This window comes from Bidens hawaiensis, unplaced genomic scaffold (assembly GCF_021521415.1).
Source record: "Bidens hawaiensis isolate Kalapana, Puna unplaced genomic scaffold, B.hawaiensis_p1.1 tig00026588_1, whole genome shotgun sequence".
Lineage (NCBI taxonomy): Eukaryota > Viridiplantae > Streptophyta > Magnoliopsida > Asterales > Asteraceae > Bidens > Bidens hawaiensis.
Window position 1 is genome coordinate 5,504 of NW_027494267.1, and position 144,179 is coordinate 149,682.

At 36.1% G+C, this 144,179-nt stretch overlaps 6 protein-coding genes across 6 annotated transcripts; 3 read left to right on the top strand and 3 right to left on the bottom strand.

The window, feature by feature from the left end:
* Positions 1 to 13,820: 13,820 nt before the first annotated feature.
* Positions 13,821 to 16,765, top strand: LOC143573584 (trihelix transcription factor ENAP1-like). The gene is made up of 2 exons (XM_077058423.1): positions 13,821 to 14,838; positions 16,591 to 16,765. The coding sequence occupies exon 1, from the start codon at positions 13,827 to 13,829 to the stop codon at positions 14,832 to 14,834; it is 1,008 nt and encodes a 335-aa protein (XP_076914538.1). The 5' UTR covers positions 13,821 to 13,826; the 3' UTR covers positions 14,835 to 14,838; positions 16,591 to 16,765.
* An 8,047-nt stretch (positions 16,766 to 24,812) lies between these two features.
* LOC143573586 (chloroplast processing peptidase-like) lies at positions 24,813 to 31,671 on the top strand. Its single transcript, XM_077058425.1, has 5 exons — positions 24,813 to 25,247; positions 28,351 to 28,488; positions 30,616 to 30,702; positions 30,801 to 30,868; positions 31,450 to 31,671. The coding sequence occupies exons 1-5, from the start codon at positions 24,813 to 24,815 to the stop codon at positions 31,616 to 31,618; spliced, it is 897 nt and encodes a 298-aa protein (XP_076914540.1). The 3' UTR covers positions 31,619 to 31,671.
* A 4,704-nt stretch (positions 31,672 to 36,375) lies between these two features.
* LOC143573587 (uncharacterized) lies at positions 36,376 to 36,909 on the top strand. The gene has a single exon (XM_077058426.1). It carries the CDS (start codon positions 36,376 to 36,378, stop codon positions 36,907 to 36,909), a length of 534 nt encoding a protein of 177 aa, XP_076914541.1.
* A 16,828-nt stretch (positions 36,910 to 53,737) lies between these two features.
* On the bottom strand, positions 53,738 to 55,317 carry LOC143573589 (uncharacterized). Its single transcript, XM_077058427.1, has 2 exons — positions 54,844 to 55,317; positions 53,738 to 53,806 (listed from the first exon to the last, which is right to left on the bottom strand). Exons 1-2 carry the CDS (start codon positions 55,315 to 55,317, stop codon positions 53,738 to 53,740), a joined length of 543 nt encoding a protein of 180 aa, XP_076914542.1.
* Positions 55,318 to 109,713: 54,396 nt separating this feature from the next.
* On the bottom strand, positions 109,714 to 117,331 carry LOC143573585 (protein LIKE COV 1-like). The gene is made up of 7 exons (XM_077058424.1): positions 117,198 to 117,331; positions 115,218 to 115,270; positions 114,348 to 114,457; positions 113,911 to 114,078; positions 112,982 to 113,079; positions 112,691 to 112,817; positions 109,714 to 109,985 (listed from the first exon to the last, which is right to left on the bottom strand). Exons 1-7 carry the CDS (start codon positions 117,327 to 117,329, stop codon positions 109,891 to 109,893), a joined length of 783 nt encoding a protein of 260 aa, XP_076914539.1. The 5' UTR covers positions 117,330 to 117,331; the 3' UTR covers positions 109,714 to 109,890.
* A 17,664-nt stretch (positions 117,332 to 134,995) lies between these two features.
* Positions 134,996 to 138,595, bottom strand: LOC143573590 (uncharacterized). The gene is made up of 5 exons (XM_077058428.1): positions 137,029 to 138,595; positions 136,366 to 136,603; positions 135,952 to 136,278; positions 135,761 to 135,866; positions 134,996 to 135,679 (listed from the first exon to the last, which is right to left on the bottom strand). The coding sequence occupies exons 1-5, from the start codon at positions 138,593 to 138,595 to the stop codon at positions 134,996 to 134,998; spliced, it is 2,922 nt and encodes a 973-aa protein (XP_076914543.1).
* Positions 138,596 to 144,179: the final 5,584 nt, after the last annotated feature.

The window sequence follows — 144,179 nt, forward strand, 5'->3', positions numbered from 1 at the left end:
GCTCACTCGAGTCGAGTCCTCCTTCCCCATTCGAATCATTTTTTGGTTCGAATCCCTTATCCCTACTCGAGCCGAATTGGATCGACTCCCTTGTCCCAACTTGAGCCGAATTAGGATCGATTCCCCTTGTTTCCATTTGACTCGATTTGGGTCGAGTTCTATAACCTAATTAAACCGGATTCGAGCCGAGTCCTTTTGTTCTCATTCGAACCGTTTGGGATCGAGTCCCATGTTCCACATTCGAGTCGATTGGAGATCGGGTCTCATTACCCATTTGAAATGATCCTATTCTTTTAAGTCAAATCATCTAGAACCGAAACCAGGCCACTAACATGGTCCGAACGAGGTTTATTTTAAGTCAGGTGACTCGGTTCGTTTTGTTTTTCTAACTTTCAAGACCCGATTGTTTTACTATCACTTTATAACACGAACCGACACCAAACTAGAAATAGAAAGAGCTAGATAAATAGAAAGAACTAATCTTTAACCTATAACATACCTTTATACATTTGATTTAGTTTTGGATCTTGAACCTCTTGCAAATCTTGATGAGTTTTCTTTGGTATTAAACTAAGAATCAACCTTACTAACTCCTGAGATCTTGGATGGAATAAGAAGAAAGGAATGTTTTTATGTGTCCGGGAGGTGTGTATGTGTGTCTGAGGTTGAAGATGGTGAAACGAGAATGTTTTAGGCTTTTAGGAAGGTTTATGAGTTTAAATACTCTAGGCCCATGGACTTTAGGCCCATAATCATTCTTAATCCATAAACAAACCCTAAGCCTGCCCTTTCATCCCATTATTATTTAACGGAATTAAATAACGACACACGACAATTAATTAAATAAAAACTTATTTTATTTAATAATTCTTAAAATGCGGATGTTACAAGTCTTCCCTCATTAAAAAGATTTCGTCCCTGAAACCTATCTATTACACAAACAAACCAGGGTAAAATTTACACATCTCTTCCTTAACTTCCCAAATAGCATCTGATCCCTTAAGGTATTTCCATAACACTTTTATCAACGGAATGACCTTGTGACGAAGCTGCTTTTCCTTGTGGTCAACTATCTCAATTGGCTGCTCGATGCAATTCAACCGTCATCTACCTCTATGTCTATTAATGGCACATAAGATGTGGCATCAGCGAGATATTTCCTTAAGTGAGAAACATGGAAGGTAGAGTGAATCCCTTCCAATTCCTCCAGTAGATCGAGCTTATAGGCCACTTCTCCCACACGGGCTACGATTTTGAACAATCCAATGTATCTTGGACTCAGTTTTCCCCTTTTTCTAAAACGAATAGTCCCCTTCCAATGCGAGACCTTGAGCATCACGTTGTCGCCCACGTTAAACTCAATCGTCGTCGCCGCTTAACAACATAAGAATTTTGACGGTCTTGAGCAGTTTTTATTCTTGCCTTGATCAGATCAAACCTCGAGGAGGTTTCTTGCATGACTTCTAAACTACCAATCTCTTTCTGACCAATTTCTCCCAACATGCAGGAGTTCTACAACGTCTACCATACAACATCTCGAACGGAGGCATACCAATACTCGAATGGTGCTATTGTTGTAAAAGAATTCTACTAAGTGAAGATGATCATCCCAACTTCCTCCAAAATCTATCACACATGCACGTAGCATATTCTCAAGGGTTTGGATAGTCCGCTCGGACTACCCATCTATTTGAGGATGATATGCCGTGTTGATGTTCAGTCTAGTTCCGATCGCTTCATGGAACTTCTTCCAAAATCTAGAAGTAAAGCGGGTATCTCTGTCGGACACGATCGACAACGGCATCCCAGGCTTTGTTACAACTTCCTTGATGAACATGCTCGCTAACGTTTCTGACGAGATGGCCTCTCGTATAGGCAGAAAATGAGCACTTTTCGTCAAACGGTCCACAATGACCTAGATGGTATCATGATTTCTAGCTGTACGCAGTAGCTTATAAATACAACATGCCTTAAAATAATAAAAAATATATAATAATATAATACAAAGATTTCAAAAACCAAATTATTTAACTTTTATAATCTCATTAGTTAGATTTTGTTTTGTTTTAATTATAGTTCATGAAGTTCGATTGCTTCGGTTTCGTTAACGCGCTTTCGATTTCGTTTCTTGTTTATCTTCAATTTCAAGGTGAGTTTCTCACACCCCCTTTTTAAACGTTTTTACATTTTGGGGGTAGTATGTATATCCTACTCAAACAATTACTTAGTATGCGTATTTCAAACTACAATTCGCATTATGGATTTGTGTGTTTATTTGCTTACTTGCGTTGTGCGATTATCCGAGTACATTGATTGTTACCAACTAGAAAGGACCTTGCTTGCGTTGTGAGATTATCCGAGTACGTTGGTTGTCCCCAACTATAAAGGACCTTACTTGCGTTGTGCGTTTATCCGAGTACGTTGGTTGTTACCAACTGGAAAGGACCTTGCTTGCGTTGTTACACATGTTCATAGAATTGTACGATTTTCTTAAGTATTTATATCAAATCTTGTGATTCTCACTAACTACTTGTTAGTTGACATTTTATTTTATATACATGCTACAGGTACAATTATTAGAGTTTGAAGTGATGAAGACACTAGTTTTAGGTTATCAACAACAATGGACAAGTTAATTTAGTTGTTTTCTTTAATTGGATGTATTTCGTTGTTTAAACTTGTGTACTTGAGATTTTAAATGCATTAATGATAATATTGTCGCTTAATAGTGTCATATATGTTTTGAATAATCTGTACGTTACATTCGGGTGTTTCCACTTAAGCCGGAGTGTTACATATTGGTATCAAATCCATGACTATAAGCTAGGACATTAGATGTAGTGACCTAGTTAGTTATAGCTTATTTGTTTATTTGCTTAGGTTGCATCATTAGAAATTATGTGAGCCTTAAGTGATTGTTCCTTGCACGTGTTATTACTTATTATTATTGATTCGTTTACGCTTCATATACACAAGTCCAAGGCTTATGCCTAAAGAAAAGATTATCAATTTTCAGTTTTTTGATATTTCTTTTTCGTAAAGATGGTTCTACGTGGCGGGTATGTAGTAAATGGAAGGGGGACATGCTTGTTTTTCAAACTTTTGACACCAAGTTTATTGAAACCTAAGGATAAGTGATGAGTACAAATCCCAATCAGACACGGGACCCGGTTGCTTACCTGGAGAGTTCGGAAAGGGCATGAAACCTATTAGGACAAAATGTACCACACCAAACGCCATACGAATCACAACTTTATGTTTTCAAATGTGACCATGTTCTCTTTGTGAAAAGAATATGGTTACACTCCTAAGGATGTCACACAAGTCATGGTGGTTCATGCGACGTGTGACTCCGACCCTCAATGTTTTACAATGTGTTTTAACTAAAAGTCTGATAAGTCGTGGTGATATACGAATACCCAGCTTTTGGTTCAATTTCATTACGCATTTCTGATTTTTGTTGGAACATACAAGTTATGATGGTTCATACAACGTGCGATTCCGAAGACTCAATTGTTTATATTACGGTTTTGAAAAGTCATTGGGATATGTGAATAGTCATGTTTCAATTCGTCATCTGTGTTTATATATTTCTAAAAATTGTGCTATTACATGAATTTTCAAGTTTCAACCATTTTTCTTTATTTATAAGTTCAATTATTATTATAATTTGAAAATTCGAAAAGTCATGGTGATGCATGAATAGTCGGTTTTCAATTCGTTTTCTTTATTTGTAAATACTCATTATTTCTTATATTTTGAATTGGAAATACGAAAAGTCATGGTGATGTATGAATAGTCGATTTTCAATTCCTTTTCTTTATATAATTCATTTATTATTATGGTTTTAATTGAAAATTCGAAAAGTTATGGTGGTACATGAACACTCGATTTTCAATTCGATTTCACTACTTATATTAAGTTTGTATTAAATCCATATTGTTATTTCAAAATTTGATATATTTTCCATATGTTTATTCAATGATTTACGAGATTATTATTGAAATGCGAAAACTCATGCTGACACATAAACATTTCAATTTCGATTTCACATTTTGTTTCATGCGATTTATTTCCGCTATTGATTTTTATGATTTATATTGATGGATTCCGATTGTAGGAATCTCTTTTATAATATTTCTTTTGGTTATTATACGAATTTCATATTTACGACCCATGTCATATGAATTCTTCACGTTTCGTAGCATGCTTTGTCGTTTTCCTCGATGTTGTCCTCGAAACTCAACTCATAAAACGACAACCCAGATCATCAAGCAATTGACCGTCGTGATCCCGACCATGATAACCCAACATTCATTACTAACCACAACAATACATTCAAACCCTATATCTATGCCTAATCCAATCCAAACCCAAGACAACTCTTGGATACTCAAACCCAACCCAACAAAAATACTTATACGGGAATCCACCCTTTGTGTAACACATGCAATTCCACCACTCCGCTACCGCGATGTCGAAATGCTCCAAATGGTGATAATTTCGGCCACCTCATCAACTCTTGCCATGAACTATACATACTCAATGTGACATTTGTAACAACCTAGAAAAATCCATATTTATTTTGGACTAAAAATGTCAACTTTGAAAGTTGGAGGATTAAAATAATCTCAAAATCAAGTAATGGGAAAAATGAGATAAGGAAAAATTAAGCATCTTATGTTTAAAGAAGTAGGAAAATCCATCCCACATGGATAGATGAAAGAAAAAGGGAAGCATTCCATGGGAATAAATAAGGAATGGAATTTTCATCCCACATGGAAACAAACAAGAAATGGAAGCTCTTTATAAGGAAGCAAGTTTCCATAGAAATGTTTTAATGTGGCTAACCACTCTCCATAGTCTTAGCGGAGGGTGCAAAGCACCCGACGCGCACGCGCATGGACACGGACTCGGACTCGGGCGATGGGAGTAATGTGGCGTTTTGATGGCGCACGCTCGCATCGCCGCGAGCCGCATAAGGGCAGCTTTAGTATTTTTGGAAATGGAAGTATGATCAAGAAATGACAAGTTATCAAAGACGAGGGACCAAAATTTGAAAATCGGATTTCAGGACCCATCGCGCTACGCGATGAGCCCAGAAAGATCACCATCGTGCTACGCGATGGAGTTGCATGAGTCACTAGACACGTGTCGCAACGGGGGACACGTGGCAGACGTTAGGGCTGAGTCAGCATGCCACTCGTCAAAACCTGAAATCGCGCTACGCGATGCCCCAGTAGAAAGGACCATCGCGTTACGTGATGGTTCCCAAAATCGGCTATAAAAGGGGAGGCTCATGGCATTTCCATTCTCACACCAAAACACCACCACTCACACACACTTAGCATCGAGAAGCGTGCCGACCTTGTAGTGCGTTCCAAGCCCTGAAGTTCTGACGATTTAAGTCTCGATACGCGATAAAAAGTCGAATTGCTGGCCGTACAAACTTAGGCATATAAACTCCAAATACCGCATAAGGTAGGGGTTCTGCCTAAATATTATTTTATTGTTATATTATATGGCTTAGACCATAGTCAGGGGTATAGCCCAAAACCTTGTTCATGATTATGTTTATAATAGCTTTATACATGCAAGGGTTATAGTTAAAATAATGTTTCTTTATGATTAAGAAACATAAGCTTTTACATACAAGCAGATATAGTAGTTTCTTCACAACTAAAAAATGTAAGATTTTACATACCAGGGTTATAGTCAATTCAATGTTTCTTCTTGACGAAGAAACCTATCAATTGATGTTTCTTCATGAAGAAGAAACTCAGCACATGATTTGTAAACAAATGAAAATATTATGAGTCTAAATATTTTATTCAAACAAATGATCAGTCAAGGTTTAAAGCTATCAAAACCAGACTAAGGTCTGTAGCTGGATCAAGAGATGATCCGAGTATTTATATAAACTGATGTTATTACATAGATCAATCATTCATTCACAAGGATTTTCAAACGAGATCACCACATCATTCAGAAAAGATAATCACAATCACAGGTAAATATGTTAAACCTTTTACGGTAAGATAAATGGGTTGTTTTTTCTTAAACAGTCAGTCAAATATGAGATTACATGATCTCTACATTTTAAGGGATTACGTGATCCCTAAGTTACAAGGTAGATAATAAAAGCAACTCAGACCAAGTACACATGTGTCTGGATCCAAACATATCTGTTAACCTATCAATCAAGGCTACGTGGTCGTAGGTTAACAGACATAACGAAAGTTCTCCAATGAGCATCAGTTATTGGAGAACCATGATGGTGGGTGTATGGCAGTGGCACAAGTTCCCAGAAATACGAGACGTTTCTGCTGAGTTTGTCCAAAACTATCTTGTCAGTCAAATGTTTTCAGAGTCAACGATTCACCAGCATATCGCTGCCGTATATTTTCCCCTCATTACAGGAAAGCAAGTATAGCACAGACAGCAAAGGATAGGAGTCACTCTTGAAGATAGATGCTCGCAGATAGAGATGGCTCAGTTTTTAATAAATAAAATATTGTAAACAAGAATAAACAAAGATTTGTAAATCAAATACTTGAATATTTATTATTCAAGAGGTTTTCAAAATAAATTAATATAATCAAAGACATCCGCTAATAACCCGCAACTCTGATATATTTTCAAAACAGGTATCAACTACGAGTGTCACGCCTAGGTCCTAAGTCAGGGTGTGACAACATTCGTGACAAAACCGGATATACGTCAGTACGTATTTATCGATTAAGCAAATAAACGCTTTTTGCGTAACAAACGAACGATTAACCGAACGGGTTGGGTTATGACCCAGATATCCCGGGGAGCCATCTATAAGTGTTATACGTTTAATATAAGCTAAAATATTAGTAATATAGCCTTAGTTCGATAGCAAACAAGTTAAACGAAAACATGCTCGTTTAACTACCCGCTATAGATTTAAACGCGAAAGATAGTTACAAACCAAGCATTGTATCATCCGTTAAGCCGAAAAAGACTTACCAAACACTTATTTGAAATGTTTTAAGCGATCTATGAAAATATTTTCGACTTTTACAAACATATGGTATGTTTTTATAAATTTACACAAAACTAGCCGAAAAACACTCGTTTTCGCACTATTTAACGCACCCGATAAGTTTTTCGCGCCAAAAACCGAACCCGAACTAAATTTGGACTGGGCTTTTCGTATTTGGACTTGAAAAATAAGAAACTTGGGCCAAAATGGGCACAAAGTGGGCCCATAATTACTTCCGATCGTAAGGAGGGGGGGTCACCCCAAAAATTGTATAACTTGTCTTATAAGCTTGGTTTAAATGTCATTTTCACTCAAAACATTCTCCAAAGCAGCTGCAAGCTGATATGCATCCAAATCCTTCAAAACCCTAGGTATCTTAATCCTTTTCATCATTTTTAACTTGATTTGGTTATGTTAATAACATATAAACATGTTTTAATTGCCAAAAATCATTCCTAACCATGTAAAAATCCTAAAAATGGTCCATAAACATTTTTTGATCCTACACATGGTTAGGAATTTGAATTTATATCTTTTTTGGCCATAAACACGGATTAGAGGGTTGAAACGGCATTTTTACGGTTCAAAAGTTCGTTTTGTGCACTAGCCGAAACCCTAAGTTAAGGGCTGTTATGTTGATGAAAAATTGCTTGGTTTGTGATATAGTACTTGTATCTAGCCTACATAGGAGAAAAAGAACTTGAAAAGTTGATTAGTAAGGCGGAAACGAACCGAAACCGCTAAGGTAACGCCGAAACACTCGCTTACGGGCTGTTTAGGTTAAGGTTGTGATGTACATATTATTAGGCCTTGAAATTTTTCAGGGACATCAGAGGCCATGTCATTGAGTCCCTGTTCAAATTTGGTAATTTTTCGACCATCCGAAAATATTTGACGAATTTATTACCGAATTGGGATATTTATCTGGGAAAAATAGTTAAAATGATTGAAAAATTATGAAATTTTTCAACGAACTCATATTTAATGTATTTTGATCACATGTGAATTTTGGGATCATTTGGAGAAATCTAAGGGTGTTTTGTACATATGCGTTCGTGTGAATTTTTATAGCCGAATTTGGCCCGAAAAGAATGTTGCACGAGCTTTTTACATTTTGGAATTGATACAGATTGTTTTGGGACATAATTTGAGTATTCAGGAATTTTTGTGGAATTTTTGGAAATTGTTTGGGATAAACGGACGATTTTCAGGCGAAATATAGCTGATAAAATGAATTTTTATAAATTAATAAATCAGTAAATAATTCCAGAAATATTTTTATAAAAATATACATATTTTAATTGATAAGTGGCTAAATTTTCATAATTGGATTAACGGTTAATTAATTATGCTAATTTGAAGATTAAACAAATTTAGTTTTTATAAAAACCGGCAAGTTCGCGACTAACGAACCTGCGGAAATATCAAAACACCAAGAGTGATCAAAAATCATATTTTTGGATTAATTAAGTAAAAACGAACTTTTCTATGAGAAACCTGGACAATCCGGATAGATTGTGTGCGTTTCTTCTTAAATCAAACTGAATAAACGGAAACGGGCCCCGTAGTTAATCCGAAACCCCAGTATGTGATCCTTCTTTATAACTTAATCATTTTATTAACCAATACATTTACCCAAGCTTATTTCCCCATAACTGTTTTCTGAACGTGTAAACGAACAACTTGGTCCAGCTGGGAAAACGAGAATCTAAGCCAAGTTCGGTTTTAAGTATTAGACATTGAACAACATCACAACCTAAGCCTATTGCCACTTTCTGGGCATTCCAGCTATACCCAGATTAGTTATACAGCCCAGTTTAGTATTAAGATTATAATAATATTAAAATATTAATATTATTATAATATTAATTATAGGGACTGGGTGATAGCAATGGAAACGAACCCCGAGCTGACCTCGCACTGTGTACCTACAAAACCGTGAGTTTCATGACCCCACTTTTAAACTGCTTTTACGAAATTTTGGGGTGAAAAACATGTTGATACATATCTATATATACTCTGAACTGTTTGATGATGGGAATTATCTAAGTGCTAACACATGAAAGTCCCCACTAACACAGTGATTAACTTCGAGCTGGTGGCTTGTGAATAGTACTATTGGTTTGACAAACCCAGGCGAGGCCAGCACTGTTTGCTGAGACATTATCCCGTTTGCACATGACCATAATTATACAAACACGCTATGTAGTGTTAGACATAGCTACTCGGGGCATGTTGTGGGCGGAAAGGGGGCCACAATGGTTGATTGAGCGTCGGAAATGGAGGCACGCAGCACGAACATCAAGGCTTCACTGTAGCTTAGCATATATACATCATAAACATACAAACAAACGTACTTGTGAACGTACATACATACATACTCGCGTATTTACAACTGTGATTGTTGTACGCACAACTGATTTCTTGAAACTCGTGAAACTCACCAACTATTTGTAGTTGACTCGTTTTAACATGTTTTTCAGGTACTGGATTGGATTAGAAAGTCAATGTGCTACGTGTTTGACTTACGATCAATGCTGGGTGAATTGATGCAAATGTGCTAGTAAGAAGTAAAGTCACTTAATGGGCTGGATTTAGTTTGTATCACCTAGTTGTAAACAAAGTTAGATCGATGTAAATATTGTAAACTAGTTTGTATTGTTCTTTATAAACAATGTGGTTGATACCAGAGGTGTCTGTTACATTTCCGTTTTACGCTTCCGCAAATCGCTCAACCGGGTGTGACACTCAACACCGCACATTTATCCTCACGACCTGTTACCCAACCATTCATCCCAACTCGTTAAAGGGCAAAACAGTCAACAAGTTTGACTTCATATTTTCTCATACTTCTGATCGGATTCAACGTTCGGTCCAGAAGACTTTTATTCTCATAACAAAATCCGACTTCCGATTCGCTGTTCAGATTCTGGTCAGTACCAGCTTGCTTAAATCTTAAATCTAACATGACTTGAGTTGTAAACATCAGTTTGGATTGATTCCAGCGGAAACGAGTTCGTTTTTACTTATATTAGCATATATCAAAGTTTCAGGTTCTGATTGTTTATCTCGTTTGACGCATAAGTGAACAAATCGCTTAAACTTTACTCGTTTATTCGTAATTATATTCACTTGCCTTTAGTCTAAGGTGAATTTGATCATTCCCCTTTTTATCTACTGTTTTCAAACGTTTTTGGGACATATGCGTACTTATTATATTTGTATGTCATATATATATACACTCGCAGACATAATCATTGTGTGTTTATCATTAACACTATATTCCCGAGTTTCATTTAATAAGAGAAAAGAAAGGAAAGGAAAATATGTGTTTTCATTTTGTGTACCCGAGTTTAATGAAAGGAAAGAAAATTAAACATGTTGTGTGTTCCAGAGATGAAAGGAAAAGAAAATAAACTTGCATTTTTACTATTATACCTTTTAAACTAAAGTTTTCAGCCCTTCAATAGTATCTGCATCTACATTCCTTGCTCACCTTTGGCCTCATCTGCACACAACACAATTTTTAAATCAAACATAAGCATTATATCAAAAAACAATGTTAATTATTACTTGGATCTATTTGAGTGTATGCCATATGTTTGTCTAGATGAATCATGAGTGAGAAGCAGATAATGTATGTATTGTATGAAGAAGCTTTGAATTCCAATTTATTAAATTCAAATAATAATATATTAACAAAGAACTAATTAATTGACAATTAACAAAGAAGATGCTTATCATGCCGATAACCTCAAACTTATTAATCATTCTGTTATTATAACCCTAAAGATGTAAATTCAAAACAAATAGTTAGATGTTAAATTAAGTTGAGAATACCTAATAACAAAGGGCTGAAACGAGAGTTGAGAAGCAAATGTAGCCTTTGGGTGTGGGTGTGGGTGTGCTTGGGGCTTCGCCGGCGTCGAAGTCCTGTGATGATGAATGGACGATTAGGTCTGGTTATGGTAAAAGAAGAAATGAAGCAATGAACTGATGATATAAGGGCAACCTAGTAAATAACTTGTATTAAGTTTGATTCTCCTTTCCTCTCTTTGTTTCTTTCCAATTTGGAAGGAAAATAAATCTAATCAGTTTTCTCTTTCTTTCTCCTCCTTTCCTTCCAAAAGAAACTCTGGAACACTATTTTTTTTATGATTCCTTTCACTTTCTTTTCTCTCCATAAATAGACTCTGGAACATAGTGTAAATGCTATTTGCCAATTGCTACTTGTTTAATTGTTTACTTTATCGCATTCGGAGAGGTCCAACATACTCCCTTGTATTGGGTGCTCATTAGTATGATCATACAACCGTCTTAGTAACCGGAGCCCAATTCGCTTGACGAAGGTAAACCGACAATTTTAGTTATCGTAATCAATGCCCGATTCGCTTGGAAACGATTCATTGGCATACTAGCAAGTTTTTGGTTTGTATATGGTTTGATTGATTATTACCACATACGTTTGTTTGCGTATTTAACATTTATCATTTATTTATCATATATATTATTGTTGTGTCAAAATCTGGTGATCATCTCACTCAACATGTGTTGTTCACAAACTCTTTTATTTTCTACGCATATGCAGGTTATCATGTAAATTGAAGATTGAAGTTTGGATATTTAGTCAAGACCATAGGATTTAATGAAGACAAACATAATTTAAATTTTATTATATTTATTCATTTGAATTGTTTGTTATATTTGGATATTGTGTGTGCATTTGAAATAAAATAATTAAATAGATATTGTCATTTATATTCAAGTTCGAATCCCACTTGGGTCATATTTGGGTGGATATTGGCAATGAAGGATTTGAGCTAGGCCTTGTGCAAAGGTTGTCACTTCGAATCCTGAGCCCACCCGGGTTTTCGTCCCACCGTGTGTTACGCAGAGAGTTCTGCTCTTGTTGTGGCACAACGGCTGTCAAGTGGCAGTCGGCGGTATGGTTTCCCAGGGGAGCGCCCAAGCCAAACTCTGAAGCCAGCGTGGGCCCGGTTAAGACTAGAGGTGGGCAAATAAACCGGTTAACCGAACCGACCCGAAAACTGAACCGAAACCGAACCGTTTGAAACCGATTATATAGAAACCGGTTTGGAATCGATTGAAACCATAGGTTCATAACCGGTTTTTAGTTTTCTCCATCAAAACCGGTTAACCGAACCAAAACCAGCCAAAATCGGGCGAAAACCGGTCAAAACCGAACCGAAACCCATCAAAACCCGAACCGAAACCGGTCGTACCATGGTAAGAAACCGGTTTCAACCCGAACCGAAATTGATCATAAACCGATTTTGACTTTTGTTGACCAAACCGAACCGGTTTTAACCCAAACCGGTTTTGAGTTTTAAATCTGTTTGTGCACCTCTAGTTAAGACAACATAGCATGGCCAGAATGGAATATCGGGACTCTCCAAATTTTGAAGAATGCAATAGAGTAAATATAAGAATGCAATATCGGGACTCTCCAATAAGAAAGTCGCCATTAAATAGGTATACATAAATAGGGGTATCATTAGCAACGTAAAAAATAATAAAAAAAAAATAATTCAAAGCAAACATGACATGACACGACATTACGCACTTGAAACCCACATGCGCACTTTAGCATCAACCCTTACATACATAATTAATCCCCAATTCGACTTCAAAACCCTAACAAGTTCACTTCCCTCAAATTTCACAATTTCTCCAATTCCGAAGAAATTAGGGTTCTTTTAAGCCAATCCATATAAGGTACCGTTTATTATTTGCTAATTTTATGTATTTACGCGAAATTAGGGTTTGCAGATTTCGTAAATTCCGATTATTATTATTTGATAGTTTTACGTATTTACGCGGAATTAGGGCTTGTAATTGTGTATATTACCTGCTTTTGAACTTATTGGTATGTTAAATTCGATAATTATTTGTTAGTAGGGTTCAGCGCGTCGTACACGGAACCTCTTCAGCTTCTAGGTCTCAAAGCTTCGTTTTTAGCAGGATTGGCTTTGCTGTTCAAAAGGGGGTTGCGGCGCAGCTTGTTGCCCGTTTGCCTGCCACTTTATTGTAATCGTTTTATAGTAAATTATATCTTTTTATTGATACAATCATCATTTTGCGTTTTACGAGAAATTAGGGTTTGTAATTCTGCAATTTAGCTGCTTTTGAATCTATTCACTCGTTGGTTTCATGGATTCTGATTATTATTTGCTAATTTTATGTATTTACGCGAAATTAGGGTTTGTAAATTGTGTATTAGCTGCTTTTGAATCTTTTCACTTGTTAATTTCATAGATTTCGATAATTATTTGCTAATTCTACGTATTTACGCGAAGTTAGGGTTTGTAATTGCGTACTAGCTGCTTTTGAAATCGCTGATTTGCTAATATTTTTTGTATTTACGCGAAATTAGGGTTTGTAATTGTGTGTTGGAGATGTGTAAACCAAACCGGTTTGAAACCGATTATGTAGAAACCAGTTCGGAACCAATTGAAGCCGTTGGTTTGGCTTGTGATTTTCTCTATCGAAACCGGTTTACTGAACTGAAACCAGCTAAAACGGTGAAGAACCGGTCAAAAACCGATCATAAACCGGTTTTGACTTTGTTGACCAAACCGAACCAGTTTAGGGTATGCAACCGGTTTGTGTACATCTTTGTGTATGAGCTGCTTTTGAATCTATTCACTCGTTATTTCCGTAATTCCTATAATTATTTGCTAATTTTACATATTTACGCCAAATTAGGGTTTGTAATTGTGTACTGGCTTCTATTGAATCTATCCACTCATTGATTTCTTAAATTCTGATAATTGTTTGCATATACAGGTACTTCGTAATGGATTACAATCAATCGGTTCGATCTAGACGTCCTGCTCGTAACAACAGTTATCATAACAATACCAATTACAACGAGTACGAAAACGACGAATACGAAGAGGAAAACGAAGGATTGAATCCGAGATATGGTTATCAAGAACCTGATGACGAAGAAGAAGACGATGACAACGAGTATCAGCACGGATATTATCGGGTTCCTGGAGGTGGAATGGACACCGGGGAATCGTCTAGGCGCCATCAAAAGAAGCGTAGGTTAGATAATTTGGTGTCCAATTACGAATATGCCCCTCACCCTGTTCCGGATAGATCGGTTGATGAGTGGAGTGAGAATGCAACGTTTGTGTTGTTGGAGGTTTGGGGAGATAGGTTTATGCAATTAGGGAGGAAAAGTTTACGGGGAGAGGATTGGATCGAGGTTGCGGAAAAGGTTTCGGCGATGTGTAAAATGGATATTAACGAGACGCAGTGTAGGAACAGGTTAGAAGGTTTGAAGAAGAAGTATAAGAAAGAGAAGATGAAAATGGAGGATATGGGATTGGTCGGGAGAGAAGGGTATAATGGGAAATGGGGATTTTTTAAAAAGATGGATATGTTGTTGTCACCGAAGAAGCAACACAATGGTTTACCGTGTGGTGTTGATTCGGGTGAATACGTGTTTATGAACACTAAGGTTTATTTGAACAATTCGAACGCTATGGATGAAATGAGAGACAGTCCTTGTGAATCTGAGGAGGATGACGACGACGACGATGATGAAGATGGTGGGAAAGATGAGGAAGGGTTTAGGTTGTTGGCTGAATCGGTTCAGAATTTTGGTGAGATTTATGAGAAGATTGAGGGGAGGAAGAGGCAACAGATGATGGAGTTGGAGAAGATGAGGATGGATTTTCAGAAAGAGATGGAGTTGCAGAAGAAGCAGATTCTTGAACGGGCTCAAGCTGAGATTGCAAAGATTCGTGAAGGTGATGATGACGATGCTAATTCGGTTGAGAATCTTAGTGGATAATAAGGTAATTTTTTTCTACTTTTAGTTATTTGTTTTGTAGGATCCAGTGGTAGATTTATTAGTTGATCTGTTTGCTTTAATAAACTGTCTGCAAGTTACTGTCTTTATTAATCAATATGGAGTGTTTGGATGTGCATATATGGAGTGTTTGGATGCACATATTGAAAGTGGTTATCCCCTCTGTCTCAAAAGTTGTTATCCACTTTCATAGTTGGATAGTTATAATTTACCAATTTCTTGTTTTAGGCTTGTCTTTATCATTAAATCTTGAGATAATTGTACATAACTAAAAGTTGGATTCTGTTAGTTAGAGTGTGCGATAATTGTACATGACTAAAAGTGTGTTTCTTTGTTTGTGGAAAATAATTCCGTGACAGTGGAAATATGTGATATTGAAACATCAATTTATCATAAATTTATAATTAAATAATCTGCTGTGATAAAACATGCTGTAGAAGATAGTATTTGGATATGTTATATTGTTATTGCAGCTTGAAGTTGTAATAATCACTTTTGATGGTGTTTAGCGTTTGACAAAGTTCTTATTTTTTCTCTAAAAAAAAATAAGCAGTAATTAATGGTAAGGGTATATAAGTTGATTATAAACATAACCTTTGATAATTAATTTTGTTGTAGTTAGTATATGAAGCATACAATCAGCTGTTATAAAACATCAAGTAGAAGATGGTATTTTATTGTGTATAATAATGACTGTTAGTAAAATTTGATTTCTAAAGAAGTAATTGATATATGAAGGTTTATGCATCCTTTGATAATAAGTTTTGTTGTAGCTGTCAGCTAGTATAAAATTGATTATTCAAAATTGATTATTTGATCTCTAAGCTATCAAATAATAACAAGTAAAAGTAGTTTAACTAAACACAGAAAATTATTCCAACTTAAAATCGCGAATAATCAAATTATTAGCATCTACGAACATCTAAAAAAACCCTTATATGTTTATTATAGAGGCTACAAATTCTTGCAGAAAAAAAACTATAGTCTGTTGACTGTTGCTCTTTAGTTGACTGTATTACTGTATTTTTTTTACCAAATATTCAGTTTCATTCTGCATCTGTAGTACTTACAAACCTTCTCCCCAAATGATTGTGAATAAGTTGCATGTATAATTGCTTATGGAATTTGAATTGGGTTATGTAACTTATGTTGTGTCTTTAATGGATCAAACAAGCTAATCTAAAAGATTTAACTACAAATGATACAGGTCAAATTGGTAGAAATTTGAAAATCACTCATGCAGTTAAATCTATAAACCTCAAAAATAACTACATTAAGAATATTATTGTATGATATATTTTTTTATAAATCATATTTAAAGGATTAGTTATATATAACATTAAAAAATTTTGCATGAAGGAAGCATTATTTTATCCTGCTTGCTTTATAGGGTGGTTGATTTGAGTTTTGTTTTATTTGAAACGGGTCAAATACAAATTTAGCTAAAAAGATAACGGGTCAAACAGGCTGGAAAGTCATTCAAATTGTGTTTATTTTTATGCACTAAAAAGTTACCATTTTCACCTGAACTTGTTTTGACCCATTATCCAACTATCCAAGCTGTTCGACCCACTCGTTCCACTACCCGTATGGCCGTATTAGAGGGTGGTGGCTTAGTTGTAATTGCAAACATGGTTTATGTAATTATTGTTCCTACAAATTCGAGCATTTTGTATCTGTTTTGACAATTTAGTTACAACCAGAACAATTTTTTAAAATTTTATTTGTTTTTGCAGAGATGCTGAAGGAATGATGATCAAAGCGGAAGTTGCGGTACCTGATAACATTCGAAGTCATTAGCATATGTTCTTGTTTGTATTTTGACTTGATGCTTTTATGTATTAATCTAATGTTTAATAAAGATAATCTGCATTTTTAACAAGCTTGTAATTTGTTTATTATTTTATCCTGATAACATTGTTATGCAGCCTTGTGTACTCAAGCATCTATTTTGCATGCTGAGCTTCAGCTTTGCAAATGTTAATTCGCGGACTTAATGATAGTAAAGGACCATTTTACCCCTTTGTTTGAAATCGGTGTTGATAAGCGTTTTAATGTATGCTCGTAGGGACAAACATTTTGACATAAATAAAAATGTACAAAACTGATGATGCTTAAACTACAACATCATTATAGAAAGAAATATTTTGCATACTTTATTGTTATTATTTTATAAAAAAATAAGAAAAATAAAACTTTGATTACTACACTTGAATCATGTGATGTACCCTTTCATCCAGCCTAAACAAAAGTGAACAATACCATATTATAATCACGAGTTCCTTTCCTAGAACTTTTGATACTAGTATAGTACATTAGTACTCTTGAATCATGTGCTATACTTTAACTCTATGGAGTTGAAATTTGCTTTCACATTATATTCTTAATTTATAATAAGTCGACGGAAAAGTAGTGATGGATTCGTGATTTTTTGAGTTTTTTTTCCAAATTAGTGTTTGGGGGAAAAATATTTACCATTTTAGTGTTAAGAAAAAACTATTTACCAAACAGTATTGGTGGAAAAAAAATATTGATCATTTTGGTGTTTTTTATTTATTTTTATTCACCTTTTACTTTTAAATCTAGTTTTTCTATTAGTTAATCTATTATTTATTTTTGTTTCATATTTCTTATACATTTTTATCTAATAAATCTAATTACTTATTTTTTATACTTTTTATCAATCAACCTTTTCTTATTTTTATTCTAAATCTTTTCTTTTAAATTTTTTTCTTATTTGATTTTTTTAACTCAAATATATAATTTTTTTATCTTTTTGTTTAATTATATTCATTTTACTAATCAACATATTATTTAATTTTTATTTGGATTAGGTTAATCTATTATCTAATTTTATATCATATTTCTTATATAGTTTTATATCCAATCAATCCAAAATTACGACACCATTTGAAATAACATTACAAGGGTTTTAAAGTCCTTAGACTATAAGTTTTACAAGCATCATTCTGTATGATTAAATCTATAAACTCCATATAGCAAAAGTTCTCTTTGTATGAATCTTTAATAAGAAAAATAAAACTATTTTTTTATTTTTGTGTTTTTTTTAAAATCTAACTTTGATGTTTAAAATAGAGCTGTAACAACTATTATGTCCATCTCAAAGGATACAAGGTTGCTACAAGACATTAAACTAAAAAAAAAATAAAGAAAGAAATATGAGTTTGATTTTGAATTAATGAAGGTTGTGGCTGGTGAGGTGAATAGTACATTTTGCCACAACTGTTTTTAGTAACACCATAACCCCAATTCACCTTTTTAGTTGTTAGCAGTTGAAAATTTATTAAATTCTTAACATGCCAACTATTAAATCAAAAATTACCGGAAAATTGATCTTATTAATCTCACTTTTTACGTTGGCTGATAATAATCTCATATTAAAAAAAGTTCTCTCTTTTAAATTAGACACATATTCTAAATTTTGAAAACCTGAATAAACTCAAATCAGGCACTAATCCTGCAATTTTAAAACTGTAGTTATGTCAAGATCATGGTTACAAAAGTCGATAGGCAGACCATAGATGGCCGATTGAGGAGTTTGGGTATACTCGGAGTACTCGGTGAGTACTCGGACATGGTAAATATACAAAATAATAATAATAATAATAATAATAATAATAATAATAATAATAATAATAATAATAATAACTACTTTTGGATATTACATATGTGCCAAGTATTATAAGTTTACTAATATTTATAACAAAATAGGTGAATATCAATAACTTATTCTAAAAATTACTGATCATTAATTAAAAAAATAATATACGTTCTTTAATATTATAGAAATACGAATTATGTTTTATTTCGTTACGTCAAAATTGGTCCAAGTTAACCGACTAGATATGATTCCGCTTAAGATTGACCACTTTTGATCGATTCTTAGTAACTAGTCGAAGTTAAAGAAAGTCGTCTCGACGTCATACTTTGTAGCGATTACTCGGATAGTACTCAGCCTTATAGAACATCTTTTACAACATTGGTCAAGATGAAGAGTAGAGGTTTGAGAATAAAAACATAAGATCGAATTAGAGAGAAGATTTTACAAGCACAATAATCAATGTCTTTTAAGCTAGACATCGAAACCCACGTCTAGCCAGACATCAAATAGCGTTGCACCAGACACCACCACTCGACATCATTTTGAGGTTGACGTTTTTAATATGGTTTTGGATATGCAAATTCAAGAAAATAAAAATAGATTCAGTGAGGTCTCAATTAGTTTGTTAGAAAATGTGTTTGGTTTAAATCCTTGCAATTCATTTTCTAAGTTTGATATATATAAGGTAGTGTCATTTTATGAGATGCGTTCGAATGATTTTGGTAATAAAGAAAGATGGTGTATTTCGGGTGATGATCTTACGACCTTTTATCACACTTTAAAGGAAGATGATAAATTTGTAAAAATGTGTGTAATGTGTGACCTTGCTCGTGTAATGGTGAAAACGGGAAAACACCACTTTTCCTTTGGTTTATCGAATATTGAAGCTAGCGTTGGTTTTACTGGTTGCAACCGCAACCGTTGAAAGATGTTTTTCTAAAATGAATCTTATCAAGTCGGATTTATGCAACCGAATGGGTGACGAGCATTTGAACAATGCTTTAATTTGTGCGGTCGAAAGAGAAACGTTTGATAAAGTAAAAGAAGAGGATGTAATGTCTCGATTTCAAGTTTTCAAAAACCGAATAGGAGAAATTTGCGCCCTATGTGTTTAAATTTATTTATTATCGTGTTTCTATACATCAAGGGTGGCTATGAGGCAGGGCCGGGTGGTCGACTGATCCCGGCCCGACACCCCGATAGGCCTAAATTTTTATTTTTGTTAATTATATATATATTAAAAAATATATGTATTTTTAATGTTTAAACCCAATTACTCAACTAATTTAAGGGCCCCGATGTTTTTTCGCCTTCGGCCTAAAAAATTTTCACAATTCTCGGAGACGGCCCCTGGTTTACATTGTGTGAAATACGGTAAAAAATTTTTTTTTAGACGTTACCCCTGAAATTGATGTCTAGATCCACCACTGTATACAATGCCTATTCTGTTCTATCTTAATATTGATTTTAATTTGTTAACTGAGAATGTATCACCATTCAATAAAAAAACTAGTATTAAACAGAGAAATATATATAAGCTTTATATTTAATTTGTGGGTACGGTGGCCTTGAATGCAAGTATGAAGAGATTCACGTAGATGCATGGGTAGCATAGTTTGTTTGGTTTAGAAATATGTATTAAATGTTAACAATATAAAGAAATGAAGAAGGGTCACTTTCAGTTGAGAAGCTATGACAAATTAAATTTTTTGTCTCATGAAAAATTTATATATAAGCCCAAGTTATAGCCATCATGCTCAAAAAACAACAAACCAAATACTTGGTAACATGATGAGTGGTGGAGTTGTTAAGAGTGACATTTTAGTGGGATTCTTGTTTGTGTTATTTGTAGGGAGTTGTATTGAGGGGAGAAAGTTGGTGGCAGAGGAGGTAACTGGTGGAAATGCGGTTGAAGTGAAGAAACCGGTATGGTTACTTGATGATCAACCGGGATGGAGTTTTGGCGGTGGTGGTAATTGGGGTGGTGATGGTGCTAGTTCTTTTAGTTTTGGTATTGGTAATGGGAATGGGCAAGGTTTTACGATAGGGGGTGAGGATAAGAAAGTGGTGAAAGCTGATTGTGTTGGAAAGGAAAAGGGTGGTAAAGGTAAGAAGCATGGTAAGAAAGAGAAAGGCCACCATGGACATGTTGGTGGTGGTGGAATTGGGAAAGGTGGAGGGATTGGAAAAGGAGGCGGTGGGGGAATAGGTAAAGGAGGTGGTGGGGAAGTAGGAGGGGGGATTGGTAAAGGAGGTGGTGGGGGAGTAGGAGGGGGGATTGGTAAAGGAGGCGGTGGTGGAGTAGGAGGGGGAATTGGTAAAGGTGGTGGTGGAGGAGTAGGAAGTGGAATTGGTGGTGGTTCAGGTGGTGGAATAGGAGGAGGTTCTGGTGGAGGAATAGGAGGTGGTGGTGCCGGGGGAGGAATTGGAGGAGGTTCTAGTGGAGGAATAGGAAGCGGTGGTGGAGCTGGAGGAGGTTCTGGTGGAGGAATAGGAGGCAGTGGTGGAGCTGGAGGAGGAATTGGAGGCGGTTCTGGTGGAGGAATAGGAGGCGGTGGTGGAGCTGGAAGTGGAATTGGAGGTGGTGGGGGAGCGGGGGGAGGAATTGGAGGCAGTGGTGGAGCTGGCGGGGGATTTGGAGGTGGTGGTGGAGCTGGAGGGGGAATAGGAGGTGGTGGTGGAGCCGGTGGAGGTTTTGGAGGTGGTGGTGGATCTGGTGGAGGAATTGGAGGAGGTTTTGGAAGTGGTGGTGGGATAGGAGGAGGCGATGGAGGGTTCGGTGGTGGAGGAGGTGGAGGCTTTGGTGGAAGCAGTGGTGGAGGGTTTGGTGGCGGATTTGGGGGAGGAAAAGGTGGCGGTGGTGGAGTTGGGGGAGGCGGAGGGTTTGGTGGAAGCAGTGGTGGAGGGTTTGGCGGTGGATTTGGGGGAGGAAAAGGTGGCGGTGGTGGAGTTGGCGGAGGCTTTGGTGGAGGTGGTGGTGTCGGAAAAGGAATAGGAGGAGGGTTTGGTGGTGGTGGTGGTGTTGGAGGTGATAAAATTGGTGTCTAAATGATGATAAATTAACAAACTTAATCTCTATATTTCTTCAACTACGTTTTTAATAACCTCCATTTTATTCAATGTATAATATGTATTCAATGTATGATATATATTTTTTTTCTTCACATGTAATTTGTATTTACTATATTGCTCCCAACGAAATTACCAATAATATTTGATTGTTTTTCTCTAATTAAATTTGAAGTCATCTTGGTTTCGGGTATTAACTTGAATTCGAGTTTACACGCTTATTTTGAGTCAAATGAGCCTATTTCGAGTACTAACACTCTTTAGGAGTTTGGTTTAGACACACTTAAAACCATTTATATTAAGATCAAAATATTAAGAAAAAAAGTTACTAAGAATGGATATCTAAAAACGTGCATGATGATTTAGTAGTGCAAAATCGACATTAAGTCATGTTATTTTTGTTTTTTGTAACGTTACATTGTATATTTACATCCCGCACCACCATACATAGTCCATACCGAATTCACACATCTACACCTAGTCAGGTAGTTAGTCACCCACCACACTAAAGGCTAAAACCCAACAACGTTATGATTAGTTACTTGCTAATGAAAACTATGACATGACACAAAGGGCTTTGTGAGTAAAAAAAAAGGTCTATTGTAACATTCAAAAATCGTTAGATTTATTTTTAACACTTGTACACCATATATCCTCTAGAAAAGCCATAGAGGCCCAATTTTAAACAATCACACCTATGTATTACTAGATTTTATCTTTCATATTATGGGGTTGTTTATATTTTTCGTTCTAATATTTTCGTTTATAATATTGTAAATGTATTTTCTTTTATTTTAGTTTATTTATTGCAAGAAGTTAATAATATACTTGAACCTATTTTGATTAATTTATGTTGGGTTATGTTCATTTTTGAAGGAAACGTTATCTACTTAATTTTCACATTTGTTTGTTTATGGTCATTTGTTATAATTTGGATATTATTTTGTGAACATTTTCATTTAAGTTAAACTTAAAAGAAAAAAGAATCGTTAATGTAAGTAAATTCATATTGAGAAATTAAATTAGTGTTTGATTACGGGGTTTGTTTTACATTATTCGTTTATAATATTTATATATATTTTTGGATTTTAATTTTATTTATTGTAAGGAAATTAATAATCTATTTAAAGTTTGATAATGGAAGGGTCTCACAAATAAATGAAATGTTATAACCCATTTAATTAATATATAATAAACTAGGTCCATCGTTACATTTGATAAAAACTATCTAAGTTTGGTGAGACCTATGACCCGTTTATTTTTATTTTTTACTATAAAATTGTTTCTTAATTATAAATAATCTCTTTTTTAAAAACAAATCGGATATTAATTTTTAGTATATCCCTATTTTATAGAATTTTTATATCAAATATTTGATAAGATTAATTTTTAATTTAATGAGATGTTATAACCCGTTTAATGGCTATCTGGGTTTGGTGAGACCCATAACCATGAATTTGGGTCAGATGCATAATTGAGTATAATAGATCTGAACTCTACGACATATTTATTTAAAACTGGTGTCGACTCGCAGCTTACTAACTCACCACATGAGTTTAACAATTAACCATAAGTCATTTTAAAAATGATTATTTATTTATTTTTATTATTTTTATCACTTGTATACAAGTGTCGATATTATTCAATCTGATTAGTTGAAAGAAAAAAGAGAGGTTTCGTTTATATATATATATATATATATATATATATATATATATATATATATATATATATATATATATATATATATATTTAATTAAGATAATAAAAATAGAAAAAACAAAACAAAACAATTGAGTCTGATAGATCTGAGCTCTACGACATATTTATTTAACACTCGTGTCGACTTGCAACCTAATCAACTCACCACACGAGTTTAACAATCAACTATAAGTCGTTTTAAAAATACTTATTTATTTATTATCATAGGTATACAAGTGTCGATTATTTTAGCCTTTTTAGGTTATTGTTAATACTGTTATAAACATGGCAGATCCCTCTTCTCAGTTTAGTTTATCCCAACTAGGGATGCACAGACTCAATATCAGTTCCAAATCAGTATCAAGTTTGAGTTTTCAATACCGATACAACTGAACCGGTACCAAACCAAACATTTTGATACCAATACAAAACATTTACGATTTTCGATACCAATATCGACACAATTTCCCTAATCTCAACACTCAAACTTAATTAACAAATCAAATGAAGTCTCCCAATAATAGTATCACCATCATCCTACTTCCATTCTTCCATCCAATCTAACACCACCCACCCTACACCAATCCAAACTGCAACAAACAATTAAATCTCCACACCAGAAATGATATCTTCCCCCAAACCCTGAAACCCGCATTCAATTTCACCCGGAATCGGACCCAACCTTGGATCCGTCGGAACCCGTTCCACTCTGACCATGTTGAAACCCGGACCGACCCTACCCGAAACTTGAAAAAATAAACGCAGAAAACCCAGTCAAATTCCTGACTATACCCGGAACCGGTTTCTATCTAACCCGTTTTTTATTTTTGTTAACCATACTCGGAACCGGTTCCTGTCCGGTTCTGAAAAATATCCTGTGTGTGCACCTCAATTCCTAGACAAATAATTATTTCCATAATTTAGTTTATTATCCTCACACTCAGTAACTTAATTAGCAAGTCAAATGAAGTCTCTCAATAATATTAATAGGTATATTGGATTTTAATAATCCTTATTGACTGGTATTGGCCGATAATAATCCCTATTCATTTTATCACTACTGGCGGTCCCAAATTTAAAAAAGTTGACCCCCAATGGTCCCCCGTTAAAAATGACTTAACGGCATTATACTTTTTTCCGAATTTCAAACAAATGTTTTAGGGCTTTTGATCGGAAGGAGGATACGAGTCGATTGATGTAAAACTTAGCTCGAAACGGTGATCCAGACAACTTGATTTTTGTCAATTGTAAGTTCAAACACCTGAATTGAAGCATTATTTCGTCGTTTTTGAGCACCGTTTTGAACGAAGTTTTACATCAATTAACTTGTATCCCCCTTCCGATCAAAAGCCCTAAAACATTAGTTTGATATTAATATGGTTTATTGAATTTTAATAATCCCTTTTCGTTTTATCACCACTAACGATACCAAATTTAAAAAGATTAGTGGTCTCCCGTTAAAAATCACTTAACTTAATTGTCTGCCAATTATTAAATTTCAATAAACCATATTAATACCATCATCATCACCATCATCCTCTGCACCAAATTCAACCCAGCCAACAAAAATGATATCTTCTTCACACTTCTCACAATTATCTTCACTCCACACCCCAAAACCCACCTTCAATTTCACCATCAAACCCCTTAAATTTCCAGCCTTTCATAACCCAAACCCCAAAACCCACAAACCCAAATTCACTTTCCATGTTAAAGATTCTTCTGCTAAGGATATTATTAAAGTGGGTTTAGATTCAAATTCAAATTCTAGTGGTGGTGGTGGTGGTGATGATAATGGTGGTGATGGAGATGGTGATGACGATGAAAAGAAAGGTGGGTTGTTGCCAGACTGGGTGGATTTTAGCTCTGATGATGCAAAAACGGTGTTCCTGGCGCTTGCGGTTTCGCTTGCATTTCGGTCGTTTATTGCCGAACCGAGGTTTATTCCGTCGTTGTCGATGTATCCTACATTTGATGTGGGGGATAGATTGGTGGCTGAAAAGGTAGAAATGTTGTTTGGTTTATGTTTTGGGCTTTAGGTTTGTGTTAAAGGGTGCGCACGGTTTGGTTTGGGTCGGTTTTGGGCTAAAACCGAACCAAAAATTGAAACTTTGGGTTTTTGAATTTTTGATAACGGTTCGGTTTTGGTTTTTAGGATTTTGGTTTTTTCAGGTTTGTTATTTGAGCTTGATAATATTTTGGTTTGTAGTTTTGTTTTAAGGGTGTGCACGGTTTGGTTTGGTTTGGTTCGGTTCGGTTTTGGGCTAAAACCTAACCAAAAACCGCAACTTTTTAAATTTTTGAAAACGGTTTCGGGTTTATAGGTTTTGGGTATTTAGGATTTTGGTTTTTTCAGTTTTGTTATTTGAGCTTGAAATTATTTTGGTTTATGTTTTGGTTTTTAGTTTCGTGTTAAGGGTGTGCACGGTTTGGTTTGGGTCGGTTTTGGGCTAAAACATAACAAAAAACTGTAACTTTTTTAATTTTTGAAAACAGTTTCGGGTTTATAGGTTTTGGGTTTTAGGATTTTTTGGTTTCATGCATACCCCTGATTTGGTGTAATTTGATCTTGGGTTTAGAGCGTTTATCGCGGAACCGAGGTTTATTCCGTCGTTGTTGATGTATCCTACATTTGATGTAGGAGATAGATTGGTGGCTGAGAAGGTAGAAATGTTGTTTGGTTTTTAGTTTTGTGGTAAGGGTGTGCACGGTTTGGTTTGGGTCTGTTTTGGGCTAAAACCGAACCAAAAATTGAATCTTTGGTTTTTGAATTTTTGAAAACGGTTCAGTTTTGGGTTTATAGGTTTTGGTTTTTAGGACTTCGGTTTTTTCAGTTTTGTTATTTGAGCTTGAAAATATTTTGGTTTATTAGTTTTTGGTTTGGGTCGGTTTTGGGCTAAAACCGAACCAAAAACTGAAACTTTTTAAATTTTTGAAAGCAGTTTCGGGTTTATAGGTTTTGGGTTTTAGGATTTCGGTTTTTTTTCAGTTTTGTTATTTGAGGTTGAAAATATTTTGGTTTGTAGTTTTGTGTTAAGGGTGCGCACGGTTTAGTTTGGGTCGGTTTTGGGCTAAAACCTAACCAAAAACCGAAACTTTTTAAATTTTTGAAAACAGTTTCGGGTTTATAGGTTTCGGGTATTTAGGATTTCGGTTTTTTTCAGTTTTGTTATTTGAGGTTGAAAATATTTTGGTTTGTAGTTTTGTGTTAAGGGTGCGCACGGTTTAGTTTGGGTCGGTTTTGGGCTAAAAGCTAACCAAAAACCGAAAGTTTTTAAATTTTTGAAAACAGTTTCGGGTTTATAGGTTTTGGGTATTTAGGATTTCGGTTTTTTTCAGTTTTTTATTTGAGCTTGAAAATATTTTGGTTTGTAGTTTTGTTTTAAGGGTGTGCATGGTTTGGTTTGGGTCGGTTTTGGGTTAAAACCTAACAAAAAACTGAAACTTTTTAAATTTTTGAAAACAGTTTCGGGTTTATAGGTTTTGGGTTTTAGGATTTCGGTTTTTTCAGTTTTGTTATTTGAGCTTAAATGAATTTGGGTAATCATTTTGTCGGTGAATAACTAATTGAAGATTGTACATTTGGGCTAACGTATTTGAGTTACATATTTATTAAATTCTTATAAATGATATAATATATAAACTAAGAATTTATTAATTTGGTCTGAGCAATTATTAATTTAGGGGTATGCATGAATAAAAAACCAAATTTAAACAATAACTGACGGTCTGGTTTAATTTATTTTGTAAAAACTTACAATTCAGTTTTGGTTTTGTATTTAATAAAAACCGAAACAGAAGCGAGCCAAATTTATTAATTTACATATATTTTTTAAATAATTTTAAGTAATTTATCAGAATATAAACATGTAACCTATATATTTTAGCCCAAATGTAAAATTATGAATTAATTGTTGATTAACAAGATGTAACTGATGTGGTTCCAACCAATAATTGATTGGCCAAAGAAGATTAGAAGGAAACCAGATTAGTAGACTAGAAAGATGATCAGATAATTTTCATATTTTCATTCATAATTCATATGGAAATTACATAACTTTTTATAGGCATACAAAGAAACTAACAAATTATCCACTAAGCCATTATACGACCCATGATCTCCTAAACATAATAAACAAACTACTAAATTAACTAACAACTAAATTAGTGGAAGATTAAACGTGGGAAGGCACATATCAGTAACATGTGTTAAGCCCAAGTTCATTGTTTTCGGCAATTTTTTTGGTCCAAAATTTTCAAGTTCAAATAGCGAAACTAAAAAAACCGAACGATCTTTAAAAACTCAAAAACCGAAATTTGTTGTTAAAATAGTATTTTGCTGGATATCCAAAATTATTTGATTTTGGATTAGGAGGATAGGGTGTGAATGTAGAGAAGATATTAGGGATAAAAAGGAAGAATGATTGTATTAATGAAAATGTAAGGAAAGATTACAAGAGATTCCCGGGCCTAGCCCTCTCGCTGCATACGCAGGAGCCATGGTACTACCATCTTAAGCCTAAAACATACTCTCCCCTCCCTATTAGCTATTAATCCCTATTTATAGAAATATTAGTTGCACTTCCCCTCCCAAAATAGACAAATGTTATTTAGACTTTTCTAGAGCATGATTCCTATCAGGGTGCTGCTATAGATACACCACCTCACGTGTTTTCCGGGCTGTAACTTCCGCCACAACAACACTGTAAGTCAGTTCTAGTAAAGTTATACGGCTTGTTTACAGAAAATCGACATAAGGCGTAGTTTTGAGGCACACCTTTCGTACAGGGAAGATTTGTGCATAACGATGTGGTTCATATAATTTTTTAGATTATAGGTTATTTAGTGCTTATTTGTGTCTAAATTTTAGGAAACTGATGTTAGAAACTTACGAGAATTAATAAACTTTTTTATAGAAATCAGTTTGTTAAAAATCAAAGGTTATAGTTTATATCAACGGTAATAATAAGTATATAGTTTCTATATCATGACATGCATTTTTAATTTTCATGTGTAACAAGTTCTTTCAACTATTTTGTTAAATGAATAATCCTTTTATTTGATATCTCATTGGCCAATTTCTTGATTTATTGACACTGTTTTCAGGTTAGTTACTATTTTAGAAAGCCATGTCCAAACGATATTGTGATTTTTAAAAGCCCGCCAGTCCTCCAAGAGGTAGGATACACCGATGATGATGTTTTCATTAAACGAGTTGTTGCGAAGGAGGGAGATTTAGTGGAGGTTAGTTTCTTGTTTAATTCTCACAAATACGATTGTTTGATGCAAATATTATTGGTTATGCAACATGTGATATCCTATGCTTGTATTTCAACCTATTTGTTGTTGAAGTACATATTTTCACATATAAAGACGTGAATTGCCGAATTTCTTGGCCGGTCAAACATGTTGGGTAACGGGACTCAAAGCAGATACTTTTTGTGCTTGTTGGGAACAGGGCCGTCTCCAAGAATTTAAATTTAAATGCCTCGGCCGAGCTGAAATAAAAAGGCCCGTAGGCCCTAACGAGTAACGAAATAAAAAGACCCGTAGGCCCAATATCTCAAATGGGTTATGGGTAAAAAAAAGATTGTGCCCAATATCTAAGAAAAGGATTAAGATTTGTACATGTTTTATAAAAAAAATTATATATATATATATATATATATAAATATAATTGTGCCCCCAAAAATTAAGTGACCCGGCCGGTCGCCCGGGTTGCCCAACCCACCAGCCGGCTCTGGTCGGGAAAATGAGACGGGTCGGGCTGGTTTACCCAAAAGTATGAAACAAAAGTTTGGTGAGATTTTCTAACATGGTGACCTGGCAAGTCGTCCACTGCTCAAGAACCAACACCTGCTACTCCTAATAGAAAATGCAGTTTTCGTGAACCGAATTGCTGCTTTTTCTACCTGAAGTGAGCATGCTCATATATCCCATGCAAGCTCAATCACGAAGAAAGAGTAAGTGTTATAAAACCTTCTTTTGAATACCAATGGCCCGCGACTTGCTGCTAACTGATAAGCAAGTCCGCAAAACTTTTTGTCAATTTCAAAGGGAATGCCTGCGTCATGGAGATGCCTTCTTTGGAATGCACTTTTCTAGATTTAGGACTGTCTCTTAGGTCGGTCTTTAAGCAAAACAATCAGACCAAGTGTATCCGGTCACCAAACGTTTGAAACCATGATGCTTATATGGTATGTCCTTACATCTAAGAATGAAGCACAACTAACACCAACCACATCTATTGCCAAAGTGCTGACTAATATGTAAGTGGTAGCATCTAACCCAAGTCCTATTGAGGTTGATCATAAAAAGATGGATGTCATAGCTGTGTTAGAAGGGACACAAAATACTGGTGTTCATCGTCATCGATTCTCGGGATAGTGGGTAGGTACATCTTTAAGACCCTACCAACGCAACCTTCATGGAAAGCTGCATAGAGAGAGAACTCTTCTCTCCATGCAACTTTCCAATCACCTTTGCAAGGTTGAATCTTGGTTGGGGTCTTAAAGATGCTTTGTAGCCTTTTCCAACATTGTCATGTCATCAATCTCCTTATGATCAACCTTGTAGAACTCGGGCTCAGATTCCACCCCTTGCAAATCAGTCAACACTCTGGCAACATATGTTGTTGGCGTTAGTTATGGATCATTTTGAGATGCAAAGACAACCATATAAGCATCCTGATTCTTAACGCTTGCTGATTGAGGCTTGGTTTGGGGGTTTTGCTCTTAGAAGGACCGGGGACGGTTTTGAATCTTGAGAAGTACCTTCTAAGAAAGCACCTTCATGATGATGGCATTCACTTTTAAGTTTGATAGAGAATTTTTGTGAACTTGCCTGCCGGTTTAACAAGGCTTGGGCCAGTTGTGTTCAAAAGAAGGTTCTATTTAACACTTTTTCTTGGTTTGCGTGGTTGTGATTGAGCTTGTTCCGGGGCCTTTCTTCTGGAGCTACGGGGGATATATGGACTTGCTTACTTAGTGATATGAGCAGGTAGGGGTGGCAAATGTGACCCATGGGTTGTAATAAAATGTATATAATGAGTCAGAATGGGTCAAACTAAAAAAAGAAGATGATTGAAATGGGTCAAACAGGTTGACGTTTCTTAAGTTTTTTTTTTTTTTTTTTTATGGAACGAGAAAAACAGAGAAAACTTTTTAGTTTTTTTACCTTTTTAGTTTTTTATTTATATTTCGAGATATGATTTCTTTATTATTTTTTTTGAATTTTTTAATGAGGGGTTTTTGAAATGGGTCAAAATGGGTTGAGATTTCAGAAACCCCTCACTAAAATATTAAGGGGCATTTTAGACATTTATAATAAACAAACTGTTATTGAAACTATTTGCAAACTTTTTCTTCACAGGTACACAACGGGAAGCTAATAGTAAACGGGGTAGTCAGAAATGAAGACTTCACTTACGAAGCACCTAAATATGAAATGACTCCAATTGTATGTTCAATCTTAAATCTTTACATTTTTTTTTCATCATCCACAAAACCCTAATCTTGAAACTGTTGCTAAAAGTCGGCCATATTTGTTTATTGCAGCGCGTGCCAGAGAATTATGTGTTTGTGATGGGAGATAACCGTAATAACAGCTATGATTCACATGTTTGGTAAGTTTTTTTTTTTTTTTACTTTTATGCACAAATCATTTTACCAATTAATCGGTTTGATAGAAAAGTTTAAATCTTTGTAACGAATTGGGCGGTGGGTATTTCGTTTTGGTTATAAATGGGTTGATTTTGGTGTATTTTATCTCAAACGGGTCAAATAAAAAGATTTAAAGATTTAAAGATTTTGGTGTATATTATCTTGAATGGGTCAAATAAAAAGACTTGCTTTAAATATGTGGTGTATTTTATTTCAAACGGGTCAAATATAAAGACTTAAAAGATTTAAATATTTTGGTGTGTATGGGCCAAATAAAAAATTTAAGGATTTAAAGATTTTGGTGTATTTTATCTCAAACAGGTCAAATAAAAGATTTAAAGATTAGCTTAAGGGGAGCATATCAAACGGGTTGAAAGTCGTAATAATTATGTATTCAATTCGCACAAATTCTTGAATCGTTTTTATTCAAAGATATAAATGATTTAATCTTCATGATTTTATTTCTGTTTTCAGTTAATGAAAGTCAAAACCAAGATTAATGTCTTTTTTTGTTTTTTGTTTTTTAAAAAAAATCTAATCACAGGGGACCCCTACCGTTAAAAAACATAATCGGGAGATCAGTGTTGCGGTATTGGCCACCAACGAGGATCGGCAGCACGATTTTGCCAGCTGGTTGCGCAGTCGACAAACCGGAAAATACCACCAGTAGTTTAGAAACTCAACAAGATTCCACTACATTGGTATCTCAATAGGTGTTTAGGGATTGAAGGCATGCACCTCATTTCTTTGACTTTTTATGGTCAACATGTAAACTATATGTTTATCAATTATATGTTTGAGTGGCAGGTGATAACTGATTCGGGTATTAAAATGTATAGGCGACGTTTATCGATTAGTTATGCTCAGAGTGATGGGACAGCATTGTCTTCTGGTTAGAAGAATAAAAATTTAAATTTTCTTAGGGCATGTAGAAATGGTAACTAAAAAAACCAAGCAACTATAGTTGAAACAATAGAAAAAAAAGGAAATAAAATAAATCAACTGGGAAAATGATAGTTTAAAGCAGTCTCATCCCACTCTCTGTATCACCATTCATCTATAAAATATAATCTAAAATATAAAGAAAAACATAGTTTTTCACATATTTAGAGCATTTACATCATATCCATTATATTATGTGAGATAGGTTTTTATTATGTGAGGTAGTTTAGGGTGTTATGAGTGGAGAAGAGAGAATACAATGATTTTTTTGTATATTTAAAAAACTACTATTCACCATATAATATTTTTTTAATATTTTTTGAATTAAATAATTCTAACTATCTCCTTTGGTTGTTGCTAGTTTCAACTAACAAAATAGTTGGTGACAATCCCACCTTTTAGCATGTTTGATTTCAATGATCCACGACTAACGGAAGCGTAACTCTACTAGTCTCATGTCGCCGGAAAAACGTTTTTTTTGCCGGAAAACTCCTTTTTCGCTGGAAAACTTAACCTAAACATAGTAAATTGGTAAAAAGACTAATTTACCTTGTATTTAACGGAAAAAATTTAACATTCATTAGTGAAAAGGATAAACCGTGCAAAGATCTTTGAACATAAAGGACGGCTTATGATATTTTTAAAGGTAAAAGGACAATCACTTAAAATTCAAGCAAATGTAAAGGAACAAGTTTCACTATCTGTCAAAAAAATATTATGTAGTTGAAATTGATAGAGAAAATATAGTGATTTTTAGTGTAATTTTATGTTTAGAGATAATGAAAGGAATGTGAATGCTCTAATAGTAACTTTATAGAGGGTAATTATTCAGCATTCAATATAATTATATAAGTGTATAAGAAAGAGAAAAAATTGTAAAATAAATAATTATAAGTAAGATATAAATAAAAAATAGAGAATGGAATGTAACATATTTAAAGATACTTTTAGGATATAAACATTTTAAAGAAAAATGACATTTTAAGTTAAAATATATAGAAAGAGATGAAAAATATAATATGAGTGATTTTTTGTAACCAATTGGATGGTACTAATTGTAAATATCTAAAAACCAATCTTTATTATATTTTATTAAAAAAAGTTGTCATATGCCAAGTTTTCTTAAATAACATATTAGCAGTTTATTTTTATCTAAAACCAATCTTTATATATTAAAAAAAAAGAGTTGTTATATGTGTAATTAATGCACTAAAACAACAATGACAAATTTGTAATTAACAAGAAGATAATAAATCAGTTAAGATTTTAATGAAAATGGTAGTTTGGTCTTTTGTGGTTAAGGTTTTTAAAGTCAAAATGAATTGTTAGTAACATTCAATTGATATTTATTACTAACTAGTGTTATACCTAGCGCGTTGCGCTGGGCAGGTTGGTAAAACCAGGGCGATATAAGTCCACACGTTGCTGGTCCCGAGCGTAGAGGCGGTAACTTGACGCAAATTCGGTCGGTTTCGATTAAGGCCGTTATGATACCAGAACTAAAAAAACAAAAATAAAACAAAACATATAAAATTTGAGGTGGATCAATTGAGTAGCGTCAGTTGGTAACACTCGGGCATTGGGAAGATCTGAGCATTGTCGATCCCGGAAGTTGAGGCGGTGACTCTATGCAAATTTGGCTGATTCCCATCACATTGGTTACGGTACCAAAATTAAAAACAAAATGCAGTGAGTCTACGCAAATTCGTTTGGTTTCCGTTATGTTTGTCACGATACCGTAACTAAAACAAAAAAACAAACAAAATTTAAGGACTAGTACGGTGCCACAAAGTGGCCATGAAGTGAGTCTATGCAAATTCGTTCGGTTTCTGTTATGTCTGTCACGGTACCAGAACTAAATCAAAAATAGAATACAAAAAGGACAAACAGAATTCAATGACCAATGGTTCAATACGGTGTCGCCAAGTGGTCCAATCGACACTTCGCGGCACCAAAGTTTGTAATTATTATATGTAATAATTATTTCAAAGTTACAATTCATAATGTATCGTATCAAATCATATCGTATTTAATTGATATTTTATCCTAATTAATTCAAAGATATGTATTGTATCATATTGTATCAAACCATATCATAATGTATCATAGAGTAATTAAATTGTATTGTATTATTTTACATTACAATATGTCATGTCATATTGTGTGTGTATATATTATCGAATCAAAATGTATCACAACGTATCATACATATATGGTGGGTTTTGGTAAGAATACATAGTTTTTAAGAAGCCTAGAATAAATCTGGGACTTTTGGATCAATACAGTTAATGGTTTTGATCTATAGTGTGCTAAACACCGTATAATGTTTTAATTTATGTGGCGTGTTTTTTGTAACATCTTGGATTTTTCAAATCCGTATTCGTATATGTTTAACCCGACCTGGGAACATTTTTTATTATTAATCAAAAATCAAATATTTATAAGACTTTAAGTTTTTCATGTTCACTTTATACCCTTTACAATTTTCATGTTGTTTATTTATTGTTTTAAGCATAAAAGGTTCAAATACTTAACCAATTCTCAAACTACAAGGGCCATATATGTCAAAAATCAAACTCCAACCCATCCAGCCCGGAGCGCTGCACGATGGCACCCCCATGCGGTGGCCACACGACGCCATGACCCGCCTGATCAGATTGTTTTGTTATTTTAGGTTCCTAGTTCGTTTTTAGCATTCAAATCACTTATTTTTTGCATAAATCGAGTGAATTAAGGTCCAAGAAAAGGATATTAACTAAAATACAAGTCCATACTCTTAACTTACTGATCAAGCACGAAATCTTTGGTTTATTTCATTGATTTTCTCATTAATTTCTTATTCGGTTATTTCAACGAGCAAACTAACTAAAATACAACGTTCCCTTTTTTCTCTCCGTACCAACGTTACACACCTGCAATCTCGCCGGCGGTGTCATTGGAACAGTTCCCAGCTCCGGGTAAGTACTCTCCTTTACTCCTCCCTTGTTTCCATCGCAGGTCTCCACAAGCCACCACCACGTCATCGTTTGAAAACAAGGTAGCAAGGCACCGTAAGACTGACGGCAGAACCAGGGGTAGTTGCTCCACCGGATACGACGACTGTTTCCAGCATCTTCACGGTGATATCACTCGCATTCGGCAACATGGGTAAATTCTGATGGCGCTTCGCTGCTCCGGTTAAACACAAAGAGTGCGATATAACCGCTACATCCCGTTTTCCAGCGTATACAACTACCGTCTCTCTCATTTTGGGAGGGCAAAACCAAGTCACTCTTATCCAAAAATTTTTGAAAATATTTATTATTATATACTAAATAATATTTTAAACAAAATAATTTGGTAGAATCAGGTATTTTGTAAGATAAACATTTGGTAATCTAAAATATTAACCTTGCACGTTTTTGACGAAATCCACCACTCATTTTCTTGGTCAACCCCTTAAGAAAAGCACACTCATTTTATACTAGATATTTTTATCTCATAATCACATAGATTATTACAATATATTTTTGTTTTCTAAAACAAAAGGTCATAATAATAAAGCCTAAATAACTTATTTTATTTTTCATTTTTTTAGTAACATATCTCCGTAGGTTCTTGTACTTTGCGGGCGACAACCGGGAGTGAGGTGTGAGTGTGAGCGTGCTTTTTTACCTATACTACGTGTACTTGTGTGCTTGCGTTTACAAACTTTCTGTGTACTTGTGTGTTTGGTTACAATCATTAACGGTAGGAGCTATGATTTGTCCTTGAGACCGTGTTCGAGAGGTGCAGGTAGGGTAGGAAATGGGAATGATAGGAGGTATACATTGCGTGTAGGTTCTTGGAATGTAGGCACCTTAAATGGTAAGTTGTTGGAGTTGGTAGATGTACTTAAAAAGCGTAGGGTACATATAGTGTGTCTTCAATAAACTAGGTGGAAAGGGCATAAAGGGGCCGAGTGAAATGGGTATAAGTTGTGGTATTCAGGGTCTAATGGGGCTAGGAATGGGGTGGGTTTTCTAGTGTCTAAAGAATTGCACTCAAATGTGGTAGAGGTCATAAGGCATAACGATAGGATTATGGTGCTTAGGCTAGTACTAGGGTTAGAAGTAGTTGTGGTGGTATGTGCTTATGCGCCACATATAGGACTAGGAGATCAAGAAAAGAAAGAGTTTTGGGATAGTTTAGATGCAGTTGTAGGGGCCATACCTAGGAATGAAACAATTTGTATAGGGGGTGATTTTAATGGACACATTGGGATTGAGAGGGATGGTTTTGATACCGTACATGGGGGGTTCGGTTTTGGTAATAGGAATGAGTCAAGCACACATCTTCTAGACTTCGCGATGGCTCACGACTTGGTATCATAAACTCGTTCTTTAAAAAGAGGGATTCACATCTGATTACGTTTAGCAGCGGGGGACGCAATACGCAGATAGACTATTTATTGATGAGGCAAGGAGATCGACGTCGGTGGAAGGACTGCAAAGTTATACCTTGGGAGACAGTAGTAACACAACACCGATTATTAGTGGCGGATATAGAGATGAGAAACAGGCTGCCCGGAAGGGAGAAGAAATGCACACCCAAGATTTGTTGGAGAAATTTAAAGGATGACAAGTCTCCTCTTTTCAAGAATAGAGTGCTCTTGCCGACACTAGTTGGACTACATGGGGATGCAAGCCAGATGTGGGAGGCTATGGCGACAAAGATTACTCAAGTAGCTAAGCAGGCACTCGGGGTCACAACGGGAATGATATGCGGACATAAGGAGTCATCGTGGTGGAATAAGGATGTGCAAGACAAGATAAAGGATAAGCAAGAGAGTTTTAAAGAGCTTATCAGGTCCACAGACGAAGCGAAGAGAGTGGGTTTGAGGAATGCTTATAGAAAGGCAAAGAAAGAAGCAAAAAAGGTGGTGGCGGAAGCAAAGAACACATCCTATAAACGGATGTATAAACGACTAGAAATAAAAGAGGGGGAGCATCATATGTTCAAAATTGCCAAAGCTAGGGAGCGTAAGAGGCAAGATTTCGAGGCTGTGAAGTTCATAAAGGGGGGGGGGATGGACGAGTGCTAGTCAAAGAGCAGGACATCAAGCTGAGATGGCAAACCTACTTCCACGGTCTTTTCAACAACGGGAGGGCCTACCATGGCGAAAACGAGAACACAATAGACACAAAGACAACAACGAAATATTTGCTACTGTCGGCGCATCACACAGGAGGAGGTGGGAGCTGCTTTAAGGAAGATGGGAAGGGCAAAGGCGATTGGCCCAGACAACATACCTATAGAAGCATGGAGATATTTGAGGAGAGGAAGGAGTCTTATGGTTAACTAATTTGTTTAATATTATTTTCAAAACTGGTAAGATGCCAGATCAATGGAGGAGTAGTGTTGTAGTCCCCATCTATAAGAACAAAGGAGATGCTCAATGTTGTGGAAACTATAGAGGAATTAAGTTGTAAGCCATACTATGAAACTATGGGAAAGAGTTATTGAGGCTAGAATTAGACGGGAAACTCAGGTTACGGTAAACCAGTTTGGATTCATGCCGGGGCGATCTACTACAGAGGCGATACATATACTAAGAAGATTGATGGAAAAGTATAGAGAGAAAAAACGAGATCTGCATATGGTGTTCATTGACCTAGAAAAGGCGTATGATAGTGTGCCACGTCAACTGCTTTGGGATAGCCTTGAGGGTAGAGGTGTACCCAGGAAATATGTAGACATAGTTCGGGATATGTATGCTAGGACTGAAACAATCGTTCGTTCGCCTATGGGGGATACTGCCTCCTTCCCGGTGGAGATAGGTCTCCATCAAGGTTCAGCGTTGAGCCCCTTTCTTTTTGCAGTAGTCCTAGACGAGCTGTCAAAGTCGATTCAAGAGATAATCCCGTGGTGCATGATCTTCGCAAACGATATTGTGCTAGTTTCCAAGAGTAAACAAGATAAAAATAGGAGGCTAGAGGAATGGCGAGTGGCTTTAGAGAGGAAGGGCCTAAAAATTAGTCGCTCAAAGACCGAGTATCTCCACTGTGACTTTAGTGGGCTAAATGGCAACGAGGAGATCCAAATCACCATCGAAGGCCAAGCGGTACCACAAACAACAAAGTTCAAGTATTTAGGGTCGTTTGTCCAGAGTGACGGGGGCATAGATAGTGACGTGAACAATCGCGTCCAGGTAGGTTGGTGTAGATGGAAAGTAGCTACAGGAGTTTTGTGTGACAGGAGATTCCCAAATAAATTAAAGGGGAAATTTTATAGGGTTGCCATTCTACCGGCAATGTTATATGGAACAGATTGTTGGGCCATTAAGAAGGCACACGTAAGCTAGAGGTAACAGAGATGAGAATGTTGAGATGGATGTTTGGGAATACAAGATCTGACCGAATAAGAAACGACGTTTTCCGGGAAAGATTAGGGGTAGCTAATATATCAGATAAGATAAAGGGAAGGGAGATTGAAGTGGTTTGGACACGTGAAGAGAAGACAAACGACAGATCCTGTTAGATGCGTAGAGAACATTACTATAGAAAGCAAGAGAGGTAAAGGTAGACCCAAATTAACTTGGGAGGAGACGATTAGGCACGATTTGATAAACCTGCATCTCTCAGAGGATATGGTTGACGATAGGACTTCTTGGAGACGTAGGATTAAGGTTAAGGACTTCTAAGGAGATGATATAGTTTTGTTTATAAATATGTCTTAGAGCCATAACCTTACCATCTTGGTATAATTTGTTTTCTGTTACCAGTATTGTTTATTTTTACTACTAATACTATTATTTATTATGATTATTTTACTTATCATTTTTTTTCTCGTTAGTACTAAATATTACACTTTTCAATAGTATATTTTATACTTTATTTACTATTCTACTTTTATGTTGGTTGTTTTGAAGCCGGGGGTCCCTTGGAAGCAGCCTCTCTATTCCCTAGGGATAGAGGTAAGGCCTGCCTACATCTCACCCTCCCCAGACTCTACTAAAATAGTTTTTGCTATATGTGGGATTTACTGGGTATGATTGTTGTTGTTGTTGTTGTTTTGCTTAGTCTATATAAACACATCATATAATATCTGCCATAAACTTTCATAAACCCTAATATATCATTCCCAGCCGTCACATGCTTCTGGTCATCATCAAACTCTTCGGTTTTTGCTTATTTGATTGAAGATACAAGCTTGAAGGTTGACTTTGCATACGTATGGACCTTTGACTCTTCGTTTCTCTTGATTCTTTCACTTTCCGGGTAAGTTGTAAACTAAGAAATCGTTCATACATACTCCCTAGTCAATAAAATTCAATCAATTTTGGTGGTTGAAGGGTGTTGGCTGGTCAATTCGTTTAAAATTCATTAAAGGGCCAAACAGTTAACAAGTTTGACTTTACGTTTTCTCATACTTCTAGTCGGATTCAATATTCGGTCTAGAAGACTTTTATTCTCGTAACGAAATTTTAAGGCTACTGACCAAAACTTGACTTCCGAGTCGCTGTTCGGATTCTGGTCAGTACCAACCCGCTTAAACGTTTAATTTGACATAACTGGAGTTCTAAACGTCCGTTTGGATTGATTCCAGCGGCAACGAGCTCGTTTTTACTTATATTACCATATCTCAAAGTTTCAGGTTTTGATTGTTTATATCGTTTGACGCGTAGTGGACGATTCGTTTATTCGTTAACTCGTTTATTCTTAATTGTATTCACTTGCCTTTATTCTAAGGTGAGTTTTATCATTCCCCTATTTTACTAAGTTTTCTAAATGTTTTGGGGACATATGCGTATTATTCGTATTTCATACTATATATACTAGTTTTAGAGCCCGTGTCACACACGGGATAATTGAAATTATAAAATTACAAGTAAAACAAATTATTACATAGCATAAATGAAAATATGTATTACATCTATGCTTGTATATATACTATGTGTACATAAATTGATTTTATTTATATCACAAAATGATTTTTTAAATAAACTTAATAAAAAAAATGTTTGTGCAAAAACATACCTAAGAATGCTTCTTTCTATTGTAGCAGTGGATATTCTTCAAGAACTAAGTTTTTCTGAGCTACATCATAAAAAAGATTTTGATAAGTTTCAGAGGGATTCTCGACTTTGTCATAACGACAACATAAAAAATAGCATGTTAACCCATTCAATTTTATGAATATTTTGTTTCATTTGAGCATAGTTTTGCATGACATGTTTCCCATACAACGTTCTGATCACCATTGAAGGAAAAATTAATGTTGGCATAAATATTTCAAATTTGATAAAAAGATAGAAGCATTGATAGGCATGGGGGTGGCATGTAGAAAACGTTCGCAATCTTTTCTTAAATTTTAATAGTTGAGGGAAAAATAGTCATCAATTTGCCAAATCTCGAACCTTTTGATTATTTCAAAAATTGCCCTTAAAAATAAACTTGAAACCCGAATCATGTTTAATATTCTAACGTTCATACTTTTGACATTTTAAAGTCAACACTTTGAACACACAACAAATTTGACGATAAATCTATTTTGCATTCTCAAACTTTTAAAAATATTCAAAAATTTCATTTTTGACCCGAAACAATTTTTGACCTAAATGTAGTTAACTTGTACCAAACAATCTATTTACCAACTTTTAACCCATAAAATCAAATTTAACTTCCACAAAAAACCCGAAACAATTTCATTTGAGAAACATGATTTTTTGTTGATTTTTGGAATTCACCAAGTATCTTGAAATATATAGTAAAATAATATGTTAATATTTATATTTATAAAAATATATTGATATTATATAAATATAGTGTAAAAGGAAAGTGAATAATTATTGATTTATTACATATATTATGGTATATTAGTTTTGGCAGGAAAAAAATTGTAAAAATTAACTAAAATATGACAAGTGTCCACATTTATTTTACTTTATTAGAATAGGTATATATATATTATCAAACAATAGCAAACGTGTGATTGTGTGTGACTTAATCAAATATACATGTTACATGCTTACTTGTGTTAATATTCATTCATTCGTATATTTCGGAGGGGTCCAACATATTCCCATGTATAGGGTGCTCATATTAATTACTAACGCCCGATTCGTGTCACACCTCAACCTAAGGCAAAAATGTCTGGATGTGATCCGATTGCTCACAGCTCGAAGATACTATCATAATATAAATGTGACAATATCTATTTAATTATTTTATTTCAAATGTACACACAATATTCAAATATAACAAAGCATTTAAATACATGAATATAAACTCAAATAATGATTATCTTGATTATATCCTAAGGTCTTGTCTACGTGTCCAAACTTCAATCTTCAATACAAGCAACCTGCATATGCGTATAAAATGTAGTTTGTCAACATAAAGTTGAGTGAGAATATCACCAGTTTTGACACAACAATATAAATAAGCATTACGTGATAAGTGCGGTAAATATAATCAAACCATAACAAGTATGTAGACCGTTGCCAAGTGAATCGGGCGTTGGTCAATAGCATGAGCACCCAATACATGGTAATACGTTGTACCTCTCCAATATACGAATGAATGAATAGTAATCACAATATACGAATGAATGAATATTAACACAATATACGAATGAATGAATATTAACACAAGTAAGCATATAGCACGTATATTTGATTAAGTCACTCACAATTACACGTATGCATTTGTTTGATTTGTATATATAGTATAAAATACGGATAGGTACGCATATGTCCCCAAAACATTGTGAAAATTGGTAAAATAGGGGAATGATAAACTCACCTTAGACTAATGGCAAATGAATATAGATACGAATAAGTGAGCTAACGAATAAGCGAGTCGTCCACTACACGTCACATGTTATAAACAAATCAAGCTATGAATCTGTGAGATATGATAATACAATTAAAAATGAACTCGTGGCCGCTGGAATCAATCCAAACGGATGTTTAGAACTCAAGTTATGTTTGTTTTAAGATTTAAGCGAGCTGGTACTGACCAGAATCCGAACAGCGAGTCGAAAGTCAGTTTTTGGTCAGTAGCCTTAAAAGTACTTTACGAGAATAAAAGTCTTCTGGACCGAACGTTGAATTCGACAAGAAGTATGAAAAATCGGATAGTCAAACTTGTTGACTATTTTGCCCTTTAACGAGTTTTAAGTGAATTGACCAGTCAACACCCTTCAACCACCGAAATTGATTGAAGATTATTGACTAGGGAAGGTATATGAATGATTTTACATTATAACTTACCCGGAAAGTGAAAGGATCAAGAGCTATAACGAGTCAAAGATCCGCACGCATGCAAAACAAGCTTGAATCTTCAACCAATAAGCAAAAACCGAGAGAATACAAGCTGGCCAGAGGGTATGACGACTGGAGGAGGCTCTTAGGGTTTATGGTAAAGTCTTATGGCAGATGAATGAGGCTTGTTTATATAAGAATAGCAAAGACGAACTAAATATGGGCTTTTTACTCGTTTAGGTAAGAATACATGACTTTTATGATAAAATCATTGAATATAATCATAAATATCCTCCCTTGATCATTAAGAAACGATCTAGGATTGTATTTTAGTTATATTAGGCTTTCTTGGTCCTTACTTTTCTCGATTACGCTTAATATAGACGATTTTATACCATAAACGAATTTAAGAAACGAGATTGCTTAAGATTCTGCCCAGGTTTCCCACCACGCTGCGCAGCCAGAAGGACCGCCGCCGCCGCGTGGCACTCCGGCATCCAGGGGGTCATGTATCACAAGTTGTCTCAAATAGTCCCTATAGTTTGATTTGTTGGTCATTTAGTGAACTATTTCCTATATAAATCATAAACATACATAATATAAAACATGAAGGGTCAAAAATGAACATAAGGGAATTTAGATACTTATAAAAGCAAATTCCTATTAAAGATTAGGATCCAAAAATGTTCGTACAATGTTAAAACAAAAGCAAATAAATAGTGAAAACCCGAAATGTTACAATTCGCTTGTTAACGGTCTAACTACTTGCTTATGGTTTGATTCATTTACCGCAATTTACTACGTTATGCTTATTTATATCATTGCAAAACCGGTGATAATCTCACTCAACTTTTTGTTGACAAACTCTTTATATTTTCTATGCATATGCAGGTTATCATGTGAATTGAGAATGAAGTTCGGATATTTAGACAAGACCATAGGATTTAATGAAGACAAACATAATTTAAATTTATTATATTTATGTAGTTGATTCGTTTTGCTATATTTGGATATTGTGTGTACATTTGAAATAAAATAATTAAATAGATATTGTCATTTATATTCATGATAGTATCTTCGAGCCGTGAACAATCATGCTCACGCCCCGGCATTTCCGCCTTAGGTTGGGGTGTGACATTTTTATTTTAAGGCTTCCTACTTTTCCTACTGAAGTATTAATTTTTATCTAAACCTTTCTCTAGGGTAGGGTTACGGTAAAAATACATAGTTTCCTAAAAAGCCTAGGAATAGATCTAGGCCTTTAGAGCATGGTAGTTGATGATTTAGATCTATTGTGTGCTAAAAACTATATAGTGTCCTATTTAAGAAGTATAGTATCATATTTACATAGAAGACTTTATTTTAAACCTTCCTACACACAAATATATATATATATATATATATATGTGTGTGTGTGTGTGTGTGAGTTTGCTAAATGTAAGTTGGTTTCTTAATCTCAAACAATGCATGGCCTCTTCACCCTTCTCATTTTATCATCTTCGACCATCTCTGTGACTCCTTTCTGCTATATTAACAAATGGGATATTTTTGTTATGAGCGCTATTACAGATAATATTGTTGCTCATGTCAAATAAGGAGATGATGATCTTGGTAATCATACAATTCCATTCAATGATGTCTATAAATGGTCATTTTGTGACAACATTTTTTGCCGCACTCTTTTCTACAGCTACTTTTGGTGGGTTTCAAAATTCCGATCTTTGAATTTGTTTGATAAAGATATTCAACGCTCATGTTATGTCAGTTATCGTGGTGATAATCAAAAATGTTATTGGTTGGTAAGACCAAATGGATTTTAGGTATCTGCTTTTAATGATACTTTCCAAATAACCGGCAGATTAGAAATGTTTGGCGTTAACATGTTTTGTATTCTATGGTAATGTATGAAACATGATATAACCTATAATAAAAGTCCATTTATATTATCATTCATGTTTTGTATGGGTTATCTAAAGATCAATGAATTATTTCACTGATATTAACATTTAAGTAAAATAAATGTTTGTAAATTGTAGGGGTATGGTACTAAACCCGGCTTACGACCTTAATTTATTATGTTTGGCTTGTTTTATTATATGGGCTAATACAATATTATTGGGCTGAGGGGGGTTTTGTGGAGGTAACCCTAACTGGGCTAGGCCCATTAGGGTACCATGATGGTGGCCATGAGGCTCCCTATATAAGGAGGTCTCCACCTCCTTATTAAGGGTTGGTTGTTCTCAATAAGAGCCACCACCATAACCATTTTTGTGTCTGTAAACAAGAGATCCTTGAGATTTCTTAGCAGTCACCTCCACACCCCCAAAAACCATTGCAGATCTTAAGCTACCGGAGAAGAAGATCGAGTCGTGGTTCGTTCATCTCGAAGACCGGGGAACATCGTCATGGATCAGGTCAGATTCATTTCATGCTTCTACAGTCTCGCAATACCAAAAAATTATTATATTTGAGTACAACTCCGTTTTCTATAAAGTTTATATCGGAGTGTAGGGGTATGGTACTAAACCCGGCTTACGACCTTAATTTATTATGTTTGGCTTGTTTTATTATATGGGCTAATACAATATTATTGGGCTGAAGGGGTTTTGTGGAGGTAACCCTAACTGGGCTAGGCCCATTAGGGTACCATGATGGTGGCCATGAGGCTCCCTATATAAGGAGGTCTCCACCTCCTTATTAAGGGTTGGTTGTTCTCAATAAGAGCCACCACCATAACCATTTTTGTGTCTGTAAACAAGAGATCCTTGAGATTTCTTAGCAGTCACCTCCACACCCCCAAAAACCATTGCAGATCTTAAGCTACCGGAGAAGAAGATCGAGTCGTGGTTCGTTCATCTCGAAGACCGGGGAACATCGTCATGGATCAGGTCAGATTCATTTCATGTTTCTACATTGGCGCCATCCGTGGGACGGCAACGAGCTACCCTTCGATTTTCGTCTCGGTTCTCGGATCTGTTCATCCATTATTCAGATCTGTTCATCCATTTTCTCCCAAGAAAAATCCAGATCTGGAAGTTTACAGAAAGATGCTTCAAGATTTGTTCTATTAAAGCTCAAAAAGATCCATAGATCTAAAAGATGCTTCCAGATCTGTGTTTCTGGAGTGACGCAGATCTGCGTTCACACGCAATGGGTGCCGGATCCAGATCTGATTTTTCAGTGTTCAATGCTGGAATAAGTTCTAGATCTATGGCCACAAAGCAAAAAATTGGGAGCAAAAAGGAATGCACAGAAGAATAACAGGCTGTGTACATCGGTGCTCCTCCATCACCACTAGAGCAACTAAAGTTAACAGTCAGAAAAACTCCGCCACCGCGGAAACCACCATGTGGGTTTTGCGCAAAAGACTGCCACCATGTGGGTTTTGCGCAGAAGACTGCCACCATGCATGCTCGCCAGCGGGTCACCATTCCGCCGACATGCGTGAGCGCCCGCGAAAACCACCGCGGAAACCACCATGTGGGTTTTGCGCAAAAGACTGCCACCGTGCATGTTCGCCAGCGGGTCACCATTCCGCCGCCATGCACGCGCGCCCGCGGATCCTCACTCCGCAGCCATACATGCGCGCCCGCGGAAACCACCATGTGAGTTCGAAAGACGACTCCATGCTCTTGGTTTTACGTAGATGACTCCAACGCCATGCATGTGCGCGCAACCCTCTACCATGCTTGTGCGCAACTCGCCGCCATGCATGCGTGCTCAACCCCGCCATGCATGCGCGCTCAACTCCCGCCATGCATGCGCGCTCAACTCCCCCCATGCATGCGCGCTCAACTCCCCGCCATGCATGCGCGCTCAACCCTCCGCCATGCATGCGCGCTCAACCCCGCCATGCATGCGCGCTCAACCCCGCCATGCATGCGCGCTCAACTCCCGCCTTGCATGCGCGCTCAACTCTCCCCCATGCATGCGCGCTCAACTCTCCCCCATGCATGCGCGCTCAACTCCCGCCATGCATGCGCGCTCAACTCTCCGCCATGCATGCGCGCTCAACCCCGCCATGCATGCACGCTCAACCCTTCGCCATGCATGCGCGCTCAACTCCCGCCATGCATGCGCGCTCAACTCTCCACCATGCATGCGCGCTCAACCCCGCCATGCATGCGCGCTCAACCCTTCGCCATGCATGCGCGCTCAACTCCGCCATGCATGCGAGCTCAACTCCCCGCCATGCATGCGCGCTCAACTCCCGCCATGCCACGCGCCAAACATAAAGGTTGGGAGCCTAATAATATCCCAAACGGCCACGCGCCGAACATAAAGGTCAGGAGCCTAATAATATCCCAAACGGCCACGCGCCGAACATAAAGGTCAGGAGCCTAATAATATCCCAAACGGCCACGCGCCGAACATAAAGGTCAGGAGCCTAATAATATCCCAAACGGCCACGCGCCGAACATAAAGGTCAGGAGCCTAATAATATCCCAAACGACCACGCGCCGAACATAAAGGTCAGAAGCCTAATAATATCCCAAACGGCCACGCGCCAAACATAAAGGTCGGGAGCCTAATAATATCCCAAACGGCAACGCGCCAAACATAAAGGTCGGGAGCCTAATAATATCCCAAATGGCCACGCGCCAAACATAAAGGTCGGGAGCCTAATAATATCCCACATGGCCACGCGCCAAACATAAAGGTCGGGAGCCTAATAATATCCCAAAAGGCCACGCGCCAGCGTAGGTTGGGCACACCTCATAATTTGCCCGAGGATGGGAACCTTGTAATACATCCACTTTTAGTTGATATGTTTTTGCAGGTTCGGCTACGAGTCGCACAAGCACCTATTATCTGGCCGTTTGTGCCTCCATTATTATTTCGAAGACAAGCCGGGATAGTCATCCTGCGTAGAAGAGGCCCTTGTGGGCCAGTCATTATCATCATATTATAGCTTATAAGCCGCAACTCGCGCATGCTTCATTATTTTATAGCTCGTAAGTCGCTTCGCGCGCAAGCTTCATTATTTTTATAGCTCGTAAGCTGCCTCGCGCGCAAGTTGCGTTACATTATTATCGAGATGCGCACTCTATCTTTTATCAGGCCCCGCGCCACTATTGTTATGATGCGTGCTATATCTTATTCATGCCAGTGCACCATTATTATCATAAGGATCACAACATGTCACCATCATGGAGAAAACCTCTCAAAACTCAAAGACAATAAAGACAAGGCCGAAGAAAGGGGGAAAAACCGTCTCATATCCTAACACACCTTATGAAGTCCAGAGCTCCACCTAAACGCTTGCACGCCTAGGAGCAACACTGGACTTGGGGGGCTTGTAGGGGTATGGTACTAAACCCGGCTTACGACCTTAATTTATTATGTTTGGCTTGTTTTATTATATGGGCTAATACAATATTATTGGGCTGAGGGGGTTTTGTGGAGGTAACCCTAACTGGGCTAGGCCCATTAGGGTACCATGATGGTGGCCATGAGGCTCCCTATATAAGGAGGTCTCCACCTCCTTATTAAGGGTTGGTTGTTCTCAATAAGAGCCACCACCATAACCATTTTTGTGTCTGTAAACAAGAGATCCTTGAGATTTCTTAGCAGTCACCTCCACACCCCCAAAAACCATTGCAGATCTTAAGCTACCGGAGAAGAAGATCGAGTCGTGGTTCGTTCATCTCGAAGACCGGGGAACATCGTCATGGATCAGGTCAGATTCATTTCATGTTTCTACATAAATGTTTCATGGTTATTTGATATTCTTCTTTTTTAAAGAACCGCATATGAGTGGAGTTTACTTCATCTACGTCAAATTCTTATCTATTTTATATATTATAACTAGTATTACCACCCTCGCGTTGCGGTGGGGGTGTAAAATCATGTATTTACACGTCCACTCCATTTGAAAGTATGACCACCGTCGCCACCGCCTTCAGTTACCATCCCATCACCCGCGACCAGTAACTTTCGCTAATTATTAAGAAAACCAAAAAAAAGTAGACCTAAAAGCATTGAACCGCACACACTTGTTGCATCGTGTTAACACACAAATATTAAACCAAAATGTAAAATATAGAATAAAAATAACCAAGTGAACTTCACATCTACGCGTTGCGACGGGATCGTTAAACGGGAGAAAATAGACATAAAAAACGTTGAACCACATGCACGCATTGTAACATGTTAACTCGTTAAATTTAGACCGAAACCTTAAACAAAAAAATTATAAAAGATGAAAAGTATATGAGATCAAAGTTGAAAGTGATAAAATGTTGAGGGTTAAAACTAAAAAATATTTGTGACACATGTGTAAACTATAAAAAGTGTTGGGCCAAAAGTAAAAATACAAAAAAATTAGGTAAAGTAAAGAATATCACTAAAGCATGATGTACAAGTGACGATGCACAAAATCTCCCATTATTGTGTGTGTGTGTGTATAAATGTGTTGCAAAGTGGACTTCTTAAAATTGAAGTAACACAAATTGTAATCCATAAGATATAACGCTTAATGCTTGTTTTTATGTGGTTAAGTGGCATATTTGTCTATGGACACATTTAAGTACTTAACACTATTTTTTTTTTAATTTTCAAACGTTTATTACACATATGTAAATTATCAACTGATGTGCGTGTGCTAATATATATTTTTAAGTATTAGTTTTAACATAAGTTTACCAAGGTTCTAAATTTATAAAATGATAATTACTTGAACTAAACACACACAATCGGACAGAGAACTCATTGCATATAGTATAGTTTATGTAAGAACCAACTATTGTCTAGATAAACGACTTCCCCTACTCAACCTTTATTGTTTTTTGACCGGTTTTAATATTAAGTTAGTTATAGTTAGTTTATTGATGAGGGAAACTTTGGTGAATGGCCCCTTCTGAGTTGGGAGGTGAGAAAAAAGATGTACAAGGGGCGACATAATGGCAATCAGATGAGTCACTAGCTGGCTCCCACAAATGCTAGAGTTCCCATCCGAATGTCTTCAGACTGCTGGCCAGTAGACCGGTATTCTTCTAATCAATTTGGACCTTTTTCAGGTTTCAGAGTTATGCAATTCTTTGGAAAGAGTGGAGTATTGCTGTGTAAGGCCCTGAAACCGGGCACCGTACTTAACGTTAGATTTACTCATAAACACAGTTCTAAATATCAGAGTTAACTAAAAGTTTTTATTGAATATTAAGTTTCAACCATTCATTACTGATGTGGTATAAATTATACATATTTTCATATAAATATTTCCAACACTTTTGAGTATCTTTGGGGTTGTTTTCATCATTTTTACTCGTCTTCTGTTCATATTTGGATTTTAATATTGAAGAGACAATGCGTTAAAACGAGTAAAAAGTATTCATCAATTTATTTTATGGGGTACATATTATATTTGGTGAATGGCATAGGCACTTTATTAAATGCAATGAATATGTTGTTTCTAATTTGGTTATATAATTTAAATATTAAGAGTTAACAATAAAATTGTTAAACTAATTGAATTTATTGCAATATGAGCACCATATTAATTTTCGTTGGGCTTCAAACCGTTTTGGACTAAGCAGCCCACAAACAAGGCATTGGAAATATATAATAATATATAACATTCACATACAATATATCCTGCTAATTAAGGCAAGCATATTAACTTTCTTACTTACGAGTGTACGCAGAGTCTCAAAATGTTCAGAAAGAAATGGCTAGAAACTCATTTGGATCCTGAAGCGTTCTGAGTTAACAGTAATTTCTTTCTTTAGCTGAACACGACTAATTGTTTAACATACACATGCGTTAATTAACCACATAACTAACTAACATAACTAACTGTCCTAACAGGGTTGCTTTAATTAACAAGATTAGCTACACTATCATAACCAAGTTAACGAAGTTAACTAAATTAATTTAGGTAACGGACCATGCTAATTAAAGCTAACTTTAATAACTTGCTAACCGGGGTTAATTATATTAACTATACTTATTAGACTTAATGGAGTTAAACGAAGTTAACTTTATTAAGTCAGTTAACGGATTTAACTGATTTCCACTAATTGAACTAATAGAACTGACGAACTAGGTTATTTTGACGGACCGATATAAATTTTAACCAAATACGGAATTGTATTCAAAATAAATTATTTTTTTGATATCACAAATGACTTTCGAATTTGCTTTGATATGTCAGATTGTAAATATACATGTACAAATATTTTGCCGCATCACATAGGCCCAATTTTAAGGATACTCTTTTCTCAACATTTCGATTATGTCTATCTTTTTGCACAACATTCAGATATAAATTTTAATTAAAAACAAAGGTATATTAAAATATATTTTTTTAGTATTGTAAACGCAAGGCCGTTTTTTTTTGGGAGGGGGTGGAGGTTGGGGGGCCGTCCCTGGCCCAATCATCCCGGTAGGCCTATATGTATATGTTTTTTTGGAAAAAAAAGTTATGTATTTTTAATGTTAAACACAATTACCAAATTCATTTAAGCCAATTTTTATAAACAAATGTTACTTAACCCAAATCATAACCAATAAGTCTATTTAAAAATTTAATTGTTTGAGCCCAACAAAAAAAAACTCTTTTTACCGAAGGCCCAATTGTTTTCTCCTCTTCGCCCCAAACAATTTTAACGATTTTTTAAGACGGTCCTACATAAGCAACTTCTACACATGCTTTGATTGGTCAGGTTATAGATATACATGCACAAAATTTCTATCGCATTGCTCCGCCCAACGTCAATTATATTAAAAAAGAATTTCTACACTCCGATATAAACTTTATAGAAAACGGAGTTGTACTCAAATATAATAATGTTTTGGTATTGCGAGACTTTTGCATATTCTTTGATAAGTCAAATTGTACATATCATATGTATAAAATTCCTGATAATTGTGATCTAGAGAAGAAACTTTTAGCTCTCTTGAATCATTTGGTTAAGATCCAAAGACCATTGTGTCTCTTTCTATCCCCTGAATCATGATCAGCCCCAATATTTGTCCATTTGACTACTCTATGATGAGCACACTAATCAAATCAGACAACCATAAAATAAAATGGTTCATGAGCTAGAATACGTTCCAATTTTCATTTAGACCCCTTCATATATGCATACATGTTGTGCAAGATGAAAGACGTGAGCAGACCTTAACCGTTTAACAAAGATTAACCAGTAACTGAACCGCCATCCAAACAATTTAACCAACAGTTATGGTTAAGGTGATTTGATTAACGAATTAATCGGTTATGGTATGGTTAAGGTTGTTTCATAACTGAACCGAACCGAAAAAAATTAGGCATGCTTACATCGAGATGAGCATGTATGTATGTATGGATTGAGTATTTGTGTCAATGTTGTAACAAAAACCTTGAGAATATGTATATATATTAACATTCAATCATTCATCCATTCAATTTTCATTTGATGTAATGTGTATTTACTTCAGATTTTTGTTAAAATTTGTTTTTGTTAAAGATGTATTTTATATCAAATATACTCCTAATATAAATATATCCTTTAATACGATTAACCAAAACTGAAGTTCGGCTATGATTATTGTTAAAGATATCCCATAACCGAAGCTTGCGGTTATGGCTATGGTTAAGAGTAATAACCGAACTGGACCACAACTTGCAACCCCCTAGAATGACTACCCTATTCTCTTATTATCGTTGAACATAAAATCTACAACAAAAAACTAAATGTAATTCAAAGGTCACACTTACTAGCATATATATTTGATAAATTAAGTAAAAAGGGGAAGCTGAATAACACATCTTGATTTACATTTCAATTCCAACTATAAGAACATGCCTCCTCATTAAACTCAATGACTTTGTTGTTTTGAGAATCGATTTTCAAAATACAGAAGATTCGACGATGATGGATCGTCTTCACCAACGAACCCACCAAGTAGGCTTGTGAACGAACCACAAACTCTAACTTCAATAGAAGGCTACCATTGTTGCTTGACATAACAAAGCCCTCACCAACTCCATAAAGCGGAACCTTTCGACCTTCCACGTTTACTGATATTTTCCTGCCGCTTTTCTTTGGTTGATAATAGTTCATAAACTGATAAAAATACAAAAAAAGAAGTAAATGTATATAACTTTGCTGAAATTTTCTTAAATTAAAAGATTTTGAATTTACAAAAATAATTTAAATTACCTGACCACTTCCAACTATGATTTGTGAATAGAAAAGATTTAGCGATGTAGATGAAACATGAATGCCGAAAAATGTAGCCGGATTATGAATGTTCATCTTCACCGAACAATTTATCGTCAAAAATTTGGTTGGAACTCCTGTATTATCCGATCCTTCTCCATAATAAAAATTGTTCAATTTCCAATTCTGTAACACAAGATATCAGTTCATAATGACATATAGGTAATTTCAGTATCAACTACTTTTAATACAATAATTAATGCATGCCTTAACCATACTTAGCATTTAATTATAGCATTAATAGATAAAAATAACTTAAATGCGATAATTTAATTGGGGCATTTATTAGGTTGAATAGCATAAAAAATTCGGTCATCACGCGATGTGGAGAAGAGTAGTGTTGTCTATTCACGGGTCCTCGCGCTGTTGGGGGCTTGCTCCGGTTAATAATGGGGTTCCCGGGGTTTGGAAGAATTGTGTCATGTTTTGGAACAAATTTAAGGTTGATGGTGTGGGTTTTAATAGAGTGATCCGGGCCACAGTTGGGAATGGTCGCCAAGTTCGGTTTTGGATGGATTTGTGGTTGGGTTCGGCGCCGATTATGGACAAGTATCCGTCCTTATATGCGGTGGAAAAACATAAAAATGTCTTGTTAGCAGATCGGTTGGTGGTCACTGGATCTTCTCGTCGCATTGTGTGGGATTGGCTTAGAGCTCCTTGCTCCCAACAGGAGGTGATCGAGAAGAAAGAGTTGGAAGATCTCCTTTAAGGGGTGGTGATGGTTGACCGTGAAGATTCATGGTCTTGGGCGGTTGGTAGCTGCAAAGAGTTCGAGGTTTCGTCGATTAAAAGATGGATGGTGCGGTCCGTTGTGGATGCTGGGAGTTTCGGTTTCCAATGGAGCGATTGGGTCCCGAAAAAATGTAATATTTTTATGTGGAGGGCCGTTCTGGATAGTCTTCCAACCAAGGAGACTTTAGCTAGACGTCATTTGCATTGTGATGATCATAGTTGCGCTTTATGTGAGAGTAATGAGGAATCGCTCGAGCACTTGTTAACCGGGTGTTTCATTTCTATGGCCGTTTGGAATGCGATTGGTTCATGGTGCAACATCCCTAGATCTTTTGTTTTTCATGTCAATGATTTGGTGGAAGTGCATAAGGTTTGTGGTGCGACGGGGAACAAGAGATTGATTATTCATGGAATTGTCATAATTACTTGTTGGAGGATTTGGCGGGCTAGGAATGAAAAGATTTTTTCGGGTAAGAACACTAAGGTGGTAGAAATGGTTGCGGATATAAAATCTTTGGGTTTTCTTTGGTACAAAAATAGATCTAAGATAGGGGTAGTGGATTGGAAAAGATGATGTTTATTTGATGTAACGTGATTGTTGTTTTTGGCTTTTGGATTTCAGCGTCTTTCTCCGTCTTGGTGATAGTCGTTGGTTGTGTTTGTTTTTAATGAAAGTCAATTTTCAAAAAAAAAAATAATAAGTTGAAAGATAGAAGTTAATTTAATACTTAAGGATCAAACAGGAATGTCAAAAGTAAATCTAAAATATTAAAGAGTATGTTACATAATAAATTTAACTACAAAAATCCAAAATATTAAATTAAATATAACTAATAAATTATAATAATAAATAGTAGTTAAAAAATTACTTTTAACAGTACGTAGTGAGACACTAATATATAACAATATAATTATAATATTATGAAATAAGTATAGCTATTAATTTAAAAGAAAAGCTAAATAATACATGTAAATTCACAAATAAAAAATATTAAAATATAATAAAGATCAAATCGAAATATTAAATATTAACTTGTATCTTGCAATACTATATAAAAATATTATATTAAATATTTAATTATAAAAATTATATGGAAAATTAATCAAGTATCAAACACCAAACATAAATATAACATCTTATGGTGGCATCCGGTTTTCGTCCCACCGTGTGTTACGACAAAGAGTTCTGCTCTTGTGATGGCACAACGGCTGTCAAGTGACAGTCGGCAATAAGGTTACCCAGGGGAACGCCCAAGCCAAACTCTGAAGCTAACGTGGGCCAGGTTAAGACAACATAGTCTGACCAGAATGGGGCATCGGAGCTTTCCAAATTTGGAGAGTGCGGTAGCCTAAATATAAGAAAGTCGCCGTTCTAATATATATATATATATAGTATCTTAAACATTAAATTAAAATATGCTTATTTTGGATTCCAAATCCTTCACATGAAAAGTATGTATAATTTTTTTTAGATTCAATATTTTTTTATTTAATACAATTCCAAAAAACTTCAATTACAATATTAAGGTGGGTAAGTAATTTTGAATGACAAAACCGATAAAAATATAAAATCTCCACTCAAAAGTTCACATACTTTATAATCATTTCATTACCAACAAATTACATGTGATATTAACATACTTCAATTTTAAATTAAAAACTTTTTAACTAAACTTTTCTGTTTATTTTGCTTTAACTGTCATACGCATCACATAATTATCTCTTTGTTTTTTATTAAAAAAACAAAACTAAAAATAAATACATGGTAATTTTTGTTCTTAAAACTATACTACTAAAAGAAAAAATTAACAAAATAGGGTTTTTAATTACTTACCTTCATTTGAACCTGAAATTTGTAATGTCTACTGACTCCCCAAATGATAACACAAACAGTAATAAAAACCATCACAAATCCCATAACAAGCATCACAACCCGACACTGTCTCGTAACTTGTCGATCATCATAATTATAATCATCATCGTACCCATAACCCTCAACATCCTCCTCATCAATCACACTAAACAAAGGTGGCCACCTTTTCTTCTTATTCTTAATATTATTATTATTATTATTATTCAAAAACTCATGTTCATGATGATCATGATGTTTTCCTATCATCGAAAACCGATACGGCCCCGAAACACGACTCTCCGAGGACATCCGTGAGTGTGATGGATGCGTCGGAGACTCGACCGGGGTCGTGTGACTATTGGTTGATGATTTGTCATCATGAGAGTCACGTGAGGGGCTTTGAACAATGTAAGGAGATGCTGAGGATATTGAGGTTGAGTCGATTTCTGATTGCATTGCTGGATTGAAGGAATAATAATAATAATAATAATAATAATAATAATAATAATAATAATAATAATAATAATAATAATATTGGATTAGAAGTTTTAAGAATAAGGAACGATAACGGTGGAAATGGAAAGAGACCGTTTCATGTGAAGAGTAAATGGGGATTTTGGAACCTTAAACAAAACCTTATTCTTATAGACAAGTCGTGTGTTTGTGTCAGAAGTGAGTGATGATAATTTCGGCTGGTGTGTTAAGTAGTAGTGGGCCCAGGTCCATGGCCCATGGATAATGTTTAGGTTATTTTGAGATATTTATGCAAAAGTTTATAGGATTAAATTGCGTTTTTTTACAAATTTTTTTATTTAAATTTTTTTTCTTTTGCTATTTTTTTGCTAAAATTTAAACGGGTTAAAGTAAAAAAAAATCTTTGTGTGCATTTCATTTGGATTGTATCTATATCTATGTGTTTTAACCGGTGTGTAGGTTGGTAAAACCTATGCGGTGATAAGTTGTCGGTCCCTGATGTTGAGAAGGTAAGTCGATGCAAATTTGGTCGTTTCGGTTACGTGCGTTATGATACTGCAACTAAAAACCAAAAAGAAAACAAAAAAAAAATATAAAAATTAAGGTGGACAAATGGGGTGGTGTCGGTAAGTAAAACTCGGGTGTCAGGAAGACCTGGGTGTTGTCGATCTCAAGCATCGAGGCGTTGAGCCTATGTAAAACAAAAAACAAAAACAAAGACAAAAACAAAATTGGCAGTCGATTAGTTTTCGTGACGGTACCTGGAGTAAAATAAAATGTCGTGAACACATATAGTGTCGCCTAGTGGCCCGATGGGCACTTAACAGTACAAAAACTCTTAAATGCTATATATAATAGGAAAATTGGTTTTAAATAATCCTAACTATCACCTATTGGCAAATAACATGCCCAACTTTGCACTTGGCTGGTGGCGGTCCTAACTAAAGGGGTATTTGTTTTTAACAGGCCACGACTAACGGATGTTAACCCCGTTAGTGATTTGCTGACGTTGACCTTCTTCTCCGGCCGGAAACCTGCAACTCGCCTCCATTCTCCCTAATATCATTACACCGTCTCTCTCTATCTTTCCCCTCATACGAAACCAAACCGACGTGTCGCCGTTGTTGTCTCCGGCGAAGTCCACCCTCGTCAATCGTGCGTCATTCGAGGTAATTGACACTTCATTCGACTCGTTTTAACCCCCTTAACAAAAGCCCTATGATTATTTTGTAGATTGTGTAACATTGATTTCGAATTTTTGAAAATAAGATCGGGTTTGGTATCTAGGGATTGGCCATGGAAGAAGATGTAATGTACTTCATTTTCAAATTTCCAATGTGTTTTGAAGAGGGAGGGAGACGGTGTGATGATATTAGGGAGAATGGAGGCGAGTTGCAGGTTTCCGGACGGAGAAGAAGGTCAACGTCAGCAAATCACTAACGGGATTAACATCCGTTAGTCGCGGCCCGTTAAAAACAAATACCCCTTTAGTTATGACCGCCACTAGCCAAGAGCAAAGTTAGGCCTATTATTTACCAATATGTGATAGTTGGGATTATTTAAAACCAATTTTCCTATATAATAACAATAATTTCCTGATAAAAAATCTCGTGTTACACTTTCTTGTCGCTCCCCCTCCGTATTAAACTATCATATTGTTTCAATTCTAAATTGTGAGCTCTCATTCATCTGACCCCGTTTAGACCCATTTAGGTTATAAATCTTGTGGAACATGGGTTTCATCAAACCTGAATAACCTTTAAACGTGTTATAGCGTACATCTCATTTATTTGTCAGACCTTTAATTATCATATAATAATTTTCGCGGGTCATGGGTCTCATCAAACCCGGATAGTCTTTAAACAAGTTATAATATTTCATTTATTTGTGAAAAACCTAATTTAATTTTTCTTCTCTGCATATTCTTCGTCATTGGTCTATCCTCTTGATCACGGGTAACTTCCGATTACCACCCGCCATCGTCAATCTCATCTCATGCATGAAATACCATCGTCACCTACATCAACCCCCCCTTCTTTGTTGGTTTCTCCTTAATCGCCGAATGGACACGTATTAATCGACCACAGGTTCAGATCTGGTCGCCCCTATACCTTCGCTTCTATTTATGAAACGCTATCCATGTCAACCCATTTTTATCTTCATCACTCATTCCACCATCACCACACTAACCTTGATTCCAGGCCTAGAACGGTTGTTACTGATGGCAAATTACTAACATACTATATTACTAGGATAGAGCCCGTGTGATACACGGGTTGTTAAAAAGTAAAATAAAAAGGTTAAATTTAATAAAATATATATTAACATATCTTATGGATTCATAAGATATAAATAATTTACTAAAATACATAGATTAGTAAGAATAATTTGTATTTGTATTTTAAAAGTAATAAAATGGAAGATTGTGATTTATACCAATTAAGAAAAAGAGAAAGTCAATATCAGTTAATCCTAGTTGAGTTGATAAGCATAAACATTTTAAAATTAATGTATTGAGTTCAATTCCCACCAACAACATATTTTTCATTTTATCATTCATGAACGAAAAATAAAAATGGAAACTTGTACACTTAGAGCCTATGTGGAGGGTCTAATTGAATGACAAGTGAAAAAATTGTGTTGCTTTAATATATAGATGGATTTATAAGATATAGATAATTTACTAAAATACATAGATTAGTAAGAATAATTTGTATTTGCATTTTAAAAGTAATAAAATGAAAGATTGTGATTTATACCAATTAAGAAAAAGAGAAAGTCAATATCAGTTAATCCTAGTTGAGTTGGTAAGCATAAACATTTTAAAATTAAGGTATTGAGTTCAATTCCCACCAACAACATATTTTTCATTTTATCATTCATGAACGAAAAATAAAAATGGAAACTTATACACTTAGAGCCTATGTGGAGGGTCTAATTGAATGACAAGTGGAAAAATTTTGTTGCTTTAATATATAGATAGATGTTAAATTTATAAAAATGTGCCTAATTTAGGTTTTGATCTTAATACTCTTTGATACAAACCCGAGTTAAATGTTCGATCACTTAAAATTTAAATGAATAGTTCATGAAGATTTCGAACGTAAACGAACATAGAACAAAGGTAAACGAATGTACATGAGCATATATGAGCAAACGTAAACGAATACAAACAAGCATAAACAAATATAAATAAACACACTTAAATGAACACAAACGAACAAATATAAAACGTTAAGTAAATTATTCATTCAATGTTTCATCTAAAAATGAACATGAACGACCATAAAAAGTATATTACTTGCAATAAATAAATTAAAATCTCAAAAAAACTATATTCACAATATTATAAACGACAAATGTAAAGAAAACCTGTAATAAAAGGGCTAAAAGCTAGTTAACTATAAAGTTCTTTACGTATAAGCATTATTAAATATTGAGATCTCATAATTTTGTTTAGAGAGTAGAATATTGTTTTTTTCTATGTGATTTTTTCAAATAAACTATTTTATTTTAATAGTTTGAAATCAGCCTTTTTAGCCCTTGCGATTTCATTTCAGTTACAATTAGCACCACTCCCACTAACACCGTTTTCTTGTTTCGTTAATTTTGTGTGACATAACCGTAATGCCTCTCTAGTAAGAGTTCTAATAAATTTATTATTAGATATAACAAATTAAACTAAAATAATTATATTGGTGTGGTCCACAACTCTAACCAATAAGTAAACCCAAGTGATCTAAAGCAAATTTGTTCTCGTTCATTTTTCTGGCAACAATTCCTACAAAGATTTCTTCAATAACCTTATAATCTAAAGTTCTTATTACTTTTAACATTTTGAATTAAAGTTTGGTCCACAAAGATGTGAACTGTGTACAACTTATGCTACTTCAACATTGAAGAGGTATGTACCCGCCTCAACACCGAGCAAGGCGGGTCAACCCACAAGATAAACACATTATGAAGGCACAAAGCCAAAACCTATGCGCATGGCGCATACAAAACATGCTCAGGCATCATATGCCCAGGCACACATATGCTCGCGCATCACATATGCGCGCGGCGCATATCACATGCTCGTGCATATCACATCTGCCCAGGCACACATATGCTCGCGCATCACATATGCGCGCGGCGCACCAGCGCGCGGCGCATATCACATGCTCGTGCATATCACATCTGCGCATGAAATATCTGCGCGTGAGAATAAAGAGAAGACCTCGCGCATCCTCAGGATTGGCGCATATCACACATGCACATAATCGACCTCGTCCTTATCCAAAGCAGGATTAGGGCAACCTTGATTGTTCACGTCAGACAACCTTCCAGAAGGCATCTTTTTAAGGAGTAAGGATATGCTGATGTTGACAGCTGCCAAATGAAAGGTCGACAACTCAGCATGACACATGTGCTACCACGTGATTACAACCAACGAGAAAGCGCCAGGTGTCCCAGAGGACACGTGGCGCAGTGCGATTGGAGGAGGCCAACGAGGTTGAGCCCAACCAGTGGAAACCCTAGCACTATAAATACAGCATCAACTCCACTTTGATGGACACATTCATACTCAATCATTGACAGTTACAGGCAGTGATATCACATTCAATCATATTGAATTACATTCACTCACAGTCAGTTACATACAAACAGACAGTCACACAATCATAGGGTATTCAGCTATTAAGCAATACTCTTGAGATTCCCTGACTCTCACATTATTATTATCTTCTCCACCATATACTTATTCTCACGCCGGAGGGTTACCCCAAAGAGGACCCCTCTGTCCCTTTCTGAGGGGTAAGTTAACGGCGTTGTTCATTTTGTAGGTGGAAGAACACAGATCCAGAAGAACCAACGGTGAAATAGTACAATCAAAACCCGAGGAAAGTAGATCTGCTACCAGCGAGTAGATCCACGTTTCTTCATTGGCGCCATCCACTGTTACAAACGGCAATCAGATCTCATCAGATCTACATAAAAAAAAAATCAATCACCATGGTTTCTGGCGTTCGTAACGCTGATCAAGCTCTGGAGGATATTGAACGTGAGGGTGTCAATGAGGGACAGCAGTTTCTGAGGGTGCCGCGTGATTCTACGCGCACCACCAGTAACCGTCCCCTCATCACAACCCCTCACGGCCAGACTGAAACTCCTCCAGACGATCTCACGTTACAAAATCTTGCCGGCGCGAAACTGAAAGGACCAATGGGTCCAGAAGAAGAAACAAATGATCCGAATGAATGGCTCATAAACGAGCAGCGGCGTCTACTGGAAAAGTACAATGAAATGGTCAAACAGAAAAAGCTAGCCGACCAAACACAAAGGCAAGCGTTTGATAAGCAGACTACAAAAAGGCCGCGCGCGCCGGAAGAAGGACATTCTGTTCACACTGCACACACTGAGTTCAGTGATGAAGAAGTGCATAGCATGAGGAAGACGCGAGATACTCATGCAGGAGGCTCACAACTCCGCGCGCCTGTGAACATGGCGCCTGGAGCCAGAGCAGATCTGGATCTGCACATGCCGTACAGCCCGCCAGTGAGGGGGCAAGTGGACGTAACCACGCCGTACAGGCCGGCCATCTTAGTGAAGCACTCAAAATTTACTGAGCGCATCGCTAAGGCCCCCATCCAGCACAAGACCAAGATGCCAAGTGGTCTGGGCAAATATGATGGTACAACAGATCCAGATGACTTTTTGCAAGGTTTCTATAACACGGGAAACCTAGAGAGCTGGACGATGCCAACATGGTGTCACATGTTTGCCCGCTGCCTTACGGGCGCGGCGCGTGTCTGGTTCGAGAGCTTGCCAACTGGGCAAATTGATGGGTTCGAGGAACTATTGGAAAAGTTCCAAGCCCACTTCGTACAGCAGCGCAGACACACGCGCGATCCTGATGACATCATGCACTGCGTGCGCAGGAATGATGAAACGATTGAGGACTACATCACTCGTTTCAATCAGGAGTCTCTGGCAATCGGGGGTATAACTGAGCAACTCCTGCGCGTGGCTTTTATACAAGGCGCGCGCAGTGATCAACTCCGCCGAGCTCTCGTAAGCAGAGATGGTATGCCCACCACTTGGGCAAAACTGATGGAAGCATCGCGAGTTTTCGCGAGAAATGAAAAACAGATTGCCCAAGATAGGGCAAGAGAAAGAGCGCATCAGGCTGAATCACCGCGCAGCAAAGAGAAGAGAGCCAAACAGAACTCTGTATGGTCCAGGTTGCAACCAACAAGTTTTTCTTCCGCAGAAAAGCAAACGCAACCAAGCTCACCCCAGCCCCAAAAAGATGTTCGTAATCGCGGGGAGGGTGACAAGAGGGAGGGCGGCAGAGATCCTAGCAGACCTCTGCCAAGAATATGGACTCCCCTCACTAAAACACCTTCACAGGTGTTAAGTACTGAGAATGTCCAATTCAAGCCCCCCAAGCAACTACACTACAAGGGACCGCAAAACAGTGGCAAATATTGTGAATTTCACAGATCCCCGGGCCACAACACCGACGCATGCCATCATTTAAAGGATGCGATCGAGAAGGATGTAAAATCAGGCAGGCTGGCTCACTTGGTGAAAAACCAAAGAATAGAAGATGAGCAACCGGAAGGAGCCTCTGCCAGCAAGAAATACAAAAGAATCTGTGTGGCTGAGGGAGGACGACAAGGGCAGACGTCAAAAAAGAGAAGCGCGCAAATCCACGGAGATTGGCGCGAGCAGCAAGTTATCTTCCCAAGAATCAGGGGAGGCCCTTCAATCAGCAGCCCTCTCGTCATCACCACACACATTGCTCATTACGAAGTGTCAAAGGTCCTGGTGGACACTGGAAGCGAATCTGACATTATGTATGAGCAATGTTTCAGAAAGTTAGACCCGGCAGACCAAGCGCGGCTCGAGATGGTGAACGCACCAATTTGTGGTGTTTCAAATGAAATCATCCATCCCCTAGGTCAAATTCAGTTTGAACTAACTATGGGGGATGATGAGCACAAGCGAGCCGAAGTTGTCAACTTCTTGGTCTTGCCCACCACGTCATGCCACAATATGATCCTGGGTAGGGGAACGATTGCCCAATTTAATGCTGTACCGTCGCCAGCGCACGGCGCATTGGGGTTCCCTACACCAACAGGCGTAACATTTGTTTATCGCGATCATTTGTGCGCAGTGACAAGTACGCCGCGGGAAGGGAGAATGAAACTTCCAATGGCGGACAATGCGCCAGAGAAGTGGATTTTAAACCCAAAATTCCCAGAGCAAACGGTCACAATTGGCGCTACCATTTCAGACGAAACGAGATTGAGAATGAAAAGGTTGCTCACAAAATACACGTCGGTCTTCGCGTGGCAACACTCCGATATGACTGGGGTCCCGCGAGACTTGGCGCAACATTCTCTTAACACGTTCAAGTCGGTGGAGCCAATTGCTCAGAAAAAGAGAATCATGGGGGATGAAAAGGCGAAGGCCATGAATGAGCAAGTGGAGGACCTGTTGCGCGCAAACATCATCCGCCCGATCCGATACCAGACGTGGGTAGCCAATCCTGTGATGGTAAAGAAAAGCAACGGGTCATGGAGGATGTGTATTGACTTCAAGGACCTCAACAAAGCATGTCCGAAAGACTGTTACCCCCTCCCAAACATCGACGCAAAAGTGGACTCCGTGGCGCCATTCAAGCTCAAATGTTTCCTGGATGCCTACAAAGGCTATCACCAGATTCAAATGGCGCCACAAGACGAAGACAAGACTGCTTTCAGAACCGACAAGGGTGTTTTTTGTTACACAAAAATGCCCTTTGGTTTAAAGAATGCGGGCGCCACTTATCAGAGACTTATGGATTCGTTTTTCAGTGAACAAATCGGAAGAAATCTAGAAGTCTACGTTGATGATTTGGTGATCAAGAGCAGGGAGGAGAGACAAATGCTCAAAGACAACGAGGAAACTCTTCAGCGCTTAACGGAAGTCAACATGAAGCTCAACCTGAGCAAATGTACTTTCGGCGCGGAAGAGGGGAAATTTCTTGGTGTAATGGTCACTAAGGATGGTTTCAAGGTGAACCCTGAAAAGGTGGAAGCCATCCTTGACATGCCTTCACCATCCACCATGAAAGAGGTTCAGAAGCTGAATGGTAGGTTGGTGTCAATCAACAGGTTCCTAGCGAACCACGCCAGCAAATCTACTCCATTCGTTAACACTTTGAGGAACTGCTTGAAGAAGAGCCAATTCAAGTGGACGCCTGAGGCTGAGCAAGCTTTCAGTGAGATAAAAGAATGTCTCATAAAGCTGCCCGCGCTCACAGCTCCACTTCCTGGCGAAACCCTTACATTGTACTTGTCAGCTGGAGACCGCGCCATCGGCGCAGTATTATTGGTGGATCGCAAGGGGATCCAAACGCCAATATACTATGTGAGTCGGGTGCTGACAGACCCTGAGACGCGCTATTCCATCATGGAAAAGTTAGTTTTGTCACTAACACACGCGTCGCGCAAGCTTCATAGATACTTCAATGGTCATCCTATTGAAGTTCTGACAGGTTACAACATCCAGCAAGTCTTGCGACGCCCCGCGCTCTCCGGAAGGCTGACAAAGTGGGCGCTGGAATTAGGTGAACACACGATCACCTATAAGCCCCGTCCAGCAATAAAGGGTCAAGTTTTAGCGGATTTCATCACGGAAATCCCAGAGGGAAAGATTGAAGAAGCCCAGCGCAAGGTAGACCCTCCGCGAGCAAATGATGAAGAAGATGTTTGGAGGCTATTCACTGATGGAGCCTCCAACAGCGAAGGGTCAGGCGCAGGCCTCAAACTGGTGGACCCTGATAATCATGAATATACTTATGCTATTAGGTTGGACTTCAAGAGTACCAACAATGAGGCTGAGTATGAAGCCCTGCTGGCTGGTCTGCGCATTGCGCGCAAGTTTGGAGTTAAAAGGCTAGAGGCCCATGTTGATTCTTACTTGGTAGCTGCACAGGTCAATGGCCTTTATGATGCCAAGGAGAACACCATGCCTCTATATCTAGAGCAGGCAAAAAAGCTCGTTGAGCAGTTTGACTTCTTCAAAATCATACACATCTCGCGCAGCGAAAACAAGTCCGCTGACGCGTTGAGTAAGATGGCATCAACTAATTTTGATCACTTTGGCAAAGATGTCAGGGTGGAAGTGATGAGCAACCCGTCAGTGCAAACGCAATCTGTCCTTGTAATTCATATAACCCCTTCATCCTGGATAACTCCAATAATGGAATTCCTGAAGGAGGGGAAGTTACCGGACGAACGCGCACAGGCGAGAAAGATAAGACACAAGGCGCAGAACTATGAACTACTTGATGGTACATTATATCGACGCTCTTATCTTGGACCGCTCATGAAATGCCTGGATGCTGAAGAAGCAAGCTATGTGATTAGGGAGATTCACGAAGGAATCTGCGGAATACACGCTGTCCCGCGCATGGTGGTTGCCAAGGCAATGAGCTCAGGCTACTATTGGCCAGGCATGTACTTGGATGCGCTAAAAGAAATACAAAAATGCAAGGCATGTCAGAGCTACGCGCCAAACACCATGCGGCCAAAGAACAACTTGATTCCAGTGACCTCCGCATGGCCTTTCCACAAATGGGCCATTGATATTGTGGGGCCCCTGCCGCAAGCGCAAGGGCGAGTGAAATTTTTGGTAGTGGCGGTAGACTATTTCACAAAATGGGTTGAGGCCAAGCCACTAGCAAAAATCACAGCTGAGGCGATGAAGCAATTTATCTGGAGCCACATCATTTGCCGTTTTGGCCTTCCTATGGAAATTGTGAGCGACAATGGCAAACAATTCACTGACAGGAAGATATCCAGCTGGCTCAAAGAATTGCACATCAACCAAATCTTCACTTCGGTTTACCAACCTCAGGGGAATGGCCAAGTGGAGCGCGCGAATCAAAGTTTGTAAAATGGGCTGAAGAAAAGGTTGGAGGGAGAATCCCATTCTTGGGTCGAAGAGTTACCTAATGTCCTGTGGGCGCACAGGACATTAAGCAAAACTAGCAATGGCGAATCCCCGTTCACCCTAACCTATGGGACAGAGGCTATGATCCCAGCAGAAATTGGATGCCCATCCCATAGGGTACTCATGATGAGCAAGACTGATAACGAGCGCGAAAGAAGATTGGACCTCAACTTGCTTGAAGGGCGCAGAGAAGCGGCTATCATCAATGAAGCCAAATACAAGAAAAAGCTGGAAAAATATTATAATCAGCGCGTTAAAGAGTGCCACTTCAAGAAAAATGATTTTGTCCTTCGAAACAATGAAGCTAGCCGCGCAATACCCCCAGGAAAAATGTCCCCCAATTGGGAAGGACCTTATCAAATCTCAGAAGAATTGGGGAAAGGCGCGTACACTTTAAAAGATTTGAATGGAAAAAAGATACCGCGCGCGTGGAACGCAGCACAGCTTAGAAAATGCTTCATGTAAAAATTCAAATATGTAATCAAGGCTTTTAAGCCATCATGAATGATGATTCGTGCTATCTTTCAATATTTGTTCTATTACCTTTGCATACATGTTTCACACTTCCTTTATTAATTTGGAGCAATATGACAACACTATATTGACTTCAAAAGCAAAATAAAACGAAGTAAAACATACATGCGCGAGACTTAGCACAAACGCGTTAACGAGTCTTAACTCTAAAACGTCAGGGCCTTAGCCCAAACCTACGAGCCTTAGCTCAAACACGTTAACGAGTCTTAACTCTAAAAACGTCAGGGCCTTAGCCCAAAACAAAGAGCCTTAGCTCAAAACACTCACAAACATCCATCTTACTTCCCGCGCAGCCTGATCATAAAAATCCCTAAACACAACTAAGGCAAAGTACATGCCAAATCATAGTTGTTAAGGTCTCAGGTCAAGGTCGCGCGCGGAATCATAGTGGATATCTGAGTAACACATGCTGACATGTAATGGCTAAAACTCATAATTCCATATAAAAAACGCGCGACAACGACGCGCAAAAAAGGAACGGTGAAAAGTCATCGCGCGTGTCAGCATAAACAAGATACTGCGAAACCACTTACAAAATAGGACTACGGTTAAGTAAATAATTTCCTTACAACCTGGTTCTTATTTTAACGTGCAAGCATATCTTATATCTATACAAGCAAACATGAAGAGATGAATGGAAATGCGCAAGATGTGAAAAAGGGAAAACAAATTTCATTCCATAGCATTGAAATTTACAAGTGTGATGAGTTACAAATTACAAGTATAACAAAAAACAAAAAAAAAATTAGAAAGATGAAGGGCTTCTCAAGTCTCCACGTCGACGTCAGCCACTTCATCACCCTCATCATCTCCCGCAGCATCTGGCACGGCCCGCTCCTCATCTCCGAACTGACCATAGTCAAGTTCTTCCTCCTCAATGGAGTCTTCTATCATGACGGTGTCAGGAGCAGATTCTTTCGCCGCGCCAGAGCCGCTGGCAGGGGCAACATCCCCCGCGCCACCATCATCGCCACCAGCCCCCTCGTATTCATCGAGCAACTTCATTAGCGCGCCGAGGTCGGGCTGGTCAGCAAGCGCAGCTATCTGCAAATCATTAGAAAAGGATTGAGTACAAAAAACTTGGAAAATTAATCAAGAAAAATTCATTAAGGTCAAGGTACCTGCACAAGGATGGGGATGGGAGTATTCATATACTTCTCCCCCACCGCGGCCATGTCCGCGCAGGCCGCGTCGCTCTTGTAAGGGTACTCGGATGGGTTCTTCTTCAACATCCCATATTCATACCCATCCGTAAACCCTTCAGCTCGACCCACAAGGCGCGCTGGCAGCATTGCAGTCCATCACAAGGGCCTGAAACTCGGCAGAATATTTCATCGCCAAAGCGCAACGAGTCATGCCCTGTGACACCAGCCATTGGCGATCCTGCGCGAGGCCAGCAACAGACGTCTCGAGGGCAGGAACCTGGGAGTTTAATAACTCAACAGTTTCCTTGGTCTTTTTTAGCTCCTCTTTATCAGACGCTGCTGCCGCCAAAATTTTTTCTTTCTCCGCCAGCGCAGCATCAAGTGCTTCCTGGCTAGACGCTGCCGTCGCCAAGGCCTCATCCCTATCGGCCTGCGCGGCCGCCAACTCCTTCTTCAGGCGCGCAACCTCGCTCTCCAGTGATGATTTCTCAGTGATACTCTGGACGATAGCTTGGTCACGCGCCTCCGCCTGCTGTTCCAAGACACGCACTCTCCGCGCGTACTTGGCAACTTCGGCCTCCGCCACCTGCTGCTTCTCCCGCGCAGCTTGGAGCTCTTGCCCGCGCTTAATAAAGGCGGTGTTGGCACTTGCTCGGTTTTCGCTGAGCTCCGCCTGGAGTTTCTCACCTCGTGCGCGAGCATCAGAAAGGTTCCAGGCAGCCACCTTAGCCTCTTGCTGGGCTGCCACAAGAGCATCGCGTACTTTAATATAATCACGATGAAGCTCTTGGGAGGCAGCAAAGAAAGCTGACCCAGCGAAAATGTGATCGTTGAGCAAGTCAGCGCGGGTGCGCTGCTCCTGATACCTCCTTTCAGTAGGAGGCACGGCATGAGCCCAGAAGTCCTCGCATACGCCCATGGATTGGAAGGAACTGTCTTCATTAATATTCCATCTCGGGCGGTAAACGTGGTCACCTTCCTGCAAAACACAAGAAATGTTCTAAGTCATAAAACATACTTATATGGAGGTACGCGCAGCGGAGCAACAAATTAAAACATACCTGCGGGAATGAAGCAGAAAAGTCAGCGCCAGCCCCACCAGAAGTCTGCGCTGCGAAGTCTTGTGGCATCGCAGGGCTGGCGCGATCTCCAGCGCGTATGTTTTAAAGTCAAATGCGAAGGCTTACCAGGCGCGTCGCTATCAAAGTCAAATGCCAGATCGACAGGGATGAACATGTCATCGAAGCGATCTGGGAAGCCCACCTCCCCAGCGCCAAGCGCGACGGAGCCACCCTCCACTTGATCATCATAAGCGGCGTGGATATAATCCTTGGTGACTGCGCAATAACAAGTCAAGTGATATCAGCAAAAAGAATTATGTTCGCGCAGAAAAAGAAATAAAGCAATGAAATAAACTTACACAACCCGTCGACTTGGATAACGGGCTCAAGCGCGCTGTCGGTCCACAGCTTACTCATGCCGACCCCCACCAGCGCCTCCTCGCGAATTTTCTTGGCGGGGGATGGTTCGGCGGTCAGTTTCTTAACCCAAGCGCCGGTTGGGTTCTTAATAACATCCGCATCCGCGGGCGCAGAGTCGATCGCGCGCATCGTCATGCGGATGGGGATTACACCAGCCCTGATGTAGAAGAACCTCTCAGACCAGTCATGAAGGCTCTTGAATGACACGGTGCTGCACTTAACCTTCTGACTGCGAGGAATAAAGGAGATCCAAGAAACTTGGATCTTGGGCTTGTAAAAAAATTGAAAGCGCCGAGGGGTGGGCTCCTCGCGCTGTGATTTGCACATGAACTCGAAATGAGTCATGCGCACAAGTCCAAACGGATGGACTTGGGATATATGAATCCCGAAAAAACGTAACACCGCGCCTACAAACCTTGTCATCGGAAGACGAAGGTTGCAGTGGGTGAAAAAATGGGTGTACAGTGAAATATAGCCGGGAGGCGGGTCCGCCGCCGTCTGCCCGGCCACAGGCAACATGCAGCCAAACACAGGGGGGAAACCCTGTGACGAGATGAGGCTGTCGAGATCGGCCTGCCTCAACTTGCAGGGGATTTCATTCCACCTTTTCGTGGCCTTGGTCCTCCCTACTTCCTCCGATGTGGTCTCAACAACCCTCTTCCCCTTGCCCTTTTGCTTCAATATCGACATCACCACAGATTTCACACGGCGTCTTCGAGAGGCAATAGAGGTGATTGAGGGGTTAGAGGAGTCTGAACTATCAGACTTACAACTGCAGCAGCAGATAATCGAAGTTTCGAAACGATGAATACACTCAATTCAGAATATGAAAGGCAGAAATTCGAAAATTAGCAACAATGAAGATGAAGATAAAAAATTTTTCCTAAGGGCCTGCTTTTATAGGCCCAGGAGAGAGAAAAGTGGTAACTGATCGGATTTCACGCGCTCCCACTCGCAGGTGTAAGCCAACGAGGGCGCGGCACGTGTCCCTAACACTGTTGAGGGGACATAAAAACGTAACGGACCTGCCACGGAGCAGAGACGCGCCCCCACTCGCAGGTGCAAACCAATGAGAGCGCGACACGTGTTCCAGACAGCTGTGCGAGGGGACATGAAAGGCAACTGTAGCACCTCGAGCACACGAAACGTCTGACACGTTTACGGCGCACGACACCACCAACCAACCACGTGTTTGGACCCTTCGTTTCAACCAAATGGATAGAACTTCGCGCAACGATGGAAACAACCAAGAAAACGACAAAACCCCATCAGTAAGTCTAATATCTATCTTACCGCGCTAGCGCGAGATAAGACACACATTAGACTGGGGGGGCTTGAAGAGGTATGTACCCGCCTCAACACCGAGCAAGGCGGGTCAACCCACAAGATAAACACATTATGAAGGCACAAAGCCAAAACCTATGAGCATGGCGCATACAAAACATGCTCAGGCATCATATGCCCAGGCACACATATGCTCGCGCATCACATATGCGTGCGGCGCATATCACATGCTCGTGCATATCACATCTGCCCAGGCACACATATGCTCGCGCATCACATATGCGCGCGGCGCACCAGCGCGCGGCGCATATCACATGCTCGTGCATATCACATCTGCGCATGAAATATCTGCGCGTGAGAATAAAGAGAAGACCTCGCGCATCCTCAGGATTGGCGCATATCACACATGCACATAATCGACCTCGTCCTTATCCAAAGCAGGATTAGGGCAACCTTGATTGTGCACGTCAGACAACCTTCCAGAAGGCATCTTTTTAAGGAGTAAGGATATGCTGATGTTGACAGCTGCCAAATGAAAGGTCGACAACTCAGCATGACACATGTGCTACCACGTGATTACAACCAACGAGAAAGCGCCAGGTGTCCCAGAGGACACGTGGCGCAGTGCGATTGGAGGAGGCCAACGAGGTTGAGCCCAACCAGTGGAAACCCTAGCACTATAAATACAGCATCAACTCCACTTTGATGGACACATTCATACTCAATCATTGACAGTTACAGGCAGTGATATCACATTCAATCATATTGAATTACATTCACTCACAGTCAGTTACATACAAACAGACAGTCACACAATCATAGGGTATTCAGCTATTAAGCAATACTCTTGAGATTCCCTGACTCTCACATTATTATTATCTTCTCCACCATATACTTATTCTCACGCCGGAGGGTTACCCCAAAGAGGACCCCTCTGTCCCTTTCTGAGGGGTAAGTTAACGGCGTTGTTCATTTTGTAGGTGGAAGAACACAGATCCAGAAGAACCATCGGTGAAATAGTACAATCAAAACCCGAGGAAAGTAGATCTGCTACCAGCGAGTAGATCCACGTTTCTTCAAACATCTTCAAATTGTTTAAAATTTGTAGCCTTTCATGGAATATGCTCAATACTGGTTCTGATTGCTTTTTTCGATAAGCACAACACTGCAGAGGTTTGATTTCAAAGGGTTAAACGAGATGATCTTGAACAATGACTAGGCTCGTTTACATCCGTAACCCCTAGCAGCTGTCACACCCCGACCAAAGGCGGATTATACATCGGGGCGCCACATATTGTTTCATTACCCGTGACACTATTGGGTGTCAATATTTATTAATACACATTTATCGCCGCGCGCGCAGCGCAACACAAGATAACATAAATTAACAAAAATCATTATATTATAAAGCAAAGTATTCAATCAACATAAACTTGTCTTGTTACATTTTAAATCTAGGTCCAAAACAAAAGTAAACATCCTACGTGTCCACAAGCTCCAAAACAGCTACTGCAAACCTGAACATGTGTTAAAATAAACGTCAAACACTTGCGTGTTGGTGAGAAATCAAGTTTAATGCAATACAGTAAATCTGCGCACAACATGTGTATGTCTAGAGTTTAGCAAGGGTGAAATCAGATTGTGATCAAGCCTAAGATAGATCATAGCTCATAGTTCAATCCGTGCTCCCAATTGAGCACAAAAACGAGAAAACATACTGTGCAAGTGTAAACAAAGAAAACCGTAAACGATAGGTCTCCCGTGTTCATCCAATGGATCCATGAAAACTTCGGAATAGGCCGAACAAAGCGGTTAATGATACACACATACAAATAACAGCCAAGTAAACATCCTCAACACATGGGATACTGCGCGACTAAAGTTCATAAACAGTTTAAGACTCTAAGTTTGTATGAACACATGAACATCCCAAAACATTAAAAATAAAAAGGGATTAGGTACGAGATAACTCACATGATAAACGATGCGGTGTAAGATAAAGCGAGAACCAAACAAGCAAAGTTAACCTATAAATAAGATTATCGGTTTAACGATTGGTTTTAGTGTCTTGATTATAACTAACCATAGGTAATATGCATCGATTTACTTAAACAAATTATAAACATTTACTAACCGAGATCTGGGCAGAAAAGAAGAGAAAGAAAAGCAGAGGCAAGGAGAGCTGGAGTTATGTTGACGGCTGCGCTGCGAGGATCTTCAGCAGGGAGAAGGAGAAGAGATTAAGTGACTGTGTGTGAAATGTTAAAGAAAATGGTTGGGTATAAATAGGCAAACCCTAGGGAACACAATCCCGGAAAAAGGGAAAAATATCTCACCAAATCTAAGCAAAAGATATGGCAGCAGGAAAAGGAGAAAAAGCTGTTAGGTTACTGTTCACAGCACATGGGATATGTCAGGCAAACACTGATCAAGATAAGGAAAAGAAGATCTCAAAAGATATTGTCAGTCATCTTTTTCTGTCAACCAATAGGATTGACGCGCATGCTGCGCCGAAAGTAACTTTTCAGGCAAAGCAAGTTAGGTCAACAGCACAAAAGATAAGATATCACCAAAGGTAAACGGCTGGATAAATCAAGATAAAAGACACAAGACTTAGCGCGAGAAAGCTGAGTGCGCGAAGGCAGACACAGAAGGTCAAGAGAGCGTGAGCGCGAAGGCAGACAAACAACCTTAACGCGTCGCGGAAAGAACTACATTTCCATGCGCACTGCGGGAAGAACCACATCCTTAGCGCGTCGCGGAACGAGCTGAAATCCTTAGCGCGTCGCGGGAAGAATTACAATTCTTAGCGCGCTGCGAGAACTACAAATTTACAGCGTGTCGCGGGAGGATCTACAATTCTTAGCGCGTCGCGCGGAGAAGTATCATTCTTAGCGCGCCGTGGGAAGAACTATAGTACCTAGCGCGTAGCGCAGGAACAGTCAATCTTCACGCAGGCTTCCTTGTAAGGAGTCTGGCGCGTGGAGCTGCGCAGACATCTTTAGGCGGGAAGAGCCAAAGGAAAAGCAAGGAGTTAGGGAAACAAGGCTTAAGGGCGGGACGGCGACAAGAGGGAAAAGAAGGCGGAAAGAGAGGAGAGGGACGGGACGGCGGAAAGAAAAGAGAAGAAGAGGAAGGAGAGGCGGAAGAAACATTTTAAAAAAAATATATATATATACATAAAGATTTATTAAAGGTTAGATTTATAAAGATTATAATTAATTTTTAAATCATAAAAAGAATCGGATCAGAAAACGGGTATCTGGGTCGGGTCGGATTCGGGCAGATGTTACAGTCTCCCCTACTTTAAGAAATTTCGTCCCGAAATTTATCTCGAAGTAGGATGCGCAAAGAAAAGGTACGGGGATAAGGTCGATCAAAAAATCGTTTTCATTAAGGTTAAGCGTGCAATCCATGATTATAAAGTTTATTAAAATAGTTTCGCCATTAGCCAATTCAACAGAAGTTTTCCTCAAGTTAATGCGCGGTCGCGCGAGCTTCTGCTCAAACGCGTGAAAAATAAAACTTCTATCGGTACCAGTAACAAAAAGTATAGATGCATAATGCCTGTAAAAAAAATGTACCATTAACTACGTCATTAATCGCTTGCGCTTGGTGCGCGGTTATATTAAAAGTTTGTCATCGCGTCACTTGGTTCGAAATTTGGTTCACCGGATTTGCTTGCGTAATCTGTACTTGTAGTCTCGGGCACGCGTTTCGGAAATGACTGGGATCACCGCAGTTAAAGCACGATCTTGGTTGGGGATTCTGGTATGTTGGTTGTGGGTTCTGCGGGTAGGTTGGTGTTTGCACAATTGGGTTGGCGGGAGGGACTCTACAGTACTCAGCAGAGTGACCAGCGCGGCCACATTGGTTACATTGCCTACACGAGGCTTGAGTTGGGTGATGAAATTTACAGGTTGGGCAGAAGGGCTGATTTCCTGTGTAGGGTTTCTTAGCTGGCGGGGTAGGGAGTGCAGGATTAGTTAAGGCATAGTTATGGACTACAGGGGGAGTTGGGTAGGTAGACAGTGGGTTAGGCGCGTATACTGGAGGTTGGTAAAGGGGTTGCTGGACAACGAGTGGGTTAGTAAGAGCGTAAGCTTGATGATTGGTTTTGCGCCTTCGTTTATGGTTTGAGGGTTCTGGCTTGGTTTCTGTTGGTTCTGGGTCAGTCTTGGTGGGTTTGGTCTTTTCAGTTCCCCGCAGGAACAGGGTTCCTGCTCTGACATGGTTGTCGCTGAGCACAGCGGCCAACTCGATGGCGTCAGAGAGGGTTACTGGGTTTCTCGCCCATACAGAATCTTGAATTTCCATGGGAAGACCCCCAAGAAATTTTTTCGATGGCTCGGCGGGAAGGGGTAACAAGGTGAGGGACAAGCAAACTTAGTTCGTGGAAGCGCGTCGCGTACTCGCGCGCTTCGCCACTGTACTGCTTCAAGTTCCAGAATTCCTCCTCAAGGCGTTTGACTTCGTTGGGAGGGCAGAATTCTCGCGTCAGAAGTTCCTTGAATTCCTCCCAGAGCATGCTAGAAGCAACCTCTGCGCCATGCGCATGAGCTACTCCGTTCCACCAAGTAAGCGCTCTAGATTCCAGGACACTTGAGGCGTATAAGGTTCGTTGGTTTGGAGGGCAATGGGTATGGAGAAAAGTGTTTTCAATTTTCTCGAGCCACTGGAGCATTATGGTGGCTCCTTCAAGTCCTTTGAATTTCGGAGGGTTACCCGCATTAAAGGATTTAATATTGTAACCAGAGTGATTGATATTGTTTTGGTTTAAGGCTTGGGCTATCGCGGCGGCCATTTCCTGGGAACGTTGCTGCCTACGTCTGCGCGCGGCTTCTCTCCTCTGATAACGAGCTGATAGTGGAGGCATTCTATAAAAGTTCTAGTTTTAGTTAATATCATATTGAGAAACCGTTTTAGCGCAAAGTATAACCTTGTTAAAGCTTGTTTCGCGAAGTTAGTTGCTAACAAAAGTTAAGTTAAAGTAAATGTCTTTATATGCAGACTTAATAAAGGTAACAAATTCGAATCGAGAATCGACAATTCATGTATCACCATGACCTTCCGAATTCTCAATTTAAAAAAAAAAAATTATACGAGCAAACGGGTATTGGAGATTGACGATTCATGTATCACCATGACTTTTCAATCCTCAATATAAAATATACAAGTAAATAAGCATTGGAGATTGACGATTCATGTATCACCATGACTTTTCAATCTTCAACTTAAAATATAAAGTAAATAGGAATTGAAAGTCAACTATTCATGTATCACCATGACTTCTCGGATTTTCAATTCCAACAAACGAACATAAATAAAAATCGAAAGATCGCGGAATAAAACATAAAATCATATACTGCGCAGGCGCGAGCATATTTATAAATAACGAGTAATTAACAATAAGCGCGCAAACACGAGATTTCTCTCATGCGCGAGAGGGGACTTAAGTTTTCTAGGTCGTTACGTCTAACCACCTATCCTAAAGTCAACGAGCTCTGATACCAATCTGTCACACCCCGACCAAAGGCGGATTATACATCGGGGCGCCACATATTGTTTCATTACCCGTGACACTATTGGGTGTCAATATTTATTAATACACATTTATCGCGCGCGCGCAGCGCAACACAAGATAACATAAATTAACAAAAATCATTATATTATAAAGCAAAGTATTCAATCAACATAAACTTGTCTTGTTACATTTTAAATCTAGGTCCAAAACAAAAGTAAACATCCTACGTGTCCACAAGCTCCAAAACAGCTACTGCAAACCTGAACATGTGTTAAAATAAACGTCAAACACTTGCGTGTTGGTGAGAAATCAAGTTTAATGCAATACAGTAAATCTGCGCACAACATGTGTATGTCTAGAGTTTAGCAAGGGTGAAATCAGATTGTGATCAAGCCTAAGATAGATCATAGCTCATAGTTCAATCCGTGCTCCCAATTGAGCACAAAAACGAGAAAACATACTGTGCAAGTGTAAACAAAGAAAACCGTAAACGATAGGTCTCCCGTGTTCATCCAATGGATCCATGAAAACTTCGGAATAGGCCGAACAAAGCGGTTAATGATACACACATACAAATAACAGCCAAGTAAACATCCTCAACACATGGGATACTGCGCGACTAAAGTTCATAAACAGTTTAAGACTCTAAGTTTGTATGAACACATGAACATCCCAAAACATTAAAAATAAAAAGGGATTAGGTACGAGATAACTCACATGATAAACGGTGCGGTGTAAGATAAAGCGAGAACCAAACAAGCAAAGTTAACCTATAAATAAGATTATCGGTTTAACGATTGGTTTTAGTGTCTTGATTATAACTAACCATAGGTAATATGCATCGATTTACTTAAACAAATTATAAACATTTACTAACCGAGATCTGGGCAGAAAAGAAGAGAAAGAAAAGCAGAGGCAAGGAGAGCTGGAGTTATGTTGACGGCTGCGCTGCGAGGATCTTCAGCAGGGAGAAGGAGAAGAGATTAAGTGACTGTGTGTGAAATGTTAAAGAAAATGGTTGGGTATAAATAGGCAAACCCTAGGGAACACAATCCCGGAAAAAGGGAAAAATATCTCACCAAATCTAAGCAAAAGATATGGCAGCAGGAAAAGGAGAAAAAGCTGTTAGGTTACTGTTCACAGCACATGGGATATGTCAGGCAAACACTGATCAAGATAAGGAAAAGAAGATCTCAAAAGATATTGTCAGTCATCTTTTTCTGTCAACCAATAGGATTGACGCGCATGCTGCGCCGAAAGTAACTTTTCAGGCAAAGCAAGTTAGGTCAACAGCACAAAAGATAAGATATCACCAAAGGTAAACGGCTGGATAAATCAAGATAAAAGACACAAGACTTAGCGCGAGAAAGCTGAGTGCGCGAAGGCAGACACAGAAGGTCAAGAGAGCGTGAGCGCGAAGGCAGACAAACAACCTTAACGCGTCGCGGAAAGAACTACATTTCCATGCGCACTGCGGGAAGAACCACATCCTTAGCGCGTCGCGGAACGAGCTGAAATCCTTAGCGCGTCGCGGGAAGAATTACAATTCTTAGCGCGCTGCGAGAACTACAAATTTACAGCGTGTCGCGGGAGGATCTACAATTCTTAGCGCGTCGCGCGGAGAAGTATCATTCTTAGCGCGCCGTGGGAAGAACTATAGTACCTAGCGCGTAGCGCAGGAACAGTCAATCTTCACGCAGGCTTCCTTGTAAGGAGTCTGGCGCGTGGAGCTGCGCAGACATCTTTAGGCGGGAAGAGCCAAAGGAAAAGCAAGGAGTTAGGGAAACAAGGCTTAAGGGCGGGACGGCGACAAGAGGGAAAAGAAGGCGGAAAGAGAGGAGAGGGACGGGACGGCGGAAAGAAAAGAGAAGAAGAGGAAGGAGAGGCGGAAGAAACATTTTAAAAAAAATATATATATATATACATAAAGATTTATTAAAGGTTAGATTTATAAAGATTATAATTAATTTTTAAATCATAAAAAGAATCGGATCAGAAAACGGGTATCTGGGTCGGGTCGGATTCGGGCAGATGTTACAGCAGCCTATATGTCCAAGAACTCGATGGATATACGAAAAAAAAGTTATACAAGAAAATGATATTTTAGATGGAAATTCAAATAATGTTAATTTAATTTTATTTAATTTGGTTTTAGTTTGCTTTGTTTATATTTCAAAATAAAAAAATAGATTTGAATGATCCTCTATGGAATCTATCTGAATAATCATCGTACTCGAAAAATTGTCACAGAATTAAAAAAAATAGTTAACCTGTTGAAAAAAAATATTATGGCTCTGTCGATCCCCCGGGAAACCATACCGCCGACTGCCACTTGACAGCCCGTTTCTTACCCTATATCTATATATATCATATAATTACACTAAACAACACTGTATTTTTACTCTCCCGTTTAATTAAATAATATTTTTTATACCTTTATCATCATATTTTCTCTCTCTTTGATTCACAACTATTTTATGAAAATATTAAAAAATTATGTAGTATCTACAGTAAAACCTCAAATTTAACTTTCTTATATAAATTTTCTCTCTCCTTTTCTACAATCACTGATAACCATACCATATAATTTACAACCCCCCTAAAAAAAATTTGAAATTTTAGTAATTACAAATTGGTGTGTTGTTGGAAATTACAAATTAGAAAAATCTGAATTAATTAAACTAAGCAGACCATTAACTACCCCATAAAATAAGAAATAAATAATAACAATAATAATAATAATAGCTGCCTCTTCCTTAAACTTACAATATTTTTACCAAGAGAATATGATGGGTCATTCCGCTTCTTAGGGTTATTTACGAGCTGAGTCGAGCCAGGAAATAGTTAGGTTTTAAACCATGCTAGCTTCATTCACATTTTTAACTGAGTTGTTTAAAAGTGTTTTTCACAAGTTTTCAAGTATTTTAAGGATTCCATTTGATCACTTCCCTATATACAAGCTCGTCTCCAAATTTCAAAAAACTGAAACCCTGTTCAAGTAAAAAAATGAGTCCATGAAGTAGGTTTATTTGTCTAATGGGTTTAAATAAATACTTGCTAGTTTGTAGTATGAACATAAATATCGTCTTAAAAAATGGTAAATTGGTTTTTTATAATCTCAACTTAATGCAGTTGTTCGATAATAATCCCAACTTTGAAATAGCTGTCACCGATCCTAACTTTCACGCTGTTTGTTTTCATTGGACACCCGTTAAAAAAAACTTAACGACGTTAAGTTTTTTCCAAATTTCAAATTGATGTTTTAGGGCTTTCGTTTGGAATGAGAATACGAGTCGATTGACGTACAACTTACCTCAAAATGGTGGTCCAAATTACTAAAGGATGCTTCAATTCCGGTGTGTTAACTTTTAATTAAAAAAAATCAAGCTTTTTGGAGCACCGTTTTGAGGTAAATTTTACATCAATTGATTTGTATCCTCATTCCAATCGAAAGCCCTAAAAAACCAATTTGAAATTTGGAAAAAACTTAAGGTCGTTAAGTTTTTTTAACAGAGGTCCAATGAAAATAAATTGTGTGAAAATGGGGACCGGTATTAAGTTGGGATTATTATCGGCCAACTGCATTAAGTTGGGGTTATTAAAATCCAATTCGCTTAAAAAAGTTCATAAAGGCATATAGGTAATTTTAATATAAAGCCATATTTTAAATACAATAATTAATGCATACCTTAAATATAAGTTAGCGTTTGGTATGCAAGAATGACAGTAGGAATGGAATGATTCATTACGTGGGAATGAAAAAAGTGGTGTTTGGTTGCTTAATGGAATGGAATCATCCATTATATATGGAATCTCATTCCATCAAAACCATTCCTTCCCACCCCTCTTTTTTTTTTTTTTTTCATTCCATTCCTTTTTCACTCTACTTTCTCAACAACACTACCACCTAACAACCACCACCACCACTACCATTGGCACCACCACCAACTCCGCCGACACCACCACTGCCGCCGCCACCATCGCCACCGCCACCACCATTTTCGTCGCCGGAGCTACCACCGTTGTCATTGTAGGGGGTTTTTTTTTTTGGGGAGGGGGGGAGGGTTAAAAAATACTTTGAGATATAAGTGTTTTTATTATTTTTATTTCATTTCTATAATTTTTTTGGATACCAAACAATAAAAATTAATAATTGATTTCATTTCTAAAGGTTAACCAAACAAGACAAAGGAATGGTAATGATCCATTTCATTCCCTTGTCCATTCCATTCCTTCTCCCATTTCATTCTTCCTTCATTCCATTACCTTCAACCAAACATATCCTAAGTTAGCATAATTTAAGTGTAGCATTAATAGATAAAAATAACTTAAATGCGAGAATTAAATTGGGGCACTTGTTAGTTTGAACAACATAAAAGAATTCTATTGAAATAATGAATTGGAAGATAGAATTTAACTATTACTGAGGTTGTTTATTATGGAGAGGGCTTTAAAGCTCTTCTATAGTGTCACATTATCACCACGTGAGCACTAGAGGCTTTAAAGTCCCCTTCACTATGTTTTCACGCTATGATTCTAAGCCCCTTTACCGTCACAATATATATACATATATATATATATATGTGTGTATGATAAAAAGAGAGGGAGAGAGAGAGAGTGAGTGAAAAGTAGGGTGTCCCCACCAAAACACCCTCCTTTGGCGTGGGTCGTTCCAACACCGCCCCCGCTCACCCCCCTCCCCCCTGCTGTGCGTTGTTTACCACCCCTCGGTGATGTTCCCCCACACCGCCCCTAAGCCGCCACCAACACCTCCCATAACAAATAGCTTAAGGATCAAAATGTCAAAAAGTAAATCTAAAATATTAAAGAGTATGTTAAAAAACAATAAATTCAACTACAAAAGTACAAGATATTAAACTGAACATAAATATTATATTCAAACTTAAAATATTAAATTAATAGCGAGACACAATTTAAATATATAAAAAAAATTATTAGATTAAAAGAAATCTAAATTTTATATGTAAATTCACAATTACAAGTAAAAGTTAAAATAATAATATCAAATCGTAATATTAATTATTAACTAGTATCTTTGGGTGTAATAGAGGGTCAAATCGTTGCAGAAGTAATATTTAATTATTAAAAGAATAATCTATTATACAAAAATATTAAACTATCAAAATAATATATGGAAAATTTAGTCAAGTGTCAACCATCAAACAGAATCAGATATAATATCTTAAGCATTATAGTAAATATATTTATTTTAATAAAAATATGAATTCCAAATCATCACATGAAAAGTATGTATTAAAATTTAAAAATATAAAATCTTCATTCAAAGTTCGCATACTTTATAATCATTTCATTACCAACAAAATACATGTGATATTAAGATATTTCATTTTTAAAATCATAAACTTTTTAACTAAACGTATCCATTTGTTTTGCGTTAACTTTCATACACATCACATATTAAAAACATTTTAACCAAACATATGTGTTAAATGCAAAGCCTTTGAAACACGGGTTAAAAATTCTTTGGTTCAAGTTTCACATATGACAAAAATTCACATTTAAAATAAATAAATAAATAATTATTTAACTCAACTATATATATATATATATAGGAAAAGTATAGTTTGAAACCCCTCTTGAATTAAGAAAACTTGTTACATGTAATATATGTTGTAACATTTAATACAAAACATCGAAAACATAAAAAAAATGTTTTGTTATTCTTTTTACATTTTTTTAGTAATTTTTATATATGTTTTCAAGAGAGAGAAAATATAAATAAACTTTTACATTTTTTATTAACTTTAGTTGTGGATCACAAGATTTAATCTTTAATTAAAAACATGTGATTGAGAATGAGTTTTTAGATTTTTCACAACTCAATTGGGTTTTTATTCTAACCTAACCCTATATATATATAGGGGTGGGTTATAGTAAAAAGATATAGTTTTCTAAAAAGAGTAAGAATAGATCTAGACCTTTGGATCTAGGATCTAGTGGTTAAGATTAGTAGTTTTAAAAATACCAAATAGTTTCCTAAAATCTAGGATTTAGCCTATATAGTTTCCTAAATAGGCTCACATAGTTTCCTAACTCTAAATTTTATGTCCTTCCTACTCTTCCTATAAAACTATATAGGGGAGATTTCAAATGAGAACCACTTTCAGTTTTAAGAACTCGAAAAACTCAACGTAACAATTTTTTTTACACATATGTAATATACGTAAGTTACATGTACGTAAAAAAAATTACATAATTTTTTACGCACCGAGTCGGTATTTTATATATTTGTAACGGACGTTTAAATTAGTTTAATCACTGTACATCTTTATTTTCTCTCATACTTTTATTTTTTAATCATATTTAATCTCAGCCACATAATCAAATTTATTTAATTAAATGTGTGGTCAAGAATGAAGTTTTTAAGTTCTTAAAACTCAACAAGGTTCTCAAATTATCCCTCACACACACACACACACACACACACACACATATATGTATTAATGTAGTATTTATAATAAAATTTACCATAAACACATATATGTGTGTGTTTATGGTAAATTTTATTATAAATACTACATTAATACATATATATGTGTGTGTGTGTGTGTGTTTATGGTAAATTTTATTATAAATACTACATTAATACAACAAAAATAATTAAAAAATAAGGTTTTTAATTACCTTCATTTCAACCCGAAGTTTGTAATGTCTACTGACACCCTAAACGATAAAACGGACAGTAATAAAATCCAAATCTTAAATCCCAAAATAAGCATTACAACCTGACACTGTCTCGTAACTTGTTGATCATCATCATCGTACACATAATCCTCATCATCTTCCTCGTCAATCACACTAAACAAAGGCAATGACCACCATTTCTTTTGTTCTTATTCTTATTCAGAAAATGTTCTTGTTGTCTGTTGCTGCTGGTGATCTTTTCTGATAATTGAAAACTAATACGGCCCCGAGACCTGTCTTTCTGAGGACATCAGTGAGTGCTGCAAGTGCAATTGCACATCTTTCATAGGGCCAAAGCCGGCCATGCCTATATATTTATACTTTTTTATTTTTATAATACATATTAACTTTAGAGCCCGTGTCACACACGGGATATTCCAAATTATAAAATTACAAAGTAAAACAAATAATTATATAACGTATATGAAAAAATATATTACATTTATGCTTGTATCTATACTATGTCTACACAAATTAATTTTATTTATATCAAAATTAATTTTTTAAATGAACATAATGAAAAAATGCACGTGTATACATGAGGACGCTCTTTCTATTGAAAATTTCATTTTCAATGTCTGTATACATTGCTTATTCTCAATGTCTGTATATTGGTTTTTAATGATCCAAATTATTATCTTTTGGTCACTGCTGGTCCCAACTAATCAATTGGCTACTAATAGTCCCAACTTTTAAAATATTTGATCCTAACGGTCCGCGACTAATAGAATTATAACGTCGTTAGTTTCAAGTTGCCGGAAAAACGGTTTTGGCCAGAACTCAATTTTTTTCCCGAAAACTCAACATTTTCGTTCCAAACATCTTAGTAACTTCGTATCGGACCTTTAAGAACCTTTTTCTAGTAAAAGCCCAAATTATTGAGGTCGCCGGAAACCCTAGAACCATCATCGGAATCGGTTGATGGTGCTCAAGTGGTGGTTGTTGGTTAGCGGTGAGTCAATTGGCGGTGGTTGCGGTGTTCAGGTGGTGTTTCGGCCAAAAACGTTTTTCCGACGACCTTAAACTAACGATGTTAGGATTCTGTTAGTCGCGGACCATTATGAACAAATACTTTAAAAGTTGAGACCATCAATAGCCAATTCATTAGTTGGGACCGGTAGTGACCAAAAGACAATACTTAGGATCATTAAAAACCAATATCCCTTTAAAATACGTACATTTAAACAAATACATTAAATACAGTTCAGATATGTTTCACACTGTTGTTGCCAACTAGAACACTCTAGAAGATTGTAAATTACATGTGATTAAAACCACAGAATCTGTATAACATCACATCTGATATAACCATATCCCATATACATGATATATTCTATCGTGATGCCAACCAAATTTCACTATATAAAGCATGGCTACATTCACTTGTGATGCATATCTCTCTTCACATTTCTCTAATTCACAAGCGTTTAACGGTTCTCTTGTATCACATATAATTCTCTTTTTTTATTACTTACTTTTTTTTGTTTTCATCGGGGTCGAATGTAGTTGTTGCAACTCCCGTTTGAGAGGAAAAACATCTTGGGCTTCCATCTGATTGCTTCTTTAAAGACTTTGTTGGCCTGAGATTCCATCTTTTCGGAATTGAGTCATCAACTTCTGGGTCAAATGTATCTTTACTCGTCATTCCTTTTGGTACCATATTCGTAGATGTGTACCGTGTTATTTCAGTCGGGGATTTATCCTCTAAATAAAGAAAGAAATACAAAAAGGTATATATGACCTAGAAATTGATGGCATGATTCAGAAAAGCATGTAATGTTAGGCCATAAAGTCTTTCAAGAAGCAATTTGATGGAAACTCATGATTTCTTTCCTTTTCAATATGGTGTGCAAGAGATCGATTCATCTGCAATTTTTTATCCTTTTTGTAATGTGTTGATGTTAAGAATGTAGAGGTTGGATGTGGGAAAGTTTATTGTAATTGCTATAAAAATGTACAACGCTGAGTTTTTGTAACTTTTTAATGAATGAAAAATATCATATTTGATCATATAACTTGTTTATCACATTGTTTATCAATTGTAAACAACAAAAAACCCACTATGTAGACTTTGTTGTGTATTAACATCGTTTCATCATAAAAAAAAGACTTTAGATTTGCTACCACTTTAATTTTCGAGTAAATACCACGTTATAAAATAAAACTTTGAATTGTAGGACAAGGACATAAAGAGATAATCAAGATTTTGTTTGCTTTGGAACATCAAACCATTTATGAGACAACATTATGAGCTTCTTAGAAAATTACTTCAATAAAAATGGTTGTTTGTATTTAACTATCAGGATTCTCTCAGTTCATTAAAAATCATGAAATATCATTATTATTTTTCCACATACGTCAAGATTGTATATTTGCATTGTTACGTTTGTTAAAATTTCAAACTATGTATGTGTGTGTCTAATTTGCTAAGAATTATTGTTATTAGAGTTTAAAGACGAAACACGTTATCCTCAAAGTTGCTAACTAGAATAAAATTGTCACTACCTTAACCATTATATAACTATATAAGTTTGTAAATTACATGTGAAAATAGCTACAGTATACTTGCTCTAAAACTGCAATAACTAAAAGATTTTTTTTATTCATTTTTTTAGCAATAATAACAAGACGATGTTCAAATACGAAAAAAGAAGTTACTTTACTTGGTTATAGCATCCATATTTTAGGTTATTATTTGAATGCTTTATATCAGTATTTAAGTCTATATTTATTTGAGAGAGTTTTTTTTTACCTAAACAGGTGGAGGGGGGAAAAATATTTACCAATATGAGTTATTTTAAAAGTGTTTACTAAATGAGGATTTTTTTTCCTTTCTCTCTCCTTTTTATGTAATTCCTTTTAACTCTAAAATAAAAAAAAATAAACCTCCACATACGAAGAAACTGAACAGACTATCAAGTTCTTCAATAGATAATCGATTTTCGTTGCTCTCAATCTTAGTTCTTCAATCCCAAATCCCAGGTTCGATACTTATACATCCGCTTGTTCAATCAATTTTCATGTTCATTTGATTCAATTTTTTCCATCAAGTTTCTCATATTCTTAGAACCGATCCTATATTGCTTAATAAGTCAAATAGCATGTGTGTGGCTTTGATTCTTATAGATTGTATATTCTGAGTTTTTACCAAATAGAAGAATGTTTGTTGCTGTCTACTGTTGGCTCTTTTTATTATTATAATATTTGTTTAATTCTTGTATTTTATGAAAAGGTAAATCTCAATTTGACAGATGTTGTCTTAAACCGTTATGGAATTTGTGGAGAACGTGGTTATAATCGATCAACATGTCCCTAGAAGAATGGATGTCTAAGTGGGTGAAGTTGTTTTGGCATTTTTATTTTAATTTGTACTTAATGTTATCAAGTTAACTTTATTTGACGCTCTTATTTTTGTTTGTCTTTGATATTGAGACCGTTTAGTTTGAAATGCTTGTTTAGTGTGTTTTTTATGTTTCTTATCTCATTTTAAAGTTTATTTAGATGATTTTTAAGTTGTAGCTAACATGACTTGATTGAAGAAAAAAATAAAAAGAAACTAGTTATAATAAGTCAATTAAAAAAACAAAACTTAAAACTCCAGTTTGTTCCTTGAAAACATGTTGTAGTTGCTAAATTCGGTTTTTTTTTTTTGGTGTTTTTTCTTTTTTTCTTTTAACCCTAGAGTTAAAAAGGAATTAAAAAAAAGGGAGAGAAAGAAAAAAAAATCTTTCTTTTGGTAAATACTTTTAAAGTAACTTATATTGGTAAATATTTTTTCCTTTACACCCATTTTGGTAAAAAAAACTCTATTTGAGAATCATGAATTATCAGTATCATGTTATCTATATAAAAAGCTTTGTGTTATTTGGTGATTATTACAATATGTTTAAAGGTGTCAGGGGATGGTTCCCATTTATTAAAGTGAGATTAATATCAATTAGAAGTTGAGAGACTACCTATGTTAAGAGAACAAATTCAAAATAACTTCTCGATACAAGGAGTGAATGAGTGATGCCACAAACCCATATTTCATCTAATTTCTAATCTCTCATCTCATTTATTCTAACTGTTCATGTTCACGGGTCATGGGTCAAAAGTCAAAACCATTTTATCAAATGAGTTAGAACATAGCGTGGATTATAGTCTTTATTGAATCAAGTGTCATTTTCATACATAAGATTTGACCAACTATACAACTTTAGTATATTTTTTTTAAATTTCTTGCAAATCAACACCTGGTATTTCCAAAATCATGCTATTTTAGTACTTTTCGTTAACCCTATTTGTTGTATCTATTAAGTTTACATTAAAATAATTCAAAAGTATTTTAAGAATCACAATTAAAATAACAGACCTTATTTATCTTTATCATTTGACAAAATTCGACGGATTCAAAAACTAGTCAATAGAATAAATTAATAAACTGAATCCTAAATCAAGTCGTAAGTCAAGAGTATGTATTTTAAGCATATTGAAAAGTAAACATGGTAAGTAATTCTTAACCTAAAAAACTAAGTTTGTGAATTGTTCTAATGTTCTTAGGTAGTGTTTGGTATGCAGTAATGATAGGAGAAATGGAATGATTCATTGCGTAGGAATAAAAAAGTGATGTTTGACTACTCAATGGAATGAAACATCCATTACACATGAATCTCATTCCATCAAAATCATACATTCCCACCCTTTTTTTTATTCCATTCCTCCTTCACCTTACTTTTTCAACAACATCACCACTTAACAACCACCACCACCACTACAATCACCACCACCTGACCGCCACCACCGCCACCGCCGTCACCGCCATTGCTACAACTGTTTTGGTCAAAAATTGACAAAGGTAATTTTGTAACCAAATTAGTAAATGGGACTTGGTACTTGCTTGAAACGAATGTAAAAGTGATAGAACACAGAGATTTGTTGCGAGGAAAAACTCGTTATCCTGAGGATAACAACAAAAAAACCCGGGCGGTGAAAACTATCACCACCGGTTTATTAATAACAAAAAGTAGTTACAAGTGGTGGAGCTAATTGGATCGTGATTACAATGAGAGCGAGTATTAGTAAGTCTCGTGTGTCTAGAGTGTGTGTGTTGATCCGAGTCGGTGCTCTATTTATAACAAAAAGTACCTAATAAACTCTCCTATAAACAATGTTGTAAAACTCCCGAGTAGGCGGTCGAGTTCTCCCCGATTACTCCCCGCCTAGATCGAGTACTCCCTGCCTCGGCCGAGTACTCCTTAGGTATTTTCCGAGTAATCCCCGACTACTCCCGAGTACTCGCAACTCCCCAGTCGACCGCCTAGGACCGCCTAACGACTTTTACAACATTGCCTATAAATTAAGAAACTATAGACTAAATCCAATTAGTCGTTAATTCCCCCATTAATCGCATTTTCCTTTTTGGCCACGTCTTATTAACAGCAAGTCCGGATCTTTAGGCAATTATGGCGACATCTTTTGACCTGATAAACAAGGAAAGGCTGCGTACAAGTTGTTAGTTATACAACATATTAGGGACACATGTTACCTTGAAGGATACCGTATCCTAGAGTTATCCTGAACATACTGCTTGCCCAGGATACTGAAAATCCGAGCCCTAACAATTGTCCCCAAATTTAACAGCTGTTGATACGGATTACAACTGTAAAATTTTTGAATCTCGAATTATGCAGATGGAGTGGATAAGCTGCACATTTCGATCGTCCATAGAAACGTCAAAACCCCTTTGTTTTATCTCGGAAAAATATTTTAAACCTTCACCCGATCATTATCCAGGTAAATTTCTTTCTTTCTTTGCTCTTCATCTTTAATCAACATAAGTAAAAAAACTCAAGCTTTTCGTCATCAAGTCCAGGCTCAGGAGGCTAAGGCTGCTTGGTTAGAGATTCCCTTTTGGGATGTGGCAGCTTGGGAGACGATCGTGGCGGAGAGAATATGGAAGAGCCGGGGCCGGGCATGGCGGATAAGGTGGCCGATAAGGCGGTGAAAGTTGGTGACTGGCGAGGCGGTGAAGGATCAACAGGGCAATGATGGCGATAAAGACAAGGCCTGAGCCCGGTTTTTATGAATGTTTGTTTGTGGTTTGATGTTGGTTTGTAATGGCTGTCTTGAACAATTTCGATTTTCTGTCTGGAACAAGAATGCTTAGGGTAACAGGATGCACGGGTGGAGGGATCTTAGTTTTCAAGACGAAGCCCGTGTTATCCTTGCTTTTGGACATCTGGCACTACTTGGGTGGAGGGATCTTGACTTTTCAAGACGAAGCCCATGTTTTGCCTTTTATTTTCCTGTACTTAATGTTAGTAAGGATATGATCTTGTGGCCTCAGTATTGTGTTTTGTATGTCATTTTAGATAATCTATCCGAATATGTTTTAATTAGAACATGTCTTGTGAAATATTTTTAAGTTTTTGAAATAGACTATCTTGATGATAATATATCCTAAACATATTCCTTAAACTCTTTATACTTTAGAGTAAAATATTCTAAGGATTATATCTAAAAAATATGTTTTTAAGTTCAATCATACATTGAAATAAAATATTTTAAGGACAATATATTCTTGAATCTAAAGTGTTGACAAATATTTTTAAGAAAAATCAATTTGATATGTTTTTAACATAACACATCCAAAAATGGTTTTAATCTTCCTAAAGTAAGATATGTTAAGTATAATATATCTACGAAATAAATTCCCAAAACTTATCATATTAAAAAATACAATATTTGAGGTTGGTGTATTATAGAGAACATGTCCTTAATATATTTAGAAAAATACCTTAAGGATAACACATCCAGAAAATATATGTTTAAAACCTCTATAACTAAGATTTGACACAATTGAGCCGAAAGATCATATTTCAAATAAAATGCAAAGAAAAGATTAGGTATAAAAGTGTTTTATCAAGGATAAAACATCTTGAGGATAATGTATCCTGATCATAAAATATTTTAGGGATTATATATATTTTTAGAAAATATATCTTTAAGACTTATTATGTATTGAAATAAAACATTTTAAGGATAATATATCCTTATGCCTTGTGTGAGTTGTCACAATCAAACCAAAAGATCATGTCTTGAAATATAAATTGTGTGATAATACTAAGTGTAAAGAGTACCTTCGTGGAGATCATTTATAAACCTAGTTAGCTTACATATGATGTCCCCAACCGTTGACCTTTTTAAGTATCATGCTTATGGAATTTTGCTAAGTTAAAAACAACTTAGTAACATTTCTATACTTAGGGATCTGGCCAATCTCCGATCTGTCAAAACAAAGTTAGATAATCCTGGCGATAAAGCCCATTTACTGGCGATAAAGCCTTTTCACTAGCGACCAGGCCTTTACTTGAGAGACATGAAAATGTCTAAACTTGAGATAAAACTGGGGGAAAGTCCCAAACGTATGGACATGATAATGCCGAAACTTTAGATAACATGAAAATGTTATAAACCTTAGATAACATGAAAATGTTATAAACCATATGTGTGACACGTCTGCCACTTATCTTAAGGATTCGGTATATAGCCAACAACAAACGGATTATCAGCTGGTCTGGTCCACCTGCCTCGAACTATATCCGAATCATTGCGCGCTCCAGGCGGCGTTAGAAAGGTGAAGACCTTTAAATCTTAGAAGATATCAAGGATATCATATTCGTGCGCTCCAGGCGTTCGTTAGAAAGGTGAACAACTTTAAACCTTAGAAGATATCAAGGATATTATATTCGTGCGCTCTAGGCGTTTGTTAGAAAGGTGAAGACCTTTAAACCTTAGAAGATATCAAGGATATCTTGTTCGTGTGGGAGGTGATCAGCCTCTAACTGTTGTCAAGATAACGTATCCTTAGGATAACTGCAAAACACTATACTCTTGATGAGGGGTGGGTGTTAGCCTGGCTAACACCAGCTCCGATGCTTAAGTCAGTAAACTTGATAATAAAAAGTTTAAATATGTAATAATGTAAATATATATAAAGAAACATACCTTTATCGTGAATTGTTGAAGATACAAACATACCAGTTAAGGATACTAGCAAAAATATGCCTTAAGATGGATAACATCCCAAGCTCTTGGTATAGGAACACCTTCCATAGTGATTAACCTGTAGGCCCCTTTTCCTGCTTCTGAATCAATCAAGTAAGGACCTTCCCACTTGGGAGCTAGCTTTCCATCTGCTGGGTTAGTGGTATTCTAAAATGCCTTTCTTAACACCATATCTCCTACTTGGAATCTTCGAATTCTGATATTCTTATTGTAGGACTTGGCTATTCTTTGTTGGTATGCTGCCATTCTGATCCTGGCGAGATCTCTGAGTTCATCAATGGTATCCAGGTCTTCAGTAAGGTTTTGGTTGTTGGACTCAGTATCTTGGATGCTGGTTCTTGTTGTAGGGATCACCATCTCTGTAGGGATAACTGCTTCGGCCCTAAACACCAAAGAGAAAGGTGTTTGTCCCGTTGCATTTTTTGAAGTGGTTCTATCAGCCCAAAGAACAAATGATAGTTCTTTAGCCCATTTTCCCTTCTTGGATCCCAATTTCTTCTTCAAATTGTTGGTGATGATCTTGTTACTTGACTCTTCTTGACCATTGGCTTGAGGATGTACTGGAGTTGAAGTCACCATCTTGATTCTCCAACTTTCACAAAAGTTGGTTGTTCTACTACCAATAAACTGTGATCCATTGTCATAAACAATCTCTGCCGGGATACCAAATCTTGTCAGAATATTGCGTTTGATGAATGAAATCACATCCTTTTCTTTAACTTGGACAAATGCCTCTGCTTCGGTCCACTTGGAGAAGTGATCTGTCATGGCCAGCATAAAGACTTTTCCACCCTTGGGCAGCTTTCCCACGATATCCATTCCCCATTTCATAAATGACCACGGGGATATGATAGGATATAATGGTTTAGCTGGTTGATGCAAGATGTTGCTGTGTCTTTGACAAGCATCACATTTTCTGGAGAAGTTCATTGCGTCCTTCTTCATTGCTGGCCAGAAGTAACCTGTCCTCAGTATCTTGGATGCTAAGGCTCTGCCCCCAGTGTGGTTTCTGTTTTGGTCAAAAATTGACAAAGGTGATTTCGTAACCAAATTAGTAAATGGGACTCGGTGCTTGCTTGAAATGAGCGTAAAAGTGCTGGAACACAGAGATTTGTTGCGAGGAAAAAACCCGTTATCCTGAGGATAACAAGAAAAAAACCCCGGGTGGTGAAAACTATTACCACCAGTTTATTAATAATCGAAAAAGGTTACAAGTGGTGGGGCTCTTTCTCTTTCGGATCGTGTTACAAGTGATAATATTGCTAGAGTGTGAGAGTTGTGTAAAGTGTCTATTTTGATCCAGAGATAGCTGCTCTATTTATACAAATAATTGGCTAACAAACATTCCTAAAATTCCGGAGATAATTGACTCCGTCCAATTAGCCGTTTGATTCCACGTTTCCTTTTTGAGCACGTGTTATTTGAAGTAATCCCTATAATTCCGGAGATAATAGACTCTTTCCTTATTAGCCGTTTGACTTTGTTGAGCACGTTCTTTGAGGTTGTTGGCGAGTAGTCTGAGTCATTAGGAGCGCATGGGAACGTTGTATGACCTGGTAAACATCAAAGAAAGGCGGTGGAATCGTTAGCACAATAATATATTAAGGATACCTGTATCTTTGGAAGATACTATATCCTGGAGTTATCCTGAACATATCGTTTGCTTAGGATACTGAAAATCCGAGCCGTAACAATTGTCCCCAAAATTAACGGCTGTAAAAGGTGGTTTACAGCTGTTGATTTTTTGAATCTCGAATTCCGCAGATGGAGTGGATAAGTCTATCATTATCCAGGTAAATTTCTTTCTTTCTTTGCTCTTCATCTTCAATCACCATGAGTAAAAAACTCAATCTTTCTGTCATCAAGTCCAGGCTCAGGAGGCTAAGGCTGCTGGGTTGGAAACTCCTGTTTGGGATGTGGCAGCTTGAGAGAAGATCGTGGCGGAGCTGAGCGGAGAGAATGTGGAAGAGTCTTCCTGTTTGTTGATAATGAAGCCTGGGCATTGTTCTTAATTTCCTGCAATTTCCGTTAGTAATGACATAATCTTTTGGCTTTTACATTGTGTTTTAATTGTATGATATTTTAGATAACTCATGTTGATACATTTTATTCATAATGTGTCCGAGAAATATTTTTGAGACTTAAGTTTTTGAAACAGAACATCTTAAGGATAATGTACCCAGAAAACATATTTCTTAAACTTATTATATTTCAGTTAAAATATTTTAAGGATTATATCTCCAGAAAATATATCTTTAAGACTTATCATAAAACATCTTAAGGATAATATATTCTTATGACTTGTGTAAGTTATCACAATCAAACCAAAAGATCATACCTTGAAATTTAAATTGAGTGATAGAACTAAGTGTAAAGAGTACCTTCATGGAGATCATTTATAAGTCGAGTTAGCTTACATATGATGTCCCCAATTGTTGAGTTTTTTGAAGTATCATGTTTCTGGAATTTTGCTAAGTCAAAAACAACTTTGTAATATATCTACATTTAGCGATTTGTCTGATCTTCGATCTGTCAAAACAAAGTTAGATAATCCTGGCGATAAAGCCCATTTACTGGCGACAAGGCCTTTGTACTGGCGATAAAGCCTTTTCACTGGTGACTAGGCCTTGACTTAGGAGACATGAAAATGTCTAAGCTTGAGATAATACTGGGGAAAGTCCCAAATGTACGGGCATGTAAATGCCAAAACTTGAGATAACATGAAAATGTTATAAACCTTAGATAACATGAAAATGTTATAAACCGTATGTGTGACACGTCTGCCACATATCTTAAGGATTCGGTATATAGCCAACAACAAACGGATTATCGGCTAGTCTGGTCCGTCTGCCTCGAACTATATCTGAATCATCGTACACTCCAGGCGTTCGTTGGAAAGGTGAAAACCTTTAAACCTTAGAAGATATCCAAGATATCTTATTCGTGCGCTCCAGGCGTTCATTGGAAAGGTGAAAACCTTTAAACCTTAGAAGATATCCAATATATCTTATTCGTGCGCTCCAGGCGTTCGTTGGAAAGGTGAAAACCTTTAAACCTTAGAAGATATCCAAGATATCTTATTCGTGTGTGAGGTGATCTGCCTCTGAATGTTGTGAAGATAACATATCCTTGGGATAACTGCAAAACACTAAGCTCTTAATGAGGGGTGGGTGTTAGCCTGGCTAACACCCCTCCGATGCTTAAGTCAGTAAACTTGATGAAGAGATAATAAAGTTTAAATATGAAAATATGTAAACGTAGATCAGGGAACATACCTTTATCCTAAGATGTTGAGGATATGAACATACCAGCTAAGGATACTAACAAAAATATGCCTTGAGATGGATAGCATTCCAAGCTCTTGGTATAGGGACTCCCTCCATAGTGATTAACCTGTAGGCCCTTTGCCTGCTTATGAATCGATCAAGTAAGGACCTTCCCACTTTGGAGCTAACTTCCCACCTGCTGGGTTAGTGGTATTCTGGAATGCCTCTCTTAACACCATATCCCCTACTTGGAATCTTCGGATTCGAATGTTCTTGTTGTAGGACTTGGCTATTCTTTGTTGATATGCTGCCATTCTGATCTTAGCTAGATCTCCGAGCTCATCAATAGTGTCTAATTCTTCAATAAGGCTTTGGTCTAGAGAACTTCTGTGGAGAGTCTGACTTCCTGTTGGTAGACTCATACTTCGGGATAACCAAACCTTCATGAGCCTTCTTATCATCCTCTAGCCGGATGTATCTTAACGCCCTGTTTCTGACTTCATCAAAATTCCTGCATGGAGTCGTGACAAGATCATCATAGAAGGATGAATCCTTCTTTAACCCCATTTTGAGAGCTTCAACATCAGCCGCCATATCAAGGTTGGGGATATCCAAAGCTTCCCTGCTAAATCTAGTTATGTAATCCCTTAGGGATTCATTATTATTTTGAATAATTCTATATAAATCACCTGTCATTTTCAGATCTACTAAAGAAAATTGATTATTGAATAAGTTAATCAAATGAGCAAATGAAGTAATAGTGTTGGAAGGAATACTCAATAACCATTTGAGAGCCAGTCCCGTTAGTGTTGAACCGAACCCCTTGCATAGGCAATCTTCTTTGATGTCAATAGGGATGGGGTTGATCTCCATCCTTTCTCTATACTGAGCTATGTGTTCCTCAGGATCCGTAGTGCCATCGTACAGCTTCATGTTGGACGTCTGGAACTTCTTGGGGATCTCCACGTCGCATATAGGCCATGTGAACCTGGATAATCTGTGAATGCCTACCGGAACTTCAGCTATGGGACGGATTATCCCAGGGATATTGGAAATCATATACTTCATTTTCTGCAATTCCATGACTATCTCGAGGAATATCCCCTTATCCTACACAGATCCACGGTTAGTGTATAAATTAGCATTAAGTAAACTGTTACCGAGGTCATGTTTAGGTCTTTGGTATCCTGAGCCTTGACGGCTAGTTCCTCCATAGAGAGTATCCTCAGGATAAGGTGATGTCTGCATAGGGATGTCATCTCCAATATGCACTTCAGAGGATACCATAGGAGATCCTAACGAGAATATGCCGGCTGGCATCGTCGAACGAGGCTGCATGTTGTAAAGCCCCGTTCCCAGAAGCCCTCCTTTGGCGTTGGATTTACTCATAAACATAGTTCTTAAAATCAAACTTTTCGCGGAATACATAATATTAAACATTCTTACATAACATAAGTGCTTGTTTTTAAACAAAATACATTAAGTCTTAAAAGGTAACGTAAACGACACGTGAATATTCTTTTCTTCGATGCTAGTCTTCACTTTGTTGCCACGTGTCTTCCCTCAAGCAACCCGTCGCATCCTATTCACCTGCGTGCACACTAAAAGTCAGCTATGCTGAGTGAGTTCTAGTTTAACAGTTTACAGGATTATTCTTACACATTCTTACAAACATACAATTATACATACATTCTTGCACAGATATTATAAGGGTCTGCCACCCGACTTCTTGCACCGATATCGTAGAGTCGGCCACTCTATTCTTGCCCAGGTATTAGAAGGGCCTGCCACCCTGACTCTTACTATTCTTGCCCAGGTATTAGAAGGGCCTGCCACCCTGACTCTTACTATTCTTGCCCTGGTATTAGAAGGGCCTGCCACCCTGACTCTTACTTCACATTCCTTCTAGATTCTTACAAACATGTTAAGTTAAACAACTAAAATATGCAAGTTCTAACCCCTTTCTTTCATTCTTACATTAATCATTTGTGTTAATCACATAGATACATATATCTTTCTTTCATTCTTGCATTAATCATTCACGTTAAGCACATAAGTATGTATGTTACTATTCTTACAAGTATGCACACAGCCCCGAAACCATCTCAAAGAGAAATGGGGCTAGAACTCACCTGGAGACGATTTCTCTCACTGTCAATGGTAATGCCCTTCCATAGCTGTGTACGGCTAACTGTACAATACATTACGTGCGTCAATTAACCATTACTACTACTTCTTACATCTAAGTTAATGAAACCCTCAACTAACGGGGATCCGGGGGCAGCGCCCCTGGTAGCTGGGTCTAGGGGCGGCAGCCCCTAGCAGGGTCCAAGGGGCAAAGCCCCTGGCTGGGGTTGAGCTGCCAGGTCAGCTCGGAAAAATTTTATTTTCGTTAATAGGTCCTTTAACAAAAAAAAACGCATCAGAAAATTAATCGGGTCACATTTTAATAACAACTTAAACAATTTCTCATGGGAGGAATTTCGCTTCACGCAACCTTTTTCGCTTCTCACGGCTGAGCGAAGCCAAATGACTATTTCGCTTCTCATGGCTGAGCGAAGCGAAATGCCTGTTTCGCTTCTCATGGCTGAGCGAAGCGAAATGACTGTTTCGCTTCTCATGGCTGAGCGAAGCGAAATGCCTTCCTTTCTTCGTTTTTACCATTTTAAAGCCATTTTACTTCGTGGCTCTTCCTCAGGACCTGATTTTTACTCTTTCTCAACTTTCGACACATCCTGACCCCATGCACCTGATCCTGAAGCCATATCTCTCATAGTCCAAACGCCACCTTTTTATCTTAAAGTGCACCAAGAGGTTATAACTTACCAAGTTTATATTTTTCTTACATTTCACAACCCGATCTATCATTATATCTGTTTGCATGCCGATTCTAACCATAAAACTTAACCATTTAAACCAAAACCTACCTTTTTCTTCGGGTTCGAGTTCAGATCCGGACAATACGTAGATCTGGACGTGATTCTTGCTATTCGAAGGCACTTGAACACTAAAATCTTCCTTACTTTTGCTTGGATCCGAGTCCGAAATGCTAGAGAGAAAGTGTGTGTTTTCTAGTGTGTGTGCGTTGTGTAAAGAAATGGTGAAAGGATGGAGGATGGCCTTATATAGGGAGCCATGGGCCCCACCATCCACCTCCATTCCAATCTTATCCAAATACAAACACGCACACAACCAAACTAACGACACACCGATAATAATAAAACTTTCCGTCATTTATTATTTAACAAAAAGTTGGATGTTACACATGTTCATGGAGTCTGGCCTCGTAGGTCTGGATAATTCCGAGGATACCGAAGGGTAGGTTCCCCAGTATCCTTACTGCTGCTGAGACGGAATCCTTGCTGATTGTGTCCCCAAGGATCCGGGATTTTGAAGGATAGATAATCCTGGAGAGCCAAAATCAAAAGCCCAGGGCATGATTGGAGTAGCCACCTGCCCTGGTTTTTTCTTGATCCCTTCAATCTCCTTAATTAGCCTTGAGTTGGTCTTCTCTTGCTGTTCCATGTGAGTTTTGACCTGTTTCATCAAAGCAAAAATATCTTTATTAGAAATAACCGGATCTACCCGTGTAGAGGTTCCCGGGTACGGTGGAAGTTCTCCTTTGGGTTGAGCGCTCTTCTTTGGGACCGACGGAAGACCGGGGTTAACATTTGAAGTAGTGGTGACCGGAACAAGAATGGAGCTAGTTTTTGGTTGTGAGGCCATAATGAAGGGATGAAATTAATTGAGAGTGGAACAAACGGTTTTGATGGATTAAAGCACCGATTGCCCCACGGTGGGCGCCAAATTGTTTTGGTCAAAAATTGACAAAGGTGATTTCGTAACCAAATTAGTAAATGGGACTCGGTGCTTGCTTGAAATGAGCGTAAAAGTGCTGGAACACAGAGATTTGTTGCGAGAAAAAAACCCGTTATCCTGAGGATAACAAGAAAAAAACCCCGGTGGTGAAAACTATTACCACCAGTTTATTAATAATCGAAAAAGGTTACAAGTGGTGGGGCTCTTTCTCTTTCGGATCGTGTTACAAGTGATACTATTGCTAGAGTGTGAGAGTTGTGTAAAGTGTCTATTTTGATCCAGAGATAGCTGCTCTATTTATACAAATAATTGGCTAACAAACATTCCTAAAATTCCGGAGATAATTGACTCCTTCCAATTAGCCGTTTGATTCCACGTTTCCTTTTTGAGCACGTGTTATTTGAAGTAATCCATATAATTCCGGAGATAATAGACTCTTTCCTTATCAGCCGTTTGACCTTGTTGAGCATGTTCTTTGAGGTTGTTGGCGAGTAGTCCGAGTCATTAGAAGCACATGGGAATGTTGTATGACCTGGTAAACATCAAAGAAAGGCGGTGGAATCGTTAGCACAATAATATATTAAGGATACCTGTATCTTTGGAAGATACTATATCCTGGAGTTATCTTGAACATATCGTTTGCTTAGGATACTGAAAATCCGAGTCCTAACAGTTTTCACAATCACCTTCATGTATATCCTTGAGAACTTCTTGTGCTTCTTGATATTCCAAGCATCTCAAGTATGGACCTGCAAGTGATTTTCTATACAAAACATCATTTAGGATAATATACTGGGTTACCTTCATTTGGAAAGCTCTTGGATTTTCTCCTTCTGGGATCTTGTTATCTTGAAGATACCGTATTATAGGATGGGTCCAGGATACTGGATCATCCTCAGTTTTTGAAATTTCCATGACTTCGTGGTTCTCTTTTGTTGCTGGAGTCAAGATATGTATGATGGGTATCTTGATGTCATCAGGTATCTTGAGAGCTGATGCTAAATTTTCCAAGGCATCTGCTTCAGTGTTTTCTTCTTTTGGTACCTGAACTATATCAAATGTTTCGAAACAAACAGCCAATTGCTTAACTATTTCTAAATATTTTGCTAAGTTTTCTGCATTTAGTGTATAAGAGCCATTAAAATGGTTAGCTAATAACAAAGAATCAACATAAACTTGAAGATATCTGACCTTCATATCCTTAGCTAATTGTAAACCAGCAATTAAGGCTTCATACTCAGCCTCATTATTAGTTGTCTGAAATTCACAAGATATAGATAGAGGTATTATGTCCCCCTGTGACGATTTTAGCAGGATACCTAGACCTGTTCCTCTTATGTTGGAGGCACCATCAGTATGCAAAGTCCAACTCTCCTTGATCTCTAATTGTTGAACTTCCTTTTCTACTTCCTCAAGTATATCCTGGATAAAATCAGCCACAAAGTCGGCAAGTGCCTGAGACTTGATGGATGTCCTTGGTTTATACAGAATATCATATGCACTAAGTTTCACAGCCCACTTTGCCATCCTTCCTAACATTTCTGGTTTTCTTAAAACAGCCTTAATATGATAGTTAGTTTTTACATGAATAGCATGAGTTTCAAAGTAATGTTTTAATTTAGTAGAAGCCATTATAAGTGCTAAGATTATTTTTTCAAGATAAGAATACCTGGATTCAGCATCTAGTAGACTTTTACTTACATAATATATCGGATGCTGTTGACCCTCATGATCCTTGACCAAGACAAGGACAATGGTTCACCATCAACTGGCTTCATTAGAAGTGGTGCTAAGAATAAATATTTCTTCAAGGATACCAACGCCTTTTCCTGTTTTTCTCCCCATTCAAATTTTTGATTCTTTCTCAGGATATCATAGAAGTCTTTACACTTTTCTGAAGATCTTGAAATGAATCTGTTGAGAGCTACTATTCTTCCTGTCAACCTTTGGACGTCTTTGACATTTCTTTGTGATTTGATATCCAGGATAGCCTTAATTTGCTTAGGGCTTGCTTCTATTCCTCTCTTGGTGACCATGTATCAAAGGAACTTTCCTGCTTTAACACCAAAATGACACTTGACTGGGTTCAGCTTCATGTTATACTCATCCACGGATGTCAAATGTTGTTGCCAAGTCTTTGAGATGATCCTCAGCATTCCTTGATTTTACCACCATGTCGTCTATGTAGACTTCCATTGTGTCCTCCAGTTGGTCTTTGAACATCATGTTGACTAGCTTTTGGTATGTTGCACCTGCATTTTTTAGTCCAAAAGGTATTGTAGTATAACAGTATATACTTGTGGGAGTCATGAAGGCTGTATCTTCCTGATCCGAATGCTCCATTTGAATTTGTTGAAATCCTGAGGATGCATCCATGAATGTTAGCAGTTGCATCCACCATTGAGTCAATATGTGGGAGTGGAAATGGGTCTTTTGGACAAGCCTTGTTCAGGTCTGTGAAGTCCACACACACTCTTCTCTTTCCATTCTTTTTCTGGACTACAACTAGATTGGCCAACCATCTAGGATATTGGACCTCTCTTATCATCTTAGTCTTGAGCAGCTTCTATACTTCTTCTTGTATGATAATGTTTCTCTCAGGAGCAAACTTCCTTCGCTTTTGATGTGCTGGCCTGAAAGATTTATCTATACCAAGTTTATGAGTAATTATGGATTTAGAGATACCTGTCATATCTTCATGTTTCCAGGTGAAGGTAGAAGCTCTTTTCTTTAAGAAGGATACCAATCCTTGTTCGATATCCTCAGACATACCCGATCCTATCAACACTTTGATCTCGGTATCCTAAGGATCTATGAATACTTCCTTCACATCCTGGTCCCTGGCTTGCAGAACCTCCCCTGGTTGTTTCTGTAATTACTATGCTTGAGTAGGCTTTGTAGTCCACTTCATTGATGAAGCAGAACATTCCTAGGCATCTTTCTGATCGCTTTCAATCTTGATACTCCCCATGGGCTTGGAAGTTTCACACATTGATGATATGTTGAGGGTACTGCCTTCAGGCTGTGGATCCAAGGCCTGCAATATCACATTACAACAAGACAATGAGTCAATAACACAAAATTTTTGTAGGGAATTAGTTCCCTCAATATATATCAGAAGTTTGATTTCTCCCAACATATCCTTGGTCTTGCACTGAATCCTACAAGGACTGAGAATTTTGGGATAATCTCAGTTTCAGGAATATCCATTTTCTTTAATGCTTCCAGTTGTATGATGTTCACAGAGCTGCCTCCATCAACAAGTATCCTCCGTACAAAACAGTTAGCTATACATAAAGTAATTATCAAACCATCGTGGTTGGGATCCACAAGATCACAGCGATCCTCCTCATCGAAGGATATGATTCTTTGAGTTGTCAACGTGGAAGTACGAAGAGGTATTTCTCCATTGTCCATCTTTGTTTCTTTAGAACGTTTGTTTGCTGCTGAATATGAGGTTCCACAGATGTCAGATCCTCCCGAGATAAAGGATACGACCTTAGCTCCGGGTGGTGGAGAAGGTGCCCTATCTGGTATCTTGATAGGATCCTGACTCTTGTTCTTGTTTCTTCCAAACAATTCCTTCAGGTATCCTTTGCTGAGAAGGAATCCTATTTACTTCTAAAGTGTTATACAATCGTCAGTGCAATGGCCAAAGTCTTCATGGAATGCACACCACTTGGACTTGTCTTTGCTGGATCCGAGTTTTTCATTTTTCTTGGGCCATCTAGCCTTGTCACCTAGATCCTGCATGGCACATATAACACCACTGATGTCAATGTTAAAACAATATTCGAATATTTTAGGATACTCTTCATCATCTTCGTCTTCTTCCACTGCATTTATCCTGGGATTATCCTGCTTGGAATAAGGCTTGGGCCTAGAGAACTTCTGTGGAGAGTCTGACTTTCTATTGGTAGACTCATATTTTGGGATAATCAGTTTTCCATGAGCCTTATTGTCATCCTCTAGTCGAATGTATTTTAAGGCTCTGTTTCTGACTTCATCAAGATTCCTGCATGGAGTCATGATAAGATCATCATAGAAAGGAGAATCCTTTCTAAATCCCATCTTGAAGGCTTCTACAGCAACTGCCATGTCAAGGTTGGGGATTTCCAAAGCTTCCCTGCTAAATCTAGTTATGTAATCCCTTAGGGATTCATTATTATGTTGAACAATTCTATATAAATAACCTGTCATTTTCTCAAAAGTTCTATTACAAGAAAATTGATTATTGAATAAGTTAATCAAATGAGCAAATGAAGTAATAGTATTAGAAAGAATACTCAGTAACCATTTGAGAGCCGGTCCCATCAGTGTTGAACCGAATCCCTTGCATATACAGGCTTCTTTGATATCAATGGGGATGGGATTGATCTCCATCCTTTCTCTATACTGAGCTACGTGTTCCTCATGATCCGTAGTGCCATCGTATAGCTTCATGCTGGGAGTTTGGAACTTCTTGGGGATCTCTACGTCGCATATAGGCCATGTGAACCTGGATAACCTGTGGCTACGTGTTGGAACTTCAGCTATGGGACGTATTATCCCAGGGATATTTGAAATCATATCCTTCATTTTTTGTCATTCTCTGGCTATCTCGGGGGATATCCCCTTATCCTGTATAAATCCACGATTAGCATATAAATTTGTATTAGATATATTGTTACTTCATGGTTAGGCCTTTGGTATCCTGAGCCTTGACGAATAGTATCTCCGTTGAGGGTATCCTCAAGATAAGGTGATGCCTGCATAGGGATATCATCCCCGATGTGTACTTCGGAGGACACAATGGGAGATCCTGATGAGAATATCCCGGCTGGCATGGTTGAACGAGGTTGCATGTTGATGGAATCTGGCCTCGTAGGTCTGGATAACTCCGAGGATACCGGTGGGTAGGTTCCCCAGTATCCTGATTGCTGTAGAGACGGAGTCCTTGTTGATTGTGCCCCTAAGGATCCGGGATTCTAAAGGATATATGATCCTGGAGAACCAAAATCAAGGACCCTGGGCATGATTGAAGTGGCCTCCTGCCCTGGTTTCTTTTTGATCCCTTCAATCTTCTTAAATAGCCTTGAGTTTGTCTTCTCTTGCTGCTCCATGTGAGTTTTGACCTGTTTCATCAAAGCAAAATGTCACTGTTAGAGATTACCGGATCTACCCGTGAAGAAGTTCCCACGTATGGTTGAAGTTCTCCTCTGGGCTGAGTGTTCTTCTTCGGCACTAGTGGAGGTCGTGGGTTGACACTTGAAGCAGCAGTGACCACCGGAGCAAAGACAGAACTAGCTTTTGGTTGTGAGGCCATAATGAAGGGATGAAGATGACGACTGATGAAATAAACAGATTTGAAGGATTATAGCATCGTTAGCCCCACAGTGGGCGCCAAATTGTTTTGGTCAAAAATTGACAAAGGTAATTTCGTAACCAAATTAGTAAATGGGACTTGGTGCTTGCTTGAAACGAATGTAAAAGTGATAGAACACAGTGATTTGTTGCGAGGAAAAAACTCGTTATCCTGAGGATAACAAGAAAAAAACCCCGGGTCGTGAAAACTATCACAACCGGATTATTAATAACAAAAAGTGGTTACAAGTGGTGGAGCTAATCGGATCGTGACTACAATGAGAGCGAGTACTAGTAAGTCTCGTGTGTCTAGAGTGTATGTGTTGATCCGAGTCGGTGCTCTATTTATAACAAAAAGTAGCTAACAAACTCTCCTATAAATTAGGAAACTATAGAATAAATCCAATTAGCCGTTAATTCCCCCATTAAGTGCATTTTCCTTTTTGGCCACGTCCTATTAACAGCAAGTCCGGATCTTTAGCCAATTATGGCGACATCTTTTGACCTGGTAAACAAGGAAAGACTGCGTACAAGTTGTTAGTTATACAACATATTAGGGATACCTGTTACCTTGAAGGATACCGTATCCTGGAGTTATCCTGAACATACTGCTTGCCCATGATACTGAAAATCCGAGCCCTAACAACAACCAACGTTACCACCGCCACCGCCGCCACCATCGTTGCGGTAACCACCGCAACCATTGTCATCGCCTCCACTTGGCCATCACCGCCACCACCACTGTCGACAATGTAGTTTTTTTTTGTTTTGGTAAAAAAATTATTTTGAGATAAGAGTGTTTTTATTATTTCTATTTCATTCCTACAATTTTTTTGGATACCAAACAACATAAAGTAATAATTCATTTCATTTCTATAGGTTAACCAAACAAGACAAAAGGATGGTAATGATCCATTTTATTTCCTTGTCCATTCCATTGTTTCTCCCATTACATTCTCTCTTTATTCCATTACTTTTAACCAAATATACCCTTAGGATTATTATGAGATTATGGGCAGATCTAGGAATTGTGGTTTATATGGGTTGTGGTTGTTTATCCGTTGATATATTCCGTTGCCCGTTGCGTAACAATTCCCAATGTTATGTGTTGAATTTATTTATTTGAAATAATTTCTTTGGAAATCAAAAAGTTCAAATTGATTCGGGTTTTTGGGTTGTTACGAGTCCAGATTGGAGTTGTAAAATATAATAATTGTTTCACTGGTTAAAATTTAAATAGAAAATGAATAAAAACACATTTTAATGTGTAAAATGGCATTGAAAATATATTGTATTTTAAATTAAAACAAAAGATTTAGCAAAAAGAGGAAGAAAGCAAACAAAAATAAAGCTAAAGATTTATATTGCATTTATTTAATAACTTGGGGTGCAACAAACTAAAATTAGATTAGTGGAGTTCCATTAGGGAAATCCTTTTAGGAAATTACAATTTGAATAAAAATTACAATTTGTTTCTTTTATCTAGAACAATATTTCAACGATGCCTAAAATAATTAATTTCAATACAAATAAATTCTTTTATATATAATGCTATGTATAATATATCCCCATACACAAAGGATGTGTATGATATCATACTTGGCTTACTGCTCTAATGCAACATGTAGTGTATACTAGTATTATCATATAATTTAAATTTTATTATGGATATGTGCAAGATACACAAATTATTTCTATGTTACATTATTTTTTACTATACTAGCATTTAAAAAAAACACATTGATTACAATCAGTGTATCCGTATGATAACATCAAAAGTGGTATGAGTGTATGGCCAAATCCCATAATATGATAACACCCTTGAACACTATAAAAACGAACACCAATGTTGGTTCCGACTTCCGATAATAACATTACTTCTACCAATATTGTTCGGTTCCAATAAGTTTAGTTTGTCACGGTATTAAGGTATAGTTATCATATAACTTAAATTCTTATCAAGACACTTGCAAGATACAAATCATAATTTTTGTGTCGCACTTAAAAATATTTGCATTTAATAGAAAAGATTGCATACAGCTTAGATATGTTTCACCGTGTTGTTACCATCTCGAACAATCTTCTAAAATTACATGTGACTACAACCATGGTATCCATATGATAAGATTAAGAGTGATATGACCAAATCCCATATACATAATATATGCAACCGTTATGCAACCAAATTTCACTATATAAAACATCGCTTCTTCCACTTGTGATGCATATTTCTCTTCTCATTTCTCCAATTCACGAGTACTTGAGCACTTCTCTTGTATCACATATATTTCTCTTTCCTTTATATTACTTACCTTTTTTTTTAATTGGGTCAAATGTAATTATTACTCTCATTTGAGAGGAAGAACATTTTGGGCTTTCATTTGATTGCTTCTTTAAAGACTTTATTGGCCTGAAATTCCATATTTTCATAATTGAGTCATCAACTTCTGAGTCAAATGTATCTTTGTTGGTCATTCCTTTTGGCACCATATTCGTCAATGTGAATCTTATTATTACAGTGGGGGATTTATGCCCTAAAATAAAGAAAGAAATACAAAGAGATGTATGTGACTTAGAAATTGACGATTTAGAAAAGCATGGACTGTTAGACCAATAAGTTTTTAAAGATGCAGTTCGATAGAAACCCATAGTTTTTTCCTTTCAATATGGTGCGCAAGAGTGATTGGTTCATTTGCATTTTTTTATCCTTTTTGTAATCCCTTGATGTTAAGAGTGTAGTGATTGGATGTGTGAATGTATATTGTAATTGCTATAAAATGTACAACACTTAAGTGTTTGCAACTATTAATGAATGAAAGTTATTTTATTTGACCATATAGCATGTTAATCACACTATTTTTCTAGTGTAAACTATAAGAAATTCGTGATAAATAATAAGGTTATAAATAACTTATTTCATTTAAGAACTTTCATAGGTTTATCGAATCGGTTACTATATCTGAATCTTAAAAAAGAGATAAAAATAACAAGGAATAGAATTTCGTCAATTGGTATTCAAAATATACGAGTCAAGTAGAGAAACTGAGGGTTGAATCAAGATAATTTTGTTTAAAGTTCTATTTTTTTCATAGGGCAATATGAATATTCTTTCATGTTCAATAAAACGGATTAATATCATTTGCGAACTCTTAAATTATTTAAGAACTTGAAGGAACTCTTAATAACTAACGTTTTTTATAAAAAATTTTGTATGTTAATGTTATTTAAGTGTAGTTTTATCACTTTTGACATCTATATTTACGATTACAATTATGAAAATTAGTTTTTTTTACACATATCTATGTTTTTTTTACACATATGTAAATTTTTATCACATAAATTTTACACATGTGTAACTTGTGATTTATATATGTAATCAAAATTTTTTTTTATAAATATAATAAAACAAGTTTCAAATAATGTTAATATATAAAAAAAGTTAAAAAAATATTTGGTTTTTAAGAGTTCCTAAAAATTATTAACATTTTTTGAGTTCTCAAATGAAACTAACCCTAATAAAACCTGTTATATGGACTTTGTTTTCTATTAACATCGTTTCATCATAACACAAGACTTTAGATTTGCTGCCACTTTAAGTTTCTAGTAAATATCGCGTTATAAAATAAAATTTTGATTGTAGGATTTTTTGCTTTGAAAATATCAAACTATTTTGTAGTTTCATCATCATTTATGGGACATTGTTATAAGCTTCTTTGAAAATTACTTCAACAAAAATAGTTGGATATCTTAAATATATATAAACAAAACATTTAAAAGCTCTTTGGTTGTTCCTATTTTATCTTAAGTCATCAGATTTTTTATTTATAAATAGAGTCTTCTCATGTATTTGATCCGAATTCACGGGTGTGGGTCTCACCAAACCCGGGTAGCTTTTAAACGGGTTATAACATCTCATTAAATTAAAAATTAATCTCACCAATATTTGATATGAAAATCCAATAAAATAGAGATATACTAAAAAATAATATCCGATTGTTTTAAAAGATATTGCTCATAACTAATAAACAATTTTATAGTAAAAAAATAAGTGGGTCATAGGTATCACCAAACCCAGATAACTTTTAAACTGGGTTATAATATCTCATTTATTTGTTAAACCCTTTTATCATCAAACCTCACGCATATTATTAACTTCCTTAAAATAAATAAAATTAAAATCCAAAAAATATATAAATATTGAAAACGAATAATGTAAAACAATTCTCGTAATACGAGGATAACATCTAGTGTTTAAATATAAAGATTTTCTCTCAAATCATCAAAAGTCCTAGATTCCCATTATTATTTTTTCGTGGAAGTTCAGATTCGTATTGTTACGGTAATTAAATTTGCAATGCCCACACGCGTACACATATATTCTGCAATATGCACACACACATATATGTTTTATAGACGCTATCGTTTTGAGTGTGCCATCTAGTTTGCTAAAAGATGAAAAATGTTATCGTCAAAGTTGCTAGCATAAATTGTCACTACCATTTTATAACCTTTTATAAGTTTGTAAAATATAAGTTAAAGTGGCCACGTTATTGCTCTAAAACTGCGATAACATTTACTTGCTGCTATCATTATTAGGGATGAACTCGATATTATACCGGTTAAATACCTGGAGGCTAGAGGGATTCACTTGTTTGTAATCCTTGTTTAGTTCTTAAAAGAGCATTCTCATCATATGCCCTATATATAAGAGAGAGATTCATAAATTGTATAGTATAGTTATGAGTGGTTATGAGTAGAGGAGAGAGAATGTTATATGGAAAACTTAAATTTGAGATTATATTGTTCACACCGTATAAATTTTTTAATATTTTCTGAAAATGTTAGTAATTAGAGGAGATAGAAAATATAATGATAAAAGTATAAAAATACATTACTTAATGAGTAAAGTGTCAAAATTGTCCTTAAGGTTTGGTCATTTATACGACTTTCGTCCAAAATTTTCTTTTTTTGCAGCTGGACCATCAAGGTTTTCCACTTCTTGCCAATTATGTTGTTAGAACCGGACCTGGTGCAAACCTTAATAAGTTGACAAGAACACACAAATCTATTGAGCTAAAGGCCACCTGGATTTCCGACGGAATCAGAATATCCAAGAGTTAGGATCAAATGTTTGTGTAATAATACATAATCCATAAAGAACAAGATAGAAAAAAGATTCACTATTATTGATATATCGTTTCAATGTAACAGTGATATTCAATGAAGAGAATGTCTAGGGTTTTGTGACGGCGGCGGCTGTACGAGGAGACAAAGAGAATATTCGCTCAGGTGTGTGCCCTCGTATTCAGCAAAAGAATCGTCCAAATCCGTGCCAATTAATGACAGCCTATCATTTTATTTATAGACCCTGACATTTCTTCTAGAAGCCCTATCATTACATAATGAATGACTAAAATAAAAACACAAGTGTAAACAAGTCTTCGAGTATGATATATCTTGTTTGAGCAGACTTGATATGCACAGCATGCTCGATACATGTCTTCGAACACACTTTTCTCAGAATATTTTCTGATATAAAATATTCTCCTCCAGCATGGTTCAATTTTCTTGACTAATCCTTGCTTTACTCGAATAAGTCCATCGAGCACACATATTCTCCTTGATGTCTTCAATCCTGCCTTAGAGACTTATTTGAACAATCTTTAGCATACTCGGATGCTTAGCTGGGTCAGAACTGAACTATGCTCGAAGTCTATACTTAGAGCATTTGACATCTTCTTTATTGCATCCATACTTGATCCACCAATGTGCTCGGAGTACCTGGTTTAAGCTGAATGATCAAGTTGTTTGCTCGATTGGCAATCCATACTCGATAAAGAACATGTTTGCTCAGCGAACTGTAGCTTGCTCGAAGCCTTCAACATAGAAGAATTCACTGAAGTTGGTCAGAAACACCATGCTCGAAGTAGTAAGTCATGCTCGATGGTCCAAGCTTGCTCGAAGTCCATACTTAACCGATTTCTTGAGTAGGTTGAGAAGATTTTACAGATCTGGAGACTGTTCATATTTTAGGAATATCTCAGATTTTACAATATTCCTGAACAATGTTTCGTGAGAGGCGGAGACTGTTCAGATTTTACAGATCTGGAGATGAGAGGACGGCGATGGTGGTTGAAGAAGAAAACAAGTGGGAAGGAGGGTGGGGAGTGGTCGGAGATAGCGGTGATGATAGTGACCAGAGAGATGGTGGTGGTGGTTACGGCCATTTGATTAAGTGTATTCCGGCAAAGGGACGGGGCCGACTGACGAGGAGGGAATGGAGATTCATTTTTATTTTGTTTTTTTCTTTTATTTTTTGAAACTTTTAGTAAATTAAGTCCTTTGTTATTATATTGTTTTAATAATAATAATAATATAAAAATAAAACACAAATAATATTAATAATTTATTTAACTGTTGGGTTTTTATTGTATTTTATTTTATTTGAATAACAAATAGCTAAAATGACATAACTGTCCCTGAGTTAACGTTAAAAAACTAACGGAGTTAACAATTTGGATGTAGTTGGCAAAAAGTTGGAAACCTCAATTGTTTAGCTGCAAAAAAAGAAATTTTTGGACGAAAGTCGCATAAATGACCAAACCTCAGAGATAATTTTGACACTTTACTCTTTTTTAATTAAACAAAAAAAAATAGTAATTTTAAGTGTAATAATATGGATATAAAAAAGGAATAGAGTAGCAATGCTCATGAAGTTTACCAAGGCAATACCTTTTCTAAAAAAAAAGGAAAAACAAATAAGAGCTCACATAAATGTAACTACTCAGGCATTCATTTACTAATCCCTATTAATTATTAGGGATGAGCTCGATATCATATATTACTGTTCCTGAATTTCCCAATTCCGATTTTCATAAAATCTTGGTACCAATATCGGTACTGAAAATGCTCAGTTCGATACCAGTACCACAGACAAAAATTCGGTAAATACCAGTACCAATCCCGAATTTCTCGATCCCAGTTATCTTAAAAACTTGGTACCAGTACCGGTACCAAAATATTTTAAAAGTTTGGACCATCAGTAGTCAATTCATTAGTTGAAACCAGCAGTGACCAAAAGACAATAGTTGGGATCATTAAAAACCAATATACCTAAAAGATATAAACGGTACTAAATTTTCAAGCAAACAAGGCCATTTAAATAGCAAAACTAACTTCTTATCTACATGATTCACAGGCTCATTAGATATGATTCCAACACGTATAAAATAAACAACATAAACGACGACCATTTCTCTATGTTCATATACACTAATGCAATCAGACTCTGTTGCTAAAAAATAAAAATAATTGGATAAACTCAAAACAAGATACCATCGTTTGATCCGATGGCTGAAATTAATTCAAGTTACATCTACGATCTTCTCCGTGTCTCCTCAGCTTCTGTTGTTTCTCGGTCGGTCCACGTTAACGTTTGTATCCAAAGTCGATAGTATTTGTGGCATTGACATGCCACCAGACACCACAATTTCTGCATCGAAACACAAAATATGTCAAAATGTTGATGTGCAACGAAATACTTAGGTAGTGTTTGTTACGAAGGAATTGAAGGTGGAATGTAATAAGCCATTCCAAAGGAATGGAAAAAAACATGTTTGGTTACCATGCATGAATGAAATGGATCATTTCAAATGGAATGAAACTCTTTCCATTTTTCGGATTTTCATTCATTTGGGTATGGGTGTTTTTTTTTTCATTCCTTGAAGGAATGAAAAAGTCAACATTATTATTATTATTATTATTATTATTATTATTATTATTATTATTATTTTCTAATTATAGTTATTATATTATCATTATCGTTTTGTATATTATAAACTATTATTATATTAGAACTATTACTACATTATCAATATATTTTATTTTTAAATTAGATGAGTTAACATTTCACAACGCATATACAGTTTAACGGTCTCGTTGCAGCACGAGGTACTAAAAATACCTATTATGAATATTCATTTATTATTAATATTATTTATTTATTATTATTATTACTAATAAAAATATTAATAATGATAAAGTGATTAATCATTCCATTCTTACATGGTAACCAAACATGACAATGAAATGGTAATGATCCATTTCATTCCTTTCTCCATTCCGTTACCACGTCCATTCCATTCCCTCATCTATTCCATTACACCGTACCAAACATACCCTTAGTGTCAATATTGCAAGTTTGATTCTTTAGGTTAAAATTTACATGTATGGTCGCAAGTCCCAACTATATCGAATGTGTAACAAGGATGGTTATTGGAACGAACGAGTGTTAGTTTCTCCAATTAAGTGCATGTGAAATGACTAAAATACCCTTACTGCTAAAGACACAGAAAATTATTAAAAATGTGAACCAAATTTGCAATTTCTCAAACACTCCATCAACCAAAACTGAGCACACATGTTAGTTTCTCCAGTTAAGTGCATGTGAAATGACTAAAATACCCTTACTGCAAATGGACCAAAATTGAGCACACGTGTAATTCTCAAACTTATGAACCAAGCTTGGAATATGTGCAAACCATAAGGACCGTCAGATTATTAACTTCTTTATGAATGATGAATACTAATATAATATATTTTTTACAATAAGTCGATATAAGATTTTCATGAACTTAAATTCATGTAATTTAAATTTATCATTGTCTCAAATATAAAAAAAATTAAAAAAATAAAAATAAAAAACTAGAAAAGGTAAGGTTCAATAACCAAACAATTATTTTTAACTAGCAGGAGAAGCATATTTTACGTTCGGTAAATCTTAATTTAATTTTGAATTCTGAAGGTCAAAATATAAGAATTGCTGAAAGAGAACATATTATTGGGAGAAATACTAAAAATTACCTACCTCTCCTTAGCTTTATTTGTTTAGGATAGGGATATACATACACCATTAAGATGTTGAATTAACACCGTCTATTGATTGATGTGATTTTGTTAGGCAACATTTCTTCAATTAATTATTGAAAAACTTTTTTCTTATTTAAAGTTAAAAAAAGGTTTTTCATTTATTACTGAAAAGGTTTTTTAAAGTTTAACCTTTTTTAATTAGTTTATTTTTTTTTTCGAAATCTATAATTTTTTCTGTACTATAACTTTTTTAAGGATGCATATTAAACAACTATAACTATTTATTTTAAAAAGCTTACTTTTTAAATTATTAATTTAAAAAAAATTACTTTTTATAATACGCATGTTTTTTTAACAAATTTTGTTATTTTAATGAGTAAACTAAGACACCTTCCAAAAAGTATGTTCATTTAATTATGATATTAACACAAATGAAATTATATTTATTGTTCTTTGTGTAAAACTTGTGTTTCTAGAGCAATTATAGTATAATAAAGAATAAAAAGTGATGATGTGTTGAATAAACATGCTTCTTTAGTTGAACGATAAGCAATATAATACTATTAGTTAACCAACTAAAACCAATTTTTTAGTTATCTCCAACACCATACAAAACCTTTTAATTTAACAAAGGCTTTGTATAGTGTTCGGTTGATAACCAAAAATCAGGTTTTAGTAAGTTGATTAAAAATATTATATTTCTTTATGTTTCAACTAAAGAATCAACTTCATATTAGTCAATGCATCACAACATTTTTTTTTCATAATATAATTTTGCTGTAGTAACATTATTCTTACACAAAGAACAAATGTAATTTTGTTAGTTTTAATTAAATAACTACATGAACATAATTTCTCGTAAGTATGCCTAAAATTTACACATGAAATAACAACATTTGTTAAAAGAAAACTAAAAGTTCAAAATTTTAGAATAAATAAGTAAAAAAGTTAATAGTTTTTAAAAAATAAACAATTAAAAAGGTTATAGAAAACCGATTTGAAGTTTTGTTATTAGTAAATACTTAATAAACGTCATAATTTTTTTTGCCAAATAATTAAAAAGGTTAATTTAAAAGAAAAATTTATAAATTTCGGAAAGAAAAATGAAAAAATGATTTTAGAAATTTATTGTAAAACACTTTTTATTCAAAGATCTAAGACAAGTTCTTTATTAACTAGTTAAAAAAAATGGTGTTTAACAAAATCATATCAATCAATCTATGGATGATGTTCATTTAGCGTCTTAATACCTACTGAAAACAAAATTTATCTTTAATATTGTGACTGTCCCTACTGATTTAAGTCATTTGACATAATTATCATACTCACCGATTCCCTCACGAACAGATAAGTTGGGTCTGATAACATCTTTCGAATTGACCAAGAAGATATCGCCAATGTAAAGATGGTTTGTTGGCACATAAACAGAATATAGCTCTTCCTCCCCTGAATAATTCTGAAATCCAAAATAAAAAAAAAAATTAATGCACGTAGAAATAAAAACTTACGCATTATATCAGCATTTACATGTTGGTTCACATTTATATACCATTAGTTATATTTTTTGTAAAAAAATAAATAAAAATAAAACTTCATCTAACATTAGGTTTGAGGTTAAACCTGGAGAATGACAGATGAAGTAATGAACCCAAACGCGTATTCACCGATACGAGGATGCCTAATGATAGCAACTTCCTTAAACGCCTGTGTGTTTTGATCTGCAATTAAAGAAACCGGCACTGTTCATGTCCTGTTGCACGAGGCTTGTAAACAAACCGAATGAACACGAACGAAGCATGTCCGTGTTCATTTAACTTTAACTGAACAAACAATCAAACACAAACAACAAAACGAACGGGGTTTTCTTGTTCGTGCCCGTTCGTTAAGAAAACGAACATGTTCTTGTTCGCTTATGATTGCTCGTTAACAGTATAAAAGTATGGTTCACGAACATAAACAAACAAACATAACTGAACATAGATGAACGACTTGAGATAAAATCATTTATAAATATTGCGAATAACAAGGTATTGGGCCAAAAAAATTATTAACTTGTAATGGGTCGATAAATTGTAAATGAATATATTAACGAACATAAATGAACGTAAGTGAGCGAACATAAACGAATTCAAATGAGCGAATGTTTACAAACATAAATGAACAAACAAGACGTGCTCATGTTTGTTCGTTTATTAAAAAACGAGCATAAAGGAACTCCCTGCCGAAGGTTATAAACGTTTGGTTCGTTTCAGGCCTATGTTGGTTTACCAAATGATCACAAGAAAACTAATAACTGAAAATGTATGCGGGGTCACCCAAGTAGGTATCCGCTTACTGTGCCCTTATAAAGTTATTTAAAATGTATTGATTAACATATTTTATCACCTCATCAAGGGCATTTTTGTGTTTTCAAATAACAAAAACAAACCTGGAGATATACTGAGTAGAGGTAAGGCTGCCTACATCTTACCCTCCTCAGACCCTACCATAGCTTTGCTATTGGTGGGATATACTGAGTACGATGATGATGATGATGATGATGATGAAACCTGGAGATATGGCAGCACTAATTTGTTTGGAGGCATTATAGATATGACGAACGAATGGCATTCGTTTAATAAACCATTCCCCAAGGCTCAGAACAGATGCACCCAACCAAGATGACATAAATACCCCCACCAAAAATATGAACATGATGGAAGTTATAAATCCAACACCTGCAAAAATTCAAACGGATAAAAATTACACATGTTCAGTCAAAACTAACTATTAGTAAAGACCAGTCTTGTTTTAAAAAAGCAATATTGTTATTAATAAACTTGATTACAGTACCGTGTAAACACTTGAACTCGGGGATTTTGCATATATTATAAATCTTTTAAATAACAAAATCACTAAACTACAGGAAATGTTTAAGTAGATTTATGAAACAGTTGAAGAACCAAGAAGCTATAAAAATAGAAGAATATTACAAGCATGTGCTCACCAAATATATCTATGCCGAGTTGAACATAGATTGGAGAGAAAAATCCATCCACGAAGTGTATAAACCACCAAGTTATGTAGAAGGTAATAGCTATTGGCAATAGGATGACACTGCAAAAAAAGATCAAAATCAAGCAAAAACATATTAAATCAAAGTGAATATGAAATAACACTAAATATAGGTGCCAGTCGGTCAGATTATGTGGAAAGATACATGTGTATTTTATTTTAGCCAATAGTGAAAGGTTGGATGTGATGTTATGAGATATTATCAAATTCAAATTGCATAGATGTTACCTATACATTCTAAGAATGAAATCGTCAACTAAATACATATAATCGCTTTCAAAATAAGTAGAAATTTGATTTTTTATACTGATTACTTGTATTTTTGTGTACAACTCATAAGGTATTGTGAAAATCTAGTTCAATCAAGAAATAAGTGAAAGAAAACACCATCCAAAGCGATATATTAATAAATAAATAAAAAGCTAACATGTCATCAACTTCAACCACATTGATCACCAACTAAATCCAACTAATGAACTTGTAAGAACCTTTTTTTTGACTAATTTCAATAATATCAAGAGCACCATAACTTTGGACCAATTCAGCACTTAATTCATAATATCCAAAGATAAACAAAAGGAGCAGCTAACTGAAAGAAGCCAAAATTTGTTACAATGGTTTGTTAGTGAAACTAGTTCTTAACAGAGCAAAGCTTCACATCATCAAGTGTGGTTTCTGGAATCTTCTAAAAACTAGGTTAACCATATAATAAGAATAAAAAAAAGCATCTTAACTGAAACTATGAATCTAGATAACAATTTACAAATCAAGAAAGAAGATAAAGAAAGAGAAATGTGCATACCATCCGGTCATGAACTTTTTAGAAGCCCAACTCCTGATAACTTTGGAGAAAGTCTACATGAAAATAAAAAGAAATGATAAAGTTTGTCCACATAAATTTATACTCAAATCCATAAATAATAGATAATCACACACAGGCAGATAGTTGGATGATACTAAAAAAAAGTTGAGGATTATGTATTAATTAAAACTTTTATGAACTTTTGGCAACTTCTGTTTCACTACATATGTGATATTTATTGTCTCTCTAAACAAGTCCCTGGACAGGTTGTGCTGTGTCACCTGTTTCTAAAAAGGTTTGTGTTTGGAAAAAATGGCACGATCAGTTATCGTGTCGTGTTTGTGTCTAACACGACAGGTAATCGTGTCTTATCATGCCGTGTCTAACATGTTACAGCATTCCTACTAACAATCAAACAATTTATTTACAATTTTTTTCTAGGATTGTTATTATGCAACTCATGAGTTAAGTTTTATTCACAGAGAGAATATTATCCCTATTACAAGTCCTATACTATTAAACTGTCATGCCACAACTTCAAACGTGTCAATTTCTCTACAAAATCAAATCATTATCAATCATTAACACTTAATTCACAGTATCAATCATTAACACTTAATTCACAGTAAATTTGTTCCAACTGAATCTATCAACAACGCTTATGACCTCAATGTTTCAAATCCCTCTATACAAAACCATGAACAGTACCAAAACATTGATGTGGTTCCAACAATTAATCGTTGGCCAAAGAAAATAGACAAGAATCCAGAATAGCAGCTTAGAGAGAAATATAGACTCAATTTATCATTTTCATTCATCATAATTGAGAATACCAACTTAGGCTTTATATAGCCTTTACAAATAAATCTACACAACTAAAAATAAGGAAACTGCCCCACTAATTACTTGAACAACTTAAAATAAAAGAAAATAAATACATGAAAGATACTGCAGGGAAAAAGGGAACGTGGGATTAGTGTAGCATGATTAACGTGGGTTTAGGCGCATAACATTCCAGCGTGCTTCAAAACGTTCTTGTCCTCGACTTTTCCATGGTGGTCGCCATTCAAGTCAGACAACCTCATATTTAGTGGTAGCAGCGGGTCACCACGGTGGATGCCACTCGAGATACATCAATGCCAGTGGTTGCGAGTTGGTTTCCCCAATGGCTTCTACTGTTGGTGACCCTATGTTAATTTTCCGAAGGACATGGTTGAGCATTCTGTGGTCAAAATCCTCACCTACAAGATGGACGATACTACCCTTCTTTTCCTAGCACTTGTAGCCTTCCGGTTAACCACATAAGTTAGGGAAGCAACTATGGGTTTTGGTGGAGTTGTTACAGCGGAAACTGGTGGTAGTGCGGAAACAGTAACAAGTGGTGGCATTATTGGCAACGTTGTGGCTAAAGGAATGGATTTTGGAGAAGGGACCAGTGTTGGCGTTGTGGTGGCGAAAGCGACATGGGTTGGGAACCGTTACAACAACCCAGTTCACCTAAAGCCCTAATTAAACATCAACCAGTTACAACAACCAGAACACAAACTAAACAATCAAATCAAACAAATTATCAGTTCCAAATCATGTCAAACTAACAAAACTATCAAAAGCCAACACTACAATCTGTACACAAAGTCTAATCAGCTAAAACAGAAGCCCTAATTAACAATCAATCGGCTTCAACATGTTTATTAAATTCATCTAAATTACTTCAACTAAAAAATAAAAATAAAAAACAAATAAATAAATGAATTAAATCTATATATTCAGTTCGGTTTTTACAAAAACATAAAACCTAACCGTCGGTTTTTGTTATAAAACCCTAACCAGTAACCAGTACCAAATCATGACACACTAACAAAACACAAACACTGCAATATACAAAGTCTAATCAAGTAACACATGCTCATCTAAAGCCCTAATTAACAATCAGTCAGCTTCAACAACATCCAAAACACGAGTTAAACTATCAAATTATACCTCACGGCCGGCGGAAGATGACGTGGAAGACGGTGACGGTTTGGACGACGCGCCGCCGTCATCGGCGGCGGTGTTGGCGACGGGAATCAGCAGCTCACGATCTCGGCAGGCCGGAGATACTGCGTCGCCCATGACTATACTTTCTCTCTCTTTAGACTTTGAATTGAAAAAAAAGAATATTATAAGAGTGTGTAGGGGTGTGTTAACGAGATGAGCGGAAGATTCAAAGATGAAAGATATTGGATTAGATTTACTTACGGGTACAGGGTTGTTCATGAGGCATGGTGGTTTTGAGATCGAGGTTGAAATTAAACTAGCGAGCAAGCCCAAGCTTCAAGCCACTAGCTTTTTGAACTTTGGTACAGGTTAGAGGTGCACAAACCGGTATGGGTTAACAAAAGTCGAAAACTGGTTTATGATCGATTTTGGTTCGGGTTAAAACTGGCTTCTTGACCAGGTTACGATCAAGTTTTGGTTCGAGTTTGGCAGGTTTTGGTTTGATTAACCGGTTTTGGTAGAGAAAGTTACAAGCCGGTGTCTACATAATCAATTTCAAATCGGTTCGAGTTTTGGGTTGGATCGGTTAATCGGTTTATTTGCCCACCTCTAATACCGTTATTGAAAATGTCGGGTTCGGTATCACATAGGCGAAAGTTCACTACAGTAATTATCGGTTGATACTAATGTTGAATATTCCGATCTCAATTTTCGTGAAAACTTGGTCTTTCATCTCAGTTTTAACTAAAGTGTTTTTTTTTTTTTGAACAGCCAACATGCATAGAAAGCGTAGGTACTCAGTACGGGGTGATCCAATGACAAAAGGCCACCACCGGCTGGCCTAACCCAATCGTATAGAGCCCTTAAGCGTCTCTAAGTTATCTCCCGAAAGTCCACTGATGGTTCAACCCGTACCCTCTCAGGATCGAACTGGAGATCACAAAGATCTCCGACTTTTTTCATTGAGCCATCTTAGGGCTGTTTGGTAGCCTCTTAACAGTCATTAAGAGGCTACCTCTTAATGACTCATAATCTGTTAATGGTTAAGAGGCAGCCTTAAGTATGAATGGTTAAAAGGCTACCTCTCATAACCTCTTAACTTAAGAGGTTATGAGAGGTAGCCTTTTAACCATTCATACTTAAGGCTGCCTCTTAACCATTAAGAGGTTATGAGTCATTAAGAGGTAAGAGGCTACCAAACAGCCCCTAGTTCATCAAAGTGTTATAACTGAGATTTAAATTTGAGTATCCATTGAAATGTGTAGATTAGATATTGTATTATGGTAAATCCAGGTTATGTGGTATAAAATAATATATGAATTATTTGGATTTATGTGTTATGATGATGCCCATGGCATATGTATTACAAAATGATAAACGTAATAATTGATTAGTTAGTTGATTATCCTTTTCATAAAAAAAAATAAATAAAACAATAAAGTTTGTTGATTATCATCTATTGAACTAGGGATGATAACGGGCTGGGTTTAGGCCGGGTATGGGTAATCCCGTACCCATATCCGGTTACAAAATTCAGTTTCATACCTGGCCCGTTACCCGTCGGGTATATGTCGGGTAATTACCAGTTAGGTATCGGGTATACCCGTCGGTATCGGGTATACACATTAGTTTGTTAAAAAAAAATTCGTTAGGATTTTTAAGTATATTTTTTTTACCATTATAGTTATCGTATATATTATTATATATACATATGAACTGTTACAAACTAAAATATAACACATTGCATCTATATAAGCGTTAATATAAATAAATAATAATACTATAAATTTTGTATAAATTTATATATAAAGTTATATAAACTTGATAGCATATAAAACATAAATAATACTTTTTAATACATATCTTAAATACCAAAGGTTAAGAAAAAATGAAATTAATAATAAAGAATTTCAGTTTTTTATTTTGGCTATATAGTTCGGGTAAACGGGTATGTCTTTTCGGGTAATCGGGTCGGGTATCACCAAATACCATACCCGGCCCGTATCCGCGAAAAAATTTCAAAACTAATCCCATACCCGGCCCAATACCCGTCAGGCTTCGGGTATACCGGTCCCGAATGCTTCGAGTTTCGGATATACTCATTGGATTCAGGTTATTTTGCCATCCCAATATTGAACATTTAAATGAGTAACATGAAAAGCCAAATTACGTGGTGTATTCAACTGGTGATGTTATTAATAATAATAAATGTTATTAATAATAATAAAAAAAAAGAATTAGTCCATAAAATAGTAACCAAGTTTTAACATTGTTTCAATTAGGTTATCCATAAATTTTTTTGTTCTGATTAGGCCACTAAAGTTTCATTTTTGTTCTGATCTTATATATTTTACCTGGATAGCAGGTTACCTAGGTTTTTTTTTTTAACTTTTAAATAGTTTGACACAGGGTCGGCCATAAGGTGTGGCTGGGTGGTTGACGGCCACAGGCCCTATGACATTCGTCATTTTCGTTTAATAAATGCATTTGTTTTATTACCCGTCATGTAATCGGATCTCTATATTTATTAAAAACGTCAACGTATTTATTATGTCTTTCGTTTTGTACGTATTCTGTTGATAAATCATTAAAGAATCGATTAATTGCACTTTTGGACCCTAAACTTCAATTTAATCAACTTCTGGACCCAGCCCAAACCACAAGGACTAATTTGCAAAATATTATTTTCTTTCCTTTTTCTTTTCTTCTTCCCCGTCAACAGCCGTCGCCCCCCCCCCCCCCCCCCCCTTCCGTTTTGATTCGTTTAATCCCGTAAATCAAGATAATTTGATTAATCCATAACCTATGCAAATCATAATCATCATTAACATCGAGTAATGGCCGGTTAATTAAGTTAATATAATCAAAAATTGCGTGAACCATGGTCGCGGATCAGTTTTGATCTTGTTAGCTTATAAATACAAGGCTAAAATTCAATTAACGAACACCACACCATCGTCTCACTATCACGAAACTAAGCCCCATCCTAATTGCATTATTGTATCAGTTCTTGGACTCGTTTGATCTCATCCTTGGCCGAAAACCCTAGGCCCTCATTCTTGATCAATCCTTAACCATTGCAGGTAATTGAAACATGCTTGTGGGTCGCGAATTCATCCTCTACAAAACCCCTCTGTCAATTTTGATTGACAGAGGGTGTAAGGTCCGATTGTTAATTCTAGGGTTCTTAAGGTTTGGGGTTTGTTTGATTAACTTGTTAAATATATTTGTTTTGGTATCTATTAACTTGTTAGACATTGGCTCAGATGGCCGGTGCATATTACACTAAAACACATGGCCAGCCAGGGGCGCAGGTTCGATTCCCCCTGGTTCGGTTTTGGTTCTTTTTTTTATTTTGTTTTGTTTGTTGTTTTATTAATATAAAAAACTATATATTTGTATTAAACCCATATTTTTGTAACACTTGTTTAAATGAAACGAATTCCGATCAGTTTCTAAAATAAATTTCATGTACACACGCACATAATCATTTATATATATTAAAAAATAACAACAATAATAATAATGATAATAATAATAAAACCATAATAATAAATGCATTTCTTAACTTCTTTCCTTGATTAACTAAATTGAATCTCGTTAAATACTATTACATAAAGCATATTCATATGTCGGAGTATATATTATATAAAGGATTTTCTTTAATAACCAAATATGACTTGTTAATTATTTTCTAATGATTATTTAATAAAATTTAATTACATCTTTATCAATATTCTATAAAGTATAACTAATATGTTAACAACCCCAAATCCGTTGCAAACCCATCTCTTTGTGTCTTGTTCATTTAGTTTGTTTAAATATTTATTTCATTTACGCTTTAATAATTAGGAAATTGTCAGGAATTCTCACGGGACCAATTAGCTTACTGTAATCTTTACTGTCTTCTCAATACCGTATTCCTCATTCCATGTGAGTTCTTCATAACCCCATTTTAATGTTTTATAATATTTTGGGGGTAGTACGTCACAAGTTTTTCTTTCGTTAATTATGTGATTGTTTACAAACAAATTCACTTATATCGTACATGTTAATATTATTAGTGCATATTGTTTATGATTATACGTGATCTTGCTTGCAATGTGTTTATTGTTTTTATGATGGAAGTTACGCAAACGCAAACGCATACACATAGTGGGAGGGTCCGACGGGACGTACCCGCGCCGTCTAACGTTACGGCTTCAGTTGTTTACGTAAAGTGGTTCTCATTTCCCCGACTTCAACGGCTTCGGCTAAATGAACGGCATGATGACACTATTTGATTTCATTTACTTTACGCTTGAATACTTATTGCACGACGATTGTTGAATCGCTAGTTTTCTATATATATGTATATGCAAAAACTTATGAAAGCTCACCAACTTAATTGTTGAAAAAATATATTATTTTCAACGTGCTACAGGTTGAATCGATGGTGTGCTAAGGACGAAGATCATTAGTATGCCTTAGGATATTGAAATAAAGAACTTGTTTACTTTTCTGATAAAGTATTATTGTTTTTCTTTTATTTATGAACAATGTGTGTGCTTTTGATGATATGAAATGAATTAATTATAATTAATGTCGCTTTAATAGCGTTACGAGCTTATGAATGATCTGTACGTTATACCCGGGCGTATTCCGCTTAAAGCCGGGGTGTTACAGGCCACCCCACTAGGCCCGATTTTTTTAAAAATTATATGTATTTTTATTAAAAAAATATGTATATTTTGTGTTTAAACTCAATTGAATAACCATTAGCTTGGTTTAGTGGCAAAGACATATTACTCCCAACCAAAAGGTTATGGGTTTTAGTCTCATTTGAGACATTTTTAATCTTATTATTATACAAAAGTTTTGTACACAACCTAAATTATAACCAACTAAGCCCATATTAAAATTAAATTGTTTAAACAAAACAAAATATTCCTTTTACATAAGGCCCAAAAAAACTTTTGCATTCGACCAAAAATTTTTTTTGCTCTCTCGGAGCCGGCGCTAGTTTGACATTGCAAAATATTTTTTTAAAGATATTGAAAAAAATAGTAAAAATTGAGAAAATAAATTTTAAATGCGAAAAATGAAAAAAAAAAGTAGAAAATTTTAAGTTACGGTTTTTTTTATAAAAAACCACCATTTTTTTATAAAAATTTCAAAAAGATAGTTAGGCGATATTAAAATATTTAATATTAGAATTATTAATTGCTTTGATACAAAAAGAATAAAAAAATTTAGGAAAATATTAATTATATTGTAATTTTTTAGATTTTTTTGTTTCAATTTTTCAGTTTTTTTCTGCCATTAAAAAATTATTTTTTTCAGTTTTTACTTATTTTTTCAATTCTTAGAAAAAATATTATGCAATGTCAACTATTTAAAATAAAAAAAACCTAGATAACCTGCTATACAGGTAAAATATCTATGATTGAAATAAAAAGGAAACTTTAGTGACCTGATTGGAACATGATATTTTATAAGTGACCTAATTGAAATAATTTAAAAACTTGGTTACTATTATATAGAGTAATCCCTAGAAAAAATAATGTTATGAACATGTTATCACAGAATAAGATAATTTTCATTCATTAAAAATTACAAAAACTCAACATTATACATCTTTATAGCAATTACAATAAACGCTCCCAAACCAACCACTGCATTCTTAACATCAAGGGTCACAAAAAGGGGAAAACAAAAATAAAAGTTAATCGATTAAAACTATCTTGAAAGTGAAAGAAATCATCTATCTTGAAAGGGAAAGAAATCATGGGTTTCCATCAAATTGCATCTTTATAGACTTTTTGGCCTCACAATCCATGCTTTTCTGAATCATACCATCAATTTCTAGGTAATATATACCTTTTGTGTTTCGTTCTTTATTTTAAGGGATAATTCACTGTTCGAAATGATAAAGTTTATAACAATATGATAAAAATTAATTAAAGAAGAATGAATAGTGAAGACACATTTGACTCAGAAGTTGATAACTTGATTCCGAAAAGATGGAATCTCAGGCCAAAATAGTCTTTAAAGAAGCAACCAAATGGAAGCCCAAGATACCCTTCTTCTCAAGAGGAAATAATAGAAACTACATTTGATCGGATTAAAACAAATAATGTATGCAATAATAAAAGAAAGAAGAAATATATGTGATAGGAGAGAATTGCTCAAATGCTTGCGAATTGGAGAGATGAGAAGAGAGAGATGCATCAAGGATATATGAATCTATGCTTTATATAGAGAACTTTGGTTGGGACCAAAAATGAATAAATCATGTCATGAAATTTGGTCATACCGCTTTTGATATTAACGTGTGAATACGGTGATTGTAATCACATGTATTTTATAGGCTTCTAGAGTGTTCGAGGTAGCACAGTTGTGTGAACACATCTGAGTTGTATACATTGTAATTACTAAATGTTAATAGAATATTGTAACACAAAGATTATGCTGTGTATCTTGCACATATCTAGATTATAACTTAAATAATATGATAAAAATAGTTAGTTTCAATGTGTTGATATCATTTTGGGCATATTATAACTTTTTATTGGTTTTTTCTTTCGGTTGCTATAGTGAGCATCAATGCTCTACCAAACCAAGTGAAAATGGGTAGAATTGGAAAAATCATATACACCTTTTTACTAAATAACAAACATTAGAACATCAAAGTTCAACCTCATTATAGTGATACAATGTTTTTAGACTCTTATGGTCATAGAAATGACACTAACTTGGTATAAACAAAGTTATGAAACTAATCCAAGTAAACAGTTGAGATCATAACTACACAAGGGATTTAAATACCCTTATTGTTTATTTACACAACATTTCTTCCAAACACTTGTTACAAAGATATAATATATTTGAGCTATGAGATTTTCCTATCACCTAAGGAGTCATCAGTCCTTTCAGCAATTTAATCTTGCATCATCTAACTCCTGATTAGCTTTAATATTGCTATCATCTAACTCCTGATTACATGGAAACACATTTGAAAATACGTCAACTATTGCCGTCGAATGTCGCTAATAGACTTATAAGAATTTTGATAAACAATAAAAACACAACATCATTAGTTTTCAAACAACTTAGTAAGACCCATCCTAAGTCATCCAACTAATCATATATGCAAAAGCATTTTGAGGCATTCCTCATACTTCGTGGCTAGCATGACTGCAATATTCTAACTACAAACCATATATTTAAGGGTCTAGACACAAGTGTATTTTAGCATGAGCGTCTAGTTAGTACCTTGAGTTAAAATGCTTTAGAGATTCATATCAATCCGTTAAAAAACGTTTCTTACACTTTAAATATGGATCAACATATCGATAGTGATAAAAGGAGTAAATAACTTGTAAAAGATAGAGTATTCGTCTTGTGTATATCCTTGGATAGCCATTTTCAACATGGAGACTACCGTATGCTCGTTAACCTAGAGTTACAATATAGGTTTGTTTCAAATCCATAGATCGTATTATGATTTAGCTTTAGACCTTATAGAGTCTGGTTTTACATTACAAACTTTCCTTTAAAACATTTACTATGTTTTATAATTCAAAATGGTTTTAATAAAATATTCATGCTTTACTTCTTATAGACGTGCCGACATAGTAATTAGACCATCGGCCAGTCTATCAGTCTATCCAGCTCAATTATCCAATTTTTGTTTTCATAATATGGCTTAGTTTCATCTAATCTAAATCCTATTTAGCTTAGTTTTCATAATTTGTTTATACCAAGTGTTAGTGTCATTTCTATGGGCATAAGAAGTACAAAATACTGTATCACTATAATAAGGATGAACTTTGATGTTTTAATGTTTTAGTAAAATGGTATGTATATGAATTTCCAACTCTACCTACTTTTCACTTGGTTTGGTCGAGTGCGATGCTTGTTATAGCAACCTAAAGAGAAAACCCCCCCAAAAAAAAAAGTCATAATATACCCAACTTGATATCGACATACGGGTAATAATTATTGTTATAATATAATATAAATTTTAATTTAGATATGTGCAAGATACACGTCATAATCCTTACGTCACATTATTCTATTTACATTTAATTAATGCATTATATACAACTCAGATATGTTAACACAGCTGTATCCACCTCGAACACTCTAGAAGATTGTAAAATACATGTGATTACAATCACTGTATTCATATGATAATATCAAAAGTGGTATGACAAAATCTCATGTACATGATTATTCATTTCTGGTCCCAACCAAAGTTCTCTATATAAAGCAGTGCTTCATCTATCCTTGATGCATATCTCTCTTTTCTCATCTCTCCAATTTGCAAGCATTTGAGCAATTCTCTCCTATCACATATATATTTCTTTTTTCTTTTATTATTACATACATTATTTGTTCTAATCCGATCAAATGTAGTTGCTATTATTTCCTCTTGAGAAGAAGGGTATCTTGGGCTTCCATTTGATTGCTTCTTTAAAGACTATTTTGGCCTGAGATTCCATCTTTTCGGAATCAAGTTGTCAACTTCTGAGTCAAATGTATCTTTAAAACTAATTCTTTTTGTACATTATTCGTCTTTATGAACCTTATCATATCAATCAGTGAATTAGTGAATCATGTAGAGAAAGAAATATAGAAAGGTATATATGACCTAGAAATTGATGGCATGATTCAGAAAAGCATGGATTGTGAGGCCAAAAAGTCTTTAAAGATGCAATTCGATGGAAACCCATGATTCTTTTCTAATTGTTAATCGATTCAGTTTTGTATATTTTCTTTTGTAACCCTTGATGTTAAGAATGTAGTGGTTGATGTGGACACATTTATTGTAATCGCTATGAAGATAATGTTGAATTTTTGTAATTTTTAATGAATGAAAATTATCTTATTCGGTCATGTAACATGTTGATCACATTGCTTCTCTATTGTAAACAATAAAATCCCGTACATAGACTTTGCAATGTGTTGATATTGTTTGATCATACACAAGACTTGTGATTTTCGAACACTTAAACTTCTAGTATATCCCGCATTATAAAATAAAATTTTTATTTATAGGATTAAGATTGTAAGGAGATTATTCACACAACAAAAAAAATACCATCTAGTGACATACCAAAAGTGCCACTAAAAAGCATAAAAGTGCCACTAAAGACCACTTTAAGAATGTGGCACACAAAAAAAGTGTCACCAGAAGTGATGACGCTAAAGCCATTTAGTGTCACTTCTTGGATATGACGCACAAAGTTTTTAGACTTTTAGTGACACTATTTTTTTGCCACAATATAGAAAATGATTTTCGTGACTCAATTTTTGTGTCTTTAAAAAGTAATCATAGTTGCATAATCATACTAGTTATAGTGACACATTTTGTGTTAATCTATAAACGACTTCTGTGACACAAATTTTGTGTTAGTAAAAACTATGTGTATTTAAATAAATGTATTATTATTAGTGGCACATAATTTCATCACACAAATCACAATATTTAAAACATAAAATATAACATAAAAGTTCGATATTAAATGAAGAAATAATAATATTATAACTTCAATAATAAGTTCAATCCGAAACAAAATCCAATTGCTGGAAAAAAAAACCATGTACTAAGTTACATATGTTAAATTCAAAATGTTTACATGATGAATCTAAACGTTCTTTTGGGTGATAATTTCACTTTCATAAAACTTAGATCCAAAGCTCATCATAACATCCAACCTGTCATTATCGACCATATAAACAAGCATTAGTATTGATTAAAAAAAACTAAATGTTCTTTTTTTTTCTTAATGAAAGTCATTTGTCTTTTATTCAAAAGTGAAATATGTATAAAAAAAATTCACAAACACCTAACAATTAGATAAAAAAAAATCCAACATATAATAAGTGGCCATTTATAAATGACCAGAACAACTAAGAATTACACAAAAAAACTAACATATTACCTTAACTGCAATGCCAACAAAAAATTAAAGATCAATTGTCCAAACGTCTTTCTTGCCCTGTAAAATAAAAAGTTTAGGCTGATCAATTTCATACGATTTACAATATAATTAAAACCATTTAATAGGGCGAAATAAACTAAAAGCACCAAGTTAAAAGTAATTACCATTATCATTATGAATTCTTGAAGATGATACTTCATTAACCGATAAAGAGTTGTTATGGACCAATGATCCAATGCAAGGGGCCTGTATGATATAAACGAAACAAATCCTAGTACATGAACACAATATATATATATAAACAAATAATGGCTTAGGTGAGTAATTGCCTATATGTTCAAACTGCTCAGCACCGAAGACAAGTTTGCATTAGGAATATGTTCTTGGATGATGGCAGCCATAGCACTAACTACACTCTGTAGCTGATCAATAGTTTGTGAATCTGTCAAAGAAGCCCCATTACTTTTTGCAGCCAGCATCCTTCCAACTAATCGAACGTATCCTCTTTTCTCCGGACCTTTAACTTTTGAGTATTCATCATTTGTAAAATCATCTGGATCACCGGGTGTGATTGTAGAGCTATTTGCAATATCTTTTAATGAAGCCTAAACAAATAATAAAATAGGTAATCATAAAAAAATTATAAAACACACCTATGATATATAGGAACATTAACATGTATTACCACAACATGAGCAGCTTCATCATTAACAATGCTTCCATCTTTACGAGTATGAGTTTTTATATACAATTCTCCTCGTCTTGGATATACACCATTATTCTTCATTGCCTATAATTTATGTTTGATTGTTCGTAAGGGAAATAAAACCCCCAAAAATACAATAATAAATGTCAAAAATAGTTAGAATAATACCATTTCATGACCAAGTCTAGCAAACGACTTTGTCCCACTAACATGAGGCGAGCGGCTCAATCTTTTAGCATCACATGTTTTCTGTGGTAGATGGTATATAAATGCATGATAAGGTCATTGTTTTAGCCGATGCCCAATCACCGAACCCGGTCCGAAGCAACCCAACCCAACTAAAACGATACCCAATTTTGTAAAACCCGATAACCGAATAAACACACCTTCTTGAGTTAGTATTTGGATAAACTTTTAACGCCGAATACCCTAATAACCAACTCGATTAACCCGAAACCTAAATAATTTACCGGAATAACGCCCCTAATACAAGATAAAAAATCAATATTGTATAAATTTTTTTTTACCAGAATAACGCCCCTAATACAAGATAAAAAAATCAATAATTTACCAGAATAACACTGAATACCCTAATAACCAAACTCGATTAACTCGAAACTTAAATAATTTACCAGAATAACGCCCCTAATTACCGGAATAATTCGATAATAACATATATTGTATAAAATATCAAAGTTCAACAATGTTACCTGAAATTCCGGAGTGAACCAACTAGTAACAAGTTTTTTAAACTGAGTTTGATTCACTATGTTGTCATTTTTAACTTGTTGTGACACGATTTCATCAATAGTAAGGCTTGAATCATATGCACGTGCCTTTAACGAACCTTTCCACGCTCTCCATTTTCTTCCCATGCTATAGAAGATCCATTTTTTAATCTCGCTTATTTCATTGGGATGAAAAGCAAATTTAGACTGCAAACAAAAATCCCATTCAGTAGCCTTCACATAATATTATCAGTGTTAGTAATTTGTGAGTGCACTTGAAGAGTCGTATGCTTTACTAGCCTACCACATTAAAAGATACATATAAGATGCAAACATAGACTACAAGTTTGAAAAATTATATATATTATTATATACCTTGACGAGTGAATACATATCCTCTTTATTTTGTATCAGAACCTTTCTCCAATCAGAATATTCTATGGATACATGATCAGGCATCCTCACGAGTGTCCCAAGGAATTGGACTAATTCATTACCTTCATCCCCAATAGGTATTCCAAGCTTGTTGAACGTGACAGCTATTCTTTGTGTACTATCCATCTTCCAAGTTTCAGCCTTTTGAGTATAGCCTCTAACATTTTTAGATGCACCTAACAAGTTAAAAAACAAAACAAGTACAAAAACAGTTTAATAAGTTTTGAACATATTTGCTGTCATTTTGTTTCTAAAACATCATTGCAAATTGTCTACACTTTTACCTTGTATTTCAACAGTTTGATGACCTTGAGTTTCAAAAACTTGGTGGTCTTCAGCATGGTCGTTGCCAACATGGTCACTGTTAGCATGGTCAACAATACGCTCATTGGAGACGGTAGAAATGATATGTAGCCTCTTATGCCTACCTTTACTACTATTTTTTGAATCAGAACCATATGCTTTTGTTTTTTCAAGGGCTTGTAATTGTTCTTCATCTTCAGAATAGTCGTGATTTGTCATTCGTATCTCATGTTGATTATTTATATGTATCGTATCGTCCACAGTTTCGTACTCATAATCTTGATCAACATCATCGACTTCCATATCCACTCTATTACTCTCTTAAAGCATAAAAAAGTAAATTAAAATAAAAGGTATTTTAAATTAGGGATGTTCATGGTCCAGTTTTGACGGCTTCAAGCCAATCATGAGCCAAACCATTAATAATGGTTTATTAATATCGAAAACCGAACCGTTGAAATTTAAACCGAACTGTAACTAAATCTTTGGTTCGGTTTTGGGCTTTATTAGGACCAACAGGTATTAAATCCTACAAAAATATATCATTACTTAAAGTATTGGCATTTCCTTTTCATTTCCAAGTTTTTTTATTCGAACGTATCAGTTATTGAACTTGAAAAAGTTTACAACATTGGGCTGTTAAACTATTAACTAACAAATTATTTAACATAATTCTAGTGAAAATAATTGTCTGTATATAATATGAAATACCAAAAAAGGGAAACTAAAATCTAATGAACTCTTACGGTCCGACCCGATTTTATATGATCAATTTTTTTCTTTTTTATTTTATAAACCACAAACCAAACCGTTCACAGTGGTTTGAAATCTTTTAAACCGGCCAACCGAAAGTTAACAAAAAACTGGCGTGATAACCGGTTTGGATGGTTTCACGGTTTTAAACCGGACCATGAACATCCCTAATTTAATTGAATAAACTTTAAAAATAACAAAATGATACCTTGAAGTATCTCATTATCCTCGTCATCATCCTCATCAACAAGAGTCATACCTCTCTTTGCTCCTCTTTTATTACCTTCTCTTATTTCAGTCATGGTAGCTATTGGTTGTACTTTATTCGGTTTTGTTGCATTTGAAGTTGATGTAGCCTTTTGGGCAACATTCGGAGCGGCCACTCGGCGTAGCTTCGAACGATTTGCAACTCTATTAATGGCCATTGGTGAGATATATTGTCGATGTTGTTGCTATAAATAATTTATTTTCATTAGAAACATGTTTATATCAAATGAAATGAATACAGTTTTATAAACAAATTACCTTTTTGGAGACAACACTTCTAGTAATTTGTTGGTAATCTTCCTCAATATCATCACTTTGATCTAGGATGTAGTCTACATCCCCCACATGAGTTTTTTGTTTCATTGTCTTTTTCTTCATTCCATGACTTTGTGCCAAACTAGTTGCAGAGTTTACAATGTTTTTTAATCCCTTCTGTCTTAGTCTTTGTTGGTTCTCCTCAACCCTCATTTGTCTTATTTTCAGATACTCGTTACCTTCTTCATTCAAATTTGGAGTTTTCTTGTTAATTTTTTCCATTGAACCTGATCAAAGTCAAAGTAACAAATAAGGATGGCTAAATTAGTTTATGGGTAAAAAGTATTTAAGTAGACTCTGAGAAATTAGTTTTATTTTAATGTTTAAAGGGAAATGTGCAAGTATGTTCAAGATAGAAGCCTCTATAGACTTTGTGTTCCGGTACTAGTTACATATGCATATTGAAGAAACACTAACCGGACCCCGGGCAGATTACTGGTAACCTGGGGGTTGGATAGCTGTTTCCCACGAGGGGTTAGACCCTTGGAAGATGGTTCTTCTGATAACCTGCAAAACAGACACCGTGAGCTCGTCACTGAGAAGGGGGGGTTCCTCCTTGTGACCACCCTCCGGCGTGAGAATCAGACTAGATTGCTCTTTAAATATAAAAGTATATTAAGAGATTGCTAGAGCAGATATCAGGTATATTATGATGATAATATGATAATGTAATGTGTCGATGATCATACCATTTGGGGTATTTATAGCCGAAGGTAGGTTTCCAAGGAGGTATGGCCGGCTGCAACAGTGTTCCTGTTCATCAACAGTAGCCTACGCACGTGCCCTGCTGGTAGTTGGTGGGTAGGCAGCGGCTGATAGTGACCAGGCCTGCTGTATACTGTTCCCTTTCCACCAACTGCCGGCTACGCACGTGGTATGACAGTAGTTGGTGAGTAGGCAGCGGCTAATAGTGATACAGTACAGGAGCATGCTGCTCGCCATGCTGTATCAGTGAGCTGTCGTATCTCTGATCAGATCTTTCGCCCATACCTCGTCAGGTACAGTAAAAGGTCCTTCAGTATACAGACTGGCTTATTTGGGCGGGAGTATTCCCCCTCCCGCCTCTGTGCGGGATTGCTCCCGGCTTTGCTCATTCCTTCAGGTGACACTGTGATCGAGAGCTAAGTACCTAGTGCGTGTAGCCATGCTGCGCGGGTGGCCTTCCCTCATGGCTTGTATCCGAGGCTGCGGGAACAGGCGGAGTCCTTCACCATGGGAGGCATTTCCTGCGGGAACAGCTTGCGTACTGCGCGTAAGGACGTCACGTCTCTGAGCATGGTTGGTCCTGCGGATCCAGTTGGTTTTTACGCAGACGTCCCTGTTTAAGGTGAGTCTTGCGGGACCAAATGGGCTCTACTGGGACCTACCTCTTCACATATGCATATATGGACTAAAAGTAAGCTCGTTTAATAAACGAGCCCGAGCTTCACTTATCGAGCTCGAGCCGGCTCGCGAGCCTAAATGTGAGTTCGTTTAAAACTTATATTTAATAATTATTAATTAATATATATATATAATGTTATGAAAAAATAAATAAAAATAACTAAATAATATATATTATTTTAAACATAAATTATATTAGAAAATAATATATAAAAATAATTATAAGTATATAAAAAATAATTGAGTTAAACAAGCCACGCTCGAGCCTGGCTTGGCTCATTTGCATCCCTACCGGATCGGCCACTCATATCTATGTTTTATATTAATTCAAAATAACCATGAACATCAGCTGGCTTCTAAAACAATAAAATAAAATGACAGTTGTATTCAATTTCTAATATTAACCTCTTTTTTATGCAGATTATTAATAAAAATTTAACCAGCGTATAAACAAATGTGAAAGGCCCAAATTTAAAACTAAAACTATGAAAACGAATTAAAGCACAATCTGAGTAACAGCGAGACTTAATTCCGATCCCTAATCACCAGATGATTTTATCTATGTCTAAAATAAACAAAGCCAGCCAATACCTGGTTATAATTGAAAGACAAAACTGAAGTAGAGGTTGAGATAGGAACGGTAGAACTGACAAGGTCGAAGATTGCAGGAGGACCTCCAATGATTACTTTTAATAAATACATAAGTTTTTTAAGATTTTGTAAAAAGTTACTTTTATAGACTAACTTCAGAAAAAATTATATACACACACGTTGATAATAACACATTCGAGTGAAATTTAATAAAGATGCGTCAATTTGGGTCATTGATTACCGGTTAGGGTTAGTTTCAAGGCAAATTATGGTCTTTTGAGGTTCATTATGATTTCTTAGAATCATAAATAGCCAATTACAATCATTGACGGTCAATCAGGGCCAATGTTGGCCAAATAAGGTTGTTGATGCTCATATAGGCTTGTTGATGGCCAAATAGAGTCATGATGCTTAACTAGGGATAATTTGATCATTAGTGACTAGTAAACATTTATGGATGTTTAGTTAGGGTTAATTTGATCATTAGTGATTTACAGTTTATTAATGTTCAACTAGGGTCATTGATACCCAATTAAGGTTAATTTGATCATTAAAAATCAACTACAGTCATTGATGATACATTAGTGCCAACGCGAATTAAATAGGGTTATTGATGCCAGATATGCTTATGGATGTTTAATTAGGGTTAATTTGATCATTAGTGGTTTACAGTTTATTAATGTTCAACTAGGGTCATTAATAATCTTGCTGGGGCCATATATAGTCATTAGCGGTCACTCGGGTTATTGAACATTAAACGAGTCAAGCTCGAGTCAAATTAAAGCTTGAAAATCTATTCACAAGCCAAGCTCAAGCCTTTATAAGTTAAACAACCCTATTGTTAAATTTTTATTTTTATATTTGTTATATAATTTAATACATTAACTACGTATTTATATAGTAAAAATTTGAATTAAAAAATATATTTAAAAAATTTATATAAATAAACAAATAAGTTAATATATACAAATGAGCCGAATCAAAGCCAAGCTCGAGCTTGAAAAACTACTCACGAGCCAAACTCAAGCTTTTTTAAATTAAACTGGCTTGAGCTCTTTAAAGTAAGCTTGTTTAATAAACGAGGCTTATCCTCACGAGCCAAGCTCAAGCCCTTTTAAATTAAAATGGCTTGAGCTCTTTAAAATAAGCTTGTTTAATAAACGAGGCTTATCCTCACCTTCACTAATCGAGCTCTAGTTGACGCGTGATCCTAAACAGGCCTATTACCTATTCATTTTTTTATTAATATATTTTTTATATAAATTTAATAACATAGCTATAGATTTATATATTAATAGTTATTATTTATATTTATAATAAAGTTATGTCATTATTTCATAGATAAATGATAATCTAAAAATATAATGTTAATAAACATTAAATGCCCAACCCAAGACAAGGTTGAGCTTGAAAAACTAGTCACACGCTAAGCTCAAGCCTTTATAACTTAAACGAGCATATTATTAAAAATTTTTATTGTTATATTTGTTACATAATTTAATACATTAACTATGTATTTAAATAATAAAAATTTTAATTAAAAAATATATTTGAAAAATCTATATAAATAAACAAAAAAGTTAATATATACTAGCCGAATCCAAGCCAAGCTCGAGCTTGAAGAACTGCTCAGCTCGTGCCCTTTTAAATTAAACTAGCTCTAGCCCGAGCCCGAGCCTCTAAAATAAGCTTGTTTAATAAGTGAGGCTTAGCCTAAGCTACACTAATCGAGCTCTAGTCGACACGTGAGGGTAAACAGCCCTATTACTTAATCATTTTTACGAGCTAAGGCATGACTGGAATTCGGTTGGTAGCGTGTCGGTTCGTTATGGTACCGAGAATATCAAATATGCCGTAGCAAGTTTATATTCGGTATACTTTATGATACAAAAAATAATTTGTCAAACTTTACATGTAGTTTGAGTTTACTTGGGCAAACTATTTACAAATCTGAAAGCCACGGAAAGACACGACAACAACTCATGGGTTCATCGTTTGTTCACTTCTAATCTTCCATCGCTTCACGGTCCATCACGTTTCCCCACCCGTGAAGATATGCTAATTATCTGACACTTAATATGCAATTACAAAACTTTAGTTATTTCTTTATTTGCTTTTTCTAAAGGATGCTCGGATAAGTATTTGAACACTTTTGACTTTTACCCCAAAGGTCTTGATGATGAAGTATTCATGTTCTGAGTTGACACACACATAATAATAGCAATGATAATAGTAATAACAAACATTCATAATAAATTAAACTATCAGAAAGTCATAAAATTTAAGGACATGAAACAAAAAGAAATTTGCAACTCCCAAATATAGAAGACAAAAACGTCAATAGTTACCAAGCAATATTAAATATGCAAAAGAGAGGACTATGAAATAAAATTAACGAGTAATTAAAATAAGAATTGAGTCGTCGTCATTATCTTCATCTGATTCACATTCCATATCGGGTGTAATGTCTATGCCATCTTCACCATCATCCTCAATTCTATGCAAGCTAGGCACATCAAATGTGCAATCATTCGAATGGGGACCAACTTGATCAACACTTCCCATGTCAAATACATCTCTTACTTTTACATGTCTCACAACCTCCCAATCTTTATGCTTGGGATCATTGACATAGAACACCTTATCAACTTGAGCTGCCAATACAAATGGATCATCACTTAAATTAGCCCTTGTGTGTGCCTTATATGAGAAATTTACCAATGTTACACCATTATCTATCTTGCAGCCCCTATTGATGTCAACCCAATCACATCTGAATAAAACTACTCGTATTTGACCTGAGTAGTTTATCCCAATAATGCCATTCAATTTACCATAGTAGTTAATCACGCCTTGAACGGGCCTTTTATCTCGACTACTCGCGTAATTTTCACCTTCTACAGTAACGACAACACCACTATTTTGGGTGCTTAATGATTTCTCTCGCTTTTTTGTATGAAAACGATAACCCTTAACAAGGTATCCAGAGTATCGTTTCACACTTCTAAGTGGACCATGTGCAAGCCATTTTAGATCTGCAGATACTTCATCACCTAGCTCTTCCATACGTGCAACCTACAACATAGTGGTTAATACCCATTACATTAATATCCAAAAAAATGAGTTAAAACATATTCAATATGTAATTTGAATTACCCTTTTCTTGAACCAGTCAGCAAACTGTTGACCATGAATCTTGTTCAATTCATAATCTGGTATTCGACGAGAACGGTACTGTGCCTTGACCATCCGTTTGTGTTCCCTATAAAGAAAGTTCAAAATACTATAGTTTTGTGGTAAATGAGTTAAGAACAAAAATATCCAATAAAACGCATAAATTATCTTACTCTCGTAAAGGTGTAACTGACTCAACGTTGAATAATACATAACGATGTGCTTGAGTGAGAGACTTCTCATCAATGTCTGAATTTGAAGATCTTTTTCTTTTGGGAATAGATACTCCTGAATGCAATTTACGAGCTAAGGCACGACCGGGGCAAAGATTGTTGGATTCTTCAATGTGATTTTGGTGACCCTCGTCATCATTCCTAACGGCTCTAGTGAAGACGGTTTCTACTTTTGATAGATATCTAGAGCAAAATGTTATACTTCCCTCAGCTAAATAACCTTCAGCAATTGATCCTTCAGGATGGGCTCTATTATGAACGTCGTCCCTGTTCGTGTCATAGTTACAAGTCAACGATCATATTAAATTAAAATTGTAGCAAATAATAAATAAAATTTATATTAATGTTATTTACCTTTCGATTGGGTACATCCAATGAAATGCAACAGGACCTCCAAATTTTACCTCTCTTGTTAAATGGATCACCAAGTGCACCATCACAGTAAAAAATGATGGAGGAAATATCTTCGCTAGTTTGCATAAAGTGAGAGCTACTTTAGACTCCAGATATTGCAGATCTACTTCAGACAAATCCTTGTAGCAAATGGCCTTAAAAAAATCGCATAACTCGATTATAACATAGCTTACATGGTCTGGCAAAGTTCCACGTAATGCAATAGGCAAATATTCATGCATCAGCATGTGCCAATCATAACTTTTCATCCCAATTAATTAACGCTCGTTTAATTGTACACATCGAGAGATATTAGATGAAAATTCATCGGGAGGCTTGATTGACTTGAGGGTATTTAAAAATTCAGTCTTTTCACTTAGAGTCATTTGATAACAAGCTTTTGGCATGAAAGTGGTATCTCTTCTAGGTCGCTTCTTTGGATGCAATTCCTTCCTTATACCCATTTGCTGTAAGTCAAGTCTTGTTTTATAGTTATCTTTTGACTTTCCTTCTTGTCCAAGTATAGTACCCACTATGTTGTCACAAACATTCTTTTCAATGTGCATCACATCAAGATTGTGACGCAACAACAAATGCTCCCAATACGGCAACATAAAAAAATACTTTTCTTTTTCCATGGACCACGAACATCATTGTCTACAAGAAATTCCATGCCATCTAATTGTTGTAGAACCTCATCACCGGAAGGAGAAATAGGAGCAATTCTAAATTCATCGCGTCCATCAAAGGATCTAATGTCTGAACGCCAACGATGATCCGATGGAAGCCACCTCCTATGACACATATAACACCATTTTCTTCCAAAAGTTAGCCATTTGGAATCAGTACCAAAACCACATACTGGACATGCAAGTTCTCCTTTAGTTCTCCACCCGGAAAAATTGGCATAACCTGAAAAGTCTGATATGGTAGAAATAATAGCAGCCCTCAATTGGAAGTATTGTTTAGTTGAGGCATCAAATGTATTAATTCCATCTTCCCATAATTCCTTCAATTCTTTTATCAAGGGTTGCATATACATGTCTATCTTGTTTCCAGGACCTTTAAGACCCGGGATAATTAAAGAAAGAATAATATTTGGTTGCTTCACAACCAACCATCGTGGTAAGTTATATGGAATAAGAAAAACTGGCCAAATACTGTGTGCCGCATTCATTGTCCTAAATGGGTTGAAGCCATCACTTGATAGAGCTAAACGAACGTTACGGGGATCACTAGGAAATTCTGGAAATTTTTCATCAAAACTCTTCCAAACTAATGCATCTGCTGGATGCCGCAATTTTCCATCTTTTACCCGTTCTGTATGATGCCACAACATAAGGTTAGATGTCTTTGATGACATAAACAATCTTTGAAGCCTGGGCTTTATTGGAAACCATCGTAATATCTTTGAAGCCTTCTTCTTGGGCGCACCCACTTCATCTTCTGGACTAGATTCATGAACTTTCCATCTAGAAGACCCACAAAAAGAACATATTTCATCTTTCTCCTTGTCATCCCAAAACAACATGCAACCATTAGGACAACAATGATTTTTTTCATATCCTAATCCCAAGTTGGCCATGGTTTTTTTCATCTGTTGTGTTGTTTTTGGTAACAAATTTCCTTCCGGTAAGAGTTGCTTTAGAAACTCTAACAACATTGACAGAGATTTGTTACTCCATCCACTGAGACATTTTAAATGGTATAAATGCACCACATATGATAATTTGTTGAATTTGCAATTCGGGTACACCTTTTCTTCAGCTTCCTTGACAAGGTCATCGAATTTGCATCTATTATTGTTAGTCTCTTGACTATTATTTGAAGCATTCTCATGCATATTCGCTCCACTTCCACATTGTGTTTCAAATACATCATTCAACATTTCATGCGTTTCATTGTCATATATATCTTCATCCTCGTTAAGGGTTGTGCTCATTGATGCATCTGTTGTGGTTTCCCCGTGATATACCCATTTAAAGTATTCTGGTCGGAGCCCTGAACATATGAGGTGATCCAAAACAGTTTGTCTACTCTGATATTTCATGTTTAGACAATTTATACATGGACACTTTATCATTCCCCCATTGATACATGCTCTCTCAAAAGCAAAATTCAAGAAGGTTTTCACCCCATTAACAAAAGTTTGACTTGATCTTGGTGCAAGATACATCCATGACCTGTCCATGACTATTCATGGATATAAAAGAATTTGTAAGTATTATTTGAAAGAAAATAAAAGCACTCAATTTAAAAAAAAACAGTCCTAAAGTTTACATGTTTGATTATTAATTGTTGGATTAAAAGTAGATTTGATAAAATATGGGCCGCAAATATAAAAAATGTCTTAGACATAAAATCGGTTTGCTGGTAAAAACCGGTATTTTAGAAAGACCCACCGATACGATGTTTTAGCAAACCGGACAAAAATACCGGGCTTAAAATACCGGCATGCTGTGCGAAATCCAGTTTAACCGGTTCAACGGCCGGTTTTTAAAAGACTTATATAAATTAATAAAATAAAGAAATCCCTCATGAACCGCTTCAAAGTAGGTATATTTCCCTCTGGTCCAAATTTTTAGATTTCTCAATTTTCAGATTTCCCTCTAATCTACACCCAGTTCCCAATCCCAAATCCATCGCTTGATCTTCAATCTACAGTCTCGCTTGCAAGGTAATGATTTCAACTCATATGATTCCTTCAAGCCCTCTAATCTTTTACTACATTCTGTTCAATTTCCAACTCTGAAATTAGGTTATAATTGTTTCAAGCCCTAGTTGAAAGATTGCCTTACTCATAGCTTTAGTTTGATTTGTAAGTTTTTTTTGTTTCCCCTTTTGATTGAGTTGGCTCAACTCATTCATGATTTTGGTTAAATAGAGCTGCAGCAAGCAATAACATCATAACCAGAACCATATACTAAAGGCTTGAACCAACTGCTAGGCCTTAAGGATCTTTAACTTGATTACTTTTTGCTATCGTATATTTACATTACTTTGATTTTGTTCAAGGTTTGGTGTCTTTAGTAGTAGCCCTAATAGAGATGAGCTTGGTACCATACAGGTACCGAAAATCGTAAATTTTTGGTACCGGTAACGATACCGAAATGTTCGGTTCGGTACCGGTATTTAAGGTAAAATTCAGGAAATACCGGTACCGTACCGTACAGGTACCGGTACCTTACCGGTCCCGAAAACTCAAAACTTTGGTACCGATTCGGTACCGACGGTAATTTCGGTACCGGTACCAGTACCAATCGGTTCCATACCCATTTTTGCTCATCCCTAGTAGCCCTTGTTGGTGTTAGTTTATATAACATTTTTGTGTAACTGTACCTTTTCTATTCAACCTTGTACGCAACGTATAATAAAATTTATACCACTACTTAATGTCTATTTATTTATGCTCACATGTTTATGCTTGCTTACACTTGTTTAAGTATTTATGTACCTTGTACCTGAACACGAGCATATTCATTTTCCTTATGAAACGAATGAACATGAACAAGCCTTGTTCGTGTTCTTTCAAAGGCTTACTCACATTTTGGTGTTTAATAATTTTACATGCTTAGTTGTATATAATAAATTGTATGGTCTCTCTTGATTGCTACTCGGAATGGACGAATAAGTAGATAGAAAGTGTGAATAGTAAAAATATAGAGCTTATATAAAAATGCTGCCAAATAGAAAATATATGCATATGGCTTATTCTAATCACTCTTTGATGAAGACAACTTGATTTTTAGGAACATAAACTGTTTGTTGTATATTTATTATTATTTGTGATTTTTCAGATAGTATGTGTTAGGGATGAGCAATTTCAGTACCAGTACCGAAATCATTACCAATTTGGTAACGTCGGTACCGAATCGGTACCAAAGTTTTGAGTTTCAGGATCGGTACGGTACCGGTATTTCGCAATTTTTTACTTTCAATACTGGTACCGTACCGGTACCGTACCGAATATTTCGGTACCGGTACCGGTACCAAGATTTTGCAATTTTCGGGATCGGTAATTTTGGTACCAGTACCGGTCGATACCGGTACGGTATCGAGCTCATCCCTTGTATGTATGGTGTAAATTATGATAGGGTTTGCCAATCTTACATTATCTATCTAACTCTTCCTGTTATATTAAATGCAAGGTGTATACATCTCGGGAGTTAGGGGCACCCGTTGTTTGGAATGCGGCTGCATTGTTATAAAACACTTGTTTGAATTTGTCTATAATCCTCAAAATCAATCTCCCAACCTTGTAAGTGTTTCTATATGTTTATATACTTTGTTTAGTACACTATATGTTTGAACTACCAAGTTGGGTTTGTTGTTCGAGGTCGGGTCTAGTTGTATGTTTTTTGGGTTTAGATATAATTGAAAAGAAAAGCGTTCAAGCTGTTATCCGAACTAACAATGTTTGTTTTTTGGGTTTAGTATGATAATAAAAATATGCTTGGGTTTTTCGGTTTCGGGCTTACATATGATTGAATTAAACAATGTTAGGTCTTTTTTCGGTGGTAAAAAGTAAGACGATAAATGTTTGGGTTTTTTTTTTCGGGTTTGGTTTAGTTCGAGTCGTGTTCGGCTTTGTATGGGAGAGTTTGGTTACGTTTGTTTGGTTTTTGTTTGCGTTAGTTTGGGCCGTTTTGATAAACGCCTTCATAACTAAACCGCTGTTAATCACAACTCTCAATTGATAAACAGTGATACATATAAAGTGGTTCAAAACCGCTTTTAACTTAGCAAATAACCGCTGTTTAAGATCCTTATTTGTAGTAGTGTTCGAACCTAAAAGAAGGTCGTCAAGATAACTATAACACGATATTATATAATGTTTAGGCCGAAACGGGAAAACTGAAGTAAGCCAGCCACCTTTGCTGCTGTATAACAAACTATTTAAACACCATTAATAAATTAAACTTATAGACTCCTTAATTGGGTTTCTAATATTTTTTGTTGAAGACTTAAAGCTACTTTTGTAGACATGTAGGAATCAGTATAATTACTTACTTTAGAAGATGAAACGATACTGAAAGAATTTCAATGTGTGTACATTAACACCTGCTCCGATCCAACACTAGAGTTGACTCTCGCCCCACATAACTTCATAACTCGTACCAATAGACCTTGACTGAATTTTATTGGCGCCCTTCTGGTTATGGTTGATGTTTTTCCCACTCTATTTCTCAATAAACCACTTTCTGTTTATCTTGTAAAGAATGAAACATATATTTGGATTTAACTAATTCAAAAAGGGGGTAGCGGCGCAGCTTGTTGCCCGCTTGCCTTCTGTTTCGATGTAATCCAATAAACAATCAAATTTATTGCTTTATTATTCTTTAAAAAAAAAAAAAAAAAAAAAACTAATTCATATATTATAATATAGTTTAGTTGAACTCATTTACGTAAATCCTTTTATCCAAAGTTCAAAATTCAAATATTCATTATTCTTCATTTATTTTATTTTTCGGATTACTACATATATTAAAAGGGAGATTAAATTATATATTAGAATAATATATTTCTAAAAGGATAATCTGGACGGGTGCCAAGAAAACTATTAATTGGGATTGTGAAATTTGCTGATTAGATTCAAAAACAAAAGATTATTTGTTTTGAATTTCTATTATTTCTTTTGTGTTGTAGGTTTGATGTGAAAGACTATGTTACTGGCTTTAGGAACCCGGGATGACTAGAACTTAGGAGGAAGCGGGGAAGACTGTTGTTGTGGTTAGCACATTGAAACCAGGGCAACTTGTGTTGGCAAGACTTGGAGTTGTGATTCTTGTTTTACAACAAGGTGTTTAGTTGATGTAGCTTCGAAGTGAACGTTGTTTTTAAACTGGCTATCTGAAAGATATCTAATCTTTATACTTATTTGTCGGTAAACATGACATTTGACTGTTTTGGAAGCTTCTTGACCCTTATTAGATGGCTTAGAATCAACACTTGCTATGTACTAATCTGAATAACAGTTTAAAGAGTCATAAACATTTTGAAAATTCTTGATTTGAGTTACGAGTATTAAAACCTCCATTTGAGGATTACTTGCATCTTTAGAATTACCTTTTTGTTGGAACTATATTTTGCAACTTATTGTTTTATTCCACCTATGTTTTTTTTTCCAAATGACACAACATATAAGAGGCATTGTTGTTGCTTTTGATAGACGAATGCATTCCTGCCAAATTGTGTATTGCAAAGCTCATTACTTCTCTACGTGGGATTGGTATGATAATATGATACAACCTAAAATCATGTTTTATGTATGATTATGTGATTATCTTATTTTCATGGCATAGGTTCACAAAAGCTAATCACTTGGTACTAGTACCTTCTTTCATATTGCAGAGAAAATCATGAGATGTTTAGGGCGTAAAGATATATGAATTAGAGAATCTACTACATGAATTAATAGAGAGATTAAAATATAATTAGAATAATATATTTTTAAAAGAAACTCGTATTTTTTTTTCATCCGCGCTCCGCCATGAGAAAACGTATATTACAAAAAGAACATTAATTTGTTCGAAATCGGCATGCTTCCAGTCCTTATCCGGTATCACTTTCGTCGTTTTGACATCGGCGCTGGCGTAGATCTGAAGCAACAACGGTGATGGTGATCTAGTGATGTTGGTTGTAGAGGAAAAAGGGACACACATCAAACGCACATGATGAAAGTTATGTAATAAGGAAGTCTACTTTATATATATATATATATATATATATATATATTATAACAATATCTTTAACTTTTTAACAATTAGTTGCAATAAATATTGACCAAAACGATCCAACTTTGTTGGTGACTGATAAGATCGCAAACTTATATTAAATTAGAGGTAATAAATATGCTAAAATCAATTTATTTGAGTCAATAGTGATGATTATGTTAAATGCAAAGTGCCATAAAAACATAAATTTTAGTGACACATATGCTAAATGCCATTAAAAATGCGTGTCAAGCAAACGTGGCATACAAAAAGTGCCATTAAAACCTGAATTTTGTGACACACATGCTAAAATGCCATTAAAAATGTGTGCCAAGCAAATGTGGCAAACCCAAAATGCCATTAAAAAACCTAAATTTTAGTGGCACACATGCTAAATGCCATTAAAAGTGTGTGCAAAGCAAATGTGGCATACGAAAAGTGCCATTAATATCTAAAATAGTGGCACAAATGCTATATGCTATTAAAAACGTGTGCCACTAAATGACATTTTTTTTGTAGTGTCATATTTATTTTCTCTGGAAATAATACTATTTACGGTTCCCTCATCAGTTAAAGGAAAATATTATAAGCTTCTTAAAACTTAACTTCAATAAAAATGCATGGCTACGGGTATATAAGTATACTAGCTTTAGAACCCATGTATTACACAGAATTTGTCAATGTGCAAATTAATACAATAAATTATTTGAAACAAATAAAAAAACTAAATAGAATTTTTAGAAACAAATCAAATTTTGTTATATTGAATAATATTGGGTTGATCAGCTAATAATGTCATAAATCCCTAATTTTTTTTATGTAAATCCGTTTTTTACATAAAAAGATTTTTTTAAATTAGATAATATATTTGTATACATGTTTTTGTTGTTATGTTACAAAATATATATATTTAAAAAAGTTAAGATATTAAAAAAAATGATTTAATTTTTAAATATACACGTAATCTAAGAAATCGTATATTATTATTATTGGTACATTTTTTATATTATTATGTATGACATTATTATATATTATAAATTAAAATTAAAATTGGTTAAATAT

Excerpts from the sequence above, each read along its gene's own strand:
- LOC143573585 (XM_077058424.1), bottom strand. The coding sequence starts at position 117,329 with ATGGGCGACGCAGTATCTCCGGCCTGCCGAGATCGTGAGCTGCTGATT. Across the intron at positions 113,080-113,910 it reads TAGTGCTGCCATATCTCCAG|ATCAAAACACACAGGCGTTT; the intron begins GTTTCATCATCA and ends CTTTAATTGCAG. Across the intron at positions 112,818-112,981 it reads CTTCATCTGTCATTCTCCAG|AATTATTCAGGGGAGGAAGA; the intron begins GTTTAACCTCAA and ends TTTGGATTTCAG.
- LOC143573586 (XM_077058425.1), top strand. The coding sequence starts at position 24,813 with ATGATATCTTCTTCACACTTCTCACAATTATCTTCACTCCACACCCCA. Across the intron at positions 25,248-28,350 it reads ATAGATTGGTGGCTGAAAAG|GTTAGTTACTATTTTAGAAA; the intron begins GTAGAAATGTTG and ends CACTGTTTTCAG. Across the intron at positions 30,703-30,800 it reads AATATGAAATGACTCCAATT|CGCGTGCCAGAGAATTATGT; the intron begins GTATGTTCAATC and ends TGTTTATTGCAG.
- LOC143573587 (XM_077058426.1), top strand. The coding sequence starts at position 36,376 with ATGAGAAACAGGCTGCCCGGAAGGGAGAAGAAATGCACACCCAAGATT.
- LOC143573589 (XM_077058427.1), bottom strand. The coding sequence starts at position 55,317 with ATGCAATCAGAAATCGACTCAACCTCAATATCCTCAGCATCTCCTTAC. Across the intron at positions 53,807-54,843 it reads AATTTCAGGTTCAAATGAAG|TTAAATTTATTATGTAACAT; the intron begins GTAAGTAATTAA and ends GGATTTTTGTAG.
- LOC143573584 (XM_077058423.1), top strand. The coding sequence starts at position 13,827 with ATGGATTACAATCAATCGGTTCGATCTAGACGTCCTGCTCGTAACAAC.
- LOC143573590 (XM_077058428.1), bottom strand. The coding sequence starts at position 138,595 with ATGGACAGGTCATGGATGTATCTTGCACCAAGATCAAGTCAAACTTTT. Across the intron at positions 136,279-136,365 it reads TGGATGTACCCAATCGAAAG|GGACGACGTTCATAATAGAG; the intron begins GTAAATAACATT and ends TGACACGAACAG. Across the intron at positions 135,680-135,760 it reads CTGACTGGTTCAAGAAAAGG|GTTGCACGTATGGAAGAGCT; the intron begins GTAATTCAAATT and ends ACTATGTTGTAG.